At 39.5% G+C, this 144,179-nt stretch overlaps 4 protein-coding genes across 7 annotated transcripts; all 4 read right to left on the bottom strand.

Moving 5' to 3' along the window:
- Window positions 1-25,741: 25,741 nt before the first annotated feature.
- Window positions 25,742-43,942, bottom strand: ASB9 (ankyrin repeat and SOCS box containing 9). Of its 2 annotated transcripts, none has more exons than XR_010909670.1 (8): window positions 43,724-43,940; window positions 43,436-43,595; window positions 37,314-37,393; window positions 33,896-34,003; window positions 32,644-32,794; window positions 31,055-31,189; window positions 29,187-29,676; window positions 25,742-25,908 (listed from the first exon to the last, which is right to left on the bottom strand). XR_010909670.1 is itself a non-coding variant. In XM_060770004.2 (8 exons), exons 2-8 carry the CDS (start codon window positions 43,524-43,526, stop codon window positions 25,784-25,786), a joined length of 882 nt encoding a protein of 293 aa, XP_060625987.2. In that variant the 5' UTR covers window positions 43,527-43,595; window positions 43,724-43,942; the 3' UTR covers window positions 25,742-25,783. The 2 variants fall into 2 exon arrangements, 1 of the variants encoding a protein (XP_060625987.2); XM_060770004.2 differs by having other exon boundaries at window positions 29,485-29,676; window positions 43,724-43,942.
- A 4,989-nt stretch (window positions 43,943-48,931) lies between these two features.
- Window positions 48,932-65,681, bottom strand: ASB11 (ankyrin repeat and SOCS box containing 11). Of its 2 annotated transcripts, none has more exons than XM_060770005.2 (7): window positions 65,498-65,681; window positions 61,791-61,870; window positions 60,177-60,284; window positions 54,692-54,842; window positions 53,471-53,605; window positions 52,051-52,242; window positions 48,932-51,064 (listed from the first exon to the last, which is right to left on the bottom strand). In XM_060770005.2, the coding sequence occupies exons 1-7, from the start codon at window positions 65,673-65,675 to the stop codon at window positions 50,940-50,942; spliced, it is 969 nt and encodes a 322-aa protein (XP_060625988.2). In that variant the 5' UTR covers window positions 65,676-65,681; the 3' UTR covers window positions 48,932-50,939. The 2 variants fall into 2 exon arrangements, with proteins under 2 accessions (XP_060625988.2, XP_060625989.2); XM_060770006.2 differs by lacking the exon at window positions 65,498-65,681 and adding an exon at window positions 63,915-64,069.
- Window positions 65,682-75,031: 9,350 nt separating this feature from the next.
- VEGFD (vascular endothelial growth factor D) lies at window positions 75,032-98,175 on the bottom strand. Its single transcript, XM_060770007.2, has 7 exons — window positions 97,374-98,175; window positions 85,948-86,158; window positions 84,084-84,274; window positions 82,500-82,648; window positions 80,718-80,815; window positions 77,368-77,563; window positions 75,032-75,657 (listed from the first exon to the last, which is right to left on the bottom strand). The coding sequence occupies exons 1-7, from the start codon at window positions 97,455-97,457 to the stop codon at window positions 75,531-75,533; spliced, it is 1,056 nt and encodes a 351-aa protein (XP_060625990.2). The 5' UTR covers window positions 97,458-98,175; the 3' UTR covers window positions 75,032-75,530.
- Window positions 98,176-98,270: 95 nt separating this feature from the next.
- Window positions 98,271-143,607, bottom strand: PIR (pirin). Of its 2 annotated transcripts, none has more exons than XM_060770009.2 (10): window positions 143,462-143,607; window positions 137,292-137,421; window positions 135,008-135,100; window positions 123,538-123,621; window positions 120,715-120,921; window positions 112,845-112,929; window positions 107,758-107,802; window positions 106,226-106,308; window positions 100,914-100,980; window positions 98,271-99,047 (listed from the first exon to the last, which is right to left on the bottom strand). In XM_060770009.2, exons 2-10 carry the CDS (start codon window positions 137,385-137,387, stop codon window positions 98,932-98,934), a joined length of 876 nt encoding a protein of 291 aa, XP_060625992.2. In that variant the 5' UTR covers window positions 137,388-137,421; window positions 143,462-143,607; the 3' UTR covers window positions 98,271-98,931. The 2 variants fall into 2 exon arrangements, with proteins under 2 accessions (XP_060625992.2, XP_060625993.2); XM_060770010.2 differs by lacking the exon at window positions 143,462-143,607 and adding an exon at window positions 141,080-141,283.
- Between the last annotated feature and the right edge of the window lie 572 nt (window positions 143,608-144,179).

The following is a 144,179-nucleotide window of genomic DNA, read 5'->3' as shown; positions in this document are numbered from 1 at the left end:
CCATGTCCTTCCTCTGCCAAGAGAAGCTCAGACAAGTTTATTTTACTTCTCTTCACAGATGAAAAAGACAAATTCCTTCCATTGTTGAGAGAAGCACAGTGAGACTTACATCTGTATCTCCTCAGAACAAGAAGTCTGTCTCCTTTCTCTGCCAAGAGAAGCTCAGTGGAACTACTGTTACTCCTCATGGCAGGAGAAAGAGACAGACTCTTTCTGAGTTTCTGCAGTTTCTTTCCATCTTTTACAACTTAATGTAATTTACAAGGCTGCTGCTCTGAGCGACACCTCAAGAGGTATCTAGAGGGGGAATTTGAGGGCCCGGGGTTTTGAAATGTTTAATGGTCTGCATGCAGTGTGTGGGATTGTGTCCCATATGAACCTCACTTTCCCTAGCCTTCTACCTGTAGTTTATTGAAAAAATGGCAGAAAAAAACTTTTTGGATTTAAAATAGCCTCTGGGGAATATGTGGGCCTATAAATGCTGTTTGGTGAGGGGGGGGGCACACTCCAGACAGCAAAAATGGCATCCAAGAATGACCAGAATTGACTTTTGGAAATCAAAGCTCACTTCTGATAACCTTGCTAAGTCTTGCTGGTATGATTAATAAGTCTTGCTGGTGTGGCCTTATTAAAAGTCTGAAGATTAATAAAACTCTCTGACCAGAGAGTTTCAACTTCTGACCATACAACAGCACACTGTGAGGAGGTTGCCCACCATTTTGTAGATAAGATTGCTCAGATTCACTCTGACTTAGATGCCACAGTTAATATAGTTCCGGTGGATGTAACTTTTGCACCTGCTTGTTCTGTGCTGATGGATACGTTTCAATTTGTGCACCTTGATGATGTGGACAGGAATCTTGGAGAGGAGAGAGCCACCATATGCTCTTCCTGGCTCATAAAATAGACCAGGGGAAACTGGCAGAGTGGGTCAGGGAAGTGATTAACCCCTCCCTACATGAAGGCAGGGTGCCTGCAGACTTCAAGGAGGCTGTGGTAAAAACACTTCTTAATAAACCTTCCTTAGACCCCTCTGTACTGGACAACTACAGAAAGTTTCAGTCACCAACATCTCTTTAATTCCTTCTGACTTGTAAATAAGCCCATTAAACATAATCTTTTTTTTAAAGTTCAGTTTATGGATGATTATATAGCTTCAATAGCATTAGTAAATTCCAACCAGAACAGATCCATTGAATCAGTGTTCAATGGTGGTCAATGCATAAGAAATTCAGTGGTTCTACTCTTTTTGGGGGTTAACAGACTGGAACTATCTAAAAACTCAATTTTAGGTTTAATTGTTCTAAACATTACTTTTTAAAGAGTATAGTGTGTCTTAAAGTTTACCTTTTGGGAAATGACAGGTTATCCAGTAAAAGAAATGCTCATCTCCTATTCTGCTGTCGTATCAACTTTAACTTTAATATATGAAGCAACCAGAAGTATCCTAACATTTTCAGGCACTTTGCAGAAAACAACTGTAGGGAGTAATAGCTACTATAATGGCAAATCCTTTTTCAAAGACCACTTTTAAACTCTCAGAACGTGAAATCTTAAATGGATTCAGGGAGATTTGATGCCTGTCAACCACAAATATTATGCTCAGCAATAAATGCTTTGAATGTTAAAAGTCAACCAAGGCATTAAAATCTAATCTCTCTCTTGTGATGCCTTGGTGCTCTTATGAAACCTAATCCTTGGATTTGGCAGGATTCCTTTTTATTTATTTTGCCTCAACCTGACTTGTTGAAAGAAGTATTTCAGGGGGGTATGAACAACAATAAATGTACAGCTAACCCAGTGCTCGAACCTACAGCTGAAGCTCAGTGAATAGCAGAAAATTTCCATCAAAGTGACAGACATTAGAACCAATGCCTCTAAGTGTAATGTAGACCAAAAGAAAAAGATTAGGCTGTTGTATTGGCAGCAGCTTAACAGCATTACTCATAAGGCTGGTTCTCCATAAGGCAAGGTGAACTCAGTTCCTGAAGGAGTTAAAAAGGAGAACCTCCACCCTGTGCCATGAAGATTCATCACATCTGGAAGACGCCCCCTCCCATTCTTTGTTACCTACTGTAAGACAAATGGTAGCCCTACTAGATGGTCTCTTGGAACAGAAAAATGGCAAGTCCAGTTTTCTGCAGCAGACACTTACCCGTGCCTCACTATAAGGCCATCTCAATTGGATAGATAGGTACTCTAGAGAGCCCTACCAACCAGTCACTTTCATGAGAGTAACTGGTGCAGTTTATTTATTTATTTACTATATTTCTACCCTGCTCTTCTCACCCTGAATGGGACTCAGAGCGGCTTACACTTGGCCACTTCAGTGTCACATTGCAAATATACAGTGTATAAATATATCATATTAGATAATAAACAGATAAAACATATAAATACAATAACACTATTAAAACTGTTAAAAACATAGCCCAAAACCTGTGGTCATGCTGCTGCATTCGTGTCAGTTCCGTATTGCATTATTCCCAAACATCTAGTTCCAGAGTCAGGACTTTTTTTCCACTTGTGGTGGCCACTCTCCTTTTGCCACAAAAGCCACGTGAGAAGCAATTGATGTAATTCTCTAAGCTGATTATGAGACCTTGCCAAAGCAAGGATCCTTCCTCACACCAAACCCATATGGGTGAAATGGCCCTAAGACACCTGTAGCACAGTGTGTGATATCACTGAACACACTGTATGAACTGAATACATATTTTTCCTTAGTTGAATCTACTGTATATAATGAACTACTGGTGAGTGAAGCCCAATTACCTGTCTACTCCCTTGGCTCCATAGTCAGTCTACTTGCCTTGGCTCCAAAGTATCTTCTCAGCTACCATAATTTCCTACAGGGTCAACTCAAGCATATTTGTCCCCCTGCATACATATTAATTCCTCATCTTTCTTAGTGGTAAATGTCAAGATTGCTACCTTTTGAAAGTGATGAGCCATGATTAAATCCTCATAATGAGGAGGAATTATGTTCTCCTCTGTTTGGTGGCATTAGGTTGACAAAGTCTACACAACTTCTTAATTATTCTTATTTTCTATTACAATTGCCTTTAAAATTATGGAGGTTTTTTTTTTCAGGTTCCTCCAAACAAATTGGAAGAAGATCTTGATGGAAATAGTCCACAGTTTCATACAAGTGATTTCTAGTGAAAAGGTGGATTGTGATAGTGACCCTTGTTTTGCCGTCATACTGAAGATCACATCAGCTATCTGATTCCAATTAACTGGAAAACAGGCATTCATTACTACAGCAGCTGCTGCCAGTAAGTGAGGACTGGGAGAAGAATAAGGCCAGATAATGCTACTTAGGGCACATTTACACTGAGCACTCAGGTTGGTTTGGAACCGGTTTGGGAAAAACTGGTTTCACTTAGCAGATTATTACATTGACATGTCTGGAATTGTTTGAGGCCAGGTTGGTGATTGTATTCATTACAAAAACTGGTGTCAAATTGGATCCAGAAATCACAGAATTCTTTTGCAGTACTCCGGAGGTACAGGAGATGGAAGTGGGGAGGGGAAGGTGACATTGAGCAATGGAGGTAATCAATTACCTGTCCCAGGAAGTCAATTAGACCCCTGCTCAGCCATGCCCTTAGGATGTTTTTTGGCAGGTCCCCGCCATCTCGTTCCCAAAATGTAAACATGCTACAATACAGGCAGGTATGTACAATGTGCTTCACATTTTGCAAAGTTGATTTTCAAGGGAATTCTTTAACCATGAGATCCTTTCTCCTCTATTATATTTTACTCCACAGAGCTAATAGTCACTTGGGCAGAGAAAAGAACATTCCAATGGATTTTGCACTGTGATAATTTTACCATACAATTCAGTGATATATATTTTGTACCCTTTATTAGTTCTCAACAGCTACGTTGAATTAAAGTGTTATCTCAGCACTCCATATTTTCAGTTGGAGGGAACTCAAATTGTGAAATTTTGATGATAAGGAGCATTACAAAGCCCATTCTGATTGCTATGTTCACATGACTAATATAGACTGATATGGGCTTTGACAGCAAATATTTCATGCAGTAGCCTTGAACATATTAAAGTAAGTCAGTCAAGAAGGACAATAAGGAAAGTGCCAAACCTATCATGCCAATGGATCTCAAAATGAGCAGGAAATGATGTTACTGATTGACCAGATTATGATTCAAGCAGATGTATTAGGAAATAAACACCTGCTAAAACTAAGACAGAATAAACTCCCTGGATGCTGTTTGCCGAATAATTATGAATCTGACAAATATGTGTCCAAAATATTATAGTCACAGAGTAACTTTCATAACAAGAACTGACATCAATGTTGAGCTCAAGGATGTCCTAACTGAAAAGTAAAAAATCAGCCAAAATAGAATTTTCTCACGTACACATAATACACAATAATACTTTTGCAGATAATGAATCCTGGTCCAAATCTGCCGAGATTTCATTTCTTTGGTAGGTTCCAAATAGTCACTTAAGAGAATATCCATAACTCTAGATGTGACTACTTGTTAGAGAAAGCCACAGATAAGAGTCATTTTTAGAATATAAATTCTTGCAGTGAGGCTTGAATTCATTATACTTGTTTGTCTGATATTTTCAAAGTCCACATTTACAGCTCTGTGATGACAATTTAATGAACCATTGTGGCTCCTTGGCTGTCAAGGATGAATGTAACAATATTGAGTCAGTAAAATATATCAAGAAAAACACAATAGTCTAAATCTAATGCTATACTGATGAAGTGCCCAAATCTACTTTGCCTGTCACCCTAAGAGGCACACAAAAATTAACTCCAGAGAGCTTCCAGATCAAAAAATATTATGAAAACGGCTCAAAATTGAAAATGATAAAATAAGTTCAACTGAGAAATTTCTAACTGGTCAATATTTAAGCATGGAAATTTGACACAGCATTGCATGAAAAACTGAAATAGGATACATGCTAGTTCAGCAAATAATTTTACACAATCTGTATCATAAACTAGGAGAGGAATCTAGCAAAACCTGTAAGACTGATCTATTTTATGGGATATAGAAAGATTCAAACTGAGACTCTAATCATTAATCATCAAAGTACTGTGTATGATGATACAGATATTTCAAGATGCTGGTGAGTTTTAAAAGAAAGACATAATTGAGCCAAGATATTTTTTATTTTATTATGTTTGGAGGATGGTGCAACAGTTTGAGCATTGGACTACAGTTCTGGAGATCAAGATTTGACTCCTCACTTGGACATGAAACCCATTGGTTGATCTTGGACAAATTACCCTCTCTCAGCTTCAGAGGAAAACAACAGCAAACCTCTTCTAAACAAATCATGCCAAGAAAACCCTGTGATAAATTTGTCTTCAGATCATCATAGGTTGGAAATGACTTGAAGGCAGACAACAACCAATTTAATGGTTTCAGATTAATTTTTTCCATGAAGTGGGTGAGGTGGTAGTCCTTTGTGATATTGTAAGTTTTTCTCAGGAGAAGATGGTGATTTACAGTGTCGTAAGCTGCTGACATGCCTACGAAGACAGCTCCTGTAATCTGCTGCCTTTCAAAACCATCTTCTATGTGCTGATCCAGATTCAACACTTGTGATGTGCAGTTTTTGCCTTTCCTGAAGCCAGCTTGCTGTTTAATCAGACATGGGTCTATTTTTCCTCATAATTCTATGCAAAATGACTCTCTCCAGAACTTTGTAAGGATTGCACAACAAGGAGATTGGTCTATAGCTTTTTGGATCATTACCGTTTTTGCCTGATTTCAAGATGGCTATGACTCTTGCTTTCTTCCAGATTTTGGGGATCTGACAGGATGCAATGCAGTTGTTGATCAGCTTCAGCAGCCACCACCTTGCTTTTGTTGCAAGTTGCTTCTGGTCTGAGACAATCGTATTCAGAATAATGAAGATTATTACCCGTTGTGTTTTAGAGATTATGAAAGAAACAGCACAATCTGAACTGTTTACAGAGAATGGCAATCTACAATATTTTCCCCATTCCATCCAACCACATTACTTGCAAAGGGAAGAGGTCACAGCAAGTAGAAGGATAGCAGCAGCTTCCTACTCAGCAGGCCAAATAATGTCATAATTTATGATAGGTGGAGAGAGATTGATCTCCAATGGCCAGAAAACTCAACTTGCATAAGACAGAGGAGGCCAACATTTCAAAAGATGTTGAGGCAATGATCCCTTTTGGCACAAGTGGAAGGGGATAAAATGGCTGGAATGACTGTGATGATGGATGGGCACAAATACCATCTTTGTCAATAGAGAAAAATCTGCCTTGTGGTCTCTGGGAATTGCAAAGATATCAATATAGAAGTTTCCTCTAGTGATAGAAATGGCTTTCTCTGCCACCATTATAAACCACTTGAAAAAGTGCTTTAGATTGGCATAATGGACCATGGTATAATATACAGTCTAAATTCTACCAGTAGTCTCAATGAGGATTGGACTTTTTAAATCAATGCAATTTACACAAGTGTTGATTCACTATTCAGTTGTCTAATTTAGCTGGGCATACCAATACATTTAAAGTCTATGTCTCAAAGCAAATGAATTAAGCAGGTAGCCAAATAATTTTAAACCTCAGACTGGTGTCACTTGCCTTTTTCTTCTCAGATGTCACTATTTTGCACTCTTGTCATAAACTGGAACCTGCTACATCCTCCAATGCAACATAGCTGCCATGAGACAGAGTTTCCCGTGAACCTTGTTGCTATGAGACATGGTAGGGAACAGCGTTTCCATCTCATCCTCTGGCTAATGGAAAGTAATTGTAAATCTCTCCAGGGGCCTTCAGGGAGAGTCATAGCATATTTATAACCTTATATTATTATCCATGACCATTTGTTGGCAAACCCTTAGCAATTACTTGTTGATATATACTAATGACTTCCTGGTTTTTCCAAACAACTTAAATTATAATTGCCACCTTGCTTAAAAGCTGAGAGTGGTCTCAAAACATTTAGGGAATGAATCATTCAATTACTGAGTCAGCTGTATGTGTCTTGAACACAATTAAAATTTTGTCTTTATCTGTAAATAACATACTACGCTCGCATAATAGTCTCTTCTTCTCTAAATTGATAGTTTAGGAAGTTGCTATATAATTGCAAGGTAATTTATTATGAAAATGGCTTCTCATAAACCAAAGATCCCAACATACTCTGTTGCAATCTAGCTTCTCTGTATCATTAATGAGAATGTGCTTTTCTCTCTCTCCTATTTCTCCTTCACCCCTAGACATTAGTTCCTTGGGATTACTTAAACAGTGTAATATAATAGCATGCTTATCAAATTTAACACACAAGTCAGAAACCATTCTGAACCTTATCAGATGGCAGATTGGTGATCTAAGTCTTTATCAATTGATTGTATTGGAGAAGAATGGAAGACAAAGAATGATGACAACATCTGATGAAGATTCATGAAGCTGTTGAGATGGACAAATTAACTAAGAAGATGAAGGGAAATATATGTCCAACTAGAAGCAAGATTGGGACTTATTAATTTACTAGTTATATTAAGGAGGGGTATTTCTTTCTTGTGGGTTTTAGGAATTAGTAGAATGTTATTAAAAGTAGAAGGGTGATTATATAACAGCATTTAAAGGAACTCGAGTAAATAGAGATAAAAATCAGCATGCAGAGAGTGAGAGATTAGTTGTAGATGTTTTTCTGTTTGTTTTTCTGTTTGTTAGTTTTTTTCCCTGTTGTGTAGGTATGCATCCTTGTTTGTGTTATGTTTGCTAAATAGTTTTATAAAAATAAACATTGGGGGTTTTTTGGATTTTAAAAAATATTATTTTTTAAAATAAATAAATAAAGTAATTTGATGTTGCTGTTGTTATAAGTACTGCCAGAAATTTTTAAAGCAACTTTGTTTTTTAAAAAACCCAGAAATACAATTAAACAACACTGAAAACAAATGCATTAAAATACATTTTTGTAAAACCAATAAAAATCCTAAACAATATAATAAAATAAGAAATCTAAAGAGAGCAGCAGGAAAACAGCAGCAGAAATAGAACATTTGGAATTAAAGCTTAGACTAAGGGCCCTTCCACACAGCCGTATAACCAAGAATATCACAGCAGAAAATCTCACAATATCTGCTCTGAACTGGAATATCTGAGTCCACACTGCCATATATCCCAGTTCAAAGCAGATAACATGGGATTTTATTCAGCTGTGTGGAAGGGGGCTGAGAAGCCTACAAATGTTTATAGTAAAATAGCATACAATGCACCTCGAATCCCAATAACATTAGAGTTATTTGACACTAGGCACGTCTGTCTGAAGAGGATATTCCATATTTAGGAGGTGAGAGACAAACCATTATGTTCCCAAGTGTGCAGAGGAGAGAAGCTGCAGGATTTTCATTGTCTATATTCACCACGAGCAGCTGACAAAGAATGGCCATTATCTACTCGTTGGTCATGTGGTTTGTGCAATTCTGGGACATATAGTCCAACAATAAATATATATTTTACTTAGTCAGTTTTGAATTCTGGCTCCTACTAGTTGTGTATTATTGAGAATAATGTATTTAATAATTTATTTTCATGTTGGAAATCAAAACATATAGCTTCTTATGTGGTGAAAGACAGTATCGTATTCTATTCCTGGCATATTTGTAAAACAATCCAGTCCATGGCCTAAGGGGAGCGTCCCTTATCCAAAATGCTTGGGACCAGAAACGTTCCTTATTTTGTGGTTTATTTGGGGGTGGGGGGGAGGTGGAATACTTGCATATAATAATATCATAATTTTGGAGACGGAATAGAAGTCTAAATACTAAATTCATTTTTCTTTCATATATAGCTTATACACATAACCTGAAGGTAATTTAATACCCAATATTTTAAAAATAATTGAGCATGAAAAAACGTTTGTGGACATTATACCACCATAAAGCAAAGGTGTTACTATCTTAGTCACCTATGTGGATAATTTTGGATAATGCATATTGTACTCAACCTGTACAATAATGGATATCTTATCTTTAAAAAGAAATACATTTGAGTTAGGACCTGCAGAACTAAAAAAAAATGTTAAAAAATAGCTTGAGTGGTCTGATCATTAGTGATATTTATGGCTTAAATCCAATTGTCCCAGGCAGAGTAGCTCCACAAAATTAAAGGAATTTATAGAAACAGTATTCAACAATTGTTTGAGGGAGGCTCCTCAAACAATTGGATTTAGGTCATCATTATGTGTCATGAGGTGGATGGTGAAATAAATAGACTATGCATTGTATTTCAAGAAATGAGTTCTGAATAAAGACCTTATTGTAGCCAGCAGTGAAGGATGGTAGGAATTCCAGGCCATGGATTTGAAGAACCTCAAATTGCCCACTCTTGCTCTGTGTTACTTCAAATGTCTCACACACAGGCAAAATCCTTCACACATTTAATGTATCTTTTTCTTCTCAACTTTTACCAAAGTCTTTCTTAAAGTTTAGGTTAAGAGTCCATCCTCTTAAACTACTGTCAAGTAAAATGTGAAATAACATCAGAAAAAGAAGGGAGAGCTTAAGAAACCAAGTTTCATTCAAACATGGACTGTCAATGCATTTTTATAGTGTAAAAGAGCAATTTTGCTAGGTCTTCTTCTCTAGGCATATCATACATTACAAAGAAGTTTGCTATATGATTTCAAAATGAACTTGCAAAAGACTAAGCGATGTCATAGGAGTTCACTTAATCTTGCTCAAATGCATATAGTATTTAAGAAGTGCCAAGGAAATTTTTGATTTGGCTGTAGTTTACTTTCTAAAGAACTTGTTATGATTTTAGTTTCTAAATGACATGGCAAAGCTACTATGTGAAATGCATATGTTGTCTGCATGTCAGTTCCATCTTTACAATAACCTTACTGTGTGCTGTGATTGGCAGCTATTATTTATCTGTAAAGGAAACTGCACATTACTGCTTTTCAAAGTGCTATCAGTTAGATAGATCTGAATACCAGGAATTGCTACTAGGTCATACTCTCAGACCTTTCTGTCAAGAATATCTCTGATATGATCCTGCCAGGATTTTACCGTCTTGGGGGCAGGCTCTCTCCTCAGTCTTGCCATCATCAAAGTCATATCTGATTGTCATACAGCGACATGAGGGAGTCTTCTTAATGGTTGCTCTGGAAAACTCTGGGCCCTTCCATACAGGCCTTCTGCGTTGTTCTGGATTAATTAAATACCTGGTAAGACCTGGATCTTAGGTAAGATCTGGGCCTTACCAGGTGTGGGCCCTGTGTCTCGGTTTTTCAGGCTCCAGGAGCCTGGAAAACCGAACGGGCACCCACCCCCTTCCCCCAAACATCAAAATAGGCCGTTAAAATTTAAAACAGCTCACCCAACCACCATTAAGTTAGTCCTGAAATTCTCCTGGTACATAGAAATGATGCACCAGAAGATTGGGGGGGGGGGTACTCTAGGGCTACCTTAATTATGACCGGGTAAGTTGCTTTAAATTTTTAGGGCTTCTTTTGGGGGACTTCTGGATGTGTGGGTGCCATCCCAATAGTTACCGGGATGGCATGTACACACTCTGCCTGGGAAAGCCTAGGTTCAAGGATCCTTGTGGGGACAAAAACCTGTCACACTCCAGGGCTGGGAAAACACCTCTGAGCCAATGTCACACACCAGAGTTCAGTATAAGCAAAGCAGTTTTTTAAAGAAATAAAATAGCTTCAGCAAAAGAATAAAAATGATCAAAAGTACTATAAAGTATTGTCCATAAAAAGAGTCACTTAAACATGGGAAACAAGAATCCAAACACCAATCTCAGGAAACAGGAAAGTCCAAAAACATGACAAGAACCAAAAGTAACAAGAGCCTGTAATTCCAAAATACTCCAGGACAGCAAAACCCAGAGACATGAAAATACAGGAGCAAAACTTGAGCATTGAATCCAAGGCATTAAAAGATACAGGAACATCAACATGATTGTAAATCCAAGGCACACAAATCTTGAACACGAGAAAGAATTGATGCTTAAACCAAACATTGGTTCTCGGAAGGCACAATCTCAGTTGCCCTCATATATAGTCAAAAACCCATGCCTTTTCCCTTGAGGAGCCTTGGGAGGAACCCTCTTGTCAATTAGTCTTTGAGAGTGACGCCTCTTTCTGTCCAGATGTCTTTGTTGACAAATCTTGCTCCTTCTATCGAAATAGGCCTCCTCCCCTGGATCCCCAATTAAAACATTCCTTTCATATTCCGACCTTGACTCCCTTGGGAAACTGAACACAAGTCTGTCCGCCTTTTTCTCTGTCTGTACAGGCACATCTAATCCTTAGCTTCATCATGGCTCACAACACTCTCCTGTCCAAAAGCCCCATTTCCAGACTCCTGTGGGCCTGCAGGATCTTGGTCATTTAACACTGAAACCTCAAGCAATGGAACAAATGCAGGCTGAACCACTGCAAAATCCACACCGAAGCGGGTATTTAAAACCTGCTTCAATGTGGGTTTTACCCTGACTGAAAGCATCCTCTGCAAGGGAGGAGCGGTTAATTCACTCTGTTTTTTTTCCTGATTACAAAGACCATTTTATTCAGGGAGGATTTTAGGATTTAGGTTGGTCTTCTGCTGAAGGAATCTAATTGATTCAACTTCTGGTTGCATCTTTTATTTATGTGTTTTCCATTGTGTTCTGAATGTGCTTTCATCGTGGTTTTTAAGTCTGATTTTTTTAAAATTATCATTTTATTATTGGTAGAGATACCTTTTTTGATGGAAACATCTGATGTATGTTGAATAAACAAATAAAGAATGTTGATTCAGAGAGGTGAAAGAAATCATGTTGTAGATAAATGATTCAAGTGCAACAAGGTATGTTCAGATTCACACCTTTGAACAAAACCATTTGTCCCTGCATGAGCCCCCCTATGTCTTGAGATCTTTTGGGGAGACTCTTCTGTCATATCAACTTCACAGGTATATCTGGTGGGAACATGGGAAAGGGCTCCTTAATGGTTGATCCCAGGCTCTGAAACTTCCTTCATAGAAAAAGACTGGCATCATCCTTTTCAATGCTTTTGTAGACAGGTGAAATACTTTGTTTCAGCAAGAAATTGAGGCCTGATACATGAAAGTGCCTTTCATGCGCCTTGTTGTTTATAGTTGTTGTTCTTTTTAATCATGATGTTTTCAATATTATTGATAATTTAATTATAATTATTTTATAGGCAGTATGAAGAATCACAAGAGTTGGAGACTGATAATTGCTGGAGGGCCACATGTTCTCCAGTATTTAGTGCTGTAGCAACATATGTAAGCAACAAAAATAATAATCCATATGACAATGCATTATGTGTCATATTTCCCAATATTTTTCTCCCTTTCCTCCTTAGGCCTCCTTACCACCTTCCAGCAGGAAAACTATGTTATTTTATTTTTTTGGCTGATTGTACTCTTTTCTCTCCCTGACAGACTATGCCTCATTATTGTTGTGTCTTCAACTCATGTGTCTTCAACTCATTTCTGACTTAAGGTACTTAAGGTAATCGTATCATGGAAAAATGGTTCAGCTTAGTGGGGGGTTTTTTAAGTGAATTGCTCTGAAGCAGAGAGAATGTGATTTGTCTAGGGTCGCCCAGTGATTTTCCATGCCTGAAAAGGGATTCAAATCCTGGTTTTCCAGTGAATACGCCTAAGGATATACTAATATTTTACATGTTTGGAAGGGGCAATCAGATGCATCTCAGTACACAAAGATGAGATATTCTTGGCTAAAAAAGAAAATATTTTTGCAACTTGAATCTTCTATCTATCTATTTATCTCTATTTATCTGTCTGTCTGTTGGTCTATCTGTCTATTTATCTCTATCTATTTATCTGTCGGCCAGTCTATCTATCTATCTATCTATCTATCTATCTATCTATCTATCTATCTATCTATCCTCCAGGCTATGATCCTACACCCATGTCCCTGCAAGTAGTCCCCTCTGACTGTGGTTCCATCTACATTGTCATATAATGCAATTTGAAACTGCGTTATAAGGTCAGTGAAGACTCAGACAATGCAGTTTAACTACGCTGACCATATAATGCAGTGTAAATGGGGCCCACATTCGGATCTGCTTTACTGAAAAGATGTCTCATACCGTTATCTGTCTGCTCTGGAAAAAAAACCTTTCTCTATGTATCGAAAGTAAAGCAAAAGCCTTCATTTTCTCGGGTATTTTTCCACTAAGACTTCTGAACTCTGAGAAGTCCATTTGCTGATTGTTTTAGCAGAAAAGCTAATATTATCACTTCTGAAGGGATTTTGTTTACATCTCCCTGGACCCCAGAAGAGAAATATGAAACAAAGACAAGAAGAAGAGTGCCATCTGATGGATATAATAGGAAGTGTAGCCTAGAAAATGAAGGCAGGGGATGTACGAGCTGTCCCTTCTGTGCATTTTCCTTGAATTAAATGTTTAATACATACAATAACATTCCCATAGAGCCAAGTGTTTTAATTAACATAGTAATCTACTGCCCATTAGAGACAGTGCTGCTGATTCTGTTTACTTCTGTTTTCTTGTGAATTTTTTTGTGTCCGCCCCTTCATGCACAAGAAAGATCCAGTATGTCTTAATAGTATACTTTATTCACAGTCTTCAGCCATCATTATTCTCCCTTCTTTTTCATTCTTTCTTTCTTCATCCCGTGTGGCTAAGACTAAGTCTAAGACAATACACTCAAAGCTCACTCCTTTCGTGTTATCAATATAACCCAGGGCACTTCCAGACAGCCCTTTATCCCAGGAGCATCCACGTTTAAAAAACACGGGTGTTCCTGGGGCCTGTCTACACCCACACCAGAAAGCATGTGCTTTCTGAGGTGGGTATCCAGATGTTCTGCCAGGACTGGCCCAGCAGAACATCTGGAATAAAATCGCTTCCCCTGCCCCCCTCTCTCCTGCCGTGTCATTTCTCTTTGGCGGGAGAATTCCAGGAAGACTGTAATGGAGGCTGCGTATGTCAGCAGCCTTCTGTCCTCCCCAATAACGCACAAGTGCACTTTATGATCTGTGGTACACTGGAAGGACTAGGAAGAATTGAAGGGCGGGACCCACAGGTCCCAGATATTTACAACTACAATTATAACAATGTCGGTCATTACATGTTAGCAACTGAGATAGCAAATGAAGACCTGGGAGGAAATGCTCCCGGGGCAGTTGGGTTCACAGGTGGGGGGGCTGCTATAGAGGTGGTGACGGGTAGAGGGAGATACGGGAAAAGGAGACTAAACCACTCAATTCGGCCCAAAATTTACAATAAGAATTCGACAAACCCAAATTATAGCAATGATCTGAGACGTAAGCAAATCCGGCCCAAAATTTTCAATAGAACATTGGCGATTCCAAAAATTATCCATCTCACAACTCAAAAAACTATTCGGCCTGAAAATAACAAGAATGTATTGGCAATTCCAAAAGACTCTCCTGACAAGATACAGCTGAGATGTCAGGATGGTGGTCCCTCTGGGTTAAGGATGGTGCTGCTCAATGCCAGGTCGGGTAATGGAAAGACATCCATCATCCGAGACCTAATCCAGGAAGAACAAGCTGATCTGACATGTATAACGGAGACCTGGCTAGACGAGGGGGGAGGGGTGAATCTCTCCCAACTATGCCCACCTGGCTATTGTGTGCAGCACCAACCAAGACCCGGAGGGCGGGGAGGAGGAGTTGCAGTGGTCTATAAGGATTTTATCCCCCTGATCAGGCGCCCCATCCCGCAATCATCATCATTCGAATGTGCCGGCTTCAGGTTAGGTGACAGGGACAGGATAGGGATTCTGTTAGTGTACCGACCACCCCGCTGCACGACAGTCTCCTTACCTGAGCTAGCAGGTGTGGTCTCGGATATGGCGCTGGGCTCCCAGCGACTTTTAGTCCTGGGGGATTTCAACGTCCATGCTGAGACCCCCTTTCAGGTGCAGCTCAGGACTTTATGGCCGCTATGACAACCATGGGCCTGTCCCAATTAGTATCTGGTCCCACCCATACTGCCGGACACACACTGGATTTGGTCTTTACTCAGGGATGGGGTGATAGTGTCGGAGCGGAGGAGCTGACCATCGCTCCATTGTCATGGACCGATCACTACCTGATTAGGTTTAGACTTACTGTACCTTCTAACCTCCGCAGGGGTGGTGGACCCATTAGAATGGTCCGCCCCAGGAGGCTTATGGATCCAAATGGTTTCCTGATGGCTCCTGAGGAGTTTCCCACCTCCTTGACTGGTGACCCTGTCGATGCCTTGGTCTCTCACTGGAACACCGAGATGACTAGGGCAATCGACACAATCGCTCCGGAACGCCCCCTTTCGAGTAACCGAGCTAACCCGGCCTCTTGGTTTACTGAGGAGCTGGCAGCAATGAAGCGAAAGAAAAGGTGGCTAGAGCGCGTGTGGCGCAGGAGTCCGACCAAATCAGCCCAAACACATCTGAATGCCTTTCTAAGGTCCTACGATGTGGCAATAGCGGCAGCACAAAAAACATCTTTTGCTGCCAATATTGCATCTGCGAAGAATCGTCCAGCTGAGGTCTTCCGAGTTGTCAGGGGTCTGTTAAACCCACCGAAAAGCGAGATCCCTGACAGCTCTGGAGCTCGCTGTGAAGCGTTTGCTCGATTTTTCGCAGATAAAATTGTGCGGATTCGGTCGGTTTTTGACACCACTTTACCTGCAGTCTCTGAGAATGTAACGAGAGCATCTGCTTGTCAGGTTTTGTTGGATTCATTTCAATTGGTTCAGCTTGAGGATGTGGACAGGATCCTTGGAGAGGTGCGACCCACCACATGCATCCTAGACCCCTGTCCATCCTGGCTGATAAAAGAAGCCAGAGGGGGTTTGGCAGAGTGGGTGATGGTGGTGGTTAATGCCTCCTTACAGGAGGGCAAGATTCCAGCGAGCTTAAAACAAGCTATTATCAAACCGCTGTTGAAAAAACCATCATTGGACCCTACTCAATTAGACAACTATCGGCCAGTTTCCAATCTCCCCTATTTGGGCAAAGTCCTGGAACGTGTGGTGGCAGTACAACTCCAGGGATTTCTGGTAGACACTGATTATCTTGATCCGGCACAGTCTGGCTTTAGACCGGGACATGGAACGGAAACAGCCTTGGTCGCCTTGGTAGATGATCTTCGCAGGGAGCTGGACAGGGGGAGTGTGTCCCTGTTAGTTCTGCTGGACCTCTCAGCGGCCTTCGATACCGTCGATCACGGTATCCTTCTGGGACGCCTCGTGGTCATGGGTCTTGGGAGTACTGCTTTGCAGTGGCTCCAGTCATTTTTTGAGGGACGGTCCCAGAAGGTGTTACTGGGTGACACCTGTTCGGCCCCACAACCGTTGTTGTGTGGAGTCCCACAGGGTTCGATTCTGTCCCCAATGTTATTTAACATCTACATGAAGCCGCTGGGGGAGATCATTCGGAGTTTTGGACTGAGATGTTATCTCTATGCAGATGATGTCCAGATCTGTCACTCCTTCTCACCTGTCACCAAGGAGGCTGTCCAGACCTTGAATCGGTGTCTAGCTGCTGTGTCGGACTGGATGAGAGCTAACAAATTGAAATTGAATCCAGACAAGACAGAGGTCCTACTGGTCAGTCGTAAGGCCGAACAGGGTATAGGGTTACAGCCTGTGCTGGACGGGGTTACACTCCCCCTGAAGACGCAGGTTCGCAGCTTGGGAGTGATCCTGGACTCATCGCTGAGCCTGGAACCCCAGGTCTCAGCGGTGGCCGGGAGAGCTTTTGCGCAATTAAAACTTGTGCACCAGTTGCGCCCGTACCTCGGGAAGTCTGATCTGGCCACGGTGGTCCACGCTCTTGTTACATCCTGAATAGACTACTGCAATGCGCTCTATGTGGGGTTGCCCTTAAAGACTGTTCGGAAACTTCAACTAGTCCAGTGAGCGGCAGCCAGATTGCTCACCGGAGTGACATACAGGGAACATACCACCCCCCTGCTGTGCCAGCTCCACTGGCTGCCGATTCAGTTCCGAGCACAATTCAAGGTGCTGGTTTTGACCTACAAAACCCTGTACGGTTCCGGTCCAGTGTATCTGTCCGAACGTATCTCCCTCTACATCCCACCTCGGAGTCTGAGATCATCTGGGGAGGCCCTGCTATCGACCCCACCACTGTCACAAGTGAGGCTGGTGGGGACGAGGAGCAGGGCTTTCTCAGTGGTGGCCCCTCACCTGTGGAACTCACTCCCGGGGGAAATCAGGGCATCATCATCCCTCCTCGCCTTTAGGAGAAGGGTGAAGACTTGGTTATGGGACCAGGCCTTTGGGCACTCCGGCAATTAAACCAGGCGAGTAAGACCAGCAGGATTGATGAAGTGGTACGTAAAACTAGATCTATGAGTAGCGAACGCTGACCATGTAAGAGGAGAAACTGAGTTTGTATTTGGTTTTATTGATTTTATTGATTTTATGGTTATAATGTATATTTGGTGTTAACTGTGTATTGATGTAATTTTGTGTTTGATTGTTTTTTATGATGCAGGCATCAAATTGTGCCTTGCTTTTGTAAGCTGCCCTGAGTCCCCTTCGGGGTGAGAAGGGCGGGGTAAAAGAACCCCAAATAAATAAATAAACAAATACATGTTTATTTTACTTTTTAAAGGGGTTTTGGGTTTTTTGGAGGTAGGTGCAATGTGCAGACAATCCTGGTCTCTAACAAAGTGCATTTAGGACATGATGCCAGGGAGTTTCCTAGTCTGGAAAGGCACACTGGAACAGCCAGGTCTTCAGGCTCTTCCTAAAGATTGCCAACGTTGGGGCTTGTCTGATGTCCTTGGGGAGAGAGTTCCAGAGTCAGGGGGCCACCACAGAGAAGGCCCTGTCCCTCGTCCCCACCAAACGTGCTTGTGACGCAGGTGGTATCATGAGCAGGGCCTCTCCAGATGGCCAAATGTACTCAGAAATCATGGGATTTTTTATCTGGATTTGTTCCTGAGTTTTAGATGTTTGTCCCTGATTGGTCAATTCCCAAAAAGAAGGTGAAAGTTGAGTAGAAAAAAAAACTTTGTGTGCCAGAAACTTCATGAAATGTGTGGGAGGCACATTTTCTCTGGCCAGCACAAAGTTGTGCCCCTCAGTCAGCATTGTACAATACAAGCAATCAAGAACAGACATATATAACCCAAGAAAAATACCCTGTCTGCACAGATGGCCCTGCAGCTTATATAACCCAGGAACAGAACTTATACAATGATTTGTATCTTTGCATCGTACGTTTTTTAAAAACCGCCAAAATTTCAGGCAGAAGTTCCATGGCCGCTATCTTGGGGGCTGCAAAACCCCGCGACAAAGCAGCAAGTGTGGACAATGGAGGCAGAAATCCCGGGACCAACAGGTCTGTATCTGGACATCTTCTCAGGTCCCGTGTTTTTTTTTTTAATCAATTAGTTGGAGCTTCTTAATCTTCATTTTGTTATTGGTAATTCCTTCTCACTCTTCCATGTTCAAAGAGCCCTTCACAACCAGACATTAGACAACAATTAGTGTTTGTAAATAAGCCTACTTCATGTTTTTACAAAGAAAAGTAAACAGACCTCATCTATCTGCTAAATCCTATGTGTGTGGTGGAGTGGGACACCTTGTTACTCACCTGAAGCTTGTGACTATTAAATACTCTGTTTTAGAAATAGACAACTGTCTCTCACATTTCCAGCAATTGTGAGCATTTTGAAGTAAACTTCAAACATGGAAGTCATTACCAAGTATACCTAAATATCCTTCATCAGGTTGGTGAACATAACTCAGCTACATGTGTAGGGAAATGCAAGAGAGAGCTTCTACTCATTGTGTCTCAACATATAGACCATGTGCATAATTTGTCCCTTTACACACACTTATCACATTCTTCTATAAGGAGGCACATTAAAGGCATGAGTGGAGCCTATTCACACACAGCTTTGTGTGTGTGGGATTTGTATCACAAATGTATCTTTTACCCTGTAGCCTTCTAGAAGCTGAGGGACTACTGTTCCCATTATCATTCATCACTAAACAAGCTGGCTAGGCCTCATGGGAACGGGAGTCCAAGATATTGCACTTGCCTGTGACTCATCATGAGTAGACAATGCACAAAGAATTCTCTGAAGTTGGTTAAAACAATGCAAACCTTTCCAGCTCTAATACTTTAAAGCTAGCTTTGCACAAAAGCCGCTCTAGTGTCTGCAGATATATTGCTGACAATATCAATCAAACAAACAAGAAAAGACAACAAAAGCTTCTATATTGGTCTTCTTTGCTTTACAAGAATTAAGGGGATTTAGTTTTTAGTGATAATTCGTGTTTGGAATACTTGTTTTATTGTCGTAAGAAATACTTTTCAGAGCAGAGAGTTGACATTTGGTAATCCATTACCCTTTTCTTTTCACAATATGTGAGTTTTGACTGCAGATAATTCCTGTGCCACTTTCTTAAATGTTCAGTGAGTTCTTCATCTATGTGCCAGAATAAATACATCAAATACTTCCAGTCCTAGTTTCTCTGAGCATCAGCTAGAACTTTCACCAGTAATAACCCACGCCTGCTTCTGTCAAAATCAATGGCAAGATATCAACTGATTTCTTTTTTAAAGGGCGTGAAGTAGAATATCCCAGTGGAGTAAAGGGCCCTCAAAACCCTGAAAACAGATAATTTTTAACCTTACCAGTAAATTTCCTGATTTTTCCTTATGGACACAACAACAGATCTTAATGGAGTCTGATAAATCAGACAATTATTTGGACTCTCAGGCCTGTCTGTTGCTATACAGCTGGGGTTGCCCAAGTGAAACTGGACAGGATACTTGTACCTTTACAGGATGCCACTAGATAGGCAATACCTGCTGAAATTCTATCCTCTACACATATTGTGGGGCCCCTGGTAGTGCAACAGGTTAAACTGCTGAGCTACTGAACTTGCTGACCAAAAGGTCGGCAGTTCGAATCTAAAGAGGGGTGAGTTCCTGCTGTTAGACCCAGCTTCTGCCAACCTAGCAGTTCAAAAACATGCAAATGTTAATAGATCAATAGGTACCGCTTCTGCGGAAAGGTAATGGTTCTCCATGGAGTCATGCCAGCCACATGACATTGGAGGTGTCTACAGAAAATGCCAGCTCTTTGGTTTAGCAATGGAGATGAACGCCACTCCTCAGTCAGACACAACTAGACTTACATTAAGGTCCAGATTTTTCCAGATGTTTTGGAGTAAATTGGGAAATACTAGTTTACTCTGGATTAATTCTGGTTTAGCAGAAGCGTCATTTGGAAATAATCTTTACTTTTCTTCCCTCATTCATTTCTTGAGGAGACCCCAACAATACCACACTTCAGGTAGGAAGACACTCGGGTCAAAGACAAGGTCAGAAACATTTAGCTCAAAGCCTCTACATCCAGACATGCATTGGGCATGACTGGATGTTGGGGCAGGAATATGTATGGCAAGCATACAGAGGTGTGCTGGCCACACAGGGAGTAGTCCACTAAATTCAAAATCTGGACGAGCATATAATCTATTTAATTAATGCGATTTAATGTTTTAAATGTATCTAATTATTGGATTTTATTATGTATTTTATTATGTGTATATTGGAGGCGTCAAATTGTTGCTGGCTGGAAGCCGCCCTGTGTCTCCCCCCGTTGAGAAGGGCAGGGTACAAATATCTGAAATAAATAAAATAAATAGTTTTAAAGGCTCCCAAAAGAGGAATTAAAAACATAGAATTTTTGCAGGGCTCACTAATATAACATAGGCATTTGGAAGCTTCCTGTTTTTTTCTTCAGTGGAATAATGAAAACCCTGATGGAACCAAAGTATACATTGCATGGTACATCTAGAACAACTGTGTTTGATGTTTTGGCAAGTGTAACCTAAGTCAAATTCAGATTGAATACAACTTGAAACTGCACTGTACTATATATTCAGCTCCTACATAGCAGATTCTGTGAACAATATTTCAGAAGAAGGAATTGGCAAAACCACCCCTTAGTATTCCTTACCTAGGAAAACCCTATGAATTTCATGGAATTGCCATAAATTGACAGGTGACTTGAGGGCAAACCCTCACACTCCTTGGGGTGGATTTCTTTCTAATCAATGGAAGTCTTATTGCCAAGTTCATTGTGACATTTAACCAGAAGGCCACATATTGCTGTCTATTGTTATTACCACTCATGGTACCCTTAGGGTGAGTTGACCTCTCATATGGAAACCAAAGGGGGAAAACTAATTTAATTACTGATGAAACAACTTTCTTGAAAATAAAGGGGATTGTTGTAGGTTTTTCCGGGCTATATGGCCATGTTCTGGAGGCAATTTTCTTCCTGACGTTTCGCCCTCATCTATGGCAAGCATCATCAGAGGTAGTGACCTCACTACCTCTGAGGATGCTTGCCATAGATGCAGGCGAAACGTCAGGAGAAAAACTGCCTCCAGAACATGGCCATATAGCCCGGACAAACCTACAACAACCCAGTGATCCCGGCCATGAAAGCCTTCGACAATACAATAAAGGGGATGTTTCAGCCTCTTGTTCGCCAGACCCGAATCCACAAGAACCCTACTCTGACGCTCTCTCAGCACAGCACTGCTAGCATTTGCATACTTTCTGAGTTTTGTTTTCTATTTTTAACGTTTAATGTTTTTGCACAGATGGGAAACATAAATTCTGAAACAACTGTCTAAGTGATCTGGCCAATCCTCCATCATAGTATTGCAAATGTTTCATTTACTACATTACTAGTGCAGTATTAAAGCTGGTGCTGAGCCCGCAGTGGAGTGCTCAAATAACAAAAATAGTCATTATGGGTGCAAAAGAAGTCCAGTTGGAATGTACAAATTAGCCTTGGCTGTTTATTGATAAAAAGGGAACATTGAAATGTTCAGAAAACCCTTTCTTGCTGCTGTTTGTGTGACCTATTCCTAACAGCAAGGCAACAAATGCTTTCCCTCAGTGCCTTTTAATGCTACAATTGCTGCTTAGAGAATAAACATCTCTTATCAGTTTCCACCATAATGATTGCTCAGTAACATGGTACACACTGAGCAACCTCCATTACAACATCCTTACATATCATTTAACTCAGCACCCTGTGCCAAATTGATGCATATGTATAGCCTTGTCTCCAAGGCTCAGAGCACCAGCCTAAAATATAGTGCAAACAAGCCCTGCCAGGATGCTATGAATATAAATTATTTTAGAAAATATTTACCAGAATTCTTCAAGTCACTTGGCAACTGATTACGACACCAGTGGCCTTGGTTTACCCAGTTCTAGCCATGTATATGCCCCTTAAAAACAATGGGATGAGATGAGAAACTGTAGTCAAGTTTACTCAGAAGTAAATCCCATTGCCTTCAATGTTGTTTAGGATTGCCATCTTAAGACTAATCAAGCATGGATAACTTGGTCTTTTTCAAAAGGTTTGTATTACTATGCATTTGATGGCCTGACAAAGGATTTCCCCAGGCAGTAACAAGCCACACCTAAAAACTGTCAGGTCATCAAATGCTAATCAAGGTGGCCAATTGAAACATTCACACCTAGCTCCAATAGACAAGACTTTCTCCCACCCTGGACTTTCCACAGATATATAAACCCAATTTTCCTAGTTTCCAACAGACCTCACTACCTCTGAAGATGCCTGCCAGAGATGCAGGTGAAACATCAGGAGAGAATACTTAAAGAATATGACCATACAATCTGAAAAACTGACAACAACCCAGTGATTCTGGCCAAGAAAGCCTTCGACAACACATACTTATTACTTCTGGATTCTTTTCATCAGTTTCCAAAATCTCAATATATACAATCCTCAATCGTTTTTTAAATGCTCTTTCTGTCTCTGTCTATGGACATAGTTTCTCAACTGCTGAACTTCCTAAGGACTGAGAAAGCTTAAATGTGTCTTTTAGGGGTGTGCAATTTTTTTTAGTCATTATAAGTTATGTCAAATTTGTTAAATTCCTACTTATGATGCAATATCTGACACGCCACCATGGCCTGCGCCAAAAACTTAAGAATCGAAACTTACCCAAAATTTATTTGTTTGCATTTTGTAAATTTTGGAAGCCACCCAAAGTAAGTTTCATTTTCACTGCAAGGAAGTAAAGGCTGCCTTTCCTCTTTAAATTAATGGCCTCATGCCATGAGAGGGAAGAAGCAGGGAGAAAGCAGAGTTCCTGGGAAAGAGACTGAAAAAGCACAGAATTTTGAGAAATGTAGTTTGGGAAGGCAAAGAGGCCTATGCCAGAGAATCCAAAAGAGCCTGCCCTAAACTACATTTCCCAGAATTCTGCTTAGCATCAGAAAGCCCCAATCAGGATAGGGGGGAGTTATTTTCCCTCTGTAGCAGCAGCCAGCCAGAATTCCAATAAATTGTTGAATCTGCAAAGAGGAAGACTGATACTTCTAAAATCCCTAAATGGAAGTTTGATTGGTTAATATGAGATGGTACTGAAAGTTTACTAACAATCCTTTAAAAACACTTTAGAAACGAAACGCCAGAACAAGCCACGAGAGTAAAGATGAAGATCCACCCAGAGGAAAAGTGTTCCTGCCATACATCAAGGGAACCACTGACCGGATAGGGAAGCTGATGAGGAAACACAACATACAAACAATCTACAAACCCACCAAGAAAATCCAACAAATGCTACGTTCAGCAAAGGACAAGAGGGATCCTCTCACCTCTGCAGGAGTCTACCGTATACCATGCAGCTGTGGACAAGTCTACATAGGGACCACCAAACGCAGAATTGCCCAAACACGAATCAAGGAACATGAAAGGCACTGCAGACTACTTCAACCAGAGAAGTCAGCCATAGCAGAGCACCTGATGAACCAGCCTGGACACAGCATATTATTTGAGAACACAGAAATGCTGGACCACACCAACAACCACCATGTCAGACTACACAGAGAAGCCACTGAAATCCACAAGCATGTGGACAATTTCAATAGAAAGGAAGAGACCATGAAAATGAACAAAATCTGGCTCTTTGCCCCACCCCAGCCATTCCACAGATATATAAACCCATTGTCCTAATTCCAACAGACCTCACTACCTCTGAGGATGCTTGCCATAGATGCAGGTGAAACGTCAGGAGAAATGCCTCTAGAACATGGCCCTATAGCCCGAAAAAACCCACAAGAACCTAGTGATTCCAGCCATGAAAGCCTTCGACAATACATTGAAACGCCAGTGCCCTCTAATTTTGTAATGACATTTGAAACCATTTTTAAATTGATAACACATGCCTAGTGTCTTTACATTTCTTGCACCAGATTTCAGAGGACAGGAGTGAAGGGGAATCAACAGGATCCAGCAGAATTTTTGGGTACCATGAATCCTGGCCCATGACTGTAAACTGAGTGAAAAGTTTCCCATTGACACATTTAGAATTTTAAAATCTTTTCAACTCCTATTGACAATATAATAAAGGAACTTGGCTAACTGTAATGGGAAATTGCCATCATCACTCTTGAAAAAAAACTTAGGATAATAGAAAGTAATAAAAAAAGCTGTACTTCCTTATGCTTTGGCATATTAGCCTGCTGAGATCAAACAATCACAAATTGTTATTGACTTTCCATGTGAATTGGGTGTGAAGGAATGGAAATTTCTGGAAAAAAAAATATTCTTTATTATTTAAGAGACAAGCGCCCCACCTGCTGGTCCAGATTAAAAGTTCAGGTTTTTAGAAAGCCATACTTTGATGTATCAAAGGAAGATAAAACTCAGAAAAAGAGAATAATGCTGGTTGGAGCGAAGTAGAAAAAGAGGAAATGTACATTTGCCATGGATGGACTTGACCAAGGAAGCCATGGCCTTGAGTTTGCAAGATCTTAGCAGGGCCTTTGATAACAGAGATTTGGATGTTTCTCATTCAGAGGTGCCAAAAGTCAGGGTTGGTTCAATGGCAGCTAATACCTTTTTGGTTATTGTACAATGCACTCTCAAGTACTTACTTGCTTCAAATAGAATAAAGAGAGAAGTTCTGCAAATGAACCGACTATTGTGATACTTGTCATCTTTAAAAATACCTGGTTGGATGTTCATTTCTCTACAGGTGTTGCTATGGAAAGCATAGAAATGTATGATGTTTAAATAGTTAAAAGCTCTCCCTCCACCCTAACATATTGAAGATGTAAATATTTGACATTTTCATCCTGAAGTACAAGAATAACTAATTTGCAGTTTTCTCCTTATTGTGGAAGAAAATTGATTTTTCTATGTTCTTCTCACCCAATATTTGGACATGCCAAAGAGAGATGGAGGCCTCAATTACACTGCCATAAATGCAGTTTCAGAAAACATATTAACATAGAACTGGATTATACCGTAGTGTAGACACATATAGTCCAGTTCAATGCAGTTCAGTCTGCAATAACCATTATAATGCAGTTCAAACTGCATTATATGGCAGTGTGGATGGGGCCAGAGAGAGAATTGTATACAGTAGGTCCTTGGTATTCAAGGATCCCTTGTGAATCCCAAAATTAATGGATTCTCATGACCCAATATATTAAATAGCATTATAAAAATGGTATCCACTATATAGAATACAAAATCAGGGTTTGCTTTGGGGATTTTAAAAAATATTTCAAGCAATGGGTGGTGCAATCCATGTGTGTAGAATCCGTGAATATGAAAAGCCTGTTAGTCTCATATACAATTAGTGAAAACCCAGCTTTGGCATTTGTAATATCTATCAAACAAATACACAAGGATAAGAAATAAAACTTTAATAAGAACTTGGAAATATAAAACCTTTAAATATACAAGAGAAACCGTTTCAGCTCATCAGGCAACTGAAGTTGGTTTATTCTTTGTTGTTGTTTGGATCCCAAGTATCTCCATATGCATAAGCGGCATAACTGCATCAAAGAGAAAGGTCCTGGAAAAGGGGGAGAGGGGTGCCAAAGAAACAAGCAAGATATTATTATTAATACTGCTTTTCCATAACCATAATCTGTATAATAAGGGAAGCTTTAATTTTTTATAACTCTGATGAGTCACATGAACAAAACAATTTTTTACTGCTCAGGTCTCCCACGATATTTGAAAGCTTTCAGGCCTCATAGATTGGCTTGCCCTTGATCATCCCAACATAAAGATAATATGAGAAGGTCAAGATCAAATTACTGTTCTACAAGAAGATGAGGCGACAAGAAAAACACAGCAATTAAGTGAGATAGGAAAACATTTACTCAATAGAAATCTATTCTAAAACAATAACAAAGACACAATTGTTATTTTGCCATCACAGTATTTTGCTTCCATTTGTAATCACAGCAGCATTATCTCCTCTTTGATGTAAAGCAGAAGTAGAACTGGATGAGCACAAATGGCCGTTAAACCCGATATGAACAGAAAAGGGGAAATCCCGTCCAACAAACTTCAGCACAATCAGTACAGCATGCAATCTCTGCAGCAGCTAATGGATCAAGAATCCTATCATCGCAATGGAAAGTGGACAGAAATTTCATGTAAATAAAATTATCTTTTGGATACATTGCCAAATATAAACAGAGGAAACTGCCATAAGACACGGCACTGGAATGTAAACATAGTGTATTTCCCAAACATTTCTTCTCATATATATATATATATATAGAGAGAGAGAGAGAGAGAGAGATGAGTGTACCATAACAGGAATTCAGAACTCCTACCCAAAATCAACATCTCATTTATAACTCAATTGATCTATGTACAGCCACTCATCTGCACCATTTAGTTCTAATTAGCTAGTATACTGTTCAGCAGCTACTGTGAGATGAACTAAGAGAATCTCACAAACCTTGATAAGCAGCAATGACTAACAGAATTTCAGTAATTCTTTTATTGGTCAAACTTGTGTTGATAAAATTTTCAATGTATTTTGCAAGAGTTTAATAGAAATGTAAAATTGGCAAGTTTTTTTTTCGTGTCAAGAATGACTTCAGAAACTGCAAGTCACTTCTGATGTGAGAGAATTGGCCATCTGCAAGGATGTTGCCCAGGGGATGCTTGGATGTTTTCCCATCTCGTGGGAGGCTTTTCTCATGTCACCGCATGAGTAGCTGGAGCTGACAGACGGGAGCTTACCCCACTCTCAGGATTCGAACCACCGACTTTTCGGTCAGCACTCCTGCCGGCACAAGGGTTTAACCCATTGTACCACCAGGGGCTCCAATTGGCAAGTGGTAGGCTATGCATATTTATACTTTGGAAACTAAATGTTACCACATGCACAATCCTGACTAGGGTAATCTATGGTTATTTTATCAAGACTATACAGTACTTCTGTCAAATGCAATGCCTGTGGGTTGAGTCTGCAAGGCGTTCAATGCCAGGACAACGTAGTTACATTTATACAGTCTTACAATTACAACTGGCCCTTTGAAGACAACCATAAGGCTGATGTGGCACTCAGTCAAAATGAGTTTGATCTTCCTGTTATACAGGTATACCTTAGCTAACAAAGTAAGTCTGTTCTTGGGTGTTACTTTTTTAACAGAAAGCCTGGCATCAGAGGTAAAAATAACATGAAAAGATTAAGGATAAGTTTGTACATCACAAAAAAGAAGTTTGTTTCCACAAACTCTTTATTCAAAACTAGCAATATGTAGGTGTGAAATGAGAAACACAAATAAAATCAGGCTTCCACAACAAAACAAAAACACAGGATGTTACAGAAACCACTCAAAAGCCGCTTCCAAAAGCCATCTAGAAATGAGTTTTTTCCTTTCATTAACCTCCTTTTCTTTTGGTTTTCATTTTTGGTGGCCATATCTATGGTAGATATGGCTAATGACACAGATTTATCTGTATTTTCTCTGTTTTTCTATTCATGCGTGCTCAGCAAGGGATTATGCATGCTCAGCAAAGAAAGCCTTCTCCTCTGTGGCTCCCCGACTCTGGAACTCATTACATGGAGAAATCAGGAAAGCTCCTACACTAGAAACCTTTAAAAAGAACCTTAAAACCTGGCTCTTCTGCTGTGCATTTGGCGAGTAGGTGTACAACATGACACTACTGCTCCCCTCAACATTTCTGTCACTGGGGTACATGCCCCCCTAATGGGAAGTTTGGTTTCACAACCCTGTGTTTCTTTATGAGCTCCCTGCAAATAACTTGCTCCTCTTCTTATCTCATTCGAGTTTTTTTTAAATTTAATCCTGCACATGTGGCAGGATGTGATGTGTTTATTGTAATGGTATTTTGTTACTGTATTCATATGTTTTTAATGTAATTTTGATGCTGTTGCATATTGCTTATGTTTTGGTTTTATTTTGTTGTAATATGTTGTCCGGGCCTGGCTTCATGTAAGCCACCCCAAGTCCCCATTGGGGAGATGGTGGTTCAGTATAAAATTATTATTATTATTATTATTATTATTATTATTATTATTATTATTATTATGGCAAGCTGTTGTTCACCTTCCCTGTTGTAGGCTGTGACCCACACCTACAGGAAAACAAGTCAGAGCAGAATCCCATTTTCCCCATATCAAGTTTGTTTGCATTTTCTACTGCAGACATGCTGCCAAAGTCTAATTTTAAAAGCCTGTGTAACTTCAGCTATCTCTTACCATCCTCTCAATGCTGATGCTGCTAAAAAAAATCATCTAGACAGAGGAAATGGATGAAAGGGTCAGGGAAGGCACAAAAAGACAATGAGAAGTTTCTTTGTTGACTAAGGTGTCCCTGCATAACAAATGGTCAAGCTATTTTATATCACACATACACAAACAAGAGTAGTGGTTCTCAACCTGTGGGTCCCCAGATGTTTTGGCCTACAACTCCCAGAAATCCCAGCCAGTTTATCAGCTGCTAGGACTTCTGGAAGTTGAAGACCAAAACATCTGGGGACCCACAGGTTGAGAACCATTGAACTAGAGGGTTTTTTAAAATAAAAGAAATAAACAAACCTCACTACCTTCATATGCATCATACACTGTGTGTACAGCAAACCACACAAGTCTATTTTGGTGGGCATACAATGTATTTTCTGAGCATAACTGTATGGAAAGGTGTTACCAGTCAGTTTTACAACAAGTTTCTATTCACATATACTCTTAAATATGTGGCTATATGGTTTTCTTCTACCTAACACATTCCCACTGTAATATTTCAGTATCATGTTACAACTCAGTCATAGATTACGATTATATTAACAATCAAGGCTTCATACTTAGAAAAACACCTTGTTCCATTTTCTTCTCAGATCCGGATCCCACGGAGATGTACTTGGATGTGTCTCAATCTCCATGTATGCTCCCATTGTTAATTTATAACATCAAAAACAAACTTGCAACATCAGCAGCCATGACTAAATGGTGAGCTTTACAGGGGATTTTCTTTCAGCACATAATGACAAACATTGGCGCTGCCAGATTTAACAACGAAACAGAGGGGAGAAAGTCCTTTCAAAGGCTGCTTCAGCTTCATTATATACTTTGGTTTTGAAGAAAACAAAGATTAATGGGCACCTTCTCTCTGCAGAAATATCTGTGCAACTGGGCTGCTTGGTGAAACCAGCTCTGTTGGCTTTTTCCCCTCAGCATTCCTGGCCCTTGTGTTTGCTCCAAAGTCAAGAAGCAAATTCACCATATCAGCATTGGAGGTTTGAGCAGCCACATGGAGAGGGGACTCTAGACCTTTCCCTGTGTTTGCACTTGCCCCTGCAACAAAGAAAGCATTAAAATAAATAAATAATAACTGGAATTTCCCAAAGATCCTCAGGGATCATTGAACGACCACATAATCTTCTAAATATCATATATACACAAGTATAAGCTGACCTGAATATAAGCCAAGGCACCTAAATTTACCACAAAAAACTGGGAAAACATATTGACTCTAGCATATAGGGTGGAAAATGCAGCAGCTACTGGTAAATTTCAAAAGAAAAATAGATACCAATAAAATTACATTAATTGAGGCATCAGTAGGTTAAATGTTTTTTCAATATCTACATAAAACTGTAATTTAAGATAAGACTGTCCAACTCCGATTAAACCCTTATTCTGATCTTCTTCAAATTAAATGTGCTTACATATCCTGATAATAATAGAGTAAAATAATAAGTTTAATAATATAATAGAGTAAAATAAAAGAAATATAATAATAATATTAATAAATAAGAGTAAAATAATAAATGCAATAATAATAATAAATAGAGTAAATTAATACATGTAATAAGATAATAGAGTGAAATAATGTAATTATAATAATAATAAAGAGTAAAATAATAAATGTAATAATAATAATAATAATAATAATAATAGCAGAATAAAATAATAAATAACTTTAACTTGAGTATAAGCTGGGGGGGGGGGCTGTTTCAGCTTAAAAACTTGGCTTATACTCAAGTATTTATTATTTATTTATTTATTTATTTATTTACTGCACTTGTAGACCGCCGTTCTCAGCCCTAGGGCGACTCACGGCGGTGTACAACATATAAAACCAGGTACAATTTACAACATAAGCAATATCACATCAACAGTAAACAACGACACTATCAATAATACAGTTATACTAAATCATTCACAACGTCTCATCATTGAATCACAATCCAAATCTCATTATCCATGGTACATTACAACTGAAAGTGGATTCCTGTCTGTTTTTTATAACGAGCCATATAGACAAAGTATTGTGGATGCTGAATCTGTGTGAATGGACTAGCAGACAATACCAAAGACCTTTCAGCATTTGGAAACAATATATAGTAGGCCCTCTGGTATGACTCTATGATCAACTTTTACTAGTTGTCAACCACAGGATTACTCTGGAGGTTGTACAATTGCCTAGAGAAGTATTCTGTCTAAAAATCGATGCTCCAGAAGAAGTTGACCATAAAATTGCACTGAAGGACCTACAGATTCCAAGAGAGAACGTATGAATCAATATTCAATGTGGAGGGGGTTGACTGTAGTTTCCAGGTTTCCTAGTCAAAAGCCATGACTGTTAAATGGTCCTTTGACTAAAAAAGTATTCATGTTCAGGGGAATGAATTTGTTGGCAGTACATAAGATATAACTTGTTAAAAATTACCTGATTCAAGTAATTTTTTTGCACATTCCACTTGCTGGTTCTCACAAGCGACATAAAGTGGAGTACCAAGGTGTTTTATGTTGTGATCAATATCGACTCCATGAGATACAAGGGATTCTACACATTTGGTGTGACCTGTTAAAAGGATTCCATAGAGTTAAAAAACAATTTAAACACACTGGATAATTAAATACTATCACCCAGAAATACAGCAGTTAATAATATGTAGATTCAGTGGTTTTTCAAATTAGTTTAGTGTAGTAATATTACACTAATGTTGTCTTTCCCGGCCATCCCTAAACAACAGGCTGGGATTGTTCTCTTAAAAAGCAGTGATGGATAGAGGTTGCATTCACCTATATAACTAAAGATGGTTTAGTGTTCCTCGTGATTCCCCTCTCATCCTCCTTTACAACATGGCCACTAGAAGAAGAATTAAATCAAGTTACAATTGTTAAGTATTACACAAGATTTTCAACCCCAGTGACTAAGGGTCCTTTTCTACACCGCCACATAATCCAGATTTTCAAAGCAGAGAATCCGGATTTTCTGCTATGAGCTGGATTATATGAGTCTACATTGCCATATAATCCAGTACAAAGCAGCTAGTCTGGATTTTATATGGCAGTGCAGAAGGGGCCTAAGGTTGGATCTATACTGCCCCATATCCCAGGATCTGATCCCAGATTATCTGTTTTGAACTGAATTATATGAGTCTCCACTGCCATATAATCTGGGATAATCAGATAATCTAGGATCAAATCCTGGGATATATGGCAGTGTAGAAGGGGCCTTAAATGAGCAGCCCTTGAATTAGCAAGAACATTAGCAAGAGACTTGGGGAGAGGGTGATGGTAAGACTTGGGGAACACAGTGAGGCTTCTGGGAGCAGAAATAGCCATTGAATGCTTAGATATGACCTTCACTCTGCTTGAAATAACACACCAAGATTTATGGATAGGAGATAATTTTTATTGGTTACAGCTGCAGATTGGCCTGGAATCCACATTGGTCCAGATGCAGGCACTGACCAACGCACCTATTCACAAAAGCACTCACAAAATCTGTTACACAATCTAGACTCTGAAGCCAATACATCTTAAAAGGAGGGTAAGTGGGGAGGATGAAGCTTCTGAGAAAGGCTGACCCTGCTGGACCACAGAACAGAATAAATATGCCTCCCCCAAACTGGTGTGAAACCTAATTCAGGGTTTCTCCAGACAGTTAAACCTAGGTTTGACCAGTGGTTCACACTTCCTCAAGAGGCCAGGCCAAGCTGAGCAAGCTTCTGCGAAAGAGATGCCAGGTCACAACCATGACAAAAACATCCACAATATAACACTTCATTTCATCCAAAGCCACAGATTCACCATGTGGTAAGTCACTGTGCTCCTCTTTCCCAATTTGGGATGGTCTTCAAGGAACTGGGGAGGCATTTCTGGCTTTCAGGTTGTATTATGCACTTTGGTCATAACTGGTGCATGGTACAAATCCTATTTTCAGGTTTCAAACAACGAATGCAACACCTCTTTCTTCTTTCAGTAAAACACTTCCTATTATCACGAATGGACATTTTTTCATAGGCTTACCCCTCTTAGCAGCTTCATGGACAGGTGATGCCAGATCACACATTGGATGCGGGCTGGCTCCATGTTCCAGTAACAAATTCACACAGTCTGCACTGCCACTGATGCAAGCGTTGAACAAAGGTGTGTTCCAGTCAATTGTAGCAGTGTTTACCTGAAAGAAGTAATGTGTATTGTTTCAAACAAACAAACAAACAAATAGTGGACTTAAACTGGGGAAACAGCAACATCATGTTTATTAGACTCATCTCCGTACCATAAATGGTGAAAAGCTTTGACAAATGAAGGGGGGGGGGAAAACAAAAACCACTATACGAACTTTTAAATTTAAAATGAGTTATAACGTTTTACCCCTTTTCCATGTTAAGGCTCAGCCTCAAAAACATTATTGAGTATTTGTGAGCATAATCTAAATGTGGTTTTCATACTGTAAAATAATCATACTCAGTTCCTCCAGATTTAGCATCAGAAGGCATGATTTGCTCAGATAATTCTCTTTTCTGAAATTAACTGTGCCTACCAAATACCCAAGATACTATAGACAGAACATGAAAATTCACAACTTTAATTCTAATCAACATTTTAAGTTATTGTCCTGTTGCCAAGCAGGATATTCCCGCAACATCAGAAAATGCCAAAACAGGGTGGGATGGTAGTTTTGGGTTGCCTCATTTTTGTGAGCTATCAAAGACCCTTCTAGCATAGTGGTTCTTGACCTGTGGTCCACAAATATCCCTCTATGGGATGACATGATGCCCCCACAAGAGATCCACAAAGGTTTGAGCTTTTACAGTTAAAATTCAAGGTTTGGTTATTAAACCCAATACAACAAGGATTGGAAGTGAAATGAAGTGCCAGCCTTCTCATTAATTAATTAAAACAAACAAGAAATGTTAGGTCATAGTGCGGTGTTCAGGTACTGATGATAATGATGATAGTTTTGATGATGATTATGATCATGTCTGTTGTATGGAATCAACCCAATTAAAAATAAATAATTAAAAATACTATGCTAGGTGTGTTTGCTTTTCCTTAGTTCTCCCTTCTCTTCAAATAAGAAGATCTTTGATACATTAATATTTATTTAAATAACCTTAAACAAATATTTAAATCTTTAGACTTGGCAGTCACCAGGAACAAATAATATTTAAATGGGATCCATGATAAAAAAAACCCATTAAGGACTGATGTGCTTGACAATTCTTTCTTCTTCTTTTTGCATGTACCAAAACCCCAGTCCAATTTAGATACTTACATGGGCCCCATGTTTCAACAAAACGCTGGCACAAGCAGAATTTCCCCCTAGGCAAGCTTCATGGAGAGGAGACACATAATCTGCTGTCATAATATTCACACTGGTTCCCTGGCATAACAACAGAAGTTGTAATTAGAGGCTGAAACCTACAGTTCTTTGAAAACGGAACAATTTTATGTTGTCAAATCACCGGATCCACGGCTGACTAGTGTCAGGCAATCTCGTTCTCATTGGTCTAGTGGCACAAGCCCCACCAAAGTTAAGGATAGTTTTAATAGCTGATTTATCTGTTGATTGTCTCAAAGCTCATTCTAGAAATGGCTGATGTGAAAAATGTTCTTCTGCAATATTATCTCCGCAGGAAGCACATGTGTCTTGATAACATTGTGTTTTAGAAACTGTAAGAACTAGATGTTACGCCAGAACAGCGAGATGGTTATTTTAAAAAAACAAAACAGATTGTCTCTAACTAAACTTGCTCTTTTTGCTAATCTTTTAATAACAAACAGACAACAGTATAGAAGGCAATCCTGAGAACATTTACTTGAGGAACAATCCCACTGAATGGAAAGGGATTTACTTTTGTGCAAACACACACCAAGCTTACTCTGTATCATATATTTACACTTGTAAAGGTCAATCAATGGGATAGAAGTAAAGGTTTCTGATGGGCAGAACTGGACATATTTACACATGTTTTTGAAAAAAGGATGGTGGAACAGAAGAAAGGCTTTTTGACTAGGAGAAAAGGAAAGCCCTTATGTATGCTTTATGTATGCTGTGTATTTTTAAAGGCTAGGAAGACTTCAGGTGCCATCACAAAAGCTGTATGTGAGCAATTTTGAGACAAAACCTGGAAGTCATTTATTAATGTTTGGTATGTAAATATGGACATTCCATAGTGGCTTCTTTTTTTTTTGTCGTGTCAGGAGCGACCTGAGAAACTGCAAGTCGCTCCTGTTGTGAGAGAATTGGCCGTCTGCAAGGACGTTGCCCAGCGGACGCCCGGATGATTTGATGTTTTTATCATCCTTGTAGGAGGCTTCTCTCATGTCCCCGCATGAGGAGCTGGAGCTGATAGAGGGAGCTCATCCGCCTCTCCCCGGATTCGAACCTGTGACCTGTCGGTCTTCAGTCCTGCCAGCACAGGGGTTTAACCCACTGCGCCACTGGGGGCTCCTTCTATAGTGGCTAACCCTAGACAATCAGTGATGTAACTGTGTATCCAATCTTTTTTTTCTAAAACCAATGAACTAGTTAAGAATTATGCCATGCAGTAGTGCAGAATTTTCATACTGTAAAATAATGTTAATCTCTGTAATATATGAAAAGAAAAATCAAGGAGGAAAAATAATGTTTGCTGAATCAAAGTGGTCATCAAAGGCATCAAGCTTAACTTTGACAATCAAGCTGGGGTATTTCAGAAACTTTATTTGATATAAAAATGTATTCATTAATTTATTTCAAAATAATGCAATGGCTTAAAATTTTCACCTCAAGAATCCATTCCCAGTCTTAATAGTAGCATACATAAAGCGAAACATGATTGCATTTCCATACATGTGCACTGGGATCTTTAGCTAAAGAATCTTACTTCCTTATCAGAAATTTTTTAGACTCCACAATCTCATTCTATACAAAACAGAATGAAATCAGTTTACCAACGGATTGGATGCCTAGTTCTTTTACACAATAGTTATGCATTCTTTGCACATCATCCCATGCCCTCGTCGCATGGTTACAGTTTTACACTTATCCCACTCCCTTTTCCTATGGTTTACAGCGTGGCCACATTTACAGTATCTTACCACCATTGGTAGATGAGTACTGTTTTAATTGAGTCTTAAGTTGTTGTTTTATATGCCTATATGTTTGTTTTATTTAATTGCATTATAATTAATTAATTGTAAATTAAATAATTGCATTTTATATTGTAATTCAGACACATTGTGCCATGCATAAGCCACCCCGAGTCTCTTCAGAGAGATGGTGACAAGATATTAGAATAAAGTTGTTGTTGTTGTTACTATTATTATTATTGGTTTCCATCTTGGGATAATATACTTTCAAACAGTTAGATTTATGTTGAGCTTACTTCTCATCTATAACAGCTATTTAATTTCAGTTAGCATATGGTTAGTGTTGATTTCTGAATAAAAGGAACCTCTATTTTATTATTTCCTTCTGATCTAGGATGGGAAATTACTGATGAGCAACTCCTTTACAATAACATCATGTTTCTGGGTGTATTTGACTTGCTGATTTAAAAAATGGCACCAGTTTTCTTCTATTAGCTCTAGCTTTTGAGATAGAGGACATATGCCATATACTAGTAGTCATCTGCTTGCCGATAAAAAAACATGATGATAACCATATCTAAGAAACGAGAGCTGATGCGGTCTATCCAATGCAATTTTCTGAATCAGAACCCCAAACAAGTCTAAAAACCAAGACATAAAGAAAAAAAATTTGTCAGGCTGTGTAATTAAAAGCAGTTTTGAAAAATATTGTTTATAACTATGGAAAGTGACTTTTCTTGGACCTCAACTCCCAGAATTTCACAGCCAGCAAGACTAACAACCTTTCAAGATTCTAACACCAGTATACCTTATCACCATTAGAGGGGATGGTGAATGTGTTAGACGATGGCTGGGACAATTACATTCACTATTAGAGGGAACAGAGGGAACATATATGAGGGCTAAGATATGGGAAGTATAACATTAAAAAACATATGCTCTGGGGATGTTGGTAAAAACAGCAACAGTTTGTAAAAAGAAGACAGGGTAGCAATTTTTAAATATTTTTGCCCCTATGTTCAAGAACAAAATGTGTGTTCAGAATAGGGCACTCTTAATGGAAGAAGGTCTGGTCCAAGATTTCTCTTTCTGAGGGAAGGAAAGAATGACATGGCCATCACCTTCCTGGGCTCCTTCCACCTAAAAGATGACTGAACAGTTGACTGAACTTTTGAGCCCCAATGGGATAGTATCTTTCACTTTATCTGAAGGTTGAAGGCAGGCTGCCTGGAACATATACTTTTGTACTACCACAGAGAAAAACAGTGATGTTCCCATTACCACCTCCACCACACCCTACATATGGTACTTGAGGCAACCACTTCACTTTGCCTAATGACAGTGCTGGATGTGGGAGAAAGAGAAGCATACAAATCCAATTCTATCTAGAGAGAGCAGAAAGGCTATTTCATGTTCCAAGGCAGACTTTTAAAACTCGTGTTGTTTTCAAAAATTCCCTTGTAAGCCTGTCTTCCTTTGGAGATGCTGTGTGATATTTCTTTTCAAGGTCAAGGCAAGTGTCAGCCTTTGCTACCTTACCAACGTAAAATAGTGTGCTTTCAAGAGAAGGCCTAATGAGCAAGGCAAACAGAATGCTTATCTCCCTAAAACCACAATACCTGATTGATGAGTTTCTTCAGAGCAAGTAGTCGCCCATGCAAGGAAGCATCGTGGATAGGAGCCCAGTCGGAAACAAAATCTGTGACGAGAAGGAAAAGCAAGGTTTGGAAAGAAGAATGTCATTCAATCAAGTTATCTTCATTTGAGCTGCTGGATAGTAAATCTCACATCGCCTCATAGAATTCTTCGAGGTTTTATTGGGTACCTCTGTGTTTAAATGTTCAATTTTTAATGAGCAGAAGCAACACTGTTTTATTTCCTAGTCTGTCAACATCATCTCTTAAGCCAATTAAATTGAGGAAAGCACCAAAAATATCCCACATGGAAAAACAGATGAAAGTGTCAAAGTTGGTCAAATCATTGTCTGCTTACTTTCCTGTGACTTTTGCTAAATATCAACAACCAGTATTTCTCACTAGTGTTTATGGTTGCTGAGGGTTACAATTCAACAAAGTATTAAGACCTACATTCATTGACATATATCGCATATACTTGAGTATAAGTTGAATTTTTCAGCCCCCTTTTTAGGCTGAAAAAGCCCCCCTCAGCTTATACTCAAGTCAAAGTTATTTATCATTTTACTCTGTTGTTGTTGTTGTTGTTGTTGTTATTATTATTACATCTATTATTTTACTCTATTATAATTATTATTATTATTATTACATTTATTACTTTATTCTATTATTACTGTTGTTATTACATTTCCATTATTTTACTCTATTATTAGTAGTACATTTATTATTATACTCTCTTTATTATTATTGGAAGGATGCGTAAGCACATTTACATTGAAGAAGGTTAGAATAATGGTCTAATCAGAGTTTGACAATCTTACTTAAATTACAGTTTTATGCAAATATTCAAAAACATTTAACCTCCTGATGCCTCAATTAATGTAATTTTACTGGTATCTATTTTTCTTTTGAAATTTACCAGTAGCTGCTGCATTTTCCACTCTCGGCTTATACTCGAGTCAATACATTTTCCCTGTTTTTTGTGGTAAAATTGGGTGCCTCAGTTTATATTTGGGTTGGCTTATACTTGAGTATATATGGTAAAATCCAGATTATCTGCTTTGAACTGAATTATGTAAAGGTAGACTCATATAATCAAATTCAAAGCAGATGATGTGGATTATTTGCTTTGATAATCTGGATTATAAGGCAGTGTAGATCCATCCTAACAGCCACATAATTCCCACCTGCAAAGGTTGTCTGGTCAATATCTCCAAGATTCTGAGATTCCAAACTGAAACCTAAATTATAGGAATGTACCCTGGTCGTGGCTGAATGCACCCCAGTGTGCCCTGGTTTGACCCTCTTAGTATCCTGAAAGGAAGCCACACAGTTCCCCCACCTTGAGGTTTCCTCTGTATAAAGGGGTCTAGCATGTTCCCATGTTCACTGTATCAAATTACTTTAGATGATATGACGCAGCAGCTGCATTTTGCTCTCCACCATGCATGTAGATTTCTAGATATTGACATGTAAACCTTTCATGTTTTCCCATCATTCTTATCGCTAACTAGCTCTCCTGCTGGATGACATGCATATCTGGGAAATGATCTTAGCCCTCTTACATGTTCCTTCCATTCCCTCCAATTGTGAATGTACCCTTCCTAGTCATCTTCAAGCACATTCACCTTCCCCTCAAATGGTGATAAGGTCACTATTCCCTGAAAATACAGAATTCTGAAGTGGGTTTGTATAATTATGGCTTGATTAATATTAAAACCTAATCAATATCTCCAATAATAAGCTGAGAGCTCTATTTAATGATCTCAGAGATATCTCCTAGTACCAACTGCCAAACCAGAGGTGTAGAAGGAACATCAGTAATGGGATTTGCCATCATCTGAAGTGGCCCTCCAGAAAAGCAGACCGATGATCACAGGCCTATATTGTTGTCCTTAACTGGACACCACCCCCTGGGTTTCCTGCCTAAAGAGAACTGTTTTGCAAGAGATCAGAGTACAAAGACATAAAAAGAACAAGGGAATGTGGGCAGAGCCAAACTGTTCCAAGGTTTCAATAATATTTAAACAGCACTATCAATATTGGCCAAAACAGGATAATGCCAATAAGACTAGAACTGTAAAAAAAAATCATTGCTGCAAAGCTATTTTTTTAAAGTTTGATATTACTTTAGCTACTAAGGTTATAAAATCATGGGTGCTGTAGTTTTACCAGGTCTTTAGCATTCTCTGCCAATGGGTGCTGGTGCCTCATCAAATTACAAATCCCAGTTTTGAGCCAAAGTAGTTAAATCTGTATAATCGATGCAAAACTGCATCGATTATACAGTATAGATGTGCCCAAATTCACTAGTCAGTTTTAAAAATCTTAAAATGTGGAGCTTGTTTCCAAAAGTACCAAATCCAATCTAAACAAATGTTACAGGAATTGAAAAAAATGTGCTCAGGATATACATTATTTTTTATAAAATGCAATTTTATAAGCCTTGTACCAAAGTGATTTGATACACTTCAATAGTTTTGATCTATACATATATTCTACTCCTTACCAACCATGTGTTACCAATCTATAACTCATTTTGAATTGCTGTTGTTGTTTTGGATTTGGTACCTATTGGAAACAAACTCCACAAATATAATTCTATGTAATCTTGGATTTTGCAGCATTTTCTCTGAAGATGAGAGGTGATGAAGGTGAGTAGGTGGCAGTACAATGCTGGGACAATGAGGAGAAACCCATTCAATCCCACTGCTGTTTCTTCATACTATCCTCCAAAAGGCCTTGCACTGTACACTATCATATCTCACCAAAAGTTACTTTCACGCTATACACTTATAGCATTCTAAGTCCATTTTACCTGCTGCAGCAGGTTTCTTTGGGAGGGTGACATTTAAAATTATTATCATTATTATGTTTACTGTGTTTATTATGCTTATTTATACCCCACTTTTTCTCTCCACAAAAAAGATTCAAAGTGGCCAGGGAAAATTCTCAGACAGAGAACTCTAGGGCCTCACCAAACTACAAATCCCAAGAGTCCATAGGATACAACCATAGCAATTACAGCAAAATAATACTGATATAAGTGTATAATGTGAAAGAATTCAAAGAAGGCCTTAGCCTGAGTCCTCATGCACTGTTTCTCCACCAAATTAACAGGAAAGTCAAGATAAAATTCACACAGGATTAGCCATTTGCCACTAAAGACTTGTATTTCCATGGAAAAAATGATTCTATCACTAGCCACCTGATGAATGTGAAAGTGCTTTAATTTAATTTAATATGCTTTATAATGATGTCATAATGCATTGCTTTACTGGAGACAAAGCAGGATAAGGTAAAGGTATTCCCTTGACATTAAGTCCAGTCATGTCTGACTTTGGGGGTTGGTGCTCATCTCCATTTCTAAGCCCAAGAGCCAGCGTTGCCCATAGACACCTCCATGGTAATGTGGCTGGCATGACTGCATGGAGCGCAGTTACCTTCCTGCCAGAGTGGTATTGATCTCTTCACATTTGCATGTTTTCAAACTGCTAGGTTGGTAGCAGCTGGGGTTACCAGCTGGAGCTTACCCCACTCCCCGGATTTGAAATGCTGATCTTTTGGTCAGCAAGTTCAGTAGCTCAGCAGTTTAACCCACTCTGCCACCAGGGGCTCCTCAAAGCAGGGTACAAATGTAAAATTTAAAATGCACCTAAATCACATCATAACAGAACAAATTTAAAGCTCCAAGTGAAATAAAAGTTAGAAAGTCCCATTCTACATTTGGAATCGTTGCTGTATGGCTTTAAGTTGTTTCCAACCTATGGAAACCCTAAAGTGACACTATCACTGGCAAGATTTATTCAGAAGAGTTTGCGATGGCCATTCTCTGAGGCTCAGAGAATGGGACCCTGTGGGTTTTCATGGGTGAACAGCTGTTTGAACCCTGGTTTCCAAGGTAAAGGGTGGCGCAGTGGGTTAAACTACTGAACTGCTGAACTTGCTGACCGAAAGGTTGGCAGTTCGAATTCAGGGAGAGGGTGAGCACCCGCTGTTAGGCCCAGCTTCTGCATGCTAACACTTTGAAAACATGCAAATGTGAGTAGATCAATAGGTACTGCTTCTGCAGGAAAGTAAGAGTGCTCCATGCAGTCAGGAGGTGTCTACGGACAACAATGGCTCTTCGGCTTAGAAATGGAGATGAGCACCACCACCCCCAGAGTTGGACACGACTAGACTTAATGTCAGGGGAAAATTTTACCTTTACCTTCCAGAGTCAGATACCGCTTTCTGAACTCCATGTTCCAGAATTCTTTGGGAAGTTGTCACAGTAGCTAAAGTGAAACCACTATGTAGTGCGAAATGAGCCCCAATATGGAAAGGTCTTTTTTTGTTTTGTTTTGTATTGATGTTACAGACTTAACATGTTGACAAAGACACCATCAGTGTAGTCTATTATCTGTGGTTTCACATATCTACACAGTCTAGCAACATGTCCCCTGCAGATAAGGGGGACTATCTGTGTATAACGGTACTTTCTTTATAGAAGCAAAACAGATATCTTCCCAAATACCTTGCAATCTACAAAGTCAACATTGGAGGATGACTACAGAATAGTCCTCTTCTACTCACTGGGGTTTCCAGCATCCCCAGTCAGCAAGGTCATTGGACATGGATATAATGGCTGAGGATAATGACTGTAGGGTTCCAGAATATCTAGAAGGTGCCCCCCGGTGGCACAATGGGCAACGTCCTTGCAGATGGCCAATTCTCTCACACCAGAAGCGACTTGCAATTTCTCAAGTCACTTCTGACACAAAGAGAAAAAAAGGCATATCTAGAGTGCATAAAGTTACCACAGAGTCCAGAGATGAGAGAGTGCGGATCACAATTAGATGTGATGAGAATTTTAATATTGTAAATAGGAAGTCTTATCATATAAATATTTGTAGGCAACTTTGATGAATTGACTATATGTATATATATGGTAAGTTCACAAAAGAAGCCCTCGGTGGCACAATGGGTTAAACCCTTGTGCCGGCAAGATTGCCGACCGAAGGGTCAATGATTCGAATGTGGGGAGCGAGGTGAGCTTCCATCTGTCAGCTCCAGCTTCTCATGTGGAGACATGAGAGAAGCCTCCCATAGGATGGTAAAACATCCGAGTGTCTCCTGGGCAATGTCCTTGCACACGGCCAATTCTCTTACATCAGAAGCAACTTAAAGTTTCTCAAATTGCTCCTGACACACAAAAAAAGTTCACAAAAAACTATAAATGTGATATTTAGTCATGTCATTTAAAAAGCAACAAATCACCTATTTGCAAAAAGAACATCCTTTATAAGGGAACACCAACTGTTTTGGGAAAAATAACCCCCCTTTCCCCAAACTAATTGCACAGCTATGAATCTGGTCATCACATCATGCCATCTAATACAAATACACATCTAGCAGCAGGGCAACTTCACAAAGCAATTCATGAGTCAGACTTTTATGTCTCTCAGGGTTGCTTTATTTTAAAGAAAGCAGGCTCTATAGCAAGCATGGGCAAACTTCGGCCTTCCAGGTGTTTTGGACTTCAACTCCCACAATTCCTAACAGCTTACCGGCTGTTAGAAATTGTGGGAGTTGAAATCCGAAACACCTGGAGGGGTGAAGTTTGCCCATGCCTGCTCTATAGTGTTATTGTGCATAGCCCACTGTTGTATTAAGCATTTTACAGCTCAGTCCTATTATGCATGTCTATTCAGAACTTAAGTCTTATTGACTGGAAGGGTGCATTTTCCCAGCTAAAACCGCATAGGGATTACAGCCACAGTAACTTTTTATATATGATTTTTATATATATATGATTTTTTGCATTTCATATTTATATTGTCTGTATTTATTCACTGTAATTTGTACTGCAGATCACTTATATATCATCAAGGGTAGCATAACATATCTTCACACAACTTCGCACAACTTTTTCTATTCCTGCTCCACGTATGTTTTTGCATTTCATTGCTACTATTTATTCCTTTGCGGTGTAAACAACTTGATATAACATCAAGGGTGGCATGCAAAGTTTCTAAATAAATACAAAGCAGTTAAGTTATCCTAACACATCTCCCATGGCCTTTCCACTATGAACACTTTCTTTTACATACAGCAAGATTACTCACCACCCATCAATGGATTCGGTCGCAAAGGTACATGATGAGACTGGCTTTCTGATCCTTGGGATGAATGAGAATCTGCATTTGCTCCTTCCATTGCAACTCGCCTGAATACTGTTATTTCACTTCACAGTTTGAGATCTTGCAAGCTCAAATACCATCTTGCCTGTTGAGGAAAACAAACATGTTCCAATGAGTGATTTATTTTAAAAAATCTGTGGGTGGGTTTAAAATAACACTTGGTCGAAGACTGGAACATCAATACCAGACCCAAGTCCAGAGCAACCCAAATACCTTGGTATTGCAGTTTAACAGAACACCTCTTCATTGGCTGAGTAAAAGAAGTGGAAAAAGATTTCAGGCACACAGAACAAAGTGAGGGATGTGGTTGATGTCATATCCTTTCCAAACTCATGGCCAATCAGACAGTCTGCCTGCTTGTTTTTATAAAAGAGGAACTTCTCTGTTGCCAAAAAAAAATGCACAAGACAGAAAGAGCCAGTTTAACTAGCTCAGCAAACTCTGCCTGCAGGGGATATATAACAGAAAGAGGGGGAGGCAGGGAGGAAAAAGCAGGAAAATAGGAGGAAGGGAGAGTCCTGCCCTGCATTATCACCGATTAAGTTGCTTTTAAGACATACCATTGCAGGCGTTTGAAAGCAGCATGCAGAAATGGCAAACTGAGTTATTTTCCACACAGAAAAGCAATTATCATACAAGGCTGATAATATTGAAACCACATGTTGCAAACTCTGTGTTTTCAGCAAATCCTATAACAATCCACATGGCAGTTTTCTCCAACAGGGCATTAGCGAGACATATTGGATTAAAAATACCATCATGTGGCTCGGGGGTGATGGCATATGTAGTCCAGCAACCAAAAAACCACTAGTTTGGGTCAGGTTGGCCTGTAGCAGTCACAGTACAATATTGGGCACACTTCTTTATTAAGCTGCTGTTCCATACAGTCAGACCCGTCACATTCTCTGGATTTAGGAATGCAAGACCTCTACAAAAGTAGAACTGCAAATTAAAAAATGCTATTTTTCTTCCCTTAGAGAATATCTCTCTAGGTCAAATGGTTCCCAAAGCGGACCAGGGACCACTTTGACCAGAGACCACTCTCCAACATTAGTAGCAAAAGAGTTACGGATCAGTTTTTGGTCAACTTTAGATTTCAGTTTGGGGTGCTCATTCAGAAAATTGCATTGGATAGACCATATCAGCTCTAGTTTCTGATACAGAACATATGCCACGGTCAGCGACAGGGAAGGAGTGGCAGGTAGTGGGAAAAGAGTGGAAATAAAATAAAGAGGAAGGAGGCTCGCGGACCAGATTTTCGTCCTCACAGTCCACTGGTGGTCTGCGACCCACAGGTTAACAACCACTGCTTTAGGTCCTCCAGCACAACTCAATACTCAACCTCTGCTGGAAATTGAATCACTCTGGAGGACCTACTCTAGGAATTTTCTAGGTCCTTTGTCACAACTATATGGGTGAAATCACGCAGAAGGACTTGGAGATGCCTAAAAAGAACATCTTAAGCACATCCTCAAATAATCACAAAAGTTAAATCTGCAAATGTGACAGGCAGACTGTATGTAATATCCTATGCAATATCTCAGGCAAGAAATAACTGATGTGGTTGGAGTGTCATTCAAGCACAGAGACTCATTAAAATGATAGCGGTAACACTCCCATTCATTTATTTCTCTTCGTAGGAGGACTGCTATTTTGTTAAGTAGAAACTATTAAGTCTATAGCAGGCTTATGCACTTTGCAGCCTTTTGAAGATAGCTAGCAACTCCCCATACACCACAAAATGGAAATTGAAAGACCTAGCGCATGACCTTGGCTGAGCCATAGGAAAAGAAAGGGATCTCTGGAAGGATGCTGGAGACACAGTATGGCAAGGTTAGTTCAGTAGAATGCTACATGTCAGTGACACATTATCTCCCATGCTGGGGCAGGATGGTTAGCTTCAAATTAATTACAAGGCAGCATTAGAACAAAAACACAATTAGAAAATGGAGAAATAAAAAAAATATTTTATCACTCTAATCAATCACATAAGGGCCTAGATGCATGCCCTAAAGGCACCAAATCCCATTTGAAGCTAAACAGGATCAGTTTTGGTTACTACTTGTATGGGAGACTTACAACAAATACCTGCTGCTGTGCGGTATATTTTAGAGTAAACAACTGACAAAATCACAGCTCCTTCCACACAGCTGAATAAAATCCCACATTTTCTGCTTGGAACTGGAATATAAAGCAATGTGGACTCAGATAACCCAGTTAAAAGCAGACATTGTGGCATTTTCTGCCTTGATATTCTGGGTTATATGGCTGTGTGAAAGGGCCCCACATCTGATTATTCCTTGCCCTAGAAAACCCTATAAAATTCATAAGTTTACAGGAGACTTAAGATGTATACAATCAATCAATCAATCAATTCTGAAGCAGCACACTTGCAAAACTACAATAAGGGTCAAGTGAGATAGATACCCCTAGATCTATCATTGGGATTCTGTATCAGAGTGGGAGAGGGGAGGGAAATTTGGTGGTGTAGGAGGCTTTCTTTCATGCCTCAAGGTAGGTTTTATGTTGGTCCAACAAGCTGAAATTTGAACACTTTCTCCCCTTTTACCACTACTTGGATACATTTATGTGCTTTCAAGTTGGCTTTCAACATATGGTGACCCATTAATTTCACATTAGGAATACTCAGAACAGTTTTTGCCTTTCCTTCCATTGAAATATATCCTACAGTATCTGGAATAGGTTGGGCTTTTTTTTAATGTCAGGAGCAACTTGAGAAACTGCAAGTCGCTTCTGGTGTGAGAGAATTGGCCGTCTCCAAAGACGTTGCCCAGGGGACTCCCAGATGTTTGGTGTTTTACCATCTTTGTGGGAGACTTCTCTCATTTCCCTGCATGGGGAGCTGGAGCTGACAGAGGGAGCTCATCCACGCTCTCCCCGGATTCTAACTGCTGACATGTTGATCAGCAGTCCTGCCCACACAAGGATTGAACCAATTGCGCCATCAGGGTTTGGTTGTTGGTGGTCTCCCACCCAAGCGCTAACTAGCATTGACTGCTTAGCTTCCAAAATCAGAGGGAATCTGGTGCATTTAGGTATACACATGTTTAATTAACCAAGGAAGCTATGCATCAAGTAAACATACACTATAATAACATAAGAACCTTTGGACACAATGCAGTACAAACATGTATTCACAAAATCAGTGCCCCCTCCCCCCCAGTTCCATTTATCAATACATCTAGGCATTTTCTAGATTCCCCAGTGTGACTTTATGCTATTCTTGGTCCAAGACCTTCATACAATAGGGTTCTCTATAATCTGTGGTTCTGTGTATCCACATGAAGTCAGGGAACTTACCCCCCCCCCCCACAAATGGAGGGGGAGGGGGGTCATACTGTAGTGAAATCATAGAAAATATGGCTGTATCTGCTAGCCACCAGAACAAATAAAATACATATATCATCTGTAATAGGCCTAAAGTGCACGACCTAGCTGCTCACACCTCTGTGAATCCCAGTCTGCCATCCTACCTAAAGAAAAAAAGGGTATGATTTGCCCCCACTTCATACCTGGCACACTACCTGGTACTCACAGCATGATTCCACTGCAACTGCCACAGTTGCATTCCATGGAATCCTGGGATGCGTAGTTTGTTGAGGCATTAGAGTGAAAAGTCTAAATACCCCTTTCTAACATGCTGATCCTAGAAAACCATGACTATTGAAGTGGACCCACAGAACTATAACCCTTTCTTTAAAAGGATCCCTAAGCATCTGCTACAGCTACTATGTTTGCTGGTAAAATCAAGTTTGCTTTGAGGCTTTTAAAATATATGCAAGCTGTCTATGGTTGAATCTGTAGATGCAGAATCCATGGATTTGAAATCCAGTCAGAATTATGTTTATCTTTTAAGAAACTGACATAAAGGCGGCCCTTTGAGTAATGATATAACAACTGGTAACATCAAACTAATTAATATATTTGTTCTAAAACACTGAGGACATTTGAGGGCAATGGGAACATTTTGCTATTTTTAAGAGGATTTTTGTTTTGAAAATAGTAACCCAAAAGCAATGTGTTAGTAAAACATTAATTAACAGTTACTTATAAAGTAACAAGTAACACATAAAAATTTAGATAGTTTTTCCAAGCTCTGTCTCTTTTTTCTCTGCTGTTCTAGTTACCATTTTCTTTGATGTTCAGGAAAGAATGCTATCTCTTATCTGGCCATAACAGCACCATACACACACACTCACAAATAAATCTAGCTTATTTGGCCATGTGTATTAGCAGATTGATAAAGCCAGAAAGACTGCAGAAGTGGTGATAAGGTAAAGCCCACAAGTAGTGTCCTTCACCCCATACGTGGGCACTTTGAGATATTCCATTGAGAACAATGTTCAGGGATCACAGAATGCGGACTGCTGATGGAGAAAGATATGATGGAGAGAGTTAAGGGACCTCACTGAATTATCGGAATAGTGAACAGGAGCACTTTAAGCATGTATATTTTGTCCCCGTGACATGAGTAACATAGAAACCTTAACTTTATCCCATGTTCACTATATATACAGGCAGTCCCAGTATTCCCAAACTCTAGTCTTCCAGTTTTTCACTTCAACTCCCAGTAGCCTCAGCTGCCTTGAGAAATGATCAGGGATTCTGGGAGTTGAAGTCTAAAACATCTGGAAGACTAGCATCTCGACCAGTGTTTGGGAAACACTGGTCTAGCCATTGAGTAGTAGGTCCACTCCTAGTCCTACAGCCCATATCTTCAATTAGTTACACTATGTAACAAAACTTGGGGAGGAAATCTGTTTCTGGTTTGAAAGTGTTATTTCCTGTTTAATTCTGTGGTACTTACTTTGAAATTAGCTGTTATACTCCAGAAGCTTTATTTTTTGTGGCTGCCACAAACTGTGTTGAATTGGTTAAGCCTCTACACTTCCACATAAAATCCAGATTATCTGCTTTGAACTGGATTATATGGCAGTGTAGACTCATAGAATCCAGTTCAAAGCAGATAATGTGGATTATCTGATTTGATAATCTGGATTATATAACATTGTAAAAGGAGCCTTGGTGATATTCATTTTTAAACTATGGCAAAATATCCCGCCCCGCCCCCCCCCCCCCCCCCCGGACGGGAATCAGGCAGTCCTTGAAGCTGCTAGGCCATCCAATTCTAATCAAAATAGCCAATTGCAACATTCACACTTGCCTCAAACAAACAGAGTTCTTTCTCCCACCCTGGGCATTCCACAGATATATAAACCCCACTTTCCTAGTTTCCAACTTACCTCACAACCTTTGAGGATGCCTGCCATAGATGCAGGCGAAACATCAGGAGAAAATGCTTCTGGAACATAGTCATATGCCCTAGAAAACTCACAGCAACTCAGTGATTCTTGCCACGAAAACTTTCGACAACACATATAGCAAAATTGCTAAAGGATATCTCGCAAAAACGAAGTTTTATAAACATTTTTCATGTTTTTATGATAGAACCAATAGGAAATTACATTTATAACCAAGGAACAAAAATCATGTTACATAGTGTTCCACTTTTTCAGATGCTTTAAAAATGGTCCAGTTTCTCTCTCCATCTCCCACTTATTTCCTTTTATTTCATCATACTACATATGCTGGAAAGAAAGTTCAAATTACATAAAGACTTTGCATTCAACTCAGCAGCAAGGAGAGAAGGGGACAAAATCTTGCCTTTTTCTATAGAATCAGGCAAAAGCAAACTGCTGCATCCTCTCCTACCTAGTATTTTCTTCCTTGTTAAAAACCTTTTGCCAGTTTGACATACTCTGATGTTGTCTGGCTATGTACATCCCTGTTTAGCATGAGATGTTGGCAGGTATACTTGTTCCCTGCTTTTCTGTAGCAGCAGCCACTCCATTTTTCCTCCATAGAAACCCAATCTTTGTTCTCCCTATAGAAATAAGCTGGCTAAGATTTTACTTGGACAGCAAGTTCTGATTGTCAAATAGGACAGGTACAAATAAAAGTGCAGTATTGTGCTTAGTGTGGAGCAATTTGGGATTGATTATTAGTGGACCAGTTTCTCATTCAGATGACACAAAGGCTAGTGCTTTTGGATATGAGAGATTGACAAAGATACATGATCCGGCAAAACGAACAACAGGTTTGTGGAGAGACTAGCAAATCCTTTTTTGAAATTATTTGTAAAGCCACCAGGAGGTCAACTTTCAAAATGTGAATCTTAGCTGAAAGCATTCTGCTATATGCAGATAAGTACATAAATGCATTTAGGACTTAATGGCAATGGAAATTACAGATAGCTTCCGTGAACATGTAGTTTTTCACAGACTGGAAAATAACTGCATTCAGTAATGGACCAGATGTTACAGATTTGGAACCATTTATCTTTGTAGAAAATAACAGGAGCAATTTTACATGAATCTCAGTTTATTTTACTTCAGGCGGTATGCCTGTTGTAACTGCAGAGTTGACATGCTTGCTTCTTCCTCTTTACAGCCAGGTCCAGGTGGTCACACTGGATGGGTTCTTCAGTTATAGGAAATGGCTTGGTTTGGTCTGCATTTAAATGGACCAAAAAAAAAAAAAAGAAATAAAGAAATGGCACTATGCACATCAGCTGGTAAATTCTGAAGTCAAATGGAACCATTGACCATGGAATTTTAGATCTCTAATTATACTTAATTAGGTGGCAAGGTTGATGATGCTGTTGTTGTTGTTGTTGATGACGATGGATTTACCAAATATATCAGCTAAAGTGAGCAAATGTTCATACTGTAGATCTGATGCATTTATCGAGGCATTGCAAACTACAAGAAGTTATGAAAGGAATTCTGACGCCCAGGGAATTGGGATTCAACCTGTCCTGGATTGGGTCACAACTTTGAACCTGGATGCCTGGGTTTTGGCTTTGGTTAGGAGTCCATTTGCACAATTAAAAAGTGTGCCACCTGTGCCCATTCCTTGAAATGTCAGATCTGGCCACATTAACATATACTTTATCTTCCAGCTGGATTACTATAACACACTTTACATAGGAAATCGTTTGTAAACTTCAGCAGCTCCAAAACTGTTGTGCCATCAAGTTGTTTTCAATTTATTGTGGCCTAGGATTGCCTTAGGGCAGTGGTTCCCAACCTTTGGTCCTCCAGGTGTTTTGGACTTGAGCTCCGACAATCCCTAGCAGCTGGTAAACTGGCTGGGATTTTTGGGAGTTGAAGTCCAAAATACCTGAGAAAAACCACTGCCTTAGGATCACAATAAGTCAGAAATGACCTGGGGCCCTTCCACACAGCCATATAACCCAGAGTATCAAGGCGGATAATCCACAATATCTGCTTTGAACTGGATTATATGAGTCTACACTGCCATGTAATCCAGTTCAATGTGAATTTTATACAGCTGTGTGGAAGGGGCCTTGGAGTCACAAAACAACAACACACTAACTACTATAAAGCTATCGGAACAAAAGAAAATCTTCAAGTCGTTCAGGAAGGTGTAGTTTGTGGATTACATAAAGACACGATCGTCCCAAGCACTTTCGGATGCACAGTCGGCACAGCTGTGCAAGTCGAGGAGGGCCTGCAGGAAAAGAAAAAAAAATGGGGTTGTAAGAATTCAAAATAGATTTAAGATATATGTTAATGAGGCAATTACAGTTCACCCTGACATTGCGAATATAGCATAGTCAAGTGCAGATGATAGATGTGACTTAACATTTACATCAAAGTGGAGAACTTTAACCTTCCAAAATGCTTCTAGCCACTGGTCTTAAGCCCCTTCCACACTGCCCTTATATTCCAGGATCTCATCCCAGATTATCTTCTTAGTAGAGACTCATATAATCCCATTTAAAGCAGATAATCAGAGATCAGATCCTGTAACATAGGGCAGGGTAGAAGGGCCCTTAGTCAGCAACTCAAAGATAAGAGATTGTGGGATTTGTAAAATCATCTGAACACAGTTACCCAGCGCTGATTTAGTTTGATAACTGAAATAAATACTTAATTATTAACTGAAGTTGGTTATTAAAATCGGAGCTATGCTTCAAAGTTAAGGAAACTCTGAGCCATGCATCCAGGACTATAAAAGTGCAGTCTGTGAGACATAGGGACACTTCTTGGTCATTTTTGAGTACCTCAAGCTTACCACAGTGTTTTGGAAACAGTGTTTTTTAACCAACACTGCTCCTATAATCTTCTACAGGGTAGATAGGAGTCATGTCACCATGGGTTATTTTAAATGCAGGAGATGTTTTTCTTTAAAGAGGAAGGAAACCTATGCTCCAGTTTACTTCCTAGTTAAAAATAAAAGACTTTTCTAGGCCTAAAACACTAAAGGGCAAACACATGAAGAATATATATTTTTTAATCCAAGGAGATGTGTAGATACATCACTCAAAAATCCTGCATGGGATCCACTCCAACGCCCAACCCCTGGGCAGCTGCACCTAACCCCTGGGCTCCTAACATAGATGTATTCCCAAACAACCCATAGGAATTTAATTGGACAACCTAAGGCTTAGCCATTTGCAAGAAATAAGATGAGGCAGGAGATTTGAATCTTACCTTCTCGAAGCAGCAGTGCATGTTCAACAGAGCTGTTTGGTGCAGCAAGATCAAGGGCACATTTGTGTTCAGAATTCTTATACTTCAAGTTGGCCCCGTAATCTGTTAACAAGTTGACAATTTCCACACTGGATTTTCTAGCTGCGGCATGAAGTGGTGTTTCCAGATGCTTACCCAGGTCAACACTAGCTCCTTGGAAAGAATATATATAAAAGCAAACTGAATTTCTATCCTGACTTCTTTTCTTAACGGTGTTTGTTCAAAAACTATTTGCAGGTTGATGTATTGATTTGAATGTTAGTCTAGGACCCCAAGAAACAAGGGTTCAAATTTCCACTAAGCCATGGAAACCCATGGGGTGACCATGGGCAAATCACACTCCAGCACACTCAGAGGAAAGCAATGGCAAACTTCCTTTGACTCAATCTTGCCAAGAAAAACAAGGCAATGGCTGGGAGTTTGACACAGCTGGTAAATTACCAGCAATGATAATATCTACCAACCAAAGGTTGCAAGTTTGAAGCCCCGGGTCAGTGTAAGCACCCAACTGCCAGCCCTGCTCACTGATTATCTAAGCAGTTCAAAAACAGCTTACAGCTGAGATTAGAGAAATTAGGTACCGCTAATGCAGGGGAGGTATTTTACGACACCATAAAGAAAAAGATCAAAGAATGATGGTGACCAAAATGAAGGAGGAAGCCCTGATGGCTCTTCGTCATAGAGATTGGAGAAACAGCACCCCGCTGTGGCTGGCAACTTTCAAAGGTGCTGAAAAGCTGGATGTTCAACTGGATGTCAACACAACACACAATATACATCCTTTCCGTTCTGTCTGTCTTTGTCCCGTCCAAGAAAACGGCATCTTTGCCATGTATGTGTACTGTGATCTGCCCTGAGTCCCCTTCGGGGTGAGAATGGCGGAATATAAATAAAATGTTATTATTATTGTTGTTATTATTATCTGATAGGATTTCTCATAAGTCGTGAGAAATCCTATCTTGGAGGCACGTAATGGCAACATCTTAGTGTTAGAGCTTTAATTGAGGAAATTGCCATTGGGGAATATTTGTCCCTTCAAAACCAAATGTATGCTGTATCAAATGCATAAAAATGACTGTAAATTAAAGGTTTTGATTAAAAGGTTTTAAACATAATTGAGGAGGGGTGCTTTGATTGTACTTTTCCTGAAGGCCAGGGGGTTGGGCTGAATGGTCCATGTGGTCTCTCAAAATGCTATGGTTCTATAATTCTGTGTTAGATATGTAGGCATGTATGCAACTAAACATACATACCTACTTAACATAAAAGAGAAGGAGAAAAAACAATAGTCATTTACTAAGTTGAAAAGCAAGGCAAAATCAATGAACAAGAACTGTCTTGGTGTAGCATACATGAATGCCTCCCCCATACACATACATACCTAATTCCAAAAGTTTCTTGACACATTCCGTCCTCTGATGCCAGCAGGCCACATAAAGTGGTGTTCCATGCTGTGGGTGTTCTTGGTCCATATCTACATCACTGGCTAAAAGAATCTCCATACATTCTCTGTGGCCTGTGTAGAGACAGAGGAGAAGAACTGCGAGATGCACAGAGTCCCTTTTTAGTCCTGCATCATGACATATCCCTGAATATTTGGGAAACCATAACCTTTTGAGAAATGGAAATCTCCATAACCTTTTGGGAAATGGCATTCATAACCTTTTGTAAAGACCAGGAATCTTCCTAAGAAGAGTTAAAAACTCGCTTGAGTCAACCTTCTCCTTAGTGGTAAATATCCACCAGTATTCATGCAAGGCAATTAAGTTTCTCAGGTGTTAAACTGATATGCCTAGATATCTCTTTGTACTGTTAGGGACAAAGATATGCCAATGCACAAAAACATTATATATATAGAAGAGTTTCAGAAGTGTTCTTTTCAGTTGCCCAAAAAACATCTACTCTCTCTTAAAACCTCTCGGTTTAAATCATGCTCCCAAGAGACCAAAAATAAGTAGACTTCTTTAAAATAACATAGTTGGTTTACTCACAAACTTCATGTATTTAGCATATAGGTACTTTGCATATCAATCCAGTTACAGATAGGATTTGAAGGAGTTTTTCTGTGTAGATAACACAGGGCATATTTCTTAGATGCAACAGTCCACAGCATCTCTGTGGTCTGAGAGTCTAATAGAGTCTCAAGCATCTCTCCAGTCTGAGAGTCCAATGCATCCTAAAGCATTCAGTTTCTACTGATTTCTAAAAGCATACACTTTCTAAAATGTAGTCTGAGATCTGAATAGTTCCAGTTCTGATCACATGGTTCTGCAGCCCCTCCCACAACATAGAGTTAAGTAAAACTGCATACCAATACACACATACAATACAGACAGCAATCTGAATTATATACATAACAATAACTAGCATGGGAATCTTGAAGAAGGTTTCCATTTCCAACATGAACATGCATGTGTACAATGCCAGAAATAGAGAAGTCCACTTTGTTTTGTAAGTGCCTAGCTGCCTATAGGTTGGAGGGCTTGTGCTAAATAAAGCACAAATAGGCATTGCAAACAAGGATAACATGTTGTGATCTTTAGTAGGAGGCAGGAGTTGTATATTGCTGTATATAAAAAAAAATTCAAAATCTTGCTATTACCTCTTTTCGCAGATTCATGAATTGGTGAAGCAAAGTGATTCTCCAGCTGTGGCCTGGCACCATATTCAAGCAACATATTGACACAAGCTGCACTACCACTACAGCAAGCATTAAACAGAGGTGTGATCCCATCTAAGGTGACTGCATTGACCTACAACAGAGAAACAAAAATGGGCAAAAGACAGATGCCATGAAAGATCCAAGAAATTTGTTTCAATACACTCTCACAAACAGGCTTCATTTTCAAGATGAGATCGTTAATATCTTTCAGATCTACTTCTGGTAAATTGAACATTCTCTCAGGTACAGGGGAATGAACAGAGAAGGGTGTTATGATGAACCATTGCCTTGTTAGCCGCAAAGAGCATGAGGAAGGAAAGTAAGGTCAGTAGCTGAGGATATGCCATGTATCTAAGTCAAGACATCCTTCAGTAGCTCTGCCAAATGCATGATGTCCTATGTTAGAGCAGGGGAGAGTAAGTGCCCCTAGGATCCTCCATGGAATGAAAACAAAGCAAAAACCAAGATGGCTGGAATTCTTATTATTTCTTAGGAATGGGCATTTTTAATGTGAAATAATATAAGGAAGCCTGACAACCTCCTTGAAGGATGAATTGGAGCCTTCACTTCCTTTTTTATTAACAAAAACAAGTCAGTCCATGGGTTAGAGAGGAGTTGAGGTCCATGAAAACATGGGAGACCAAGGATATTTTCATTTGTGTTTTTCCCCTCAGCCTGTAGTATGGAGAAGGTAAAACTATCTACTATTTTATAAAGGAATCCATGAGATTCTCTCTCAGAGACTCCAATGCTAGATCAATAAACATATTTAGCAATATTGGGTGCTTGGTATTTTTTTTAAAAAAAGCATTAGAGGAGTAAGTAATCTTATGAAAATTACAATTATTGCTCTGAAACATTCAGAAGTTTTAGCAGCACATTTCAACAGGCAGAATGGGAAATTGGCTCAAAAAGTATTTCTGAATGGAATATGCACTGAGTTTAGAGTTATAGCCCCCAGTGGCGCAATGGGTTGAACCCTTGTGCCGGCAAGACTGAAAGGTTGGTGGTTCGAATTTGGGGAATGAGGTGAGCTCCCGTCTGTCAGTTCCAGCTTCCTGTGTAGGGACAAGAGAGAAGCCACCCACAAGGATGGTAAAAAATCAACATCCAGATGTCACCTGGGCAACATTCTTTCCAATTCCTGGCCAATTCTCTAACACCAGAAGTGATTTGCAGTTTTTCAAGTCGCTCCTGACACGAATTTTAAAAAAAAATAATGTCTTCTATTTTAGAACCCGAGAATACCCAGGGCTTCCACAACTCACACTGACTTCAATATAGGGTGTCCTTTAGATAGCTAGATTGCTGCATCACATGCTTCCAGAACAGACCCAGATTGTAATTTCTGTGTAAATAGTAGGCTTGGGTGATCCAGATCGTTAATTTCTTTATTTGTTATTTATTCGTTATTTTTTCATAATTAGAAGCGATATTGACACGTTTTAGCAACCCGGAAGTGTTTTGCCCATATCGAAGCCGCGTCTGCCATCTTCCTTATGATCCGCCAGTGAATCGTAAATGCTGGGGGTGTGGCCTTCAGGAACAGCTGTTACCCACCCCCACCTCCTCCCTCTTTGCATCTGCGGCTTTGCGAGGCCCGGCTTTGCAAGGTGGGCGTGGCCACGCCCAGCTCTTCCTGTAATCTTGCATTTTCCCGGCCCTGGGTGCCTGCAAAGGGCGATGGATGGCTGGGGAATGAGGTGGGCATGGCTACGCCAGGCTCTTCTTGACGGACACTGGGGGCCTGGCCGTCAAGAAGAGCCGGGCGAGGCCACGCCCACCTCATTCCCCAGCCATTCATCGCCCTTTGCAGGCACCCAGGGCAGGGAAACTGTAAGATTTTAAAAGCAATCTTACAGTTTCCCTGCCCTGGGTGCCTGCAAAGAGCGATGGATGACAGGGGAATGAGGTGGGCATAGCCTTCAGGAAGAGCCGGGCGAGGCCACGCCCACCTCATTAACGAATCGATTCGTAATTAACAAAATTTTGTAAATTTCGAAATTTTGAAATCGGAAAATTCTGAAATTCTATAAAAATCGAAACGCCAGTGCCCCCTAGAAACGAAACGAGTTTAGGACCCAATTTTTCCTTGATTACCCAAGCCTAGTAAATACGGTATGTTCTTTCCATCCAGCATAGTCAGTGGACCTAAAGTCCAAAAGTTTGTAAAAAGCCACATACTTCCCACTCGCTCTACATCTTGACTGGACATAAAAATGTACAATTGTGGCAGACTAAGCATGGGCTTTTATTATTTTTATTATGTCTAAAGTGTTCCTTAATAGAATTTAGGTTTTTCATTTTTTTTATTAAGAATAGATTTGAAAGAAAACTTAGTTAGATGCAATATGCCCTTGAGAAAGGCAGACTACAAATTACGTACAAATTAAATAAATGAAAACAAATTTGTAATTATAAAATGCACACATTTGGGAGAGGAGCATTAAGTAGCAGGTTGTAATAGCTGTGGTTTCAATATAGCTATTGAATAGTCTATTCTTCTTTTGGTTCTTAAAATACTGCAAAAGGCTATGTTTTTATTTGACAGGGTGAGCCCAGCAAAACCACAAAAAGGGTCTATCTAATTAACAACATGTTTCTTGAGACAGCTTCTTAGATACGTGTAACTAGGATGGCATAAAATCAATTTTTGTAGCATTTGGTATTTAAAGATACATTGTCCTTGGACTCAGGATTCTAGTTAGCCATCACAACTAATAGTCATTAATATAATGTCTCCTGTGGATTTCTGTAAGCTCCTTTTGTAGCCATCTCTTGCCTTGTGATGTGACAGTGATTCCTTTTATATCATATTCGCAGGTTGGAAAAATCACTGTTTTGCATTACTTTCTCCAGTAAGAAGGAGATAAAATATTTAATAATAATAATAATAATAATAATAATAATAATAATAACTTTATTTGCATTCTGCCCTGTCTCTCTGAGGGGACTCAGGGAGGATTCCAGCATAACAATGGCAAACATTCAATGCCTACATAAAACATGTGATACTAACATAAAATCCCAGAAAACCCCCACATATAAAAGTAACATTAAATCCTAATATCAAATTAAGACCTAACATCAGTAAATTAAACCTGACATCAATAAATTAAACTTCATGTAAAAATTGATTTCTCTTCATTTTTCTACATGATTTGTAAATCTCTATCTTGATCACCTCCTACTTAATTGCCTTTATTTCTAAACTACAAAGTAACATGCATGTTAGCTTTTATTTAGAGGAAAGGTGCTCCATCACGTCTGTCCTATTCTCCATCTTTTTGAGACTCGTGATATCCTATCAAGATAGTGTGACCTGAACTGAAAACTATGGCTGGAATTCTGTATCTATTAAATCCACTTAAGTGTGTAATTCTCTTGGCTTGACTCCCTTATCCCAAACTGACAAAAGTGTCATTAATCAGGGCTCCGTTTACTGGCAGAATGAATCTCCCTTCTCCCCTTGCAACTGATCTTTGCTTAAGTAGGTTCAGGGAGAGTTACAGTTGTGACAGTAGTATCATGTTTGTGACTAAGGACTTGTCTACAAGGTCTTAATAACCCTTAACCCACAGTGTCATCCCTCTGGATGTCACCATGATAATCTGCACCTTGTAATCCCTATCACAGGGATCATCCCCTTCTCCCTGGCCACACAGTTGTTTCTGGCAATGTCCATGGCTGTAGTTATCTCGCAACATCAGCAGTAAGGTGATGGTCCAGTTGGGCCATAACAATCTTGGCCCAGATGGACCACCTGGGCTCTACTCTGTCACTGCAGTAGATTGGTGATGGAGTGTGTGGTCACCTTTGGAGCCAGTCTGGAGCATTTCTGCTCCAGATTGCCCCTGCAATAAGGCCCAAGTAATGATTGTGAATACTAAATAGTAATAGAGAAATAAATCTAGATCAGTGTTGAGAATTTTTGATTGCTGAGGGGGAGAACCAGTGTCATGTAGGGGTTTGAATGTTGGAATAGCACAGGAATAGCACAGGCATGGACAAACTTCGGCCCTCCGGGTGTTTTGGACTTCAACTCCCAGAAATCCCAGCCATCTTACTGGCTGTTAGGAATTGTGGGGGTTGAAATCCAAAACACCTGGAGGGCCAAAGTTTTCCCATGCCCCAATTAGGACCTAGAGATTCCCCAATCAACTATAGAAACTTGTGAGCTGACCTTGAACACATCACATTTTTTCTTTTCAGAGGAAGACAAAGACAACTTCTTTTGAACAAATCCAGCCAAGAAAATGTTCTGATGTAGTTGCCATAGATCAGAAACAATTTGAAGGGCAACAACAACAATGAAACATACCGGTAACTCCTGGTCTGTGACCATAACAATAAAATTCATTCTTTCTAACATACCAGTAGTCACGATTGTGATAATATTGCCAGAGCTGTAACATAAAACTACTTTACTGAGCTGCTATGGGGAGAAGGAGGTCCATTCTGCCAACTATCAAAGCATGAGTAAATGACATTTTCATCATTCCATCCTACACTTAACTAAGTACATGAAACAGAATTCCTGCCTATATTCCAAATGCTGCTGATTATAGGCTGTGTGCTTAATATTATCTGCATATATATGATGTCAGGATACTTAACATTTAACTTTTGGTGATGACACGGCCAGTAATATATTTTTACCTATACATTTATTGATTTTTTTTCCAGGCAATATAAGTATCATTATACAATTTGTTAAGTTAGTAATTTCCCAATACATGACTTATACTAGTTATAAACCTGTTAAAACTAAATCACCCTGCCCAATAATAATAAAATATAGAAATTATAAAGTTAAAATGGATTTCCCACCTTACATATGATAAAAATATATTATTGTCATCCTAATATTTTACTTAGTCTTTCAAACCTATGAGCATTTTTATATTTTCATTTTTTAAAATAAATGATATAGTGGTTGGGTTGTTGTAGGTTTTTCAGGCTGTATGGCCATGCTCTAGAAGCATTCTCTTCTGACATTTCACCTGAATCTATGGCAGGCATCCTCAGAGATTGTGAAATATAATGGTTTTCATTTTTCAAAAAAGTTGACTTCTCCTTTATCAAACAAGATGACTTGTCCATTTCTGCCAGTTCTTTTATTACATAGTTTTGATGGTGTTTATTTTTCCAGTTTTGCACCTAAAGTAATCTTGCTGATATAATAATATAATGCAATGTTTTTTGTTTGTTCATTTAGGAATCCCAATAGAAATAAAATTGGATCTAGCTTTATTCTGATTTTAAAGATCTCTTTTATCAGATGTTATATCAGTCTCCAATATTGTTTTGCTTTTTTGCATTTCTACCAACACTTCCAGTAATATATAATTATTTCCCCTACTCCGTACCCTTTAAGGAAGCATCTCTCATAATACCCAAAGGTGATGAAAACTGTAGTACTTACCCGAGCACCATGTTCCAGCAATACTTTCGCACAGGCAACATGGCCACCCAGACATGCTTCATGAAGGGCAGAAACATGGTCTATTGTAACAATATTCACATTGAATCCCTGGAATTCAGGAGAGAGTTGTGGAAATTATCCCAATAATAACAAAAAGCATTACTGCAACTGAGATTTACTCTTGGATGAAATAAAATGCCCTGCATAGTGTTCACATCTATAAATCAATAAAAGTTTTCATTAAAAAAATTACTGTTCTAGCCTAGACACTTTTCATAATTGTATTGACAATACCGATAGAGTTGGTCCACCCACTGTCCTTCTGCTCCATAGACTTATTATAAAAATTCAAGTGTAGGATAATGAATTATTTGTAGGAAGATCAAGGGGAACTGAAGGAAAGAAGATAAATTTTAACATCAAAAATTACTCAATCATGGAATCTCATCAGCAGTATGAACACAGTGATAGCTAAGATGCCTATAATGGAAAATGACTGGTTATTGGATAAATAAGTACATCCATGTAGCTGAATGTTGTGTTAGTGAGCTTAGATTTTTCCCCCCCAGGGAATGACTGACTTGCGTGAAGACAAGCAAAAACAAATTGCCAAAAGTCTCCATGGCTATGGCTGTGTGAGCAGATTATGAGCAAAGATTTTGGAAAATTGAAAAAAAATTAAATGTTTTCATACTATAAATAACCTGTATTTTGAAGTTGTCTTCCTTCCACAACTACAGTCTACTAGACTTTTCCTCGTGTGTGGAAATACTGTTGTTAATCCTGACTTGAGTAGACCTGTTGAAACAATGAACTTTAGCTATGTGTTGATTCACCATTCCGCCATTGATTGAATTGGTCTGCTATATACTGAAATTCACCAACAGGATGCCAGCCAATATTTTTAGTATAGTTTATATCTAAAACAAGTCTACAAACAGATGAGAATTCGCTTAATGATCTGTTGAAAATACAGACAGCATGAGTGTGGGAGATAAGTTCCAAAACAACATGTATACATCTGAATCTGCATTTAATAGCAAGTCCTATATTTTGACTACACTTGGACCAGGGAATAACACTGGAGGATCTACAGAGGCCCACAAATACTTGTGGGATGGATTATTTTTTTGGCAAGTGGGTAGGATATCAGGTTCTCGAAAGGGAAATTTTATTGTATCTAAATTTTTAGAAACCGAATAACAACGCCTCCATGTAAAAATAAGATTTTTCAACTATATTGCAAATATATTTTCAAATATCATCATTTACAATTTGTCAATGTAACCAGTTAGTGACAACACTATTCCAGAGTTTATAGAAGATATTACAATGCAATCCTAAACATATTCAATCAGAAGTAGTGGGGCCACTAAATTCTTCGCAATAAGATGACAGCTTTTAGTTGTTTTATTTAGAATTTTCTAATAAAAACAACCGTTTTCAAATTTTATCTTATTTAAACTCAATAATTTTAACAAGAAGGTGGATTCTGCATGAAATATTTATGTGTTTGCAAGCACTGTTAATATTTTTCATATCCGTACACTTGGCATTTTATTTATTTGCGTTGTTTACAAAATAATATACTTCATCAACCTTGGGTGTTCTTACCTGTGCTATCAATGTTTTCAAAGACAACAGGCGTCCTTGAAATGCAGCTTCATGAAGTGGAGATCTATCTGCCCATGAACCTATGAAATAGGATTGTTGAAAATAATTCTAACTAATCAAAATATAGAAAAACAAATATGTTCTGAGACACTGTTTCTGAGATAATATTGTTTTGGCACTTCTGGAATGAAAATAGCATGAAAAAGTCTTCTCCTTCTCCATAACATGCAGTTGCTGAATAAATACAGTAAGAACATCAAAGGAGCTTCCTGTACCTCTCATCTCTGCCTCATGATATCCATGCCTCAAGACTGAACTTCTAACCTGCTTCTCCTCATAGCACAGGGAAAACTAGCATGTTCCTGAATTGTTCAGGCTAGAAGAAAAAATCAAACTAGAATGTATTTTGCAGAGGGAAAGTCAGAAAGTGAACATAAGACCTAAGTGTATTAGAGCTTTTAAAAAAAAGAAAAAAAGAAAATAGATTTTAAAAAATGTTATCAGCTTCTAGAGATTAGGCGTTTTTTTCCATGTTATGAGCGACTTGAGAAACAGCAAGTCACTTCTGGTGTGAGAGAATTGGCTGTCTGCAAGGAAGTTGCCTAGGGATACCAGGATGTTTTAAAATGGGAGGCTTCACCCATATATAAGGTTGTTTTAATTGTTTGTTTGAGATGGAAACCTGGACTTACAAGGTACAGTCCATCTGACATCGTGTCATTAAATAAACTGCTGACTGGGTTGTTGTAGGTTTTTTGGGCTATATGGCCATATTCTAGAAGCATTCTCTCCTGACGTTTCACTTGCATCTATGGCAAGACCTCACTACCTCTGAGGATGCTTGCTATAGATGCAGGTGAAATGTCAGGAGAGAATGCTTCTACAACATGGCCATATAGCCCAAAAAACCTACAGCAACCCAGTGATTCCAGACATAAAAACCTTCAAGAAAACTGCTGACTTCTATCAGATTCAGTTCATGAGCCTTAAATAACATTCTCTTTCAAGTGTTTGGTTCTACCAAATGAAATGAAAGGAACAAACCAGCATGGCACCAAATGCCCCCCCCCCCCCCCCAATGTGTGGCATAGCAACAAAAATGACTGAAGCTTAAAGCAAAAAAAGAGCTGAAAGGATTCTGAAGCAGGGAGAGGTGATTAGGGATTTCCCATCTCTTCTGGGATTTATTTTAGATTTGACAGATACAATCCAAGGTGTTGAAGCTATTTTAAGTTTAGAGTTTAGGCCCTTGCATGCTTTCTTTGAAAATCTGGAATAAATGTCAACGTGGATTTGCCATAACTCATATACTAGCCCTTGAGGAGGGACTGAACATTTTCATGGATTCAGCAGAGTTATTTCAATAAGAGCATTTCATACTTCCTGTAATGTCACAAGAAAAACAAATCTCACTTAAAAATTGCACTTTGTGTAGAACTTTGATGGACTAAAGTATGCACGAAATAATCCATTTGTTATATTTTATTTATTTGCTTTATTCTTTATCCGGCCTTCCTCCTGAGACAAGGACTAAAGGTGACTGAATTATAGAATGTAAAGGATCAAAGTGAGTTACACTGAAAAATCATCAATGGAGTAAAATGCATACATGAAGCATATCAAGTAAAATTCATAAATAAATGCTGATGTTAGGGGAAATGCATTAAAATTTGCTTCTCTTAAAACAGTACAGCTGAAATCCTCTGAACGCTTATGTCTTTTTGTTGTTGCTGCTGCTGCTGAAGCACAGATCAGGCAAAGCTAAATGCCAAATCCAGGTCACATTAAGCAAAAAGCCATGTTCAGTTCAGTCGCTAATTGACAACACAGCGTTCCCTTGAAGTAACAAGTTGGAATCTGTCTGTTTCAATATCTTTATACTCTTAAGCCATTAAGCTCAAAAAAGTAAATATTGCCTTAGTTGTGACACTGCAAACAAGAGGTGCATTAACCTACAAATTAGCGCAACACATGATAGTTTAAATATAACAGTGAAAACAGGAACATTTCCAACCTATAAATAACTGTGCATGCTGCATTGACTCTAAGCACAACCTCCATAAGCCGTGTGGTCACCTAATTTCTTTGCCTAGAACACAGTAGTACATTTCTACAAAAACATACCTCCCTGAAACATATGACAAATGTAATTCCCATAAGGTCCCTCTCTTACGTCGTCAGATATGGAAGACATCCCAGGAGAGATTTTTTTAAGCTTTGAGGGTATATCTGGCTCTTCTTTTAAATGGTTTTGCTGTAAAGCTTAACACTAATCGTGAACCTGTAATCTAATCAGGGCAGAAGTGAAGTCAGGAGGACTCTGATTTGAAAGATGATATGGGACAGACAAAGTGATGTAAGGAGGAACACTGCAGATAAAAAGATGGTAGATACCTAACATCATTGTGTACATGCATATTTAATTTATGGTATACAGTTAAATGCTTCTATCACAGATTTATTGTCCCCACTGGGACGTGTTGTTTATACTTACGATTACTTTACAAAAAAGTGAATGCATATTAAGAAAGCAACTTGAATCCCAAATTTATGTGACTATGTGAGCATCTGTTTGTAAAACTCATTAGTAAAGAAGCAAGTAGTAAATATTTCTGACAATGCAAATTTATATTAAAATGAAATGCCATGTAGCTGCCTCATATCTTAATATGTTTGCTATGATAGGTAAATACATTTGGCCTAAGGCCAACTACTAGTTTCGACAATACTAGACTCATTGAGTGATTTGCCGAATAGTAAGTCAACACTGAGGCAAATTCCATTGATTCAATGGGTTCTAATTTAATTGGGATTAGTAATTGGATTTAGGACTTTAAATAGATGGCTTATAAAAGGCCGGGGTTGGATATCTGTCAAAAGGAGCTAGAAGTCCTCCAGAAGATCAACATATCCACTTCTCAGCCACAGCCTCAAACCCAGCTTTTGTGACCCACCAACATGTAGGGAAAATGTAAATGGACTGTTGTGACACAGAAATTAGAAACTATCAGAAGGGATTCCACTAAGCCAAGCTAGCTAAATTACAACTGACAATTGCTTAAGCAGGCATCAGGCCCGTAGCCAGGATTTCGTTTCGGGGGGGGGGGGGGGGGGCGAATTTTTTTTCAGGGTTTTTTTGGGGGGGGGCTGAGTTTCGGGGGGGGGCTGAGTCTGAGTGAAAGAGGGTCTAGCCTAGCAAACCTTTTGTATCATTACCCCAATACCCCCATGCATATGGGATATATTGAGTATGGTGATCAGATCATGATATGAATAAACATAACAGTTTAAATAATGCACCAGTAAGGCCTTTTCGCAAACCACCATGAGAATTTCGGGGGAGGCTGAAGCCCCCCGAGCGCCCCCCCCCCCGGCTACATGCCTGGCAGGCATTCAACTATTCTCAAGACTGATGAATAAAAAGGACATCTTTCAAATGTCCTATAGAGCCTATGTTTTAAAAACAACTAGACATAACAGTATTTTCAACCAAAATAGAATAAAATCCTCATTACAGTACACATTTCCTGCACATCTATAATATTTACTTAATCTTTAAGCAAAATGTGCACATGCTTGATGGTGATTTCCAACCTCATGTATGATAATGAAGCAATCAAGCAATATTTCTGATCATTTCAATGAACAAAGTAAAGAATATCTGTGCTTCTAAAAGTCATTCAGATATGTGCCTATAAATATTTTACCTGGAGCTATTCCATAGATTTCTTCAGCTATCCTGGCAGCCTCCTTCCTGTTCCCTTTCACAATATAGAAATGGGTCAGTAAAGCCAAGGAGATTTTAATTAAGAGTTTGAAACAAAACAAAGCAAAAATGGCAAAATAAATGTTATTAAAAGCATAGAGTATCGTACTGTCCTCCATTTTGCCTTGCCCTGTGTGTAAGTTCACATGTGTGCTAAGTTACAGTTTACTATTATTGGTATCATATGACATCTATTTTGAACCCCTGAGCAGTTGATGTCTTTCAGTTACCAAAAATACACCCTGGTTTGTTTGTTTTTACATTACAGGCAAGCTATTGATATCAAATAACAATGCTTAGGATTAAAAACTTTGAATGTTTTTCCGTGCCTGCATTAAACAGCATAACTTCTTCAGTCTAGTTTATGCAAATATAACATGAGACATAGTTTGTAATACATAAGGGAAGTATATGAAGAAGAAATACAAAACACATCAAAACAATTTTAAAAATGGGCATTTTCCCACACTGCACAAATTGCTAATTACATTATATATAGTTTTTCCATTTTCTAATTTAAGGTGTTTATTCTTCATCAGATAATTCTTCAGCTGCTATTCAAAGTGGGAAAGGATCTCACTGCTTTCTTTTTACAATTTCAGAGCACCTTCTGTATGTCCACTTCATGTATAAGTCACAAAAAAATTGACAATTTCTACTACCTTGGCAGCCACCTCTCCACAAATGTCAACATCGACACTGAAATACAACAACACCTCAGTTCTGCGAGTGCAGCATTTTTTTTAACGAAACTGAGAGTGTTTGAGGATTGGGACATTCTTAGGGATACCAAGATTCTTGTTTATAAAACTATTGTCCTCGCAGCTCTGTTATATGCCTGCAAAATGTGGACCGTCTACAAACGGCACTCTCAACTTCTGAAACAATTCCATCAAAGCTGCCTCTGAGAAATCCTGCAAATTTCTTGGGAAGACAGACAGACAAATGGTAGCATTCTGGAAGAAGCAAAGACCACCAGCATTGTAGTAATGATTCTCCACCATCAACTTCGCTGGACTAACCATGTTCTCCGAATGAAAAAGAATGCCAAATAATATAAAAAATCCCTGCAGTCATCATTGTTTAATTTCATTCTAAAGTTTGTGTGAATAAAGTTTGTGTGAAAATTCCTAGACTTATACGTGCGTGTGTGTGTGTGTATCCAGCAACAAAGAACAGGAAAGTTGTTCTCATTCTCCCATAGACACACTTCCACATCCAGACATTTCTGGAAAAAAGGAAACCAATAAACCATTATGATTAATTGACTGGAAGCATTTTTTCAGAGAAGTTGTAAACCTCAAACTTTGTAAACTCCTGACATAGAGCTATAACAATGCTGCAATGGCATGTCACATGTGATTATCAAGTGCACCATGGGAAATATTTGATTTTAATGGGATAACACAAGTACCTGTTTATTGTTTGTGTGAAATATTGACTTCCCTATTTTCAGCCTCACAATAAATCCTCAAAATGGCTTAGAGTAAAAGAAAATCAACACATTGTTGATGGCGCTATTCCCTTAGTGCTGTTAAGTAGCACTTTCTTTCCAGCCAAAATATTTTACCTCTATTAATCAGTGGTATTTGAAAAGAGAGAGGCAGTTTCTCATGAGGATGTTCTTTCTAAACCATTGTAATACCTTACTTCTAAAGGGACTGAACCATGGAGCTTAGAGAGAGATTCATTAAAGGCTTGGTTAGGCCACCCAGGACTATGGAAGAATACAATTGGGAACAAACTGGATTAATTGACCAAATTAAAACCCACACTGCCCCTTCTCCATTTAATAACAAGTCAGTTATGTCAAAGGTATTGTCAGTCAGTTAAATGATGCTTTTTCATCTGAAGAGAGAGGCCACTGATATTTACACAGAAAAACTAAGAGCTTTCTCCCACTAGCTTCCTGTCCTGCTACAATTGCATTGTCTTTAAGGATTGCTTTCTTTCCGACTGCATCTTCAGAACCACTATGGACTGCAGTCCATATTTGAACTAAACCCATACATACCATACACATAATTTTGGACTACCCAGTCACTACCTCTCCCCAAACAAGTATCTTTTCCTTTTTCATCATTTGGCAGATATGCAGGCACACACTTAGAAAGATGCCCTCTGAAATATAACACCACGGCATTATAGTGTTCTAGCATAATATCCTTGCAACAACCCCCTTCCCCCAAACTCTAATCTGATCTGAGTAAAGGAATAAGCCAGAGCTTTCCCCAAGCCTCAGAGGACAGGAGCACTGCAGCCAGAGAGCTGACACCCACTACACCACACCTGTCAAACTCAAAGCCCAGGACCAAATCTGGCTCCTGATGTCATTTTATGTGGCCCATGTCGCTGTTGCCCGTTTTTGGTCTAAAACTATTTTGCTGCTTATGCTTCCTTTATTTTATCAGTTTTAAACTTATTTATTATCCAATGCTTTTGACACAAAATAAATAAATGTGGCCCATGAGGTCTAGATGGTCCCTGTGCTGGTTCCACTCCTTTTGCAAGCACAGACTGCATCCTCCGTATTTCAAATGCAGCAGGAATGTACTTGCAAGTGAGTGTATTTCCAGCTGGAGATAATTTCCCTCCTCACAGCATCTGACATCCTGGGGATCACAGCAGAACAGATTGTTTAAAATTACCTTCAGGCTATGTGTATAACAATACCTAAGTGAATTTTGTGTTTATACTTGGGTATTCTCTCATTATACACATAGCTCTAAGGGAGCCCCCAGTGGCGCAGTGGGTTAAGGCGCTGAACTTGCTGACCGAAAGGTCGCAGGTTCGAATCCAGGGAGCGGCGTGAGCTCCCACTGTTAGCCACAGCTTCTTAAGTAGATCAATAGGTACCGCTCTGGCAGGAAGGTAACAGTGGTCTGTGCAGTCATGCTGACCACATGACCTTGGAGTTGTTTACGGACAATGCCAGCTCTTTGCCTTAGACATGGAGATGAGAACCACTCTCCAGAATCAGACACAGCTGGATTTTATGTCAGGAAAAAACCTTTACCTATCCTTTTATTCTCTCCAAGACATCTCATTCAGGATGTAAATGCCAGTACAGACATTCAAAACTCTTAAGATCCCCAACATTTCAGTTCCAAGGCATTATTTGTATTCTACAAAGGACCTCATCACATTAAGAAATACTCTTCAATCCGTATGCATCCTGCAGCTTTTATGATTGAATGCATGCTGTTTTCAGACGGGATGCATACTAACCCCTGCACACTCAAATACTATGCTTCTTACCTTCAGAAAATATTCTGCTTTGACTCACCACACCATTGACGGCTGGCTCCTCCCAATCCACTCGAAAGACTCCCTACACCACTCAGGGTCCTTCCACACAGCCCTATATTCCAGAATATCGAGGCAGAAAATCCCACATTATCTGAGTCAGATAACCCAGTTCAAAGCAGATATTGTGGGATTTTCTGCCTTGATATTCTGGGATATAGGGCTGTGTGGGAGGTCCCTTAGTGACCTCTTTTCTAAGATTGTGCACTGAGGTAGCCTTGAAATCCCAAACTACCACTACCTATCACTGAGACTATGAAGTAATAGTTTCACCCGATTGCTACCTTTTGGTGACAAACAAAAAAGCTGCTGATGTTGTTTTGTTCAGTAATTTCATTTTATGAGGCTGAATTTGAGGTGATTCAAAGGCAATAGTGGCTTCTATCAGCATTGCTTCTTCTATTGAGAAGGCATGATTGATATTACTTTGAAGTGTTTGCTGGTTATATGGCTTTGCATGGGAAAGGACGACCCCAGAGCCAAGGCAATGTTAGCTGAGGGAAGAATTTTGGAGGTTTTTGTAGCAATATAGCTAATGAAGAAAAGGAATTCTTAACTTGTATCAAAACATTCTTATTACATTGCCAAGTTTTTCTGTGATATAAAAAGATGATTGAAGAAGAGCTGAATTGCTCTTTTACATCTTTTGATTAAAATTATTTTACAAATTACCATTCTGATACACATACAGATACAATGGAGTGAAGAAATAGTGCAGATTCCAGTAAAGAAATGTTTTAAAAATGAAGTAAAGTGGCAATTACTGATTTCAGTAATCCCGGAGATCTTTCCCCTTCAACATCCAAACTGAAATGGCAGTCGCTTCCATTATGAAAAGTCGGGGGGGGGGGGGTTATCATATCAGAAGTGACTTGAGAAACTGCAAGTTGCTTCTAGTGTGAGAGAATTGGCCATCTGCCAATGGTACCCAGATGTGGTACCATCCTGGGGGAGGCTTCTCTGGTGTTCCCGCATTAGAAGTTGGAGCTGACAGAGAGAAGCTCAGGTCAGCAGTTCAGCTGGCACAAGTGTTTAACCCATTGCACCACCATGGCATGTAGTCATGAGACTCCACTCCCATATATCCCCCAAATGACAAGTCATAGTGATGCTGTCAGGATACACACAGACTTTCCGATTACACGCAAAAACAGTGCTTTCTGTAGTATTTCGAAAAGCACAATTAAAATTCCTGTTTCTGCAGCACTTTGCAGATGGATTCCAATAGAATATTGATGGGATGGGACAAAAGACATATGAAATCATTCTCAAACAGTTCAGAAAAGAATCTTTTCTAATGTGATGAGGTCCCAAGCTGTCATGTTTGAAAGTTATAGAATAGTACTCTAAGCTTTGAATCTCCAAAGCACTTTATTTTTCTTTAAAATTCTCTATGACATAAAAACAGTTGAATTTGAAAGGTGAAATTAAGATTGTTTTCATCAGGTTTGCAATACTACTGCAATCAGTATGAAGTTTTCATTTTTATTATCTTCTTTGATTAATGCAAGGGGCAAATGATACTCAGGTGCGTATTTGAATTTAACTGCAGGTTTTGAAAAAATGCAGCTGATCTGAGAGTAGCAGCTTAGTAATCAAGGGATCCGAGAAGAGGTGGAGAAGAAAATTGATTCAAAGGTGGTAGAGATAAAGAGAAATTCTGCCTGATAAGGGGTGAGAGGTAACATTATGGAAAGAGAGGTAGCAATATTGTTCACTGCTTCTAGATTAAAATCAGCAGTGACAACAAGAAATCAAAATATCTCGAAAATGGGGTCTAGGAATCTCTGATTCCAAGATTTGTATTTGAACAACAGGTTGTTATCCGAGGAATAGTGTACTAGTGACACTAGGTGGAGCTATAGGAATATAATAATTTTTTTGTAAAATCAATTGCAAGCACCGTGCCAGCTAAAATAGGGCGTAGTTGGCTACTTAAGAGTTGTCAAGACCAATTTACTTCAAATGGACATTAGTGAAAATGGTCAGTTAATTGCTCCAAAACTAAAAGGAGATTAGACTATATATGATAATATGCTACGAGGTACTGTAAAATACAGTCCATTACCATTCTTGCATGAAAGCCATTTTCAAAATTGCTTTTGCCCACAATTTAGTTCACGGTAAGAGTCTCCTGTGGAGAAATATTGCCATTTGGCTAAATGTCAACCCACTTTATGAGAGAGGAAGACTTGGCTCTTATTTGCACAGAAGTCATTTTGTATTGTGGTAGTCACACAGGGGTGTTTAATAGTATAAACAAACATCACAGCTGACTTCTTTTAAAATGGGGGAAATCAAAGATGGATGAGTAAGTACTTTCCAAGGCAGGAAAGGAGAGAGGTGAGCTGTGGTGGTCCAAAGGCACACAGGCCTGATGGTGAAATGCGTAAACATGCAGAATGCAAGTATCAGGAAGAGTCATCTATTAACCACTGACAATCCATTGCAGCATGCTCAGCTGATACTTGCATTCCTAAATGTGTAAAACATGATGTATCTTCCAGGTTGCCTGATGACATTAATTAATGCACAAGTGCATTGTAACACCCTACGGCTCCATCTCAATCTTTATTTCTTGGAAAGCTAATTCATTTTAATGCCGTAGCTGATCCCTAATTTAGCATGTATTTTGCACATTCGAAGTCCCAGACCATTAAATGTTTTAGAAATAAGATAGTGTGTTTAGAGTAAAAGGTAGAATATGTTTAAACAGAAAAATATTTAGAATACAACCTTACCGACTGGTTTAAAAAAGGAAGCCACCTAATTTCAAATAAAGGATCCAAGAAAGTAACCTACCAGAGAAATATTAAGCAAGTGACCAGAGTACTACAAAACCAAAATGTCTTATTATATGGATGCAATAGTGTTAATTGGTGATGCAATCACCTGTAAACAGGCTGATGGCTGATATTATCTGATGTCATCATTTGGTGCCAGGTAGCTAGGATGAGCGAATAGTGACATAAGTGAATAGTCTCTCATGATCTCATGCAACTTCCTATTGGAGAAGAAGGGTTTCGGTGGGGTTTCTTTTAAGGTTAAACTACTGAGCTACTGAACTTGCTGACAGAAAGGTTGGTGTTTCGAATCCGGGGAGCGGAGTGAGCTCCAGCTATTACCCCATCTTCTGCCAACCAAGGAGTTTGAAAACATCCAATTGTGAGTAGATACTATTACCCACAGGTTACTACCCTTGAAATGCTTATAAGAGAGAGGGAAAGAAAACCACTGCCTTTAATATGGCATAGGGTATAGTAAATAGGCATTGCTTATAGGTCAGAACCAGCACTTTGAATTGTGCCTGGAGAGAGATGAGGAGCCAGTGGAGTTGAGTGCTCCCTGTAGCAACTTCCTGCAAACAACCTGGCTGCAACTCTTGGCAAACTAAAATACCACTATGTTGCAAATCTGCGTTTTCAGGGGGAGTGCAACCCCCATCTCACACTGTATGAGTCTCTGGTCCCAGATACATTTATTAACTGACCAGGAGCACCTCTGTCTTGTTTTGATTATGCTTCAAATTGTTTGCCTTCATCCAGTCCAGTGCAATTGCCAGGTACCCATTTAACACAGAAACGGCTTCCCTGAATTTAGGTGGAAAGAAGTAACAGAGCTGTGTATCATCAAGATATTGGTGACACTTGACCCCAAAATGCCATATGACCTCCCCATATATGGTTTCATATATATGTTAAATACCATGGGGAACAAGACTGAGCCCTGAGCCATTCCACAGGCCAATGGCCAAGAAGTCAAGCAGGAATCCTTCCGTTCCACTCTCTGAGATCATATCTCTAGAGAGAGTGGTGCAACTGTAGAAAATACATCCAAGCCCCATCCCAGAGAGGTGACTCAGAAAATACTCTGCTATAGGAAGTTGCTGAGAGGTGCAGCAGAAGCAAGAGGGACACGCTGGCTAGTTCCCTGAGTAGATGATCAAAGATGACTTCTCCCATAACCAGACTTGAAATTATATTGGAATGATCTAAGTCAGGGGTCCTCAAACTTTTAAAGCAGAGAACCAGAACAGTTTGAAGCAACCTAAACTTATCAGTATTTCAATGGGAAATATGGCCCTGCTTTTGACTGATGAGACGGCCAGGTTAATTAGCATGGTTTGTTGTTGCCCTAAGTAAAGTTTTTTTAGACTTAGGGCAACCCTAAGTCTAAAATTTAGAGAGGGGGCTGAGTAAATGACCTTGGAGGACCACACTCCCGGGTCTTAGTTTGGGGACCCCTAATCTAAGTAATCTGCCTGGTCCAGGAAATCATGAAATCAAAAAGTCCTTATATGATCTAGTTCATGGCTTACACAAAAGCAAAATGTTAGATAGTATATGATTTTTTTTTTACATTAGCTGGCAAAATAAACAATATAAGCAATTACAAATCATGTGTTGTATCTTTTCAAATTGCCCAGTCATCCCTCATTAGTTATAGGCTGTATCTTTCCCCCTTTAACTCAAAACAGATTTTATTCTGCAGCTCCTCCACTGATGTTTTCTCTGAATGCTAATGCAAGAGACTTCCAGGGAAAACAGATGACACGGCATTATTTATAGATGTCATTTGTCTCAACTAATGCTCAAAGTGGAAACACTTGGTAATGCATGCAGATGAATGTATGCTCACATTACCTTCCTGGCATTAATAAAGATTAATAGTCCACAGCCTGATTTGTGTACATTGATCTAAACAGTCATGGTAGGATCCATTCATGTTGTTTGCCAAGGCTTGCTGCTTCTTAGTTCTTTAAACAAATGCAGTGTCACCATTTCAACCAGGTCTACTATTGATTTAAGACCAAACATCACATGACACTAAAAGTGGCAAGTTGTGTGTACTGTTTAAACAACTGTGATAAATGAGATTTAATTCTTCCCCACCAGCAATAAAAATGCCTCTCCAAAACTGCTATTCAACCTAGAAAAAAAAAGGTTGGCATCATTGGGAGCTTTCTAGCTAGAAGAGGATATTATAAATATAGTAGACACCCAACTCTATTACTCCTTTCTACCTGATTCCAAGGAAGTGGTTCCTGTGCTAAACTGGTGCCTGGCAGCTGTAATGGATTGGATGAAGGCAAACAAATTGAAGCTTAATCCAAACATGACAGAGGTGCTCCTGGTCAACTATAACACAAATCTAAGAATAGGGAGTCAGCCTGCGTTCAATGAGGTTACACTCCCCTTCAAAACTCAGGTTCACCGATTGGGTACTCCTGGATGTGGCTCTGAACCTGGAGGCCCAGGTATCAGTGGTGACCAGGAGTGCTTTTGCACAGTTGTGCCTCTTCCTGAAGAGCTTGGATCTGGCCACAGTGGTACATGCCTTGGTTACATCTCGGTTGGACTGCTGTAATGTGCTCTATGTGTGGTTGCCTTTGAAAAGGCTCAGAAACTTCAGTTGGTCCAAAGAGCAGCAACCAGACTGCTAACTAGGGTTAGCTACAAAGAGCACACAACTCCACTATTGCAATAGCTCCAATGGCTGCCAAAACTTTTCCGGGCACAATTCAAAGGGCTGGCTTTGACCTATAAAGCCCTGTATGGTTCTGGTCCAGGTTATCTGAAGGAACCTATCTTTTTCTATGAACCTGGCAGACATCTACAATCTACTGGGGAGGGCCTTCTCTTGGTCTCACCACCCACTAAAGCCCACTGGAGATTTCTGGATACAAATTTTGTCCCTTTAATTTTACAGCATTATTTATTTTTAAGAAGGCATGGTGGTATAGGTTGATTATCCCCTATTCAATCTGCTTGTGACCAGAAATGTTTGGGTTTTCTCATATATATATACACGCATATACTGTAGATACATAATGAGATATCTCAGAGATAGGGTCAAAGTCTAAATGCACATTTCATTTATATTTCATATACACCTTTATTTACATAGTCTGAGGGTAATTTTACACAAGATATTTAACAGTATTGTGTATGAAACAAAATTTTGTACACCGAACCATCGTAAAACAATGTTGTCAGTATTCCAGTTCTCTATGTGCACAATTGCAGATGTTGGTGTATTTAAGATTTCGGAATTTATGAAGAAGGAAGGTTCGACTTGTACATGAAATGGCAGTAACACTAATACCTGTGGTTGTCATTCACTCTTTCTGATATAGGCTTGTATTAATAATCAAACATGGCAATACGCATCAATAATCAATGCCTTTATTACCTATATACATTTTAAATATGTCACATCAGGCAGTAGTTATACAATAAATCCAAGTACTAAAAAATATGAACAGTAGATCAAATATTCAGTGTTGATTGTATTTGAGAAAAGGCCTTTCACAGGCCTGAAAATGTTACTCTAAAGGCATATCAATTGACAGATTTCAGCATTTCCAAGCGGCAGGGTGACAATTCTCGCCATTTCAGCCACACCAATTTCTTTTCCAAACAACAACAGCAATTGATTCAGGTCCTTTTTAGGGGCTCTTTACAAAATAAAGATTTTTTGTGTAGCAGAGGTCTGTGGCTAAATGTCAACGTCCTTGCAGATCCACCTTCTTAATGAATATACACAGGATGCTGTGTTTCTATCAGTACGGTCAACCATATAGCCATGATTACTATTATTTAAAAGCCAGTGACAGGCAACTACTTTGCAAAGCAATGTGGTATTTGATACAGGAGATATAAGCTCAGCTAAGGGTTTTCTCTGCTTTGGGACCCATGTGGGACTCTTCCTCCCCTCAGGCAACGGCAGTGCCTTGAACACGTTGGTCGAGTAGTTGGACACATTCTGGACTGGAATGGGCATTTCTCTTCACAACTGTTTAAAGCCAAGAAATTAAAAGAAATGAGAAAAGAAGTGTACAACATGGTCTGGATAAGATTAAAAGAAGAGATGTAATCTATACTCCTTATTCTATTTGGTAAGGTAGACTCTCACAGTTTTTTACTAATTTGTGAATTGTCCATCATTTGTTTTTACAATTTCAGGGCCCATGCAGATAGGCCTTGAACCTGACACCTATCTCAGTTTTACCGGAATAACCCTGTTTTGTCCCAAATTAATTAGATACCTATCAAAGATCTGGGTCTTTCTAGGTGTGAGCCCAGTGTGGATTGGGCCTGGGGAGCGCAATCCCCAGGCCCAATCCACACAGCCGTTTTAGGATTTTCAGACTCCATAAGCCATTAAGGTACTTCTGGGGTCCTCCTGACATGTAGAAATGATGAACCAGGAGATGGGGGGAACAAGGAGTGCTCAGCAGTATTTTAATGGCAGCTGGGTAAGTTGTTTTAATTTTAAGGGCTTATTTTTTTGGGGGGGGGGGGGCTTCTGGGTGTCCTCCCGGAAGTTACTGGGAGTGTAACTAGATAACCTCCGGGAAAGCACAGGTTTTTGGAGGAGCTGTAGGGACTAAAACCCATCCCGAAATGGGTTTCTTAAACCCACTTCAATGTGCATTTAAATGAAGTCTGGAAGTGCCCCTAGGCTTCACTCCCCATTTCCAATAAAGAGTTCACCCAACACGTTTTAGTATTCCAGTTATATTGCAGACATGGCTTGGGTCTATGATACTTCAAATACTTTTTCTTCCTGTATACATCTGTCCCGTTCATTGAAATCTCCAGGGAATGGCTTTTTAAAATGCTTCAGTGGCACAGGTGCATCGGATTGTGATACAGGAAAGAGACTTCTTTGGAGCCGTTAAACTCCTCATCTGGGAGAATTAATTTGCTTCCTCTATTTTGACTTCTTGCATCCCAGCTAAGGGTGCATCTACACTGCAGAATTAGTGCAGTTTCACTATCATGGCTCATGGAATTGTGAGAGATATAATTTGGTGAGGTTCCAGCACTATTTGGCAGAGGATGCTAATGATCTTGTAAAACTTCAACTCCAAGAATTTGTATGTGTGTACATGAGTTATGCTTCAATTACTGATTCTTGTAGATACTACAGCCATCTTCCCCATCCTTGTACTCTCCCGATACGTTGGAGTACAAATCCCAGCATTGCCGGATAATAGATCACTGTTGTCTCTAACACATCTGACCAACTTTAGGTCATGGAAGACTGTTCTACAAAGTATTCCTATTCATTGGCATTATTTAGTTCATAGGTATGGAAATCTTCTTTCTTCTTTCAACAAGGGCCAGAATCAATTTTAGGTACGTTTTAGGGATACGATGATGGGCAAAGCCAAAAACAGAAGGGAAAAAACAAAAACAGCAGCATATTTTGGCTTAAAGCTCATGCAGCCAGTAATTAAGTCTTAGGAGAGGCACTTCAAAGTACCAGAATAGAAAGCTGCAGAAAGAATGGAAAGTCATCACCATGAAACAATGATGTTATGGGAAAGTGGTTGCAGCCATTTGGGCCAGATTGGATTGGGGAAAATTTGCCTTTAGGGCCTGAGGCTTCACACCCAATTTAACATGAAGTCCAGCTTGGAGGGAGAACTTGGTCAGGGACACAGTCAGACATGGATCAAGCAGGCTCTTTCTGATTGACAGCCAATAAGGAGCTTACCTGCAAGTTTCTGCATTAAATGTCTTGTGTTTCTGAAAACAGCTTTCCTGGCTCTCTGTGCACAAGTAACAGCTGCAGTTCTCTTTGTTCTGAAATAAATTCCCAGAGCACTTCCATTTACAGATGCACTCACAGCTTTCCTCGTCAAAGTCCATATTTGGTGCACACATTGCAAGTTCAGCAAGTGAAGGGAGTCCTGGCATAAAATACATGTTTTTAGGAGAGAGAATGTGAGAAAGATTTATACATAACTGGCTCCCCAGCCCACACAAAAGCCCTTTGCAAAATGTTGGCCATTCATCACACTGACAAAAGTCATAGAAATCAGCTGTAAATTCAAGATAATATCCTGCAAGTCTTGGATTAATGGAGAACAGCACACAATCTATCCACAGATAAACAAACTACAAAATTTATAGCAGGAATATAATTTCAATTTTCATAAATAAATAACTAGAACTAGGGGAACCACAGCTTTTAAAAAATATATATAGTATACATTTCAGTAAGAATTGCTATTGTAATAGTAATGAACCCAGAGTATTGCTACAGCTATGCATATTGTTTCAATTTGACCAAATTCAAAGAACTTTAGCATGCCAGAGGGAAGTTTGAGTCTTTGTACAGAAGTTCACCAATGACATATCACAAAAGCATTTTTAGACATCTTTGTCTCAAAAGAGTTTTGTTTTCTATTGGGAAACTGGATCTACAGACAATGGGTAGATCTACAGTCAGAGGCGGCCCTAGGTAATTTTCAACGGTAAGCAAACAGTATTTTGGTGCCCCCCCTCTTAACCAATCATTGATATATATTTTCTCTTCATTGTGGGAGTTTTGTGTGCCATATTTGGTTCAATTCCATCATTGGTGGAGTTCAGAAAGCTCTTTGATTGTAGGTGAACTATACATCCCAGTAACTACACTTGCCACACTTGCTCCCTTGCCTGGCCCGCTTTGGGTCCAGAGGCATGCCTGAAGACCCCAGCGTGTGCACCAAAAGTCACCTCTTCTCCTGACTTTTTCCTCAGCCATTGGGACCAAGAGAGAGAGAGAGAGAGAGAGAGAGAGACAGAGGTGGAGATGCCCACCTTTCCTGAAGGTAGGCGCAAAAGCAAAGGAGGGAGCGGAGGTGGGAGATACCTCCAGCCAGAGGGGCTCTCTCTCTCTCTCTCTTGGTCCCAATGGCTGAAGAGAAAGTCAGGAGAAGAGGCGACTTTTGGTGTGCACGCTGGGGTCTTCAAACACGCCTCCGGACCCGAAGCGGGCCAGGCGCGGCGGCCCTGCCCCTTGGCCCACCCGCGGATTGGGGAGAGGAGAGGAGGCGGGTGGAGCGCCGGGGAATCGGGAAAGGGAGCTGGTCATAGGGAAGGGATCGAAAACGGAGAATGATTGAGCGCTGGCTCTGCTCGCGCACCCGGTGGCCGGGTGGAGCATGAATGAGAGGGGCTAGGCGAGGCTCAAGAGCCTGGCCCCTTTGGGAAGAGGATCGCCCGGCAGCAAGGCAAGAAAGCCGAGGCTCCCCCGGACTGCTAGGGCTGTTGTGAGCTAAGGGGGCACTCCTCAAGTGGTGGTTGAGGGGCATTTACAGAGGCGCCTTTGCGCCCCTGGCAAAAAAAAGTGTTCTGTCTACAGTATACAACTCGACATGTGCATTTGGGGAAAACCTTGTCCCGTTTCGTGTCCCAGCTTTCGTTGGAGGCCCCAATCAGTTTTTTGTAAACCTTCCAAAATTGGGAGGGTTGTTTTCAGTTCTTTTGTTTCAGGGCCTGAAAATCAGACCATTATTAGGGTAGGAGAGCTTCCTGGTTCCCCTTCCCAGCGTGCATTCTTCTTTCCTGGCACCTGCTGTTCCTACTATAGAGTAAGAGGTGCTCAGCTGTAGGCACTAACAGGCACGCATACTTTCTAGGCCTGCCTGCCACACATACACTCTCCTTTGAAAGAGTGTATATATGTGGCGAGGCATGCAGGCAGGCCTGATTCAGGCCTGCCTGCACACCCCACCACATATGCCCCGCCACACTCTCTGAGAGTGCGTGCATGGTGGGGCATGCAGGCAGGTCCAGAGCATGCCTGCAGCCGAGCTCTGGGCCTGTCTGCCTGCACACCCTGCCACACATGCCTTCTTTTGCCAAGGTAAGGAGGCAAGTTGATTGAGGGGTCGTTCTTCTGCTTCCCAGGTTGCCCAGTTGTCCATCCCTACATCTGGAACCTGGAAGGGGAGCAGCATCGGGGAGGAAAAGAAGAAGGATGGAGAACGAGGATGAGAAGAAGTGCAGTGCATCCTGGAGCATGCCTGCAGCTGAGCTCCAGGCCTGCCTGCCTGCACATCCCAACACACATGCACCCTCTTTCCAAGGCAAGGAGACAAGTTCAGATGCACATGAAAGCAAGCTGTAGGCAGGCTTTGGATTCGAGCAGATTTTCATGTGGAGAAGGGGCTTCCTGTTTCATGCTTCCAAATAAATGGAAGACACGAAAGAATCAATAGATATTGTAGGAACGAATTTCACACACATGTCTATATATATTGCAAATGTTTTAGAAAATTATAAGAAAGTTGATCATATATAAACATCACCTAGGGAATAAATACGAGGGCATTGCCCCCCCCCATTAGAATTTTGCCGTCTGAAATGAAAATTTCCTTCAAATTTCTAGCACTGCAGTAACTTAAATCTTCAGCTGAGTATTTAGAAATAGAATGTATGCATCCAAAGAAACGAAATGTAAACATAAAGAATTCTTGATGTAAATGATCTTTAGATCTCGATTTCTCTGATGTTAGAAATCTGAGGACATTATTTCATATCAAAAAAATTGTATAAAATCTGAAGACAGAAGAAAAATTTTATTTAGGGAGAAAAGTTGCTACTTGTGCACAATGCCCCAATGATGCCCCTCCCCCATAGATAGGCTTATGCTGCATCTCTGTGTAAAATGAGTGCAGTTTGACACTACTTTAATTGGCATGGCTCAATGCTTTGGATTTATGGGAGCTGTAGTTTTACAACGCATTTAGCCTTCTCTGCCAAAGAGTGCTGGTGCCTCACCAGATTATAATTTTCATGATTCCATAGCATTGAGCCATTGTAGTTCAAGTGGCATCAAACTGTGTTATTTCCACAGTGGAGGTGCACCCTTGGACATCTGGCACTAACCTCACTCACATTGTGGGCTGCCAGAATTCCCCATCCATTTTAGCTACATGATCTCATGCTATTTTCTCAGATCTGTGCACCAGGCTTACTTGTTATAAGAAAGAGCAACAACAAGAAACATAAACAATCTAGGCCAAGAGAATTTTTGTCATTTTATGAAACACTTGTTAGGTATGTTGTATCTACCTTCCCTTATTCCAGGATGTTCTTTGTCAATAATGCATTCACATTTACTGCTATCCCAAATCCATCCTTCGTGACACAATCTGTTTATGTGGGGGCAGCTGGATGTAAACAAGATAAAAATCAAACAATTTTAGAACAGAATGAGAAAGTAGGTCATGTTTAAGTACATGCTACCTGGCCCATGAGATTTAGCTCATCTTCCTGCCTGTGCTTTCCCTACTAAGGTATATTTTGTGCATGGACATCAAGAATATTAGCAGATGTAAGCAAAGTTGCATTGTGCGAGGTGACTGCACTTTCTGTATAAAACAGCAACAGTGTAACACACATGTGAATTTTCCTTGTGTGTGTGCTCTCTTGCTTAGCTTAACACATTATCAGATTGCATCTACACTATGGAAATAATGCAGTTCGATACCACTTATACTGCCATGACTCAGTCAATGGAATGTTGGGAGTTTTACTTTGTGAGGCACCAGCACTCTTTGGTAGAAAAGGCTAAAAACTTTGTATACATCTTACATGATTCCATGGCATTAAGCTATGATAGCTAAAGAGATGTCGATTCTACTACAGTGTGTAGATTTATTTATTTATTTACTGCGCTTATATACCGCAATTCTCAGCCCAAGGGTGACTCATTGCGGTGTCACAGATGAACTCACAGCCAAGAGGTTGGCATCAGTCAATTTCAAGGTATATCAGAATAACAAATACAGAATAATGTTATAGTCATATTTCACTCAAGAGGCATAATGAATATCCATAAAAACTTTATGTAGGGTTTAATGGGATTCTGGAAGTAGCCTAAATAGCAGCTAAGATCCCACACCAGACTATTTTGCACAACATTATGGTGATGGAGATATGTTGTTGATGTCCAACCATGCTAGTAAATTGTGATGATGCACCATGGCGCACCTCATCACACAATGAGGGTTCTCATTGCACAATGGGACATGTTGTGCATTTGGGTCATATTGTGTTTTTGGCTCTGCATACCACAATGGTCCCAATGGCATAGCTATGCCTTCACTCTCCTCTTAAGAAAACACACGTTGTTCATTAGCATTATTCAACTATACATTATCATCAATTGGTTTGCAATAATGCACCTTTCCAACAGAATGGTAGCTAATGTTCCCAAACTCTGGCAGTTTCTCTCCATGCCTAACTTTAGGATCATTTGACAAGAAGCCTCATTACCATCAAAGGGACAATTCGGGGAACTGCTAAGTCATCAAACTGGGGCCTCCAACTACATTCCAACAGCCTGCTGTTTCTTAATTTGCCACAGCTGCCTTTGTCAATTTTGACCTTTTTTGGGGGGAAAAACCTCCATAAATATTAAAGACGCCAGGGTAATTAAAAACTGCTGTTAGAAGAAGAGACATCCTTATACATTACTCTTTCTTTAGAATACTGAGAAATGCTGACTTTTTATATATGCTAAGAAAATCATATTTAACTAACAAAAACAATTTACAGACAAAAAATATGGTTAATTGTTTTCCTTCCTTCCTTTTGCTCCTTCCACACAGCTGAATAAAATCACACATCTGCTTTGAACTGGAATATGTGCTAGTGTGGACTCAGATAACCCAGTTCAAAGCAGATATTGTGGGATTTTTGCCTTGATATTCTGGATTATAGGACTCTGTGGAAGGGCCCTTTCTTTCTTTCTTTCTTTCTTTCTCTCTTTATCTTTCTCTCCTTCTTTATTTCTCTCTTTCTTTCTAAGTAGGGATGTAAAAAGAGGAGGAAATTGACTGTCTTTCTTACCGATCGTCCTCTGGATCCTGAACAGATCTTCGTATAACAGAATATGATTGGCGCTGCATATTTGTTAGGCACTTACATCCTGTGTGGTTTGCAATTTTGACTTCAATTGGGTCTGGCACATTTGTTAAAGGTACAGAAATCTCAAAAAGCTGTGAAGTTGAGAAATAATACATTTTGTTATTGTGACTATAATAATAGTCAGATATTCATTCCCCCTTACATTGGTAAATGTATTCATATTCATAATTTCATATTCATAATTTATGAATATAGTCTTACAATTCAGTATTTGGACATGTAATAGATATTCATCCAAGATTTGTGGTAGTCTTATAGCTTTCTGGCACATCTTTGAGCATTACTTGTTGGAAGGCATGTATTTCCCCTTTCATATTAGTATTAGGATTGCTATTTTAATTACCAAATGGGAAATGGGGGGATGGGCACATATGTTTGTGTAACAAATGTGATTAGTATTTAATTTATAATGACATCACTATGAGCTGGCCCTAGACCTGAAACCTCAAGGCCAGGGATGATTCTGAACAGGCAACCCTAATTGGCATAAATGGAACATACTCATTTGCTGTGTAAACAGTTAACAGGTTCAGATCTGTGAGCAAGTTATGGAAGTGACTATCTTTCAGACTAAATACCTGAGCTGTAAATTGAGGGACAATAGTAGGTAACTAAACAGGGCTGTTGTGAATAGTGAGCTTCAAATAAAGGGCACTTCTGCAAATTTTAAAGTGATTGATAAATAACCATTCATCAGTATCTGAACATTTTACAGGTGTTAGATGCAGCAGATGTTTCTAAGATTCAGGCTGCAATCCTTTTGGTAAGAGCTCAATGGTAATGCTCACTCTTTGTATGCAAGGTGTTAGGATCAACATCAGATATTGTATCCTTCAGATGTTCCATACTACATGTCTCATCATACACCGGTCATGCTGGGTAAGGATGATGGGAACTGTAGGGTCCCATGTCAGGGGAAAGGAGAAATATTAAATAAATACAGTGTTCTCTCACCGCTTCGCAGTTCACTAACCACGGACTCGCTGTTTCGTGGCTTTTCAAAAAAATAATTAAATACAAGTTGCGAGGGAACACTGTATATAACAGACTTGAGAACCCCATGCCAGTGGGGAAGCAGGGAGGGAGAAGGGTGGCTCCAGCAAGGGGAGGGTGAGGGGGAAAGAGGAAAGGGAGAGAAGAGAGAGGAGAGGGAGAGAGGAGGGGGAGAGGGGGAGATGGGGAAATGTAGGGATGCCATATACAGTATGGTATCCCTACATCACGGTTTTTCACTTATCGCTGGGGTTCCTGGAACTGAACCCCCACAATAGGTGAAGGAACACTGTAAATCCAAAATAACCAGTGTGTCTGTGTGTATGTTGATGTAGATGTTATTAAGATAGATCAACCTTGCTCTAAGTAAAATAGCTTGAATGTAGATTTCCTTAGGAATAAGCTATAAGTCCACTGAGTTAAATGGGACTTTGTCTAAAGAAGCATGCACAGCATTGGACTCTTTGCCAAGGCACTGTGTAGCTGCCAAAGAGCAGAAAGTGATCAAAATACCATTTTGGACACATAAGAGGTGCTAGTGTTCATACAGCTGAGGTTCTCTTCATTGCAGCATCCTCCACATCTGTAGACATTCACACAAGGAGGCTTGAAGAACTTATTGGTGCCTGCACCCAACTCTTTGGCCACTTCTATACAGGTCTCTCGTGGGACACACTGGGTCCTTTGCCACTCCTCATCTATAACTGGAAAACAAAAGCCATTCTCAGTAAACCACAGAACTGGAGACCCTAATAGGTCAGCAGCATTATTCACAACTGTGAGAGGTAAGATAATGCTTTGACAGGAAACAAATATTGACAAAGATCCTACATTAGGAGATATATTTCTTTCATATGGTTGTGATATGCCTCTGAATGTATCTCCTCCTAAAAACTTTTCAATTTGGCAGCCACTCGAAGTTGGTGGAGAGCAGAGGAAGCAGGAGAGACATCAAACTATTCTTCAGGAACTTCTCTGAGATCTGTAGGAAAACCCCAAGTATGTTATTTCTCTTGTAACACACGAATGGAATGCCAACCAGTAGAGTCCTGCTTCATTAATCCAGTGGAAATTCGGTGGCCCTCCCAAAGCTGTTAGGCTGCAACTCCCAGCATTCTTCTTCATTGGCTATTCTGGCTAGAGTCATTGTGAACTGCAGGACCAAAGCGCCTTTGGAGCCACATGATTCCTAGATATGGTCAAGTTCTTCCTTGCTTTTCAATAATAGTCTTTAAAGCCTCTCCTGCTACCCAGCAATGTCCAGCCTAATGAGGTGTTTTATATCAGGATACAACTAATTAAAATAGGAATGTTAAAGAAGAAATGAATTTTATTCTTCAAACTGCTTGTTTCTGTAGTTCTCCTTTGGTTTATGTTTGTGGATCTGCATGTGCTGCTGTTGGTACATTCCTTGCATGGTGATTCCTAAATGTTTGTTTCCTGTTTGAATGCCTTACTTCTTTGCAGAGTGAGAAAATGTCTATTGAAGAAAAACAGTTTTGAGCAAAAGAAAATCCAAATAATGTTATGGCAAGAATTTAAGACATTGCTCCAATTAACCTTTTCTCCTTTGTGCAGGTCAGACTCTGTACAAAAGATGGCTGCTCAAACTACAAACTGTGTATGTACTAGAATAGAGTGAGGCAGAAAATAAATGGGTGAGTTGCGATTAATCAGGGGTGTGTAAACGTAACAGTACCACTATTTAGTAACTTATGTTCATAAGTTACTAAAGAATACCACAGAAAAAAAAACCCCAAAGTGACTAGAGCTCTTTCTACACTGTCATATAATCTAGATTATCAAAGCAGATGATCCACATTTTCTACTTTAAACCAGATAGTATGTGTCTACACTTCTATACAATCCAGTCCAAAGCAGATAATCTGGATGTTTTATGGCAGTATAGAAGGTGCCTATGTCTTCCAGGTGATTCTATGATACGTTTCTATTGGAAGTTACCATAGAGTTGGATTGGAAGACCTAGAAAATTCCTTGAGAAGATACATCACCAATGCAACCCTTGGGGTAACTTCTCATTGAAGCCATTCATTTCAGTAGGGTTTGCTATTATCCATAATTTCCTGTTTCCACAATCAAGAATGTATTCCCTGTGGATACAGGGGTCATACAGTACATGTGAAATAAAGAAATCCTTGGGGTATTAAGAAGTGGCTTGGGATATTGAAGGATGAGCATTGTTTACTTCTAGTAATTAACATAAATTCCTATTAAAATTATTTATGTCTTCTGCACTACGACTTGACAGGTGGCTCTCTATGTTATAATAAAAAGTCAAAGTATATTCCACAAGTTTGACATCTATCCAACCTTACTTTAGAGGAAGAAAAAAATCCATCATCAACTTTGCACCTACCTTTGAGCATCTCAATATCATAGAATGCAGCTGCAAATCGTGTGGAGCGATGTGAGGCAGATTTTGAATCCAAGGCAGCTACACTCTTGAGTTTTAACCGGCACTTCCACAGCTTCCAGTCCTCGGAGTGGGTAATTCGAAGGAGCTCTTCTAGACTGGCTGCCTTTCTAATCTGTTGTTCTGACCATTCCAAGGCGGAAAGTGCTGTTCTCTGAAAAGATGGGGGCAAACCACATATGTTAGGAGTATATCACCAATTATTTGGCATTGTTAGGGCAGCTTTCTTCAGTTTGAGTTGACTAAACCAATGTAATAAAGATAGCCCTGTGGAATAAAGAGGTTGATTAACCAGCCTTAAAATCAAAGAAAAAACAACAAAAGTCAACCTCAGATTAACAGAAATGTTGGAGAGTAGATTTAGTCTGGATCTACACTGCTTTATATTCCAGGATCTGATAAATGTTTTTAAATTTGTTTATTTATTCCTTATTGTAAATTTATTTTATAGGTTATGATTTTACATATGCATATTGATTTGTATTGTCTTTTACATAATGTTCTGAGCAGCTTTGAATCTTGTTTAGAGGGAAAGTAGGATATGAATAAAGATTTATTATTACAGTAGAGTCTTGCTTATCCAACCTTTGCTCATCAAACATTCTGTATTATCCAACGCAGTCTGCCTCCCGCCTGGATCCACAGCTGTTTCAATGCATTGCAATGTTTTGATTCTAAATTCCTAAATACAGTAATTACTGCATAATTTTACTGTGTATTGAACTGCTTTTTCTGTCAATTTGTTATAAAACATGATGTCTTGGTGTTTAATTTGTAAAATCATAACATAATTTGATGTTTAATAGGCTTTTCCTTAATCCCTCCTTATTATCCAACATTTTTGCTTATCCAACATTCTGCCAGCCTGTTTATGTTGGATAAGCAAGACTCTACTGTATTATAATCTGCTTATCCCAAATTATCTGACAGTGTCGACTCATATATTTCAGTTTAATGTGAGTAATCTGGATGAGATCCCGAGATATAGAGCAGTGTAGATCCAGCCATAGTAAAACATCTGAAGGTTTAGGCTGGATCTATACTGCCATATAAACCAGGCTTTTTGGGTCTTTTGGCTAATTTGATGTCTGTGGTGATATGCAGAGCCCAGTTTAGGTGGTTCAGTTCACCTTGGAGGAGGTAGTGCTCGCAGATTCTGTGTGCATGCTTTGTCAGGACTTAAATTGTGCATCTTTTTTGATCTGGGTAATGGTTGGAGTTTTTATGTATGGTAGGTATATGTCAATGTGCATAGGTTTTCTGTTACCTGTGTGGCCCAATTGTTGACTTGGTTTGCAGATAACTAGGACATCTAGAAATTGTAATTTTCCCTTTTTTACAAAAAAAAAATCCATGGTAAATTGGATATTTGGATGGATGTTATTGATGTGGTCTAAGAACTTGTTTAGTTGTTCTTCTCCATGGCTCCAAATGGTGGGACTGTCATCCACATATCTGAACCATATAGTGGACTAGCTTGTTGCTGTTTCCAGGACTTGTTTTTCAAAGTGTTCCATGTAGAAATTTGCTATGACTGGGCTGAGAGGGATCCCCATGGCTACTCCAGTTTTCTGTTCATAGAATTCATCATCCCATTGGAAGTAGCTTGTGGTGAGGCAATGTTGAAACAGGGCTGTGATGTCTTCTGGGAAATTCAGGTTGATGAGTGTGATGGTGTCTGCTATAGGGACCTTGGTGAATAGAGACACCACATCAAAACTGATCAGTTTGCCATTGACATTGGGTTTGAGATTGCTGATTTTTTTTCTATGAAGTGGGCTGAGTCCTTGCTGTAGTGCAGTGGTTCTCAACCTGTGGGTCCCCAGATGTGTTGGCCTTCAACTCACAGAAATCCTAACAGCTGCTAAACTGGCTGGGATTTCTGGGAGTTGTAGGCCAAAACACCTGATGTAGTGTGTAGTGAGCCCAATATGGGTTTTTAGTTGTGCAGCCAGAAATTTTGCCAAATGGTATGTGGCACTCATGATGGGTCTGACCAGAGTGGAGTCCTTGTGAATTTTGGAATTCCATAAAGCCTAGGAGGGAGGGCTTCCGATTTGCAGCAAATCAAATATTAATGACAATTTCAACAAAAGGAGGAAACCATGAAAAATGTACAAAATTTGGTTACCAATATTTTAAAAAACACCAGAATCAAGACAGTAAATAAAGATCACCATTCAAAAACAGGGAAATTCCAATCCGCAAACAATCAAATACCAGTTAACACCTTCTAAACAAAGTGTAGACGGGGGGGACGGGGACTTGGGGGACTTCACCCCCCCCCCCGAAATTCTCATGGTGGTCCGTGAGAAGGCCTTACTGGTACATTATTTAAACTGTTATGTTTATTCATATCATGATCTGATCACCATGCTCAATATATCCCATATGCATGGGGGTATTGGGGTAACGATACAAAAGGTTTGCTAGGGTAGATCCTCTTTCACTCAGACTCAGCCCCCCCCCCTTCCGAAACAAAACCCTGGCTACGGGCCTGCCTCAGGCAGTAACGGCCAGCTGTTGCAACTGCAAAGCTACTCAATGCTAATCAAGCTGACTAATTGCAACATTCACACTTGCTTCAAACAGACAAGACTTCTTTCTCCAACCCTGGAAAATCCACAGATATACAATATATATATACCCCACTTGCCTCATTTCCAACAGGCCCTTGAACAAACCTCTGAGGATGCTTGCCACAGATGTAGGTGAAATGGCAGGAGAGAAATCTACTGGAACATGGCCATACAGCCCAAAAAACTCATAGCAACCCAGCTGAAATAGCGGTTGAGTCTGTGTGCTATAATCTATTTTCATGGTGAAATATGGGAGAATTGTCATTATACAGTGGACTGTTAAAAAGACACTGTAGAATTAATGTCAGTTGAAACCACTTTAACTGCCATGGCTTAATGGTAAGGAATGACAAGAGTTGCAGTTTTGCTAGATCTTTAGTCTTCTTTACTAAATTTCATGGCACCAAACTACAGTAGCCATCATTCATAGCATTGAAATTTAATAAAACAGTTCAATTAAATCTTAAGCACAGATAGCAAAGGAACTGAAGGGAGATGCCAGCAAGCTGGAATGTGTCCAGAAGAAGGTGACTAAAATGATCAAGGGTCTGGAGAACAAGCCCTATGAGAAGTGGCTTAAAGAGCTGGGCATGTTTAGCCTGCAGAAGAAAAGGCTGAGAGGAGACATAAATATGTGGGGGAAGTCATAGGGAAGAGGGAGCAAGCAAGCTTGTTTTCAGCTGCCCTGGAGACTAGGACACGAAACAATAGCTTCAAACGACAGGAAAAGAGATTCCACCTAAAGATTTGGAAGAACATCCTGACTGTGAGAGCTGTTCAGCAGTGGAACTCTCTGCCCCAGAGTGTGGTGGAGGTTTCTTCTTTGGAAGCTTTTAAGCAGAGGCTGGATGGCCATCTGTCGGGAGTGATTTGAATGTGATTTTCCTGCTTCTTGGCAGGGGGTTGGACTAGATGGCTCACAAGGTCTCTTCCAACTCAATGATTCTATGATTCTAGAAGTTAAAGTGGTATCAAACTGCATTAATGCTACAGTGTAAGTGCACTTTAAATGGGTTCTACAGCCATCCAGCCTGAACTCTCCCTAGAAGCCAAGATGACTAAACTGAGACTTTCGTACTTTAGTGATTTCATGAGAAAGCATGACTCACTAGAAAGGACAAAGTGGAGGGCAGTAGGAAAAGAGAAAGACCCAGATGGATTGATTCAAGGAATCAACGGCTGCCCTAAGTCTGCAAAATCTGAGCAAGAGTTGATGCTAAGGTGAACACAGTAGCTTTAATATTAGACAACACAGCAATTAGAAAGCTAAACAAGAACTTTATTTATTAGTAAGAGGAAACTCCTGATTCCAATCTAATACAATTGTGCAGTCAAATGTTAGTTAGGGACTCAACTACACTGCAATACCTACACAGATATGACTTAGAGCAGGGTTGTGCTCCAGATGGTAGTTCTCAACAGCCTCAATCTGCATGGCCCAAGGTAAGGATACTGGGATAAGATGCCTAACTGTATCCGAAGAGCTACAAGTACTCCACGCCCTCCATGGAATAGCTGGAGAGTAGAGAGACTCTCATAATTATATATGCCACATCATTCAAAAGACATCAACCTTTATTTCAAATATGGACTAAAGAGCATCATCTATACTCCCCACATTTTGCAATTACCATTAATTTCAAAATTATAATTATACAATATTTAACATCTTCCTAATGTCATAATTTGCTACCTGTGTCAGAACAGTCTACCATATAATTCAAAAAGGCAAACACAATTATATTTCTCATGAATTCTGAATTTGCAAATAACATGACCAAAAACTGTATCAGCTAGATAAAGCTTTCCTTCTCTTTTTAATGAGATAATTTAGTCAAGGATAGTTTTGATCGTATTTATCTGATCTTTCTGCATTAAAAAACACATTGTGCAAGATAAAAGTCTAAAATAGTTGGGTTTCTTTGAGGATTTACTGGAAAGTAATGGCAATGAACAGGACTTTTCTGGAATATTACAACCAAAGTTCTTAAAATATAAATTTGGATCTAAATTGAAGCATTTTATATTAGTCACAGAAGCAATAGGAGCACATTATTTGTTCTTTTGAATCTTTCCTAACTTAGGATGATGCTAAGGTGAACCCATCACAAGGTATTTTGACAAGATTTCTTCAGAGTGTTCACCATTGCCATTCTCCGAACATGAAAAGTGTTAGTTGTCCAAGGTTGTCTAGTGGCTGAGTTGGGATTCAAACTGTGGTCTCTGAAATCTGGCAACAGGCAATAAAGTGTGTTTATTGACAAGATGTATACACTTAATACAATTTATTAATCCTTATCAAAAGCCATATTTGGCATACTGTAAATCACAACACTGAGAGTATATTTTGTAGCAATCTTGTAATGATGCATTGGTTTTACTTCCAATTCTTGTATTCTCATTCCTCTCATTAATTTCACAAATAAAAACAAAACATGACAGCTTCAAGTTAATCAGGGTTTGTTTGTGTTTTTTTTGGACTGCCTATTAGTTAGTTGCCTTGAGAAAAACCTTGATGGGTGGTCAACTGAATTGAAAGGCTGGATATCAGAGATAGACTCTGGAATGTGCATTGATGTACTTTCTTTTCTCTTAGAACTGACAAAATGGCATTGCAGTTAGAGCATTTTCTCTAACAGCCCCTCATCTTCTGATAAGACATGGTCAACTTCCCCAGCACCTGTCCTTGAAACATCTGCCTAAAAGATGATAAGGCTGCAGTAACACGGGACCTCTTCACACTGCAGTTGTAGCACCTTGATAGCTCTTTAACTGTCTATCCAATAAAATCCTGGGGTTCATAGGACTTAGAATCCTCTAATCAGCTCCCCTAATTATAGGATTAGAAATATAGCAAATAATTCTACTTACCAGTACCAGTAGTTAAACTGATATCAAAGTATTATAATTGGGTATTGTGGATGCCACTCCCATTTCCCCCTAGTCATTCATGTTTCCAAATAGACATGCGTAAGTATTTCTAGCCGTCTTCCTCAACATGATTTTCTCCATATATGTGAGACATAGGCTGACATTTATTACCAAAAAAAGAGAGAAGATATTCATTACCAAAAGGAGAGCAAAGGACACTGAATACATGTGTGCCTAGATGGATGCCTGTAAATGCTTGAAGTGACTTGAGTAAGCTACGACCCTGCTCAGTTTATAGTCCAGGAACTACTGATAGGCAACAATAAGATCCTGCTCTCCATTTAAAAAATATTTTTTCTTTAAACATGAGAACTCAGGTTTGGATATTGGATTAGGACTCTGTAAGTCCAGGATTTGAATTCCTGCTCAGTTATGGAACCTACTTCATGACCTTGACCAAGTCAAATTCAACCAAGGCAACGCCAAAACCATCTCTGAAACCCTAATGACAGGAGCGCCATTCTTGGAGTCAACTTGAAGTCACATAACAACAAATCTTTAAGCACAGTGACTAGACTTTGTTGTTTATTCATTCAGTCACTTCCAACTCTTTGTGACCTCATGGACCAGCCCAGAGCTCCCTGTCAGCCATCACCACCCACAGCTCCTTCAGAGTTAAGGATACCATCCATCCATCTTGCCCTTGGTCGGCCCCTCCTCCTTTTTCCTTCCATTTCCCCCAGCATCATTGTCTTCTTTAAGCTTCCCTGTCTTCTCATGATGTGGCCAAAGTACTTCATCTTTGCCTTTAATATCCTTCCCTCCAATGAGCAGTCGGGCTTTATTTCCTGAAGTATGAACTATGATGATTATAATCCAAGACATTTGGAGAACAAACGGTTGAGAAACGTTTGTGTTTAAATTAAGGATGCACATCCTTTTAGAAGTTGCTAGACTGAAACGCCACTGTCATTTATCAATGGCTATTCTAGCTAGGATTTAGAGGTAAAGGTTTCCCCTTGATATGTCCTACTTGGGGGGTGGGGGGTGGGGGTGGTTCTCATCTCCATTTCTAAGCCAAAAAGCTGGCGTAGATATCTCCAAAGTCATGTGGCTGCCATAACTCCATGGAGCGCTGTTACCTTCTCGCCAAAGCGGTACCTATTGGCAGAAGATGGGCCTTTCGGTCAGCAAGTTCAGCAGCTCAGTGGTTTAACCCATTGCACCATCAAAGGCTCTATTTGCAGTTAGGATTTGCAGTCCAACAATATCTAGAGCATTTCTTCTTTAACTGTGAGTCTCAACCCCAAATGGTATCCCTTAGCTTAATGTTGGGGTCCCAAAGAATTGTCAATAGTGAACTTTTCCTTAATGTCACCTAGTGGCTGCTTCAGACATTTACACAAATCTATTGTGCAGTGCCACCAGTATTTATTCCCCCCTCCCCATTTTCTTTCACTTTATGAAAAAGATGAAAAATTGTGTTCCACCCTCCCAGTGTCTGTTGGCTCTTCTGTCTCCCCAAAATGAGATATACATAGAACCTTTGAAAGCCTTCTTACTGTTGAAAATGGAAGCTACATTTGGACACACAACTAAGTGCCTACAGGAGGTAGCATAGATCTAGCTAATATACCTCATTTATTTGTTTTGCCTTGTCTGTAGCTTCTCAAATAGCACTCTAAAGACTTCATCAGATGGAAGGGGGGGAAACAGGGAAAGTAGAGAAAGCAGAGGAAGCCATCTCAATGCATTCCTTCATCTTTTGTTGTCTTCTGGGTTGGCCAGCCATCCCATGTACTCACTGCACCTTTCCCCGCATTTCTCCCACTTTCTGATGCATGGAGTCAGGTAACACTTGACTCCTGAAGATGACTGCTAGGCTCAATTTCCGTATCTTTTGGAAACGGAACCCCACCAGAAGTACCTTTATGTCACGTGACAGCCTCCTCGGGACTTTCATGGGGCTGTTTTCTAAGTGCATGGAAATGGATCCTAGCAGCCGTGTGATGACTTCCTTAGGCCTGACTTTACTTCCTTTTAGTTCAGTCATTTCTTTCTTAGCAATAGGGAGTCTAGGTGGCATACCTTTTATCTTTCATATCTTTTCCTAGGAAATACTAGGAAATGTTTGCTAACCAAAGTGTTTTGGATTTTGAACTTTTTGCCAAATTTTGGAATACCTATATTTGCACATGCATACATAATGCGATATCTCAGAGATGAGACCAGAGTCTAAACATACAAATATTTTTTGGTTCATGTTCAGCTTATATACATAGCCTGAAGGTAATTGTATACAATTTTTTTATATAGTTTTGTGCATGGAAGAGTTTGTGTCAATTGAATCATCAGAAAGTGCAGGTGTCACTATCTCAGCCATCCACATAGATGATTTTGGAGGATTTCAGATTTTTGAATAAGAGATGTTTAACCCGCATCAGGTTTCATACAAGTATTTTTGAGTTTCTTCTCTGGCATGCTATCTGACATTTCATATCTAGTCTCCATTGGTCTGAGCACTTGGAAGGAATAGTGTCTAAAGTGAGCTATGTTTTCTCTCCCTACTGGTAAAGTGCACCTTCTGGACAATTTTCAGTGATGTAGGATAATGCAAAACCCAGAGTTTTGGGGCAAGAATGATAGCCACAGGTACAGAACATGTATTTCCTCTATGAAGACCAACTAGCTGGATTCAGTGAACAAGGACTTAACTGAACTAAATTTAAAGCTGTGCAATTTATAGTCCAAATGCCCAGAGAGAGTGTCTGTTTTGTCTTGCTAAATGCATGCTTGAACTTGCCAAACTGAAGAACTTGCTAAGGAGCCATTGCTAGCAGTTGGGAATCACTCCCAAATGCTTCAGAACACAACCATCATACTTTTAGAGGGTTTTTTTGTGTTATGTGAAAGTAGCATACTTTTGTAAGAGTAGTGGAGAAAATAAATACTTTTCAAATTTATGATGTGAGAAAAATGTCCACTAAACTGCCACTATAGAAGTAATATAACTTATTTTGGGGCTCTTTTATGTAGCATATAGATCTCGCCATATCTGGTAATCTGCTTAGTTCATAAACTAATTCACTGTCTATTTTAATATGTCAAAAAGGAGTTGTTGAACTTCCCTGGGTTTTTTTATAACCTGCCACTAAGAAAAGGTTCACAGTATACTAGTCACTGACTGCAATCTGACACTTGCTTATCTAGGAATAAGGAATTCTTCAACCTAGGTATGGTTTACTTTTAAGGAGGTAAGTAAACCATACTATTATTTAGAATATGTTCTAAATAATGTGAACTAAGAAGCCAATTGAGACAGAGTAAGTAATGATACCAAAACTGCCAGTGATTTTGCCACTAGTTCTAAATAGTCTTTTCTCATTCCTATGCAACTGAATCCTATGCATTAGATTGGGACAGTAAAATTTATTCCCAAGTGAGGATGCCTAGGATTGCAAACTGAATCTGAATTATGGTACTCATAGAAGTTAAATGGAAATCATTTCATGGATAATAAGACCAATAAGATGGCATACTATAGCATGAAGAAATGATTACACACTTTCTTTTTTTTTTTTAGATTGACCTACACTACTTCTGCGTGTTGCTTGAAGAATACAATTGTCATTATATCATTGTACTACATTAATGCCCAATAGATTGGCTGATTTACATTAAAGCCAAATACTAATCTAATAGCAGTTCTTTTATAAATGTGAACAGGACAAGATTGTCACAAGAACAAAATCCAGTTTATCTGTTCTTATCATATGAACTCTTTATATACAAATAGAAGTATTTACTGCTGAACTGTATGGTAATTTGAGAGCTTTCATGTGCAACCTCTGAGCTGCCCCAAAATCTTTTTCCTACAGTTGTATTTTACATTTATTATCTAATTTACTGGTTATTAAAGTAAAGGTAAAGGTTTCCCCTTGACATTAAGTTTAGTTGTGTCCAACTCTGGGGGGTGGTGCTCATCTCCATTTCTAAGTCAAGAGTTGGTGTTACCCATAGACGCCTCCAAGGTCATGTGGCCAGCATGACTGCATGGAGTGCCATTACCTTCCCGCCTAAGTGGTACCTATTGATATACTCACTTTTGCATGTTTTGGAACTGCTAGGTTGGCAGAAGCTGGGGCTAACAGAAGGAGCTCAGTTCAGCAGCTTAGCGGTTTAACCTGCTGTACCACCGCAGCCCAGTGGTTATTATTGCATGTGTATTATGCAACTGATGGGAAACTCAGAACGACTGATACTTTTCTAACATAGAAATGAATTATGCAAAAATAGACAAAAATTCCAGCACATTTCAAAGATTCCCTTGGGACCTAGCATTTTCAGGTGTTTTCTCTGTCAAAGAATTCCTTTAGAATTCATTTTTTTCTTGCATAGATCGGTTAAGTGAATAAGGAATGTGAATAGGAATAGAGAGAAAGAATGTTAGCATCCCCAAATAAAATAAAATAAAATGTAAAGTAGAATCTGAATAGAAGGAAGAGAGTTAACAATAGATGACACAAACTAAGTATACAAATCTAATACTTTTCAGCATGGATCAGTGCAAAAACACATGGGGAACAGGACAAAAGGAGCAATATGCAGCATTAGACTTCTTTTTCAAGAGGTAATGGTAGAAGGAATTGTGTTTAGACATGTTGATGGTTAAAGTAAATTAACAGAAGATATTATTACAAAACATTTGAATACATTGGGTTCCTTAAAAGGATCCATTTGTCATCTAACATACAATAGAGTCGTACTTTAAATATACCATGAATCATCACTTGTCTCTTAATGGGAAAGATCCCCTGTTCAAAGATGAGACTAGGGAATATCTTTCTCCTTCTCTTTCTCCCAGTTGTTTTACAGGTTTTAACACAGATGCACCCACCACCCAATAGTATAATTTAAGGGTAGAACAAGCAGCTGCAAGGGGAAATCATTCATAGTTGATTTGAATGCCACATCCAATGCCAGGAATGACATTCTGCTCAAGGGATGCTCCACTCCTGCCAGTAGAAGCAAACTCTGGGTATCAGCCAACAACTTTAAACGGCCAAATAGAACAAAACTATTGGGTAGAAGTGGCTTCCATTGGAATATTGTTATATCTATATAATTTTGCTCAAGCAAAATTTAATCAAAAACTAAACAGCTACATCCTGCTAACTTAGCCAGGATGGAACATTGGTCTCTGGAGCAAGCTTGGCCTTGGAAAAAGCGCTGAGTGACTTGGGCAAGTAATACTCTCTCAGCCTCTGAGTAAGGCAGAGATCCCACTTATCTCTCTTTCCAAGATAACCCCACTGATGGCACTGCCATGATTGGAAAGAAGGCATGACTGAAGGCATGTAACAACATAAATCGTATTCTTCCAATACATGCTAAACAAATAGCTAAATCTTTCTCCCAAACATTTCTAAGTAAAATGTGTCATCGAAGGCTTTCATGGCTGGAATCACTGGGTTGCTATGAGTTTTCCAGGCTTTATGGCCATGTTCCAGAAACACTCTCTTCTGACATTTCACCCACATCTAGTTAGCCAGTCTTTGAAGCTGCAAGGCCATTCAATGCTAATCAAGGTGGCGAGTTGCAGCATTCACACTTACCTCAAGCAGACAAGAGTTCTTTCTCCCACCTTGGACATTCCACAGATATATAAACCTCACTTGCATAGTTTCCAACAGACCTCACAACCTCTGAGGGTGCCTGCCATAGATGTGGGCAAAGCATCAAGAGAGACTGGTTCTGGAATATGGCCATACAGCTTGGAAAACTCACAATAACCCATTTTCCTACTTGGATGTTTTGTTAGCCTTTCCCAGACAAAAATAACTGCAACCCTCTAACTGTTCACATAGGAAAATCCACATAATTTAAAATTGAAGGATTATATTAAAAACTCCCACTTACCTTTACAGATCCATATTCAGATCCTCGCAGCAGATGAAGGCAAAACACAATGATTATGTTTACCACTATCCACGGCTTGTACATCCTTGTGTTTAACAGCCACACTTTGCTACACAGTTAGTATCACACAGCTGGAAAAAGAATAGTTTCAAAATACATTTCTTTATGGACCGTTCATTTTTTTAAATGCACCACCAGATCATTTCTCTCCATCTGCTGTAGACTTGACAAATATACATCAGAAGTAAACAACTGCCGGGTTTTGTTGTGGGTTTTTTTTTTAAAGAGTGGAATTCACATAAACAATGTCATTTCTTTCCTGTTGATACTTGTTGAGATTCAAAAATATAAAAGAGTAGACAAATGTTTCCATATGCCAAAAAAGTGATTCCAGTTCAAAAACTCAATCCATCTCAAGAAAAAAGTGAGAAGAAAATCAATACTCATTTGTGATCCAGAAAAGGTTAAAATCTGCTGGGATTTCTTGGTGCTCCATGTTACAGCTTCCTTTAAAGACGGCAGTATTAACAGCCAATGTTTTGAGCCACGGAGAGCTGTAATCCAACTCTGCATTGAAACTTTTTTTCACAGCCTTCATGGAAGCCAGAAGCATGCGTCTTAAATCTGATACAGACACTGGCAGAGAACACACTCACATTTTGGCTCTGATCCCATTTTGTCCCTGCCAATGGCGTAGCCTTTATTAAACCAAAGCAACGCAGAAGGCCATTATTTTAAGGAGAATGACCTGAAACGTGAAACCTCAGCACATGCTCTTATGTGGTACACTATAAATCGGGCTGTCCCAGCAGCAGCACCTTGTTCCTACATGTTTTAAGTTCTCTGTGTTGTAAGATTGTGGTACAGCACACTCATGTTTAAAAAATGTTTGAAGTGTACATTGAAAACTGAAGGCAATTTTTATTACAGAGAAATAGATTTTTGTGCATTTTCTACTACAGAATATTTGCATTTTTTTTAAAAAAGAACATTAGAAATACAGTGAATTGCCATGAGTTTTCCGGGCTGTATGGCCATGTTCCAGAAGCATTCTCTCCTAATGTTTCATCCACATCGATGGCAGGTATCCTCAGAGGTTGTGAGGTCTGCTGGAAACTAGGAAAGTGGGGTTTATATATCTGTGAAATGTCCAGGGTGGGAGAAAGAACTCTTGTCTGCTTGAGGCAAGTGTGAATGTTGCAATTGGCCACCTTAATTAGCTTTACAGCTTCAAAGCCTGGCTACTTCATGTCTGGGGGAATCCTTTGTTGGTAGGATGCCTGCCATAGATGTGGGTGAAATGTCAGGAGCATGGCCATGCAGCCCGGAAAACTCACAGCAACCTAGTGATTCTGGCCATGAAAGCCTTTGACAACACATTAAAATGCAGACGCACTATTCTATTACAGTAAGTTAACTTTGTTTCTATAAGTCTGGCACATCCACATGATTAGCTCCAGTGAAGCAAAGAAAGTAACGCATGAGGAAAGACTAGGAGAATCAAGATGTACAGCTATAAACATAATCAGTTGACCGGTTGCATTTCTAATATTTCAAATCATTTGTTTCCAATCTTTGATTTCCAGGTGGTAGCTCTCTCAAAGCCATTTCTTGCATTTCTGAAGTCGTCAATGGCTTGTAAAATTTCTTCCTGGGTATTCATAACAAATGGCCCTAGGATAAAAATGTATGCATTTATTTAAAGGTTAATAACAAAACACTATATTAAGTAGATTATTGTATTACCTTTTTATAGCTGGGATTTAAACTCCATCCTATTCCTTGCTTTCACTTTCTTCTCATTTAAAGGCCAACCATCCAGAATACAGCACTATTCAGGAACCTAGCCTCATCGCACTAGAGCATAGTGTGATGAGGCTGCACCCTCCTGCAGAATTCTGGAGCTTGTAGTTTAGTGAGGCCCAGGACCTGTCTGTGTGAGCAGTTTAAAGGCCCCTCCCAAAACTGCAAGCCCCAGAATTACGCAGGAAGCAGAAACTGGATACACTGTGATACACTGGATAATCTGTGATACACAGCCATATAATCCAGATTATCAAAGTAGACAATCTATATTATCTGCTTTGGTCCAGATTATATGAGTCTACACTGCCATATAATCCAATTCAAAGCAGATAATCTAGATTTTATATGGTAGAGTGGAAAGGGCCACAGTCAGCTGTTTTATTCCAGATCCAAATCAATATTGGAAGGAAGCCACACAGTTCCCCCATCTTGAGGTTTCAATGTTTGCTTTTTGGATTAAATGTTTTTCAAGCAATGGTTTGCTGAATCCATGGATATGGATTCATTAATACCAAACAATAAGATCTCATGTATTCAACAACATGTCCATGGTAGTCTGTTTCAACATAAAAATATATACATATGGCACACTTGAGACTTTGGGGTGGGGATGGTTGGGATTCCTAGCACAAGCTTTTATGGATTCCAGTCTTCATCATACATCTGGTGAATGATCTGGAGACCATAGAATCTTAAACTAGATTTTGTTTTCCATTTGGTCTTAAAAGATCTCAATTAGGGAGGCTGAGGAAGCACTTCAGCAGTATATGATAGAGAACTGCTGCTCCAACTGGATACGTGATTGGAATGACTGCATACACTCATCATAATAATCTCTGGAGGTCTTTGTCATTGGTCTATCAGGAAGGTCAATAAGATTGACAGGCACTAAAAAAGTGTTGTTGAACTGTAGACTTTCCCAATCGGCCTTGTCACCAGAGATAAAGATAAGAAATGTTTGAAGATGCATTCAAACAATATCTGAAGGGCAGTGTTTTGCTCATTGCACCAGAGCAGCTGTACGTTAGGGAGTAACTTCCAAAGAAATATATGGTTGGAGCCATTTTTCACTGCTTGAACTGACTGGTTTTAGCATGTTGTCTTCTTGCTAATCTAACACGTGTGTTCGTGACTATTCTGTTTTAATGTCAGGTCACAACTTGACAACCTGTACTGCTTTTCAAATGGAAAAAAGAAGACACAAATATTGTAATCTAACTTTTCCTGTGACTCACTGAAGCGGGAGCTGGCATGCATGTCACATTCACTGTTCCATTTCAAATTCAAAACCCAGCTGAGTATGTTTACAAGGAAACAAGTAACGTTCATTTGCTTATTTTACTTTTCATTGTTTAGAGACAAGTTTTAAAATTTAATTTTTTTCAAAGTGATTTGAAGTGTTCTAACAAGTCCTTTCGCCAATTACACAGAATGAAATTGATGTACATGTTTATGATTTTCAGATATGTGCTCTATCTAGAGTTCAAGAGCAGAGCAAAATACACAAAACGGATTATAGCACAAGATCTGAAGTTAGACCTCTCAAGCACCATCAATGCACATCTATCAAAACTAGAACAAGATCACACAAGTCTGTCACTGAAAATAAATAATTTTGCAACTGAAGAGGGAAGAAATGGAACACCTATAGAATTCTATGCAGTTGAAAATGTAAAAAGAAATATCACCATCTCCCCACTTGTTTAAAAAACAGTTGAAAGAGCAAGTGTTTACCATGTTGAATCACTGTTTCCTTTATTGGCTCACCAGCCACTAAAACAAAATGACTCATTTCAGCATCCTAAAGGAATGAAAAGAGAGCACCAATCAACAATACGGGAAAAAACACACATTTTCACAGGTCAAACAATGATAATGCATCCAAATCACATCACTAACATAGCCATGAATGAAAGGGGATGCTCTCTCGCACCGCCACTCAAATAATGCCACTCAAATATAGATAAAGGTCTTAGAACGGAGCCTACACAACATGTTTAAGCTCTCCCTACCCCATGGGATTGACCCCTGTGTTAGCATTAATTTCATTTATTTATTTGTGTGTTTGATGCCATGCTTCTAGCTCACCTGTTATCATGGAATCTCAGAGTAGTGTACAATATGGAACAATCTAAAACACAGACTAAATTTGTAAATTATTTAAACAAAACCCATCTCTCACGCCCACCCATTTCGTATCTCCCCCACTGGTGGGACATGGCGAAGGACCTTACTGCAGAATGCTGGGCAGGTTTATTTATTTCGTGTCTAAAGCACTGCAGAAAATAGTTTATCTAAATCTGAAAAAATAAAGGGATCACAAGCTACTAGATAGTTTTAGACCAAAAACTTGCAACAGCAACTGCATTGTCTGTAGCTTTAAGCAATTCTTCCTCTGTGCATGAGGCAGGGCATTGTGGGCAAGTATACAGATGCTGAGTTGTTTGTTTTACTCCACAGTCGCACAAGGTGGAGAATTCTTCTAGGTACTGCCATTTTGCCAGATTGTGTTTTGATTTTCCAACTCTGTTTCTGAGTTTGTTCAGGGACTTCCAAGTTGCCCATTATTGGTTTGATCTAGAGGAAGACCCTTGTGGGGGCCTAAGTTGAAGGTAAAGCTTTTCCCCTTACAGTAAGTCCAGTCGTATCCAACTCTGGAGGTTGGTGCTTATCTCCATTTCTAAACCAAAGAGCTGGCGTTATCTGTAGACACCTTCAAGTTAATGTGGCCAGCATGACTGCATGGAGCTCTGTTATCTACCTGACAGAGCGGTACCTATTGATCTACTCAAATTTGCATGTTTTTGAACTGCTAGGTTGACAGAAGCTGGGGCTGACAGCGGAAGCTCATGCTGCTCCCTGGATTTGAACCTGCGACCTTTCGGTCAACAAGTTTAGCAGATCAGCGGTTTAACCCACTTGCTGTAGCTGGATGAACATTTAGAGGAATGGTGGTTCTCATGAAACTTTTCCTTGATTTAAGTCTACTGGGAAGAGGCTGATAGCTACATAGTGGGTTGATTTCACAATGCTCAACCTTATTTCTCTCGCAATTGGCAGGTATATACAAGGAGAAGTGCTCCTTCAAGTATCAAGGTCCCAAGCACTTCTGGGCTTTAATGGTCATCAGCAGAACCTTAAATTCAGATTAGAAGTGAACAGGCAGCTATTACAGCTTCTTTAAGACCAGTGTTATGTTTCGTCTACATGGTAGTCCAGTTGTTGATAATGATTTTACATCAGCTGTAGCAGCTGAGCTGTCTTCAAGGGGATACTCCAAGTAGACATATAATCCAAAAAAAACTCTCATCCATGGGAGGATGGCTCTCTTTACACAACGGTTGCACATGAAAGACTGCATATTCCATGTAAGATCACATAAATCACTGCTTTGTGTATCTTTTAGCAGACACAAGACCTTCATATGTGTGCAAGAAATCTAAACAAATCAGTGTAAAAACCAGGCTCAGATCCCACACCCCATGTCTAGAAAATAAGGTTGTCTAGCAGATGCTGTGGTACGCAGGTATACGTATCAATTCAGAATATACATAGCTCAGGCCAAAAGTGATTCACATATTCATTCTTTTATTTTTAAAAGTCTGAGATATAGACAAATTCCCTTCTAAAATTGCACTGCTGTTGAGAATGAACAAAATGTTGCTTCTTGCCCTATCAGCAGAAGATGAAAATCACAAACTTTCTGAGCTGAAGAACTGCTGCACATTTTACAAGGAAGAATTGCAACAGAATCTGTTGTTGCTCTCAGGGCATGTGTTGATTAGTATTGAAAAATTGGCTCAGGATATTAGGGCGTAGCCCACAACATTGGGTAAATACAACAAAAAGAACCATTTCTGGATCATGTCAAATCCAATTTTTCCAAGAAAACACAGGAGCAGAAGTGCAATGGGTTTTTAACATTTTCAATTATATTCTCTCCAAAATCCTATCCAGAAAATAAATTACTTTTTTGAACAAACCACAAAATAATCTATTTTCTAGCCCAGAAATGTTTGGTTTCACTAGAAATGTGAAATAAGCCACCCTTTTTTATCCCATGGCATTGATCATATTACATAAATTATATACTCAAACAATGGAAACTTTACTTCTTTGGGAATAATTTCAACAGACTAAAATAACAATTCGTTTGATTTGGGAGTACATATATAGATGCCTTACAGATTTAGAATATTCGTTCATTTAGTTCAAATGTTTTCCCATGGTTATTTAACTTGGATATCTAGATGTCATTAGACTACAATTCCCATAGCCTTTTTGTTAAGATCAAGTGTGTAATTCCTATAGTACCCAACCAACACAAACAGGGTTAATGGGATTTGTACTGAAGTACCACCAGGGAACTGAGCGTTGGGAGCCATTAGTCTGCAGTGACATACAACAGCTCTCAGTCCCACACACAACAGGTCCACCTGGAGATAACATTAAATGAAAGGGAGACCCTCTGTATGTGATGGATGTGATCATCCATGAGCTACAACCCTGAATTTCTAGCATGCTTTGCATCCTATCAGCTAAAGGTATAGGCAGCTGTCATGTGTTCATTCTCTGAGTCACCAATTTGCAAACTGTATTAGAGTAATCAATAACACCTATGTTCTTCTAAAACCTCCAAGACCTAGTTTGAATGAGTTGATGTGCTTCTGAAAAGTATGTGTTTTAAAAAGATGGACTCAATGTGAAATTGCTATACAGGCATTCTCCAAGTTATGAACAAGATAGGCTATGTAGGTTTGTTCTTAAGCTGAATTTGTTTAAGTTGGAAGAGGTACATTGTAAAATCTAAGTCCATATATATAGAGAGAGGGGGGGGGAGGGGGCAAAATAAACACCACAGGGATGTTAACCCTTCCCTATGCTATCCAAAGTGCACCCCCCCCCTCTATATATATCAAGGTAAAGGTTGTCCCCTGACATTAAGTCCAGTCATATCTGCTCATCTCCATTTCTAAGCCGAAGAGCCGGTGTTGTCCATAGACACCTCCATGGTCATGTGGCTGGCATGACTGCATGGAGCGCCGTTACCTTCCTGCTGGAGCAGTACCTATTGATCTACTCACATTTGCATGTTTTTGAACTGCTAGGTTGGCAGAAGCTAGGGCTGATAGCAGGAGCTCACGCTGCTCCCTGGAATTGGACCTGTGACCTTTCGGTCAACATGTTCAGCAACTCAGTGCTTTAACCCACTGTGCCACTGGGGGCTCCTCTCTCTCTCTCTATATATATATGTATGTGTGTGTGTGTGTGTGTATGTGTGTGTGTGTGTGCGTGTGTATGTGTGTGTGTATATATATATATATATATATATATATATATATATATAAACACACACACACACAGAGGGAGAGAGGGAGGGAGGGAGAGAGGGAGGGAGAGAGGGAGGGAGAGAGGGAGGGAGGGAGAGAGGGAGGGAGGGAGAGAGGGAGAGAGGGAGGGAGAGAGAGCACTAGCTAGCTTTGGATAGCATAGGGACGGGTTAACATCCCTGTGGTGTTTGCTCTCTGTGCCCCTGTTCACAAGACTTCACCTTACTTTCTGTCTATGATAATTTGATTTTGAAAAAAAATTGTCTTGTCGTGGAAATTAGGATTGGTGATAAAGCTTCATTTTCCCCCATGATGAAAACAGAATTCTCTTAGACGGATTTTCCCTTCTTTCTGAGGGGTAGAGTTCTCTCATTTTCTGTTGTCTCACACTCTTTCTTAATTATGAGTTGTTTGTAAGTTAGATGTTTGTAACTCAGGAACTGCCTGTATCTCTGCAACCACATTGCCATGAATGAAACTCTTAACCTTTGAAAAGGAGTGGCATAGAGTTTCAAATTACTACTGTTAAATCCTCTCCCAACACACAGATAATCCCTACCTTCACTCATTTGCAAATGACTACTGCTGGTACCTCTCCCAACCCACAACATAATGAGATATTAAACTTTTCAGGTTCATTTTTTAGATTTGTTTCTGGATCAAAATGGTTAGCAAAACTTGATAACTTGATAACCCATAAAGCCGTTTCTAACATTTTGTATAATTGTAACATGTAGCCATCAAGAAATATGCTACTTTGAAATTGGGTCCATCATTTTTAATAATAATAATAATTATTATTATTATTATTTATCTAAACCCGCCCTGGCTCCCCTGGGGGACTCAGGGCGGTATCCAATAAAAAAAAAGGCAAACATTCAGTGCCAATAACACACATAACAAATAATAAATAAGAACAATGACAGTATAAACTAATAATAGTTGATTCCTAAAAGACCAAAAAATTATCAACATTGATGACTTAAACAAAATTGATACATCACAATATGTATACATCACACCTTGTTTTTCATGATAGGGAACATATTTATTAGACGGGCCAACCGAAGCATATTACATATTAAATTTTAAAAATAAATAACTAAAAAATTGAATAAAATAAGAGGAATTAAAAATGAAATCTATGTCAATCAGCACACTTATTCTTTAGTAGTTGTTATTTACATAGATGTTATTTACAGTAGATGTTATTTACATAGGTATAATTTTGTAGGAATTGCAACTAAGCGTCACTTGTATGCATCATATACCTTACAGTGCACATCCTACATATGCTTTTGAACATGGCATAAGAAGAATTTTGATCGAAATTCTGTAGCAGTTCTTACAATATTCTAATGATAGTTTCCCTTGTTTTGGCTCTTTATTGAGGACCTACGTTGTGTCTCAGACTAAGTGTTAAATCCTATCAGATAATAAAATAATAACTTTATTTTTATGCCCCGCCTCCATCTCCTCAAAGGGACTTGGGGCAGCTTACATGGTGACAATCCTGGGCAAACATAGATTAAGAACACGACACAATAAAATAAAAAATAAAATATAAAGTAAACACATCATAAAACATAACACAACATCATGAAACAATCAATAGCCTGAACAGTAATAAATGTATTTAATCCTTTAAAGTACACATGTTAGCAGCATAGTAAGGAGAGAAGTGCTGTGGAATCATAATGATCAATTCTAAAATACCTTATTCTCAAACTGGACACAATCCCCATCATCCAGCACTGCTGTGTGGTGAGGCTCTACCTTTTGTTGAGCATCAGCATGACCTTTGGAAAGAAAATAATTTTTAAAGATCTCAGCTGTTGTAACAGCATCAAAGAGATACCAGCTAGTGAACTTTGTGAGGATTTGAAAAGAGACACCATACGGTCGGTTAACTGGAAAGACATGTATCGGCAGCTGGTTGGCTGAGCATGCCAGGGGCCAGAGTTCTGATTGGTTGCTGTTTCTGGCTTGCTGCTGAGACAAATGGTTTTAACTGTCACTTTCACTTTGGAGAGTGAAGAGAGTGCTGACTGGAAACAGCCAGAAAGGAAATGGCTGCCAACTCTCTGAAGCCTGATCATTTTTAAAGCGTGGAATGTAATTTAAAGACTGTTTAAAAGGACTGTTGATTCCCTCTATTCTCTATGTGAATTCATAGAGACTGCTGTATACTGTATATTGTTGCCCTGTTTGGATTTTAGAACTGAAGTACAGATACTGTTACTTGTTGCACAAGCCCGAGTGACATTTATTATACTACAAGGTATATCTTGGTTCAAAAACTGTGGTAATGCTTCTGTTTACTTACATTTACCAATCCCCAAAAACTTCACATCTATTGTTTCTGTAACATATGCAACTAGCCCTCAACATTTGACAGAGACAGAGATGCAGGACCAGTGCAAAAATAGAAGAGAACACCTCTCCAATAAACTGTGAAGTAAAAACAATGTTTTTTTTTAAACCTGAGAGAACACTTCTCCAGTAAACTGGAGGATCTAGAGATTCCTATAGAGGTATTATTTTTTGAAATATTTATGTCATCTAGCATGTCTCTATGGTCAACTTTCTTTCCTGCAACTTAGCAACATTTCCTAAGAAAGTTGACCACTGAGTTGCACTGAAAGACCTCGAGATTACCAGATAGAATATATTATTCAAATATACAAATAATGAAATCTGCAAAGGTCAAATCTATAAACATGGAGGTTGACTGTATAATCATTCAAGCCCCTTTCACAAAATATCCCAGTCAGTCAGCTGGTTAGGCAGAACCAGAAAAATAAGAGTTCTAATATGTCTAAGCAACACGTTATAAGTATTCTTGGAACCTCTCTCTTCCCCGGAAGCACTGCTTATTTGGGAATTGTATGGGAGACTGAGAATCACTATAGTCTTTTGAGATAACAGTTCTATTTTTCAAAACACAAGCAGCTGTTACTCCATTGTTATGTGTAGAGGGAAATGACTTTCACTTCATACCACAGATAATTAGGACTGATAGTAAATGAATACCAGAAAATTACAACAGAGAGTGGGCAGAGGTAATTCCGTGCATTTACTAATTTTTTACAGTAATAATTCACAAAGAGAAAAAAATTTACCAGATGTCATTGCCTGTTTCACAATTAATTTATCTGGGTTAAAAAAAAATTCTTTTATTTACATTTTGTGTCTTTTGTAGCATTACAAAAATCTTAACAGTAGTAAGGAATCAATGTGAAACCTACCAACACAAATGTTGCCAGCGAGTGTATAAATAAATGCTGTCCAACCTGAAAGACAAAAAGATGGATTATATAGAATCCCATAGAATATATCAATTTTAGCATATGGCAGTCAATATTGGAAATACTTGCAAAGGTACAAGTGAGATTTCAGCCATGTTGAGAAGCTTTTTTGAAATGAGTACATAAGGATTTGACCCTGAATCATTACAATATTTCAATAGTTTTACATTTTTAATTGTCACAGTGATACATTTCACGCAACTCTCCATACTGCCTACCCCTTTTCCTTAATTATCACAATGTCCAAGCTGTAAAATGGATTATTTGCCTGATGCAATCCTTACTTTGACTTTTTACATCTACTCTAATAAGTAAAATGCATGTAGGGAGGACAGCCAAACCCTTTGTTTCTTGATTTGTTTGTTTCCCAAGGAGGAAATCTGAAGTTGCAATTAGACTTTTCTTATGGGATGCTGAAATAGATGTTTGCATGCCCACCTCAGTTTGTTCTCTTCCTATGTCTTTCTTTCAGCTGAGACAAGGGACAAAAAGAATGCTGGTTTTGACCTTTAAAGCCTTATACAGCTTAAATCCATTGTTTGAAGGGCCGTATCTCTCTTTACAAATCTGCCAGATATCTACAATCACCTTTTTTTGGAGTAAGGAGTGACTCGAGAAACTGCAAGTTGCTTCTGGTGTGAGAGAATTGGCTGTCTGCAAGGACATTGCTCAGGGGATGCCCGGATATTTTACCATCCTGTGGAAGACTTTTCTCATGTCCCTGCATGAGAAGCTGGAGTTGACAGACGGGATCACCTGGGGAGGGCCTTCTCTCTGTCCCATCACCCACTCAAGAGTGTTTGGTGGAAATAAAAGAAAGGGCCTTTATGGTAGCTGCTCCCAAACTCTGGAATTTCCTCCCTTTCACAAGCCAGTTGAGATAGTTCTTTGCCAGCTGCATTTGGGGAAAGATAAGGAGCTGGAGAGGTTGTGGATGAAAATTTGGGAGAAAGGTCAGTTTTAAATGTAATTTCAATGTTATGTATTATATTTTAATTGTATTGTAACTTTATATATACACACCAATATTTGATTACATTTTAATTTTTGCATTTGCTTTGTTTTAAGTTGTCATTAGGTTATGTGGTTGTTAGACATCTTCAATCCTCACTGGAAGAAAGGTGAGATATAAATAAAATTAATAATAATAATAATAATAATAATAATAATAATAACAATGTAATAATAATAATACCTTCTGAGTGCAAGAGAGAAGAGGGATGTTTTGTCAGCAGAAATGGTATGTGTGTGTGTTCGTCAGTTGACATAATGCGTGTTTTAATATCCCTGTATTATCCACTGTCTTTACTCTGTTTCTTGTCCAATGAGAGGAGAAGAGGAAAAGGGCTGCAGACACACAGGATCCTTAGGGCTGAGTATCTTTCAGTTTTGCTATGCAGTGGCACACCTGAAACCCACAATCAGATGTTCTATTTTGTGGTTTATTTTTTGTATTCCAAATAGTCCTAGAATATATTTTACTCGAGGTAATGTTACAGCTTTGGGAAAAAATAATTGTGAATATGGAGTGAAGACCTTTAGGATCCTCCAGCCAGTATATCCGCTGGTCACATTGGTTGGCTGATTCTGAGACAAAACATTGCTTTCCCAATCTCTACAATCCTACAATGTTTGATGGGAATTAATATATTAACAGATACATTTCAGAACAGAGATCAGATAAGATTCTGCTTTACTAGACAAAAAGGTCAATCATTCCTTTTTTAGCCAAGCAAAACACAGCAATTTGACATTCATGAGTGAAAAAAAAATCAACATTATATTCTGGTCTACTTATATTTTTCTTAAGACTATGGCAGTTCAAAAACATCTTCTTTTCAAATGAATCTCTGAAATAACACATGGATTTCAGGCACAGCTACTTTCCTTTCAAGGTCACATCTTCCCCTTTTTCTGGGCATCTATCCCAGAACAAGCTCAGAGTTCCATAATTTAGACACAATAATCCTGCCATGCTATGCTCCAGATAAGAGACCCCCATTTTTATCCATAAATAGACATATACAGGAAGACATCCTAAAGATAAAATCAACATTGTATGGTTATCTTTAGGGTTTAAGATCATATAAGGGGCCCAGAGCTGCTTTTGCAACATGTAGGTAATTACATGTATATATTACAGCCATTATATTACACCTTCCTTTCCCTCCAACTTAATGGAGTGGTTGTTGATGCTTATACAGTCAAATCAACAATGCCCCCAGCTCAGGCAGAAGACAGCTCCTGCAGAGTCCTTAATGACTTGATGCATAAATACTGGGTGAGGGGAGAGGAAGAGGTGAAAGAGAAAATTATCTGAAGGGCCATATTTCTCCCAACGAGGCCACTCCTTCTTTTTTTTTTTTTTTTTTTTTTGAGATTTTCTGCATAGAGCATCCAGGTCGGGACACAGAAGAGGGACTTTTCAGATGGCTGCCCATGCCAGAACCCCCTTCAGAGCAAGGTTAAACTGACACCCTCCTTGCTATCTTTCAACAGGCAAACAAAGACCTTTTTTTCTGATTTTAGCATTTATTTAAAGACCAATTGCTCAAGGTAAATGGGCCTCACAGAACTGACCTTTCCAACAGCTATGCTTCCTAACTCATTTTAATTTGTGGCTAGTTTAATAGTATTTTAACTTTTGTATCTGGAATATTTTTAGGTAGGATTCTTTTAATTCCTGCAAGCTTCCTTAAATCCCAGACTAGGAAACAGTTGGAATTAAATAAACATACAATGTGAATATCAATATTAGCAATAGAAACAGCACCAAAAGACAAAAGACAATTTAGACTGGAAGGTAAGGAGAAGATGGATGAGGGATGGTACAACAAACATCATGGAGGGAGCTCTGAGCAGCCCCCCTTTTTAGTTGGAAGAACACACAATTCTGTTTTGATGAAATCAAAATATACTGCAGTCAAAATCTGGCACCACCAGTGCCAAATTGGATTGTAGCTGTGACTCTAAGGCCCTTATACATAAAGTATGAATTGAAGATTTATTTTCAATTTCATGGCTATTTTAAGTTTTCCAGCATTCTTTATAATGCAGCTATGAAATCCTGATGTGCAAGAAAGGACTGCATTTTGTATCACTTTCAGCAAGCACTGTGAACTAAATAGGAAATGCATAAAAATATGAGAAAGTCACAGCAAGCAGTGGTATAATGAACTGGACCATTGGTTCCTCTAGTTTAATAGTGTCTATCTTTTCTTACAGCAACTCTTCAGGGTTTCAGATTGAAGACCTTCCAGCCTTACAATGGCAATGGCAATGACTAATTTGGATCCTTTTACATGCAAACTATTTGCCTGGCTGCTGAAGTAGATTTGGGGCTACCTGCCAGTGAAACCGTAACTTTCATAAAATGCAAGTGACAACTGTCCATTTTAAAAATACTGTACTTCTTACTGCCAGGAAAGGGGGAATTTTTATCCCTGAACTGTGAATATAACTTGTCTAGCCTTGGGTACTGTCCAACTCAAATCTCAGAAAGGAGGCATCATTTACTGCTCCGTGTCATGCCATCCCTCCCTGCTTGAGAGTTCTTTGTCTGAAGATGAAGCAGACCCACCTGAGTCTGACAGGCAACCCAGTTTTCTTCCAGTTCAGCCTAAGATTTAGTCAATGCCATGTACCAGATTGCGTTTAAAATGCATACTTCACAGCTGTGAGTGCAAAGCCCTTTGGCTGCGTTTGTGAGGGAGGGTTTGTGGCAGCCACCTGAGTCCTTTTTTTTCTTTGGGCTTGGCAGTCTTACTTTGACCTCCTCTGCCTGCTAATAATTCTGTGGCTTTGGAGAATTTGACTGAAACACAGACTGAACTGGAGGATAATCAGTTGAGACTCTTGGAAAATACCCATCTAACTCCTGTTTAATGACCTCCAAAGAAAGAGAGTCAACCACTCTTCAAAGTAGTGGTTGACTCTAGATTAAGGGACTATTAAGATGGAATGTCTGACTAAATGTTCTGGGTGAAGCAGGGCAATTGTGGGAAGCTATCATAATGCCTTTTTTGGTGACAGTATATTTGTATCAACCAAGGGAATCCTGAAATTCTCACAAGATAGCTCTAATACTTTATTTTTGAGACATGTCCCAGAACTCTCTAGTAAAGTTCCTTTCTCAAATAGCATCAAACTGCTGTAACTGTGTATCTATGCCTAAGTTAGTTTTAAACCCATCTACAAAATATGAATAATGGGCAAAAATGAACTATTCTTTCCAAGATTTTTATAGCATAAAGGGACTTCAGAACATAACTGAACAGGGAAATGTAACATAAAAATACTAGAGTGAAAATTCAGACCAATTCAGAATGTTTTCAGCCTCCTTATTACTGGGTGACCAAGGGCCAAACTACATGTTAAGCTTAAAACTTAGTACATAACTATTCTTTATCAAAGGGAAAGAGGGAGATGTGTGCTTGGGGCATACTTTGTAAATGGCATATGGCATGAAGAGGCTTATCTCATATTTCAGTTGAAAACTGACCTCCCTCCAACTGCACCATATACTTTAAGGAGGTGGGGGAGCTCATATTGCTACCAAAATGGGGTTTCTTTTTCCTTAAGCAGTGAGCTACAAGGAGAGAGAGATTATCAGCTAAAACATGGCTGAGAATTGGGTAGAAGAGGCCTCTTTGCACTGCATGTAGCCTGTGAAACAACAATTCACCCTCCCTGTGTGCCTCTTAATTTATTTATCAAAAGCAAGATGTATATACATGCCATAAAGTTAGTGTAATGTATAGCTTGGCATTGGAAAAGCAATGATTCTGTCCATTCAAAATCAACATGTAGACACAGTGCTACATTTGGTTTTGTTGTTGATTTACACCCCTGTTCTGCTCACTTTGCAAAAAGAAACTCACCCTAACTGCAGGCAGCACATAAGATTAAAACATTCCAAGATAATAATTCACTCCAGAACATTATATCACAAATGAGATTCAGATCCAAACATTATCATTTACAATGTTGAGATTCCTTTTCTGCCAGATGGAGAAAACGTGTCTTACCTTTGGGAACTGGTTGGGTGTGCTTTGCTCCTGCATCTAACTTGAAATCCAGATACAGTGTTGGTGTTCGAGTGTATACTTTGGACTAGGAAGACAAGAAGAAACAACTGAAGAAACAAATCGGTCACTCAGCAATGGCTTCAAACTACAAGAAAGGAGATTCCATCTGAACATTAGGAAGAACTTCCTGACTGTGAGAGCTGTTCAGCAGTGGAATTCTCTGCCCTGGAGTGTGGTGGAGGCTCCTTCTTTGGAAGTTTTTAAACAGAGGCTGGATGGCCATTTGTCGGGGGTGCTTTGAATGTGATTTCCCTGCTTCTTGGCAGGGGGTTGGACTGGATGGCCCATGAGGTGTCTTCCAACTCTATGATTCTATCTTAATAGGTGGAAAATACTCTGGGTATACAAGGGTATAGTAATGGTGATGGAGAGGAAACAACACATGAGGGCTTTGGCTTTGCAAGGGAAAGTCCTGCCTTTACCCAATTTCCAAATTTCTAGCACTGCAATAATTTAAAAGATAAGTTGATCATTTAGAAATACAATTAGATACCCAAACAAAAGTGGAAAGCACAGTTTCCAAGGAGATGTGAACACAGTAGATTTAAGAGTTCTAACTGCCAATGATTTTTGGTGTCATGTTCTTTGCAAATGCTAGAAACATACATGGGGAGCATTGACCCCATCAAGGCAAACCCAGAATTTCATCTGTTCTGCCTTCTGAACATAAATCACATTTACAGAAATGATGCCAAGTCATTTCCAGAAATGCCTGATGTAAGAGATTAAGAGTTCAATTCTAGATCTAGCTATAAGACAGATACATATAAGTGTCTTAATGTCAGCTGCATACCCAAGCTGCCTCAGACAAAGTCCCACTCGTAGAACAACTTCATTTCAAGCACAATACAGGTCACTACATGCTATCTTTGTCAGAACTGACTATTGTTGCAAACATACACTCTCCCTATTATTTACTGATTTAATTGAATTTATACTCTTCCTTTTGCCCAATAAGATGTCTCCCTAATGTACATCTTTATTGTATGAAACTTTCTATACACCTTTTTGAGCTACGAAGGATAACTGCGTTCCTGCCTAGGAAGTATGAAATTCTCTTCTGTTCTTACTGTGAATGGCTTTAGAAAAGACAGACAAACTAATGGAAAACAAGTCATTAATGGCTACTAATCATGATGACTTCATATTCAAACTACTAACTTCAGAACACTAAAATAGGCCTTTTAAATTTTATACAAACACATAGCACACACATCAGACTTATACAGATACTTCTTGAGAAAATGAATTTCCTTTTTAAAAAATCTGTAAATAGAGAAAGCACAGGCTTGGGATGGAGGAAATATGTTTCTCTTTCTGGTTCAGATCTTCAGGCCTGTATTTCAGTAACCTAATCCCTAGAAACTCACATTGACTTCATTAGTCTCAGCAGGGATATCAAGGATTAATTTAGCAAAGGGAATAACCTCTCAACCCTGGAGGTTTCCAGGCTCAAGAGAGACCTTTCATACATTCACCAATGGTTAGGATGGGTTGTAGCACCTTGGTTCAGTTAGCATTGTTACAAGAAATGAAAAGTGTTACAAAAACAAATCTAACAAAAACATCACAAGTCTACAAGTGCCTTTGTTCTGCACTGATCTAATTTCAATATCCCGTTGGCCCTCAATATTTGCAGTTTGACTTTGTATATTTGATTATCAACATATTAGCCTAAAATTGTCTCTTGAGGGATCTCTAGGTCCTCCAGTGTAACTCTATAACCAATTTCCACTAGAAGTTGACCACAGAATTGCACTGGAGGACCTCGAGATTCCTAAAAAGGTGAATTTGCAGGATAAAAAATAATGACTTTTTGTGTTGTCGAAAGCTTTCATGTCCGGAATCACTGGGTTGCTGTGAGTTTTCCAGGCTGTATGGCCATGTTCCAGAAGCATTCTCTCCTGACATTTCACCACATCTATGGCAGGCATACTAAGGTTGTGAGGTCTGCTGGAATATAAACCTCACTTGCCTAGTTTTCAACAGACCTCATAATCTCTGAGGATGCCTGCCATAGATGTGGGTGAAACATCATGAGAAAACTCAAAGGGACACATTTATTTATTTATTTACTTTTGCAGCGGACTTCTACAGTTAACTCCAGTGAAAGTGGCGGGCTGACTCAAATCCATATGATTTGAGTGATATATGATATACCTATGACTGTATATCTTACAGCTGCATATCTAAAAATGTCAACAATTTAGATTATGGACATTGGTAATACCCATGAATTTCTCTAAGCAGAGATGCCTGAAAGGGCATAAATAAAATTGGCAGTCAAAAAAACACAAATATATTTCTGTAGCAATTATAACTTGCAACTATTCCACAATATTTCACATCGAAGTACACCTCATACAACTCAAAACTGTTTTGCCTATCTCATAAGAAAAAATAGCTGTTCTCGGAGGAAAAGAACAAACCAGTTCCACTTCGCCATCAAGTTGTGATGTTTTGTACTTCAGTTGTCCTACAAATTGTAGCCCTGATCAGGAAATGAATCACAGGAAGAAATGCATCTCTTCTGGAAAGGGATGTATTAAATCAAAATGTCTTTTAAAGCAGCTCTGTGAAACATCTAAGCCACATGCTGAAAGAATTTATGAGTGCTTTGGTATGCAAACCCCATTTTGGCTCATCCCGCATAATTTATTTTCCCCCAAGTTATACATGGTAATATACCAAGAGCATTAAAATGATCAACAAGTCAGCTTCTAAATGCAACAGAGAATTTATGCTGGGCTTGAAGGATTTCTTCCCTTGTCCTACTTGCACTAGAAAAGGCAATGGCTTTCCACTGGTATGAACAACAATTTCATTAGCCCATACAACTTACATGTGGCATTGATTTATCTTCATAATGAACAACATGTTTGCCAATAAAATCCAAGGGAGGAATGTTAAAAAGTGATAAAGTTAAAGACCTGCAATTGGAAAAGTTTCAGAAAAGTATGCAATGAGAAGTCATCCTTTGAGTGCCTGAAGAACATTTCTTGTAACTTGACTGCAGACATATCTTTATTTTAAGATATGAATGCCTCCATATGGCTAGAACCAGTAGCTGGGCAACATTAAAGGCTTACGTTTAGTAAGACTGCCTAGTATTCTCCATCAAATATGACTAGAACAATAAGTAACTTTCAGATTCTGTCCTCATAATTCCTATTATTGTACACCTTCAAGTCATTTCTGATGTGGTGAACCTATTTGCCTTTAGCTTCTTCTGAGGGTGAGAGTATTTCTTGCTGAAGGTCACCCACTGGATTTCTGTGGTTGAGAAATATTCAAACCCTTGTCTCCAGAATCCTATTTCAGCACTCAAACCACTATACCAGTGGTTCCCAATCTTTTTTTTAAACTAGGGACCACTTGACCAAGGACCATTCTCCGACATTAGTACCAAAAGGGTTACAAATCAGTTTTTGGTCAACTTTAGATTTGGTCTGGTTATTTGGGATGCTGATTAAACAAATTGCATTGGATAGAGCACATCAGCTCTAGTTTCTGATATAGAACATATGCCATCCAGTAGTCGCCATCTGCTCACCCACATAAAACCATATTTAATAAGCCTTGGCACTATAAGAGGGTTTTGAGAGACCAGTCACTCTCGTTGCAATGGTGTAGTAAGGGTGAGGCTGTGGACCATATTTTAGTTCTTGCGGACCAAAGATCACAGGTTGGGAACCACTGCACTATACCGTAACAGTGCTAAATGTATTTGCTGCCATCATAGGAAGTGTCACTGGGGTAAAAGGAGGTGGCAATTGATATTATTAAGATATTTTGTTTCCTGGGTGAGGAAATGTGGAACACTTTCCTTCTGTGAAGCCAGCATGTTATATAGGTTTCACAACTGGACTATAACTCTGGAGATCAAGGTTCAAATTCCCACTCAGTCACAGAAATCATCCAGACCCCAAAAATATTTTAAAACATCCTAAAAGTAAAGTTTAATTTTACCATTCTATTCAAGGGACATTGTTCTATTAATATGGAACTTGAGCATCCATGTATCTTGGTATTTTCAGTAAAGACAGACTCCAGTGGATACTAAGGGCCCACTATAGTTGTGCCCTGTTTTAAATCACAATTTTGAGGATGAGGAAGCTCAATAACTATAATAATAATAACAATACCAATCTTATCCTCTCTCTCCAAACATAAGGCTGGCTTATTGAATATTTACACACAGACAGAGCAATTCTAGAGTAGATTGATGTTTCCAAATATGTGCATCAAAACAAGAGCCTAAGCAGTTTCCTTCAATTATGTCTTTCATAATTGCTCAACAACAGAAATCATTTTTCCCAGATCTCCTACTGAATTCTCACCAGATGCAATTACTGCACTAAATGACACTATGTAAAATGATTTTTTCCTCCTGGGTTTTAAATGTCATTTCCTAATTGGTTCTATCATCAAAACATGGAAAAGGTTTATTCTGTGCACCTCTCTTCTTGAAGATGTCAGCCACAGATGCAAGCAAAACATCTGGAGAAAATGCTGCTAGACCCTGGCCATACAGCCTGGAAACCACACAACACCCCACATTTTGTTATAGGTTTTCAATGAATACCTCATAGAGTCCCAACCAATTCAACATAGTTTGTAGCAGCCAGAAAAAATGAGTACAATAACAACTTTCAAAGTAAGTACTGAACTATTAAATGTGAAATGAAACTTTCAAACCAGGAGCAGAAACTATTTCAAATGTTGTTACATAGTGTCAGGTCTGAAGAGCCTCTAAACTGCCCATGATAAAAAGGTCCATTTGCTTTTCTACAGGCAAGAGTGAAGTTAATAAAACAAAGTCATGGAATGCCGGGGCAGAGCAAAGGTCAGGGTTCAGCTCTGAAAGTGAAGGGAGGGGATAGGTATTCCGTGTGGGGTCTCAGGAACAGGCTTAACAAGCTGCACTGCTTGTTTTTCCTTCTCAACCTTTTCTGATTGGGAGTGTATGTTGGTTCATGGCAAGAACAAAGGCAACCGGCTTCCTCTGCGAGCCACATTCCAATATATCAACATTATCACGGACAGGAGGATCCACTTAGCTCTTTTATGTGTCTCTAGAATGACATGCAGCAAGACATCTTTTAAAATACCCATTAAAAGCCTTGTGACAAATGCCAAGGTTCTCATCCTTAACACTCGGTGTCCCCTAGCTGTGTCCTTCAGGGTTCATTTCTGAAAGTGAGGAGTAGATGGAAGTAAAGATGTACAGGATTTTTTCTCCAAAGTGCATTTTCTACTCAAAAGCACTCCATCATCCATGGATTATACTGAATTCAGATCTGTGTGTGTGTACTGCTATTTCTGGAATGATTGTTTGCAAAATGACAAGATTTTCCGCCTTTTGAGATCTTCTCCCTTCTAATCAGTATTGTATCTGAGTGAAATACATTTCTAAGCATTTTGAAGCACATCTCCATGGACCAAGTAATGCATGGTGAAAGGGGCAGAGACTGAAACAAAGCTAACATGCAGCTGATATAGAAGATCTGGGTGGTGCTTATACACACCATGGAGGATTTTTTTCCCAACTCACCCTATATGTGGATTGCCAGATCACCCACTACTTGATCAGTTTCGTCATGCAATATGGCAGGGGTCCTCAAACTAAGGCCCGAGGGCCAGATACGGCCCTCCAAGGTAATTTACATGGCCCTCGCTCAGGGTCAACCTAAGTCTGAAATGACTTGAAAGCACACAACAACAACAATCCTATCTCATCAGTCAAAAGCAGGCCCACACTTTCCATTGACATACTAATACGTTTATATTTTTAAATTGTTCTTCATTTTAATTATTGTATGGTTTTTAAGTGTTTTTTTGCACTACAAATAAGATATGTGAAGTGTGCATAAGAATTCATTCATGCTTTTTTCAAATTATAATTCGGTCCTCCAGCAGTTTGAGGGCCTGTGACCTGGCCCTCAGTTTAAATAGTTTGGGGACCCCTGCAATATGGTTTACACCTATGCTTGCTGATGTGTATTACTAAGCCTATTTTGAAGTATCCTGCCATTTAACCTCTCCTGGTTGAAGGCCTCTGAAGTCTGTTCATATATTTATTTATTTATTATTATTTATTTCCAACATTTGTACCCTGTCCTTCTCAATCCCCAAAGGGGGACTCAGGGTGGCTTACAATAGCAACAATTCAATGCCAACACAATTGAATTGTGTTGGCATTGAATTAATTTGAACCTCATGTTTTTGAGATGCCTCCAATCCATGCTAAGTAGTCATTGTGGATGTGTCTCCTTGGGCATTGTTGTGAAGAAGTCAGCAGCAGAGAGGTAGAAGTAGACTCAGGAAGGGAAGATATTGAAACAAGAGAGACTCTTCTGTAAACCCTCACACTAACGTGGAGAGAGGACACTTATGTTAAAAACTGCTTTACATCTGGGCACAGATTTTCTGCTGCAGGAGTTTTTGAAGGCCACACAGACTGCTAAAATGCAAGCACCTCTGAAAACTAATCAAGAAATAAAAAGCCACTTTGTCTTTTGAAAATTGATATTTTTTGATGTTAACCAGCAAGGAAAGGCCCCTGATTGCTTTAAAAAGACGAATGGCTGTTTCTGGAGACTGTCCACGCTGTATAATTACAGCACTATTTTTCCATTTTAACTGCCATTGCTGAATCATATGCAATGCTGTTTTTCTATAGGTTGGTGAGGCACCAGAGCTCTGTGACTAATAATTCTAAATCAACCTCCCAAAAATGAAAAAAAAAAAAAACCAACAGAGTTGTACTGGTTGAATATTGCTTATCTGAAATGACTGGGACCAAAATTGTTTGAGGGGTTTAGATTGTTCTTTGGATTTTGGTATGCCCGTACTTACATATATGTGCGTAATGCAATGTAATGTAATATCTTGAAAATGGGACCCAAGTCTAAATGTGAAACTTATTTATGATTCATACACAACTTATACATATGATCTGATAGTAAACATAAAGATTTCCCCTGACAATATGTCTACTCATGTCTGAGGTGTTCATCTCGATTTCTAGGCCAAAGTGCCAGCATTGTCCGTAGACACCTCTAAGGTCATGTGGCCAGCATGACTGCATGGAGCTCTGTTACCTTCCCACCGAAGCAGTACCTATTGATCTAGTCACATTTGCATATTTTCAAACTGCTAGGTTGGCAGAAGCTGAGGCTAACAGTGGGAGCTCACCCAACTCTCCAGATTTGAACCGCTAACCTTTCGGTCAGCAAGTTCAGCAGCTCAGAGGTTTAACCCACTGCACCACCCCTAATCTGGTAATTTAATGAGATATTTTAATAACTTGGTGCATGAAACAATGTGTGTATACTGAGCCATCAGAAAGCAAAGATATCACTATCTTAGCCATGAATGTGGACAATTTTGGAGTATTTCAGAATTCTGTATAAGTGATGCTGAAGTAAAGGTAAAGGTTTTCCCCTGACATTAAGTCCTGTCGTGTCTGACTCTGGGGGTTGGTACTCATCTCCATTTCTAAGCCGAAGAGCTGGTGTTGTCTGTAGACACCTCCAAGGTCATGTGGCCAACATGACTGCATGGAGCACCGAACCTGAGCCATATTTAGATAATGTGAAAGAGTCTCTGGAAGCATCCAGGAGAAGTGAGTTCTTCCTTTCTTTCGACTACAAATAAAATGGACTGGGGAGTCACAGACATAGCTCTGCGGAATGGCACATGCAGCCTAACAGCCATACTATTCCTATCTCTGGCATTAGAGAACTAGCAGGAGTGCTCATCTTTTCAAAGAATCTGTTCTTTCATAGCTTGTCATGAAATCGCTTACCTTGACACCCAATGCCTCTCCTGAAATGACAGCCACTGTCACACCATTCAGTGAAGGTTTGGGTATCTCTTTGCTTTTCAGTTCTTGGTACTGAGGTTCAATCATCTTCTCAGAGCTTCGCAGATTAACCCAAAGTTGTAATCCATGGGCTGGCTCTTCAGAACAGGGCATCTCTGCATGGAGAATGCCACGGCCAGCAGTCATCCACTGTGCATAAGAAGAGAAAGAACCACATCATAGATATTCACTAGTATGATTTTTTCAAAAGACATAGTGATGCACAATCCAGGACTCTAGCTCCCATATACATACGCAGATATGTGGATCTTCAAATCATTTTCAACCTGTGGTGACTCTAAGGCAAACCTATTAAAAGGCTTTATTGAAGAGATTTTTTTCAGAAGGGGTTTGCCCTTGCCTCCTTTCGAGGCTGAGAGAATGTGACATGCTCAAGCCACCCAATAGGTTTCTGAGAGAATGTGACATGCTCAAGCCCTGATCTCAAGAGTCCTAATAACATTTAAACTACTATGCCATCCTTGAACTAATAATTGATGCTTTAGTCCTAAATGAATATACTGTATTGTCCCTCGCTGAACTGGGATTTATATGCTGGCCCACTGTGCTGTAGCTCAACATTCAAACTACTATACCAAGCTGGCTTATATATATGTATACAAATGTGGATAAAGTTAGATGCTCTGAGAGAGACAGACAAGCAGACAGAATATTCCTCAGAATTGAAAACCTGTGGGTCTCCAGGTTGAGAACCACTGTTTTGGCCTACAACTCCCAGAAATCCCAGACGGTTTACCAGCTGTTAGGATTTCTGGGAATTCAAGGCCAAAACATCTGGAGACCCACAGGTTGAGAATAATATAATAATAACTTTATTCTTGTATCCCGCCTCCATCTCCCCAAAAGGACTCGGGGCAGCTTACATATGGCAGAAAGTACCTAAAACAGAGCATAAAATAAACACATAATAGAACACAATAAAGTAAAACATATAGCATATAAAAACAAGATTTTAAAATCAGAACCACTGGTCTAAAAGTTGTGTGGCAACTGTGTGGCTCTTCAGATGTTGTCACATTGCAAAACCAGTCGTAGCCAGTCTGCATAGCCAGAAGTTAAAATGATGGTGGATAAAGGAGAAAGATAGTTACGTATTCCCCACCGCTGATCTAAAATTTATGTTATTCAGCCCCTAAGTGCAAGGAGACATACTCCTAGTTCCTTTTGAGTGATCAGCCTAAAAACATTTCATTTTTAAAGCCAGGAATCAAAATAAACCCTATAAGGTTTTGGCTTGTTCAGAATATAAATATCCTAAGGTTTCTGAAAGTATTGTAGAGATATGCAAGAGTAGCCCTGCTAACAATAAACGAATTCCAAAGCCTTCACTGATATATACTTTGTCAGAAAAACAAAAAGCCAATAAATTCATTATGTTAGCATTCAAAGCTTACAGGCAAATATGTTTTTCTTCTAAAATATGCAGAGGGAGAAAAAATAGTGTATAGCTACATAGTAAAAAACAAAGACTTCGGGCAAGTTCAAACTTGATTTACTGTTATTGAGGCTAGCAGCATATATTTTGATTCCTGAAGGCTACACATACTATAAAAACAGGCTATACCTTCAATGACCATTAGCTGACTTGGAACAAATAAGAAAAAAAATGCAAGGGAGTTTGGTTTTCATTGAAAAACAGAAATAACATCTGCCCACATTGCCCATGAAAATCCTGACCTTGGTTAAATGATGAAAATACAGATTCAGCAGTAGTTTCCTCCTTCTTTTAGATTCAGGACTCAGCTTTAATCCCATACTTCCAAACTGAGCACATTTTTGTCATTTAATACTATCTGCTCAGTTTCTTTTTGTGATGATGAGATATAAAAAGGTATAAGCATTTCTGCTCTAAAATTTATATAGATGTGAAAGCACTTGCAGGTATAATTTGCCACTGACTAAGACTAAATGTGCCCTAAATACTCTAAAGCAGTGGTTCCCAATCTTTTTGTGACCAGGGACCACTTTGACCGGGGCCACTCTCCAACATTAGGACCAAAAGGGTTATGAATCAGTTTTTGGACAACTTTAGATTCGGTTTGGTTATTTAAGGTACTGATTCAGAAAATTTCATTGGATAGGGCGCATCAGCTCTAGTTTCTGATACAGAACATATACCACCCAGTAGTCGCCATCTACTTGCCCACATAAAACCATATTTAATAATCTAGAGCTGATGTGGTCTATCCAATACAATTTTCTGAATCGACACCCCAAATTACGCAGGAAAAGGCCTAAAAACCAAGACACCAAGCAGCTCCCACTTCCAGGCACCACATGGCATAGCTCTGCTCAGGGAAAGGGAGGAGGAGAAGCAGCAGTCAGGAGGCTTGTTGTTGTGCCTTTTGTAGGTAGTTAGTCTCTCCCCTCCTGACAGTCACGTTGCTTTGGCACGATAAGAGGGTTTCACGAGACCAGTTGCTTTCATTGCAACGGCGCAGTAATGGTGAGGATGCGGACAATATTTTAGTTCTTGGGTGCCACTGGTGGTCCACGGACCACAGGTTGGGAACCACTGCTCTAAAGGTACAAGATCCTGTCTGAACTGAGAAATGAAATAGGGTCAACCTTGGTTTGTACTTGGACGAAAGACTGCAAAGGAAGACCAGATTCTGTAGGCTATATTTCTGAGGGAAAAAATGGCAAACTGCCACAACCACCTGAAAAAAATGATTCCCAAACAAAACACATCATTAAAATAATTATTTATTATAATCAATCGCTGTTCTTATCACTGTGGCATACCTGCAAATCTCCTGGATCTAGTCTACCTGTATGGCCACAAAAGTCTTCATGGGCCATGGATCCACCTGCCAATAGATATGATACCTGAAAAATAGACTGGGATTAGAACTTTAGGCAAGTTGAAACTTAGTTTGCTTTTATTTTATTTATATATTTATTCTTTCTTGTTATATGCCACCTTTCTCCTGGAGTGGGACTCAATGAGCTCATATTAGCTAATACTCTACAATACAGAATCACAGAGTTAGACAGGACGTGAAGAAGAGAAGGCTGGGAGGAGACATGATAGCCATGTATAAATATGTGAGAGGAAGTCATAGGAAGGAGGGAGCAAGCTTGTTTTCTGCTGCCCTGGAGACTAGGACACGGAACAATGGCTTCAAACTACAAAAAAGGAGATTCCATCTGAACATTAGGGAGAACTTCCTGATTGTGAAACCTGTTCAGCAGTAGAACTCTCTGCCCTGGAGTGTGGTGGAGGCTCATTCTTTGGAGGCTTTTAAACAGAGGCTGGATGGCCATTTGTCAGGTGTGCTTTGAATGCGATTTTCCTGCTTCTTGGCAGAGGGTTGGACTTGATGGCCCACGAGGTCTCTTCCAACTCTATGATTTTATGACCTCATCACTGAGTCAAAAAAAAATTAAAACTAGCACATTTAAAAGAGTATACAAATATTTTAAAAGCATACACATGTCAGAAATATAAATAGTGAAGTAGAAAGTTTCACTGTGAGTGACTATAGATGGCCCACCACATTTGGAGGGGTTGGGGTAGTAGAAAAAATATTGATACCTCTAGGTTTCTCAAATCTTAACTCCACATAGTTTACCATATTTTAACACATGAAAGTACAGTACAATTATTTCATGCATTTTTATTTGCTAAATTTCTATTTGCTTTTGTCTCAAGCACGCCTGATGGGAACGAGAGACAGGGCCTTCTCAGTAGTGGCCCCTTAGTTATGGAACTCCCTCCCTAGGGATATTAGATTGGCTCCCTCTCTCTTGACATTTCAAAAAAAAGTAAAAACCTGGTTGTTTGAACAAGCCTTTGGAAATGCAGCATAATAGCTGAATATGGAACTAGGAAAAAGAGAACATGGAACGGTTTAGACAATGTTTTTGAAAAATGAGTTAACAGGAAGTCACTGGTGATTATATGTTTTTAATGATTTTTACATGGTTTTTATGTGTGCTAAATGTTTTTGATTGTGTTTTATGAACAGTGTGGCATCGAATTGCTGCAAATTTGTAAGCCATCTCGAGTCACCTTTGGGCGGCATAGACATACTGTAAATAAATAAATAAATAAATAAATAAATATTAGTTTTCTTTACAATTTCTAGACTCTGTGTATCTTCTGTGATTTTCAGTGGTACACTGCAAAACTCCAAAAATGCATCTATTCAAAAGGCTTTCCAATGCTTTAGTATCGCATGTAGAGCTATGTATATTTGTTCAAGAAAAACTAATGATATGAAGAGCTATAGTATGTCTCTCTCCCTCCCCCAAGTCTTTATTACAAGTCTTACATGAAAAAAGACCGCTAAAAGCAGTCACATCAAAAATGTGTCACAAAATAAATATTGGGTACAATCCAAGCAGTAAAGCACTTTTTCATCATTCTGATGTAAATAGAAGATGTGCATTTGGACTAGTCATGGTAGTATGATATTTTATCTTCTGTGATTACCATATGAAACAAAATTGACTGGAGTAAAGGAATTATCAGTAAGAAGCATTAAAGGAAATGAAATAAGATGAATGTACTTCAAGAAATAAATTACACTATAAAAAGAATGAACTGCACAAATCCCTGCTTCCATATTTTCTTCAACAGTATTTTTCTGCCTGCAGGCTGCTGAAATCCCAACAAATCCAAAAGGATCAAACACATTTCTATGTAAAATTACAGATCTTTGGTTTTAAACAGAAGTTTTCAACAAATTCTGCTGGCCATTTTACCAAGCACGCCATCTACAAAGGTACTAAAGTGAACTAAATTTTGTTGAACTGTCAATGAAAGGAAGCCATAGGATAAACAGTATGTGTCTACATTGAAGAATTACTGCAGTTTGGCACCACTTTAACTACTTGCTATGCTATGGAATCCTGCATTTTGTTATTTGGTGAGCCCCCCGTTCCTTTGGGTAGAGAAGGCTACATCTCCCAGGATTCCATAGCCTTGAGACATGGTAGTTAAAGTGGTGTCAAACTGCATTAAATCCACCGTGTAGATGAACCCATAGGTGTATCTTTAAGGGAATCCTTAAATAAAAGCTTATGATTGAAGTGGTATTCTCTCCAAGACAGCTTTCCTAAAAAGTCTTGTTGCCCCAATTTCCACTGAAGACTGCCATCTGCTGACAAAAGCAGAAATTATTCAAAATCAGGAAAGAGGTGGCAATGTCCATAATATACCACAGGTATTTTAAAGGGAGGGAGGAAAAAGGAGAGTTTAATGTTACTTCAGCCTTCTTTCTTTCCATGTTCATGGGGGTCTGCATCTCTAACCCCACAAATGTGGAGGTCTGGCTGAAGAGAGAGTCTTCTTTCAGAATCTAGAATTTGTAATAGAAATACAGTGGGTCCTTGGTACCCACTGGAGGTTTGCTTCCAAAACCCTCATGGATACCAAAATCTCTGGATGCTCAAATCCTATGATGTACAATCGCACAGTAAAATGATGTGCCCAATATAAATGACAAAAATTATTGATTTTTTTATCAAATATTTTAAAATCGTAAATACTTGCATTTGTAGATGCGGAATCTGTGAATACTGAAGTCTGTTTGTAATGTGTGTATGACTTCAAGTCACCTATTGATTATGATGTACAATTTCACAGGGAGAAAATACAAAGAGATAACTAATTAACTGGAATTTTGTAAACCATTCAATTACTCACTAATGCTTAATGGCTTGCTGTAGGTTTTTTGGGCTGTATGGCCATGTTCTAGATGCATTCTCTCCTGACGTTTCACCTGCAACTATAGCAGGCATCCTCATAGGTTGTGAGGTCTACTGTAAACTAGGGAAATTGTGTTTATATGTCTGTGGAAAGTCCACGGTGGGAGAAAGAACTCTTGTCTGTTGGCGCTAGGTGCGAATGTTTCAATTGGCTGGCTTGATTAGTATTTAGTGGCCTGACTGTTTTTAGGCGTGCCTTGTTCCTGCCTGGGGGAATCCTTTGTTGAGAGGTGATTAGTTGTTCCTGATTGTTCCTTGTCTGGAGCTCCCCTGTGTTTCAGATTTGTTCTTTATTTACCGTTATAATTTTAGAGGTTTTTCTACAATACTGGTAGTCAGATTTTGTTTATTTTCATTGTTTCTTTTTGTTGAAGTTGTCTACCTCTGAGGATGCCTGCCATAGAGGCAGGTGAAACGTCAGGAGAAAGTGCTTCTAGAACATGGCCATACAGCCCAAAAAACCTACAAAAACCCAGTGATTCCGGCCATGAAGGCCTTTGACAATACATTAAGGTTTGATATACACTGCCATATAATGCATTTTCTGAATCCAGATAATCTTCTTTGAACTGGATTATATGAGCCTACACTGCCATATAATCTAGTTCAAAGCAGATAATCTGGATTCAGAAACTGGATTATATGGCAGTGTAAATGAGGCTGAAGTTCAACTCAGGCCCCATCTACACTGCCATATAATCCAGTTTCTGATCCCAGATTGTATGCTTTGAACTGGATTATACGGCAATGTAGATCCAGCCTCAGATGGCTTTGCTGTCATTTCCTTTGATTAAAACCTTACATGATGGTGACTAGGTGTTGGAAATGTTTATTACAGATCAAAAAAATTGGAACCTCTTTCCAGAAAGGACTACAAGGGGTCAGTCCATCACAGCTGCCTTTTCAAAGCACACTGTCAAAATATCAAATCTTGCTGAGACTTTACATGAGGATTTAAATGTTTATGACTGTTCTGCCATAAATACCCCCATTGTTGTCATGTACTTCATCATTTTTAGTGTAAACTGTAACCTTTTGAATTTCTGGGAAAGGAGCATACAACTTTTTTAATAAAATGAAATGGGCTTTCATTCATGAAATGTTACAGGCAGTTGATGCATGACTCCATTTATTGCTAAGGAGGGGATCAGAGCAGTATTTTCAGAAAAAAGTAAACTGTGCTCTTCAATTGCTTGTAGTGTTCAAATACATCAAAGAGATGAAAACCCACTGAAAATAAGTTAGTTCTTCCCCTAAATTGGTCTTTCCTAACATAGTGACTATCACATTTCTTGGAGTGCAACACCCATCATTCCCAAGAAGCCCTGGTTAGTAGTTGGGTGGGATTTAGAGGATGTCTGGCAAAGGAAGGTTACTCTAAAGGTACATCTACATTGCGAAACAATCCGGTTTGGCACTGTAAAGAAGAAGCGCTAACCCCACTAGATGCCACCAAAATTATGTGAGGAAGCATTAATCTTCTTTAATGCCACCAATATTCTGTGAGGAACCTTCTTCTAAATATCAATTAAGCTGCCACCGATATGTTTAGAGACGCTGGTTTATGTCTCTGTTTATCTTTAGTTGTGTTGTGAGGTGACTTTGGTAGTGTGGAATGCACCAAGCATAAAAGCAATGGAGGAGGCAGGTTTGAAATACAAAGAGAACAAGTTTTATTGTTAACAGAACGTAATTGTTGCAGTTTTGAGAATTTGAACTTGGCACAAGGCTCGATGTTACAAAATGGCTGGTTTGAGATACATGCTTCTGATGTTACAATTCTACAAACTTCTTCTTTAGTGAAGTGCTTATACTACTTCAGAGTTCCCTATTGTGAATATCCACACTGTTTGCCCTATACTCGGAACAAACCACTGATCACCAGTCTTTCCTTACTGGCAATCCTTAAAACCCCCTCTGTTAGATTCTTTTAACCTAAGCAATCTAACAAGGTAACACCTTCAGCTCTCTTGCTGAAGAAATATTCACAAATTCTAAGAACTACTGAATTCTCACAGCTTCACAACACTCTGAACCTCTTCCCCGGGTCTCATCCACCGGACTGAATATTAACTGACGCTTTCAAACCTTTTATTCCTTAAACTCCGCCCACCTCCTCTGAGGCTGTGTTACCATGGCAACCTATCCCTCACAGTTAGGCCATAGCAACTAATGTAAAACCTAAATACAGTTTAAATACAGTATAATAAACACTCTATAATAAACATTTCTCTACACCTTCCCCCCCAGAAAAATATTTTTGCACATTTCTTAATCCTAGAATAGCAAAAATAATCCTACATAACATTTAACAATAAATATACATATATCAATTCTGAAAGGGAAACGCATCATAGTTAGGTACATTTCAACTATACATATATACAAACCTTTAACCTATGGAATCCTTGATAAGGCGTCCGCAACTACATTTCGTTTACCTGAAACATGTTTTATGTCAAATATGAAATCTTGTAAACCCAAACTCCATCTTAACAATTTGTTGTTGGTACCTTTTACATTATCTAGCCATCGTAAGGGAGCATGGTCTGTTTGCAAAGTAAACTTCCTACCCCACAAATACGGTTTCAGTTTCTTGACTGACCAGATAATGGCATAGCATTCTTTCTCAATTGTTGACATACTATACTCATTAGAATGCCATTTTTTACTTAAGAACAATAGGGGTCTGTCTTCTCCTTCTACATCCAATTGGCTTAGGACAGCTCCAAGCCCAGTATCTGAAGCATCACACGTCAAAATAAAGGGCTTGTCAAAATCTGGTGCCATTAGGACAGAATCTGAAGTAATGGATTTCTTCAATTGATCCATGGCAGTCTGACAATTTGGAGTCCAAATTACCTGGTTCGGGTTCTTCTTTTTAGTAAGATCCGAAAGAGGGGCTGCCAGATTACTAAAGGATGGGATACATTTTCGATAGTAACCCGCCAATCCAAGGAATGCCCTAACCTGTTTTTTCGTTTTGGGCACTGGCCACTGGTGTATAACTGCCACTTTAGTAGGATCAGGTCGAATATGACCTCCTCCCACTAAATGTCCTAAATATTTGGTAACCTTATATCCTATCCTACACTTGGAAGCTTTAACGGTTAACCCTGCTTCCCTCAACCTGTTTAGCACCAGATCTAAATGATTAAGGTGATCTCTCCATGAATTACTAAAAATCCCTATATCATCAATATAGGCTACACAGAATGACCCCAGTCCACTCAAAACACTGTCCACTAATCTTTGAAATGTGGCCGGGCTATTTTTTAGGCCAAAAGGGAGGACATAAAATTCAAATAATCGATTTTGGGTCCGGAAAGCGGTCTTGTGACGGTCTTGTGGTGCCATGGGCACTTGCCAAAACCCCTTGGTCAAATCGATGCTACTAATAAAGTTGGCCTTCCCCATCCTTTCCAGTAGATCGTCTAAACGTGGCATAGGATAGGTGTCCGTCTGGGTCACTTTATTTAACCTCCTATAGTCTACACAAAACCTAATTGTTTTGTCAGGCTTCTGCACTAAAACTATAGGTGAAGCCCAAGAGCTAACCGATGGAGCAATAATCCCTAGGTCCAACATTTCCCTAATTTCTTTTTCAATACATTCATTAATTCTCCCCGTAACCCTGTAGGGTGGAGATACAATAGGAGTAGCATCACCGGTGTTTATTCGATGCTGGACTCCTTGGACCTTTCCTGGCAAGTCCGAAAATATGTCCCTATATTTATTTAAAACCTCTACAACCTCTCTTTTCTGAGGTAGGGACAATTCTACATTCATATCTACCCGATCTAAATTCTTGTACTGTTCACGATCACCCTCCCAAAAAGAAAAGGGACCGGATTCCTCTTCTGAAACAACAAAACATACATTTGCAGATCTTACAACATAAGGCTTCAACATATTTACATGGACTCTTCTTTCTACATTGGATTGTTCATCAAAAATATCATAGTTTATGTGGTTGTGTCTTCTGATGACCTTCCATGGTCCAGACCAATCCAATTGAAGCTTGTTGGCCTTGTTGGGAGATAAAAATAAAACCTCATCTCCGATGTCGAAGACCTTTGGTTTAGCAGTAGAGTCATAATAGTCTTTCTGTTTCTGCTGAGCCGCAAGCAAATGTTCTTGAGCAATGTCTCTAGCCAGCTGCATTGTTGCTTGAAGATCTCTTAAATACTCTGTCACTGGAACAGGATCCTTCGCCGGACTTTCTTCCCAATATTCTCTTAACAGATCTAACGGACCACGAGCTTTCCTTCCATACAGCAATTCAAATGGACTGTAGCCGGTGCTGTCATGAGGGACGGTCCTGTAGGCGAACAGCAGTTGTTGTAATTTGACGTCCCAGTCATATGGCCTTTCCTGACTGTAAGACTTTATCATTTTGACTAAAGTCTTGTTCATATTCTCAACCAGTCCATTTGTCTGCGGATGATATGCTGTGGAAGTCAGGTGTCTAATTCCACATAACTCCAGCAATTTCGACATAAGCTTGGAAGTAAACTGGGTTCCCAAGTCCGAGACCAGTTCTCTGGGATATCCAGTTCTTCCCCAAATGGACAGCAGGGCATTTGCAATTGTAGTTGTTTCGATGTTAGTCAGAGCTACAGCCTCTGGATATCTTGTGGCGTAGTCAATCATGGTTAAAATGTAACGGTAACCACGTCTGCTTGGTTTACAGAGAGGACCTACAATGTCAATGCCTACTCTGTAAAATGGTTCTCCAATTACTGGCATAGGGATCAATGGAGCTTTAACTTTATCCCTTCCAGTGCTCAATCTCTGGCAGATGTCACAGGATTGGCAAAACTCTTTGATCCTCTGGAACATGCCAGGCCAATAAAAGTTTTTAGTGATCCTCCTCGTGGTTTTTCTTATGCCCAAATGTCCACCTTGAGGGTTTTCGTGTGCCACCCTCATCAGCTGTTCTCTAAAACCTTGAGGCACTACAATTTGACTACATGTCACTGATCTTTCTGTCGAGTTTACACTTTTGGATTCTCTATATAGGACACCATTCTTCAGTATAAACTCGGAGGGCTGTTCTTCTGGCAATACTGTGGGGTTTTGAGCTAAAGCAAATAGAGGCTTCAGAGATCCATCGGCTCTCTGTTCCTGCCGAATCTCCTCAACTCCTCCCGTCTTCTTAACAAGCTCAGCCACTGTAGCACTGGCTTCTGGCCTCTCATCCCCATCTTGTTGTATGGCAAAACACAGGGCTTTCTGTTCAGGGTTTTCATTGTTACATTCTTTCTCCCCACACGCCATCTTACAGAATTTAATCTCCTCAGCCAAATCATTTCCAATTAAACATTGATATGGTATGTCAGGACTGACTGCAAAATCCCACATACCCTTCCATCCTTTATATTCTATTGGCAAAGTCACCACGGGTGTTGGGATCGCGGGACCTAAACCTTTTAATTTTATTTCAGAGGTTGGCTGTTGAAATTTCTGAGGTATTATTTCAGGGTGCGCTATGCATACTTCGGAACCTGTATCTCTGAGTCCTTTCCTGTCTTTGTGATCAATAGAAATGGTTTCTAAGTAGTCCTTAGATGGGCTGCCTGACAGGATAAACAGACATTGTTTCTCTTGAGGCTCTGAGCTTGAACTCTCCTTTGCAACAGTAACCGGTTCTGCCTTTGGTGTTTCTTTCATTTTATTCACAAAGAGGGTTGTTTTCTCTTTCCTTAACAAGGGACATTGATATTTTAAATGATTCCATTCTCCACATTGAAAGCACCGTCGTTTTACCTCAGGAGCAGTTGGTCTTATTACACTCTGCCTCCTACAGGGGGTGTTTTCTATGCCAGAGTCCCTTTCTTGCTGTGGGCGCGTTTGTTGTGGATAAAATGGCTGCCTGTTTGTTCTTTTGTCCCCTGGCAGATCTTCCCTTTTAAATCCTTCTTTCAAAGTTGTTATTTGATCTGCCATACCCGCTGCCTCTACAATCGTGGATGGCTTGCGATCTTGAATCACCCAACGAATTTCATAAGGAACTAATTGGAAAAATTGTTCCAATTTCAAGAGTTCCCTCAGCTGTTGATAATCTTCTACCTCAGACGTCTTTATCCAACTATCGAACAGTTGAGACAATCTAGAGGCCACCTGAGCAAAACTTTGTGTTTTATCTTTCTTCAACGTCCTGAACTTAAATCTATAATATTCAGGAGTCAATCTATATTCCTGTTGAACCTGTTTCTTAAACAGATCATAGTCTCTACAAGACTCCTCCGGCATCTGTCCATAAATCTGTAAAAGCTTCTCATTTATCTGAGGCCTTAGGTATATCATCCATTTGTCTTTAGCCAACCCAAAATCTCGACAACATCTCTCAAAAGATATAAGGAATTTCTCTGGGTCATCACCTTTAGTAAATTTTGGGAATTTCTTTGTCAAATCTGGGGTATCCACTCCAGATCTCCCTTCCTGGACATCACTGGATGTTTGAGACAAAGTCAATCTTTGTTTTTCTAGCTCAAACTCCATTCTCTTTAATTCTAACTCCTGTTCTCTCTCTCTTTGTTTTTCCTCCAGTTCTCTCTCTCTTTGTCTTTCCTCCATTTCCAATCGTTTCATCTCTAACTTGTACTTAAAAGCCATTTCTGACATAGGCACTGCCTCTGTCTCTGACTCAGAGCTCGAGCTTTCCCCTTGGTCTCCCTCTCTTTCCTCAGCCAGCTTTCTCTGCCGCCTGGTAGCCATGTTGTCAACAACTTTTACCTCACAACTTATTTTAAAATTAAACTTAAGGCACTCGATTAGTTGTTACACGAATCCCACCGCTGCCACCAAAAATGTAAAGAAGAAGCGCTAACCCCACTAGATGCCACCAAAATTATGTGAGGAAGTATTAATCTTCTTTAATGCCACCAATATTCTGTGAGGAACCTTCTTCTAAATATCAATTAAGCTGCCACCGATATGTTTAGAGACGCTGGTTTATGTCTCTGTTTATCTTTAGTTGTGTTGTGAGGTGACTTTGGTAGTGTGGAATGCACCAAGCATAAAAGCAATGGAGGAGGCAGGTTTGAAATACAAAGAGAACAAGTTTTATTGTTAACAGAACGTAATTGTTGCAGTTTTGAGAATTTGAACTTGGCACAAGGCTCGATGTTACAAAATGGCTGGTTTGAGATACATGCTTCTGATGTTACAATTCTACAAACTTCTTCTTTAGTGAAGTGCTTATACTACTTCAGAGTTCCCTATTGTGAATATCCACACTGTTTGCCCTATACTCGGAACAAACCACTGATCACCAGTCTTTCCTTACTGGCAATCCTTAAAACCCCCTCTGTTAGATTCTTTTAACCTAAGCAATCTAACAAGGTAACACCTTCAGCTCTCTTGCTGAAGAAATATTCACAAATTCTAAGAACTACTGAATTCTCACAGCTTCACAACACTCTGAACCTCTTCCCCGGGTCTCATCCACCGGACTGAATATTAACTGACGCTTTCAAACCTTTTATTCCTTAAACTCCGCCCACCTCCTCTGAGGCTGTGTTACCATGGCAACCTATCCCTCACAGTTAGGCCATAGCAACTAATGTAAAACCTAAATACAGTTTAAATACAGTATAATAAACACTCTATAATAAACATTTCTCTACAGGCACTATTTTAACTACCATGGCACAAGGCTAGGAAATCATGGGAGTTGTATTTTGATCGGGTCTTTAGCCTTCTCTACCAAAGAGTGCAAGTGCCCCACCAAACTGCAAATGCCTAGAGACGTTCCCTGACAACTACAAAACAACAACAACAACAAAATGCAGCATGTCAGATTTCTATGAACCGACATGAAATTTAAGTTCTTCTGGGGAGGCCCTCCTTTTGCTTCCATCACCGTCACAAGCACGGTTGGTGGGAACGAGAGAGAGAGAGAGAGGGCCTTCTTGGTGGTGACCCCCCACCTCTGGAAAGCCCTTCCTAGAGAAATAAGACAGGCCCCATCCCTCCCCTCCTTTCGTAAGAGCCTGAAAACCCTAAACAAGACTTTGAGAATGACTAGTTCTAGCTCAGCCCCAGATACTGTTGAATATGGCCATATCTTTTTCTACCAATTACCCAGGCTACTTCCTCCTATTAGGCCCCGGAAATGAACAGCCATAGACTTTACCTAATTTCCTGGGCCCTCTACAAATTGCACTAGCCTCGGCCCGGCCTTTTAAATTGCCTTGAAAAGGCAGGATTATTTTAAATATATATGTACTATTGTGATTTTTAATGCTTAAATTATCTTGTTAATTTTATGTTTATGTTGTTTACTTTGTATGTATTGATAATGTTATTTGGAAACCGCTCTGAGTCCCCTCGAGGAGATAGAGCAGTATATAAATAAAAATTTGTTGTTGTTGTTTCATTTATACTTGCAGCTTTTCCACTTTTGTGAGGACTCTGTGCCTGAAACCCTGTAAAAGTGGGCAGACTACTGTACCTTTCAACTGCTAGCGTTCCTTACATATAAAAAAACACTCACTGTTTCAAAACCTCGGTGTGGGTGATCGGGAAAGCCAGCTGGCTGGCCTCCTTTGAATTCATCAAGCAGCAGAAATGGGTCCAGGTTTTTCAACTGCAAAATAAAGTTAATAATATTTTAATTCTTTTGTTTTAGAGAAATAATATAAAATTGTTTAAATTATTCATTATTTGTCCTATTCTTGGAAAACTTTAGAAACAATGAACTGAAAAGGATAAATGAGCTTTTAAAAATGAGCTGCATAGACTTTTGGGAGAAACATTTTATAATGAAGAAGATTCTGTATTCATGGAGACTCAGTGTTTTATGGGCCTATTTTAATCTCCTTTAATATGCTATTGCCATTGCTATAATCATAGTGGCAATTTATCTTTTTCAGTTGGAACCAGTTCTGAGAACAAATTTTAAAAAGCAAGCTATAAATCCACCCAGTAACTAAGTAAGAATACTAAATCCCCTTGAGTCAGTAGATATGCTTGTGTAACAGATTTACACTATATACACAACCCTTCGCATTCATGGATGTTAAGGGCACAGGGCAATTATAAAAGTAGGAAAACTAAGAATATAGGTCTGCTAGGTTTTTTTTTCACCCAAGACAACACTTCTCCGGGCATGTGTACTCCAGAAAGTCCCTATGGTTAACCATCATCATAAGTTGATGGATAATCATGCTGGAGGGCCTACAAATGTATAGGTAAAGGTAAAGGTAGTCCCCTGACATTAAGTCCAGCCATGTCTGACTCTGGAGTGTGGTGCTCATCTCCATTTCTAAGCCGAAGAGCCAGCATTGTCCATAGACACCTCCAAGGTCATGTGGCCGGCATGACTACATGGAGCACCATACAAATGTATACAGATAAAATATTTTCCCAATCATGTGTTGATAAGCAGCAAAGGCAACTGCATATACAGCAATCTTTGATCAATCAGATCTGTGAAATACTTAACCCACAAATGTGGAGGATATGTGTATTGTCTATTAAGATGCAACAAATTGTGCAGAGTTTGGGTCATGACAGTACAGGCAGTCCCCAAGTTACAAACATTTGACTTACATGGTAAAGGACAACAGGAAGTGAGAGAAATCTACCTCTTTTCTGGTTGTTGTTGTTGTTATTATTATTATTATTATTATTATTTTCAAAATTATTGTGAATAGTGTTACACAAAATTATGCAAACATTCAAAACATTTTCCATTAGTAACACATGTTTACATCATTTCCCCCTCTATCTTTCTCCTTCCCACCCCCCTACAGGAACAGTTTACAAATTTTGCTGTACTTATTATGATTGTTTGATCATGAGGATAATTTTGTTTAATTCCTTATATTTATCTTTCCCCTTTATTCTGTAAAGTAAACATTTCCATTTTGCCTCCCCAACTATAGTACAGACAGTCCCTCATAGTTAAGAATTGGGGAGAGACAAAAACGAAGTGATAGAAATCTACCTCCTTGCAGGAGAATTCACTCCTGAAAGAGTTATCAAGGGGGAAAGGGGTCTCCACTGAAGTATAATCACCGATCCTTGTTTCCACAACACCCCAATAGTGTTTGTTTTGCTGTCTATGTCCCTGTTCAGAATATTCCACCTAACCTTTTGTCCCTGTGATAATTGGATTTTGAAAAAATTGACTTGTTGAGGAAACAAGGAATGGTGATAAAGCCTCATTGGAGACACCTTTCCCCAGATAACTCTTTCAGGAGTGGATTTCGCTTCCTAGGGGCACGTTTTTCTCACTTCCTGTTGTCTCACCCCAATTTGCAAGTCAGATGTTTGTAACTCAGGAACTGCCTATATTTGCTTTGCACTTATTTAGCAAATGTTTCAATAAGAAAATGGCCTGTGCTGAAGTGTAGAGTGAAGAATTTGTGACCATAAACCTGTGGTGAATCTACACTGACAAATGGATGCAATTCGACACCAGTTTAACTGCAATGGCTTGATGCTATGGACTCTTAGGATCTGAAGTTTGGGGAGGCGTCAGCATTCTTGACCAGGGAAAGCTAAAGACTTTGCAAAACTATGCCTCCCAGGTTTTCATTGCATTGAGCAGTGACAGTTAAAATGGTGTCAAATTGCATTAATTTGAGAGTGTAGATGCAGCCCTAATTCAGCCTGAAAATGATCCCAATTTGTCTTAACCCACCTCTGTAGTGGAGAGAAATAGAGGGTCCTGGCTATCTCTGGTTAGAGATGTAACAATGGGAATCCAGTACACTAAAAGTCACTGTTGCATTCAAATCTGCCTAGAAGTACAGAGAAAATAATTGACTTACTTCTGGCCGGCCTATACTCCGACGCACACGAGCCCCAACTCCTTCTGCTTGCTCCTTACTGAGCACGGTTTTGATGACTTTCCTTGCAGCAGCCATTGCAGGATGATCAAGATCTCAAAGATTTCAACAGCTTGCAAAAAAAAACCCCACAAAGTCAAGCATATTTTAATTTAACTTACATCAACTACAATACTAGTAGCCTGGGTTTTTTTTAAAGCACAAGAATAGGCAAACATCAGACACTCTCAATTAACTAAACAGTGAAAACAAGTAAGCAAAATTTAGGAGGGGGAGGTATTTAAAAAAAAAAACCAAGGCTTAACAATGTCATGTTGTTAAGTTCTGTCAAACTGGTTTTATCATATGGCAACTCTATAAACAAGAAACCTATTGGAGACATTGGCCTGCATCTTGTATAAGGTTTCCACTAGAGTTTGTATCCAGGACCCCCATGGATTTCAAAACCTGTGTCTGCTCATACCCCATTATATACAGTGGTGAGTCCCTTTGGGGAGATAGAGCAATATATAAAGTTATTATTGTTGTTGTTGTGAAATAAAATGACGTATTTATATAAAATGGTAAAAGCAAGGTTTGCTTTTAGATGATTTATGGGTGAGGGTGGGGATATTATCAAGCCATGGATTGGAGAATGACGTGATACAGAATCTGTGGATGCAGAGAAACAACTATATTTCATTGAGTCAAAATTGTAACTAAGTGATTGTGAACAAAAGCAGCTTCAGATAACTTTTTTATTCATGATCACTACTTGGTAAAAAATTGTGCCACTACCGTAACTGTCTCATACACACTTGCATACACATATACATACACTATTGGGAATCAACTCCCTGGGGAGGAGATCTATTCTGCCATGATTACAGTACACGCGAATGGCATTTCTAGCAGATTCGGAGGATGGCAGGGACAGGGGAGATCACTTTGTTAACTATGGTAAGGACAGTGAACCCTTGGTATCTACTGGTGTGTCGTTCCAGGACCTACTCCCCATGTGTCCTGGATACCATTGACAATGGTATCCTTCTGGGCCATCTTGTTGGGATGGGACTGGGAGGCACTGTCTCATAGTGGCTCGTCCTTCCTGGAGGGCTGTACCCAGAAGGTGGTGCTGGGGAATGCCCATGGGATTCCTTGGGGTTCCATTTTGTCCTCCATGCTGTTTAACATATACATAAAACCACTGGGAGAGGTCTTCCGGAGTTTTGGGGTTCATGCCACCTATATGCGGATGACACCCAACTCGTCTACTCCTTTCTACCTAATGTCAAGGAAGCATGTTCTGACCCTAAACCAGTGCCTGTCATCAGTAATGGACTGGATGAGGGAATAATAATAACACTTTATTTATATTCCACCCTTCTCATCCAGACAAGGCAGAGTTATTCCTGGTAAGTCAGAAGGCAGATCAGGGAATAGGGATCGAGCCTGTGCTGGATGGGGTCACACTCCTCCTGAAGACACAAGTTCACAGTTTGGGGGCCTCCTGGACTCAGCACTGAACCTGGAGACCCAGGTATGAGTAGTGGCTAGGAGGGTTTTTGCACAATTAAAACTTGTGCACTGACTGCACTCATTCATTGAGAAGCCAGATCTGGCCACGGTGGTATATGCCTTAGTTACATCCTATCTGGATTACTGTAATGCACTCTGCGTGGGGCTGCCTCTAAAGAGTGCCAGGTTGCTCACTGGGTCTGGCTACAGGGAGCGGACAACCCTCTGTTGCAGTAGCTCCCCTGGCTGCCAGTTTGTTTCCAGGCACAATTCAAAGTGCTGGTTATTACCTTCAAAGCCCTAGATGGTCCAGGCTATTTGGCTGACTGCATCCCCTTGTACAAACCTGCCCAGGCCCTGAGATCTTCAGGAGAGGCCCTTCTCTCAGTCCCACCTCCATCTCAAACTCTGTTGGTGGGAAGGAGAGAATGGGCCTTCCCAGTGGCTGTACCTTGACTCTGGAACTATCTTCTTCCTGGGAAATCCAGAATGGCCCCCTTCCTGGCTGCCCTTCCAATGGCAGGCTAAAACCTTATTATTAAGACAGGCTTTTAAAGAAGAAGGTTTGTATGTAAATGCTTTTATGTTAATCCACTTTGAGTCTCCTTCGGGAGAGATAAAGTGGGGTATAAATATAACAACAACAACAACAACGGATGCCATCATCCATGTATGCTCAAGTCCTATTATATACAATGGCATAATAAACTACTACTACTACTACTAATAATAATAATAATAATGGATGCCAACATCCATGTGTGCTCAAGTCCTATTATATACAATGGCATAGTAAAATATTGTCCCTTATATAAAATGGCAAAATAAAGATTTGCTTTCTGGATTTTTAAAATGAATTTCAAGCCATGGATGGTTGAACCCATGTATAGTCATCCCTCCACTTTTGCTGGAGTTAGGGAGGCAGACACCCATGAATGTGGGGGAAAAAACACAAATAAAACAAGTTATTGGTTTTACTCGCAAGGACACCTGTCTAGGAATCTGTGGTCAACTTCTGACCAGAGGGTCATAGTGGAGGACCTAGAGATTCCAAGAAAGAAGATTTAAATCAAATTGTGAATTAAATCCACAAAAGTAAAACCCTCAAATGTAGAGAGATAACTATATACGGACAGTCAACTCTATAATGCAACTGATATGGGTTTGTGTTCTTACTTCTGCCTTGACCCTGGACAGATCGACAATGTAGAATTGATGCACTTTGACACCACTTTAACTGACATGGCTCAATGTCATGGAATCTGGGGATTTGTAGTTTTTAGGGCTGGGCAACCACGGAAAAATTTGTTTCTAAAATCGATTCGTTTTTTGGGGGTTTTTGTGTTTCGATTTTTAAAAGAATTCCGAAATTTTTCTTTTAAAAAGTTCGATATTTACGAAATTTCGTAAATTACAAAACAATACGAAACAATTACGAAACAATTACGAATCGATTCGTTAATGGAGGACGCGACCGCGCAATACGCTAAAAAACCTCCAAATGGGACAGGGGGAACTTCTGAAACTTCCCTCTCCCTCTGTTGTTGACTGTTGGTGTGATATTTATAATTTTTTTTCACTGATTAAACAAACAACAACTATAAAACTTGCCCCAGACATGCGGAAATAATAACGAAACGATTTCAAAACGATAACGAAACGAATACAAAACGAATTCAAAACAATTACGAAACGAATTTAAAAATTTGTTTCGTTTTTTAGTTGCTCCTGAATGGTTCGTTATCGCTTCGTTATAAAAAAAAATAACGAATTTTTAACAAATTACGAAATTACGAAACGAAACCGCCCAGCCCTAGTAGTTTTAACGAGCGACTTGCACTCTTTGGCAGAAACAGCTGAAGACCTTGTAAAATGACAAGTCCAATGCTTCCTAATATTGAGTTACTGTAGTTAGAGAGAAGTCAAACTGCATTAATTCCAGTGTCGATGCACCTATCTCAGGTCTTATAAACTCAGGATCTTGACTTTCTAGATCAGGCATGGGAAAACTTTGGCCCTCCGGGTGTTTGGACTTCAACTCAGACAATTCTTAACAGTGGGTAAACTAGCTGGGATTTCTGGGAGAAGTCCAAAACACCTGGATGGCTGAAGTTTGCCCGTTTCTGTTTGAGATCAATTCTAGCCACCTCTTTTTCTACTGCCTTCCACTTTACCAAACATTATAATCTTTCATAGCCCTGGGTTTCAGCTACACATTGAAAAAATGACTGGGAGAAAATCCAAGTTCTAGCTATAGTATCCCAGGTACTCACCACCTTCTCTTTCAGCTCTTCACTAAGTGGGTAAAATCTCGAAGAAGGAAACTTTGCACTAAATACTGCCTCTTGCAGAGAGAGGGAAAATGCGACTTCAAGATGACTTAGCAAAACCCTGCCCAAGCTTTTCAGAAGAGAGCTGGGCGTAGGATGCCGGAGGATAAAGGCAAAAGGGTGTGGGTAATCATATCTGGGGAAAAACAGTGGCCTGCAGCCAGAACAACCAAGGGGGAAACAATGAAGAGTCTTATGACACGTGACATATCCTTTTAAGCATATACTTTCTTGAACTGTAACCTGATCAAAGCAGTCATTCTGCTAAGCCCAGTGCAAAGCCAAGCCTATGCTTGTTCAAAACAAAGTATTAGAGCCACACTGAGTTCAAAGGGGATCAGAGGTGGTTTTGCAAGATTCTTCCCCTGAAATATAGCCCATCATGCCTGGTATTAGCTTCCTTAAGGGCATGTAGGCCTTGCAAAATATTTATAAACATTTTTTTAAAAAAAATCACAATTGAAAATACAAATCATAGAATAATAGAGTTGGAAAAGACTTTGTGGGCCGTCCAGTCCCACCTCCTACCAAGAAGCAGGAAAATTGCATTCAAAGCACACCCAACAGATGGCCATCCAGCCTCTGTTTAAAAGCCTCTAAAGAAGGAGCCTCCACCACACTCCAGGGCAGAGAATTCCACTGCTAAACAGCTCTCAAAGTTAGTAAATTCTTCCTAATATTCAGGTAGAATCTTCTTTCCTGTAGTCCTAGTCTCCAGGACAGCAGAAAACAAGCTTGCTCCCTCCTCCCTATGACTTCCCCTCACATATTTATATATGGCTATCATGTCTCCTCTTGGCTTTCTCTTCTTCAGGCTGAACATGCCCAGCTCTTTAAGCCACTCCTCATAGGGCTTCTTCTCCAGAACCTTGATCATTTTAGTCACCCTCTTCTAGACACGTTCCAGCTTGACATCATCTTCCTTCAATTGCAGTGCTCAGAATTGAACAAGGTTTTCCAGGTGTGGTCTGATCAAGGCAGAATAGAGGGGCAGCATGACCTCCCTGGATCTAAATATTAGACTCCTATTTATGCAGGCCAAAATCCCATTGACTTTTTAAGCTGCTGCATGATATTTTTGGCTCATGTTTAACTTATTGTCCACAAGGACTCCAAGATCTTTTTCATGCATACAGCTCTCGAGTAAGGCATCCCCCATCACATCTCAAAAATTTTAAGCTTTTTTTTCTGGAACGGATTAAATTTCAACTTGTTTGCTTTTACCTAGTCTATCATAGGTGTGTGTGTGTGTGCACCTATACATAGTATTTCATTTCAGGGTTTTCTTATGCAAGGAAGCACTTTGCAACTGCCTTTTTCTGAAATCAGAGTAAATTAGGATGCACCCACACTGCAGAATGAATTCCCCTTGGTGTGACTTTAATTGCCATGGCTATGGAATTCTGGGAATTGTAGTTTCACAAGATCGTTTGCTATTTCTGCTACGGAGTGCTGGTACCTCACCACATTACAAAGATGAAATAGTATTGCTTCATGGCAATTAATCTGCTGTCAAACTGCATTAATTCTGCAGTATAGATGCACCCTAAGATACCTCTGGAATACAGTAGAGTTGGCCCTCAATATCCATGGGTTCTATATCCATAGTTTGAAAATGTCAGAAGGCAAAAGTAAACATTGTTTTGGCCGATGTATTGTCGAAGGTTTTCCTGGCCAGAATCACTAGTTTTCCTGGCCAGAATCACCTGCATCTATGACAGGCATCCTCAGAGCTTGTGAGCTCTCACAAGCTCTGAGGATGCCTGCCATAGATGAGGAGAAACGTCAGGAGAGAATGCTTCTGGAACATGGCCACATAGCCTGAAAAAACCTACAACAAACCCATTGTTTTAGCCATTTTACATAAAGGTCACCTGTTTACCATGGCATTGTGTATAATGGGACTTCCGCAACCACAGATTTGGCTATCCGTAGTAGTCCTGGAACCAAACCCCAGTGGATGCAAAAGAACCCGACTGAATACATACATGCTGAAATTAGATTCCCTTAAATATGAATACTGCCACAACTGGGGTCCATCTATACTGCAGAATTAATGCTGTTTGACCCCACTTTGACTGCCATGGCTCAAGGTTATGAAATTCAAGGTGTCTCATCAAACTACAGCTCTCAAGATCCCATAGCATGTTGCCATGGCAGTTAAAATGCTGTCAAACTGCATGAGTTCAACACCAGTCATCATCCAAATCCTAGCCAGGGCTGGTCCTGATGAGCTTCCAAGACCTGAGAACTAAGATCTGGTGCCTTTCTTGAGACTCTCCTGGGAAAGGGCTGATCTCTTCGACCACCCCAAAAGGAACTTACTTTCAGGGAAAGGCTCAGGAGGAGCTCGCCGTCCAAAGCCAGGAGGGGGCTCCAAAGCCCTCCAAAAGCGGTGGGAGCCAAGGCAAAGCAGGAACCCCCTCCGCCCCACCCGGTGATCCTATCTGGAGGGAGGTAAATAAATAATGCAGAGGACGAGCACGCCTTTCCTCCTATGGGCTCAGGAGGGGCGGGCGCAGGCATCTTGTGCAGCCCTCCCATTGGTTCTAATGAGGGCTCAGGCTCAATGGCATTCATGCAAGGAGGCGGGACTTTAGGAGAGTCCTTTTGCAAACAGGGAGAGGCCAGGCGTGTCTTTGCTGGGAGGCCGCATCCTGCCTCTCCTTCTCCAGATCCCTTTGGCGGGGGGCGGAGGCGTTCCCTGTGTTGCTGGGTTTTTTTCCTCCCTCGCTGCTGCATAATATGCACAAGGAATGTTGTTTCTCTGTGCCTCCGAGTCGTTTCCGACTTATGACAACTTTGGAGCAGGGTTTCCTTGGCAAACTTTGTATAAAGCAGTGTCTCTCAACCTTCCTAATGCCGCGACCTCTGAATACAGTTCCTCTCTGTATTCTGGTGAACCTCAACCATAACATTATTTTCATTGCTACTTCATAACTGTACTTTTGCTACTGTTATGAATCGTCATGGTAATATCTGATATGCAGGATGTATTCTCGTTCACTGGACCAAATTGGGCACAAATACCTGATACAACCAA

The sequence above is a fragment of the Anolis sagrei genome, chromosome 3 (genome assembly GCF_037176765.1).
Source record: "Anolis sagrei isolate rAnoSag1 chromosome 3, rAnoSag1.mat, whole genome shotgun sequence".
In the NCBI taxonomy this organism is placed as follows: Eukaryota; Metazoa; Chordata; class Lepidosauria; order Squamata; family Dactyloidae; genus Anolis; species Anolis sagrei.
This window is presented reverse-complemented; position numbering and strand designations above follow the sequence as displayed.

What these genes read in the sequence shown, in the direction of transcription:
- ASB9 (XM_060770004.2), bottom strand. Translation starts at nt 43,526, where the DNA reads ATGGAAGGAGCAAATGCAGATTCTCATTCATCCCAAGGATCAGAAAGC. An exon ending in ACCGAATCCATTGATGGGTG is followed by an intron (nt 37,394 to 43,435) that starts GTGAGTAATCTT and finishes TTCTCGTCACAG; the next exon opens with ATTTTGTTTCCGACTGGGCT. An exon ending in TGAAGAAACTCATCAATCAG is followed by an intron (nt 34,004 to 37,313) that starts GTATTGTGGTTT and finishes TTGTTATGCCAG; the next exon opens with GGAACCAGTGTGAATATTAT.
- ASB11 (XM_060770005.2), bottom strand. Translation starts at nt 65,675, where the DNA reads ATGGAGGACAGTACGATACTCTATGCTTTTAATAACATTTATTTTGCC. An exon ending in TGAAAACATTGATAGCACAG is followed by an intron (nt 60,285 to 61,790) that starts GTAAGAACACCC and finishes CCTGAATTCCAG; the next exon opens with GGATTCAATGTGAATATTGT. An exon ending in TCATGAATCTGCGAAAAGAG is followed by an intron (nt 53,606 to 54,691) that starts GTAATAGCAAGA and finishes GTCTCTACACAG; the next exon opens with GCCACAGAGAATGTATGGAG.
- VEGFD (XM_060770007.2), bottom strand. Translation starts at nt 97,457, where the DNA reads ATGTACAAGCCGTGGATAGTGGTAAACATAATCATTGTGTTTTGCCTT. An exon ending in CCTCTTATGTGTCCAAAATG is followed by an intron (nt 82,649 to 84,083) that starts GTATTTTGATCA and finishes TCAACTTCACAG; the next exon opens with CTTTTTGAGATTTCTGTACC. An exon ending in ACATCCTGGAATAAGGGAAG is followed by an intron (nt 77,564 to 80,717) that starts GTAGATACAACA and finishes ATTTTATGCCAG; the next exon opens with GACTCCCTTCACTTGCTGAA.
- PIR (XM_060770009.2), bottom strand. Translation starts at nt 137,387, where the DNA reads ATGGCTGCTGCAAGGAAAGTCATCAAAACCGTGCTCAGTAAGGAGCAA. An exon ending in GAGAGGCATTGGGTGTCAAG is followed by an intron (nt 112,930 to 120,714) that starts GTAAGCGATTTC and finishes TTGTCTTCCTAG; the next exon opens with TCCAAAGTATACACTCGAAC. An exon ending in CGCTGGCAACATTTGTGTTG is followed by an intron (nt 106,309 to 107,757) that starts GTAGGTTTCACA and finishes TTCTTTCCAAAG; the next exon opens with GTCATGCTGATGCTCAACAA.